This window comes from Planococcus citri, chromosome 3 (assembly GCF_950023065.1).
Source record: "Planococcus citri chromosome 3, ihPlaCitr1.1, whole genome shotgun sequence".
Taxonomy (NCBI): Eukaryota; Metazoa; Arthropoda; class Insecta; order Hemiptera; family Pseudococcidae; genus Planococcus; species Planococcus citri.
In genome coordinates this window covers 63,252,685-63,396,863 of record NC_088679.1, presented here as the reverse complement: position 1 = coordinate 63,396,863, position 144,179 = coordinate 63,252,685, and the positions used below count along the sequence as shown (strand labels likewise).

At 35.6% G+C, this 144,179-nt stretch overlaps 11 protein-coding genes and 1 long non-coding RNA gene across 15 annotated transcripts in view; 5 read left to right on the top strand and 7 right to left on the bottom strand.

Annotated features, from left to right (window-relative positions):
- LOC135841926 (uncharacterized) overlaps positions 1–1,346 on the bottom strand; it is a 1,545-nt gene extending 199 nt beyond the window's left edge. The window contains exon 1 of the mRNA XM_065359147.1: positions 1–1,346. This exon is cut by the window's left edge and continues 199 nt beyond it. Within this exon, the coding sequence (XP_065215219.1) occupies positions 1–1,140 (1,140 nt within the window). The 5' untranslated portion in view covers positions 1,141–1,346.
- A 14,552-nt stretch (positions 1,347–15,898) lies between these two features.
- Positions 15,899–18,623, bottom strand: LOC135840633 (uncharacterized). Its single transcript, XM_065357256.1, has 3 exons — positions 17,894–18,623; positions 17,555–17,812; positions 15,899–17,446 (listed from the first exon to the last, which is right to left on the bottom strand). Exons 1-3 carry the CDS (start codon positions 18,621–18,623, stop codon positions 16,305–16,307), a joined length of 2,130 nt encoding a protein of 709 aa, XP_065213328.1. The 3' UTR covers positions 15,899–16,304.
- A 25,499-nt stretch (positions 18,624–44,122) lies between these two features.
- On the top strand, positions 44,123–74,486 carry LOC135841922 (uncharacterized). Its single transcript, XR_010558022.1, has 4 exons — positions 44,123–44,488; positions 73,826–73,923; positions 74,005–74,133; positions 74,255–74,486. It is a non-coding gene; the product is annotated as an uncharacterized LOC135841922 (long non-coding RNA).
- On the bottom strand, positions 47,198–55,745 carry LOC135841920 (receptor-type tyrosine-protein phosphatase N2-like). 4 transcript variants are annotated; one of them, XM_065359143.1, is made up of 10 exons: positions 55,394–55,745; positions 54,414–55,146; positions 52,265–52,462; positions 51,774–51,925; positions 51,481–51,637; positions 49,695–49,811; positions 48,935–49,132; positions 48,619–48,785; positions 48,430–48,483; positions 47,198–48,353 (listed from the first exon to the last, which is right to left on the bottom strand). In XM_065359143.1, exons 3-10 carry the CDS (start codon positions 52,409–52,411, stop codon positions 48,095–48,097), a joined length of 1,251 nt encoding a protein of 416 aa, XP_065215215.1. In that variant the 5' UTR covers positions 52,412–52,462; positions 54,414–55,146; positions 55,394–55,745; the 3' UTR covers positions 47,198–48,094. The 4 variants fall into 4 exon arrangements, with proteins under 4 accessions (XP_065215215.1, XP_065215213.1, XP_065215214.1 ...); XM_065359141.1 differs by lacking the exon at positions 54,414–55,146; XM_065359142.1 differs by lacking the exon at positions 54,414–55,146 and having other exon boundaries at positions 51,774–51,907.
- LOC135841917 (uncharacterized) lies at positions 60,291–66,800 on the bottom strand. The gene is made up of 2 exons (XM_065359138.1): positions 60,855–66,800; positions 60,291–60,785 (listed from the first exon to the last, which is right to left on the bottom strand). Exon 1 carries the CDS (start codon positions 66,464–66,466, stop codon positions 61,169–61,171), a length of 5,298 nt encoding a protein of 1,765 aa, XP_065215210.1. The 5' UTR covers positions 66,467–66,800; the 3' UTR covers positions 60,291–60,785; positions 60,855–61,168.
- Positions 67,120–72,671, bottom strand: LOC135841919 (intraflagellar transport protein 56-like). The gene is made up of 11 exons (XM_065359140.1): positions 72,540–72,671; positions 71,928–72,053; positions 71,640–71,840; positions 71,350–71,558; positions 71,059–71,251; positions 70,797–70,955; positions 68,236–68,346; positions 67,931–68,128; positions 67,682–67,790; positions 67,345–67,585; positions 67,120–67,253 (listed from the first exon to the last, which is right to left on the bottom strand). The coding sequence occupies exons 1-11, from the start codon at positions 72,540–72,542 to the stop codon at positions 67,142–67,144; spliced, it is 1,662 nt and encodes a 553-aa protein (XP_065215212.1). The 5' UTR covers positions 72,543–72,671; the 3' UTR covers positions 67,120–67,141.
- Positions 74,487–77,204: 2,718 nt separating the features above from the next.
- Positions 77,205–84,255, bottom strand: LOC135841918 (GRIP and coiled-coil domain-containing protein 2-like). Its single transcript, XM_065359139.1, has 16 exons — positions 81,642–84,255; positions 81,450–81,539; positions 81,023–81,347; positions 80,853–80,950; positions 80,636–80,767; positions 80,387–80,544; positions 80,075–80,300; positions 79,832–79,999; positions 79,521–79,727; positions 79,204–79,436; positions 78,930–79,110; positions 78,645–78,833; positions 78,445–78,547; positions 78,133–78,365; positions 77,947–78,055; positions 77,205–77,855 (listed from the first exon to the last, which is right to left on the bottom strand). The coding sequence occupies exons 1-16, from the start codon at positions 84,006–84,008 to the stop codon at positions 77,797–77,799; spliced, it is 4,878 nt and encodes a 1,625-aa protein (XP_065215211.1). The 5' UTR covers positions 84,009–84,255; the 3' UTR covers positions 77,205–77,796.
- A 2,126-nt stretch (positions 84,256–86,381) lies between these two features.
- Positions 86,382–89,405, top strand: LOC135841911 (protein DENND6B-like). The gene is made up of 8 exons (XM_065359133.1): positions 86,382–86,854; positions 86,953–87,225; positions 87,298–87,483; positions 87,565–87,800; positions 87,895–88,094; positions 88,163–88,434; positions 88,515–88,727; positions 88,806–89,405. The coding sequence occupies exons 1-8, from the start codon at positions 86,696–86,698 to the stop codon at positions 89,001–89,003; spliced, it is 1,737 nt and encodes a 578-aa protein (XP_065215205.1). The 5' UTR covers positions 86,382–86,695; the 3' UTR covers positions 89,004–89,405.
- A 5,520-nt stretch (positions 89,406–94,925) lies between these two features.
- On the top strand, positions 94,926–96,013 carry ATPsyndelta (ATP synthase, delta subunit). Its single transcript, XM_065359135.1, has 4 exons — positions 94,926–95,082; positions 95,258–95,412; positions 95,498–95,665; positions 95,742–96,013. Exons 2-4 carry the CDS (start codon positions 95,278–95,280, stop codon positions 95,940–95,942), a joined length of 504 nt encoding a protein of 167 aa, XP_065215207.1. The 5' UTR covers positions 94,926–95,082; positions 95,258–95,277; the 3' UTR covers positions 95,943–96,013.
- Positions 96,014–97,497: 1,484 nt separating this feature from the next.
- Positions 97,498–98,376, top strand: mRpS14 (mitochondrial ribosomal protein S14). The gene is made up of 3 exons (XM_065359136.1): positions 97,498–97,763; positions 97,847–98,041; positions 98,131–98,376. Exons 1-3 carry the CDS (start codon positions 97,710–97,712, stop codon positions 98,311–98,313), a joined length of 432 nt encoding a protein of 143 aa, XP_065215208.1. The 5' UTR covers positions 97,498–97,709; the 3' UTR covers positions 98,314–98,376.
- A 539-nt stretch (positions 98,377–98,915) lies between these two features.
- LOC135841916 (mediator of RNA polymerase II transcription subunit 22-like) lies at positions 98,916–100,779 on the top strand. The gene is made up of 2 exons (XM_065359137.1): positions 98,916–99,171; positions 99,275–100,779. The coding sequence occupies exons 1-2, from the start codon at positions 99,069–99,071 to the stop codon at positions 99,595–99,597; spliced, it is 426 nt and encodes a 141-aa protein (XP_065215209.1). The 5' UTR covers positions 98,916–99,068; the 3' UTR covers positions 99,598–100,779.
- LOC135841912 (fasciculation and elongation protein zeta-2-like) lies at positions 100,306–122,199 on the bottom strand. The gene is made up of 9 exons (XM_065359134.1): positions 121,999–122,199; positions 120,634–121,114; positions 103,850–103,958; positions 103,035–103,232; positions 102,556–102,655; positions 102,190–102,434; positions 102,034–102,109; positions 101,087–101,152; positions 100,306–100,975 (listed from the first exon to the last, which is right to left on the bottom strand). The coding sequence occupies exons 2-9, from the start codon at positions 121,095–121,097 to the stop codon at positions 100,959–100,961; spliced, it is 1,275 nt and encodes a 424-aa protein (XP_065215206.1). The 5' UTR covers positions 121,098–121,114; positions 121,999–122,199; the 3' UTR covers positions 100,306–100,958.
- Positions 122,200–144,179: the final 21,980 nt, after the last annotated feature.

Sequence of the window (144,179 nt, the reverse complement as noted above, 5' to 3'; positions counted from 1 at the left end):
GTAATTTGGTATCTCATCAAGGCGCATCATTTGAGGAAGAAAGAATGCTACGGCTAAAAACGCATTCAACGAGTTTATTTTAAACTCCTCAACCACCTGTTCTTTGCTGGGAACCTGAACATCCGGAAATGGCTCTTGTAGCGATGAACAATACACATCTATCAACTCGTTCCAATACAAATCGCGTGTTTTTTGATCTGTATTCATATACAAGATCAACGCCAGATCAATAATAGGGCTGCAATATCGACAGCACGGTAGATCGAAGAATTTCACATCAACAGGTTGTCCCGCAGCGTTGTATTTCAACATTACATTATTTCTAAGGAAATCTCCGTGACATAAGACTGCCATCGGTTCTCGAGCAGTTTTAAACATACGACACATAAACTCATCGGCATCTTTAAGGATACCTCGAATAAATTCAGCTTTTTTTGCGTATCTTTCGTCTTTCGATATCACGTCGATGTGATGATCGCTATTGATGTTTATAAAGCCCAGCTTTTCTTTCGTATCGGTGTAATTAGTATTGATCAAGTTACTCACCAAAGAGTAAAACTCTCGAGGAGATTTACTTTTGGCGTAGTACGAATAAGCGTGAAAATGAGCTAGTTTTTTCACAATCAGACGTAATTCTTCGATATCCAAGAATGTTCTAGCCTTCGCCAAACGGTATCCACTAGCTGATAAATTTTCCAAGATGATTATAGCAGCTTCGTCTTCCAATAAATATCCTCGACCAAGGGTCACATCACCGTAGTAAAATTTCGGGAACATGCTCCAAATATCTTGGCTGAACGATGCAAAAAACGGTATGATTCGACTATAAACGAAGATTTCATTGGAAAAAGTCACATCGGTGAATTTGGATCGAATCTCGGTGTCGGAAACTAGCATCTGTTTCACCATGATCGAATCGCCGCATTGTTTCTTTCCGCGCTCGTCTTCGTAAATTATCCGGCCAAAAATCACCTCCGAATTATAACCGTCTGTCGAATCGGAATTTTCTGTTTCGAAAAACACAGAATAAACTTGATCCGGTGATGCCAAATCATCGCGCGAGAGTTCTCGTCGATACCGAGGATTTTTTGCGAAACATTTGTATATCGCGTGCTCTACGTACATTTGCGAATTTGCCATGATTCGTGGAAACAATTTTTTTTCAAATTCGGGTATAAACGTATCAATATTTATAGCACTCGATGCCGGAAACAATGTTTCAAATTGTAATTAAAGCGCACAAAACAAGTGTGAATATAATCATTTCAAGATGAGAATATGAATGACGCAGATTAAGATGGTAGAAAGGTAACTAAGTAGGTATACCACAGAAATAGTGTGGTTCACAAACACATACCCAATTATTTATTATGATAAAGCAACTGACAACTTCTTATCGCTAACAACAGGGTGAAAGGTTCAATTAGTAAGAATTATCTTGAATGAAATTAATTGTCTTATAAATACCGACTGTGAGGAAAGGTTTCATTATTATAGAAATTCTTCTAGCTTGAACAGTGTTGCCGTTCTGAAAATTTAAATCCCGCCAGATTGATCTAAAAAAATAGCTAAAAACCGCGAAATTTCCCATGGAAAATAGGTAGATTTCCCGCTAGATCAACATTTTTGAAAAGTCCCACTTTTACAATAAAAATATGCAAGTTGTAATAGGGTGGAAGCTCAAGCCTGAGTATAGGTGAAAGAGATCATAATCCCTTCCTATAGTGGTGAGACTCAGAATAATTTACCAAAGGTAGAATTATTCACTTGACTTGCCAAGATAGCTCTGAGCACACGAATGCTACTCATTCATAAGTTCCAAACTACACATACTATGTTGTCGATAAATAAAATAAATTCATTTGACACAAATACTATCAACTAACAATACTGGCAACTCTGTTGAAAAATGATGTTTAATCCTCCTAGCGGCCAGGCAAGTAACTAAATCCTATTAGAAGCATTCTGATTGGTTGAATTGAATTTTGCGGGATAATGATGTTTTATCAGTTCGTTTTTTTAGTTTGTTGTGTGTGTTGTGTGGTACTACTGATATCCGCGAGATTTAAATCGACCAATCACAGCCCTTGACATAAATGCCTATTAATTACTGTTACTTGCCAAGTCGGTCAGATAGCGCCCTTGTTGCGACAAAAACGCCCAATGTATTTTAAATGGAGTTGCCAGTATTGTTAGTTGATAGTATTTGTTTGACACAACAATTTAACTGATTTATTAATACGTAATTATACAAAGGCACATATTGGATCTCTCGATCAAAGAAGTTGCCTAGGCTCCGTATCAAGGCAGAATACTTACACAACAGACCAATAATTATCAAGTAGCTATAAGCGACTCGTGACAATTTACCTATTTGAAATCATCACGAGTGTACAAAAGAATACTCAGTCAAATACATAATTAAGTTATGTAATCAAACCATTAAAATAAATAAGATAGGTAGCTATACCTCTAGATAGGTACCTATCCCAACTCACCAATCAATCGATGAAATTAATTGACTTCGAGGATGAATGCATTTCAGCATTCAAATAACACTGTTCACGTTCTCCACTCTATCAGGGGCCCTACTAATACTAAGGGCAGCATGGAATCCTTAACTAAAAGAAGTCTACTTATAAAATGTTGTAATATTGAGAGATGACCGGTAACATCCTCAATAAACAATTATGATGCCTAATAAGCAATCGTCGGATTGCATTATGTATTATTAAAAACAAATTACTTTATAGGTACTTCCGTAGAAGGATTTTTATAACAAATGGAAGTCCGCGTCGAAAGCGCGAAGTCCACACTATATTCACATGACAAGACGTCGTTTACTGCAGGTTAAACATCAAGTGAAGATTTAGCGCCAAAATACCTCTATTTATACTTTAAATTGTCTTTTGGCGCGAAATATTCCTTTAATATTCACCGCCAAAAGCCGCCATGTTTGATGAGAGCGAAGGGTTTAACGACCTAATGCTAAAATAGCCATAAATAACACATAGCCGAATACTTTCAGTACAGTAGGTACATAAAGTCTGCATCACCTCACAGGGTGGTAGGCAAGATGCACTATGTCAAAGTTTCATTTTTTTGTCAAAAATCAATAAAAATTGTAGTTTTTTTGCAAAAATTTTTTAAAAAGCCTCATTTTTTTCCAAAAATTGTTTCAAAGTCTCGTTTTTTGTCAAAATTATCAAAATGTTTCTTCCATGTCAGAAATTGAAAAAAATGTTAAAACTTGAAAATTGATTGTTGAGGAGATTTTTTCAATTTCTGACATAAAAGAAACATTATTTCAATAATTTTGACAAAAAAACGAGTCTGTAAAGCAAATTTTGGAAAAAATGAGGCTTTTGGATTTTTTTTTGTAGAAAACTACAATTTTTAATGATTTTTGGCCAAAAAATGAAACTTTTCAGCATATTTTTTTTTAAAGTAGGTTTTTATGAAAAAAGCTAGAGTTCTCACTAGCACAGTGCAAAATCGCTAGACTTCCCGCTAATAGCTAGATTGGAAATATCTGTGCGATTTTCCTGAACCAAAATCGCTAGGAACAGCTAGAAAATCGCTAAAACGGCAACACTGAGCTTGAACATGAAAAAAAAAATTGTGAAATCATCTTTGAAAATCATACTGACAGATCTTTTTCCAAAACATATCAATTTTCATTGTTTTGTATTGTAAGATTTCATTACTTGAAGACATAGCCAACATTTTTGTTAGTTCACGTTCGGCTTCGTTTACATCAAACTCTGAAAAATTTCGGAATTTCTCTCGGAGATGTGGTATAGCAACTTTCTCTGATGTTAAACTAAAAAGATGCTTAGGCCCAAAAAAAAACGAAATTAGTCGAAACACGAATCGGTTATAGTCCAAGAGCTATACCACTGCGATTGGGCCGAAATAACTGAAAGCTGGGGATGGTCTCAAAAGTTAGTATACATACCCCTATTTTGAAAACACTTGGTCTGCCGATCCGAAGCTGCTGCTTTAAAGCTCAGTGAAAGCTCAACAGTTCAAAATTTTCTGAACTTTCAGCTGAGAAAACTGATGGCTGAAATTGGTGCCTAATTATAGATTTTTCGCGCTGAATCCGAATATATCGGTCTGCCGACCCTTAAGTGTCGCCAAAGCCCCGCCAGACTGGGTCAAAAGGGGAGCAAATTTGATAAATTTCATGTTTTTGGGCTAAATTCTCATAAAGAGCTACAAAATCGGGTTAAAAATTATTATCAAGCAGTTTAACGGAATGCTCCATGGCTAAGATGATTTTTAGGAACCGAAATTTTTCAAAATTTTCATTTTTTGGGAGGTGGGGCGTGAGGGGAGCATAAATAAACTCAGCAAATATAGCCTTGTGATGCATCAAAATATATGTTTTTTGAGCCGTAGAATTCAATTATGGCAATATTTTTCACATTGGTGGACAATACGGTCAAAAAACATATATTTTGATGTATCACAAAGCCATATTTGCTGAACTCATTAACACTCCCCTCACGCCCCACCTCCCAAAAAATGAAAATTTTGAAAAATTTCGGTTCCTAAAAATCATCTTAGCCATGTTCAGCATTTTTTTTTTAGCCATGTGGTAAGTTTCTTGCAATTTAGAGAGTTCTTCACATCGATTTGAACTTCCAGATATATATGTGCTTATTTGGCGAATAAGATCTTCAGGACTACGAGGTAATTGAGCACAAGCGCGGCGTGTGTAGCAATTCTGACGAATGGCAGATGCAACGCATCAAAAATACCATGAGATTTTCTGCTCTCAAACGCGAAAAAAACGAATTCGTTTGGCCTATCATTACATTGGCATTATCACATGCCATGCCAACAATATTCTTCATTGATAACCCATGTTTTTTTTGTTTTTTTTTTTCGATACCCTCATAAAAGCCTTGTGGCACGTTGAGGCGGTGAGGGTGTGCCCAAATCTGTATCCAGATATTCAAACCATAAATTTATAAAAAATAAAATGAAAAAAAAAAAGGTTTTTGGATACATTTTTTGAACTCATTGAACATGTTCTCAGCAGTGCACGAGGTAACATATAATGGTATCATTTCTAATAAACTGGTTTTCACCTCACCGGTATGAATATCATAATAACGAATTAGAACACACATTTGTTTTACATTTGATACATCAGTCGTTTCGTCAGCTAAAATGGAAAAAAATTTGTTCTCAACTTCTTCTGTAATTTCTTTCACTGCAACTGGGGCTAACATGTTTTTGATAAGACTAGTGCATTTGCGTCTACATAAACCAATTTTCTGGCACATTTCCGAATCCGTGACAGTGAATGTGTTCTGTAATAGCGGAACTAAATTATCAACTAAAGATAAAGCTATATTATGTTTGGCAAAAAATGCACTGAGAGAAAGTTCAGCTTTTTACTAGAGCCCAGAAAAGATTCAATTACCGACTTAGTTCATGCAGGGTAGTTGTAGAATATGCTTTTGGTTTACTTGATCATGTGTGGCTAAACGTTTCAAAACCCTGGAGTAAATTCTCCAAGCATTCTTGTTCATTTGCACCAAATATTAAAATATCGTCAAAATACACAATTACACCACGTAAACCAGCTAATATTCTCTTCATGATCTCATGAAACTCGCCTGGTGCTGTTTTGACTCCAAATCCCAATCGATTAACATGGTAAGTACCTGTATGAGTAGAAATCGTTAAAATTTCAGCACTCCCTTCATCGATTTCGCAATGTAAGTATGCTTTGAATCAATCTAATTGACAATGTACCCGAGCACCTTTTAGTTGAGGCAATAATTCACTTATTTTCGGAATTGGAAAATGATTATTGACGAGCTGTTTATTTACAGCCACTTTATAGTTGCCACACAATCGCATTTTATTGTTTTCTTTCTTGATTGGTACCACTGGCAAACCCCAGGCATTGGTATCGACCTTGGTTATGAAACCATCTCGTTCCAATCCATCAAGTTTGTGATCAACTGCTGCATGTAATGCATATGGAACTTCTCTTGCACAAATGTATCTGGGCCTTGCATTTCTGCATAAGCGAAGTTTAACCTTGACACCAGGAATTTTACCAACACGTTGCTCGAAAACCTTTGGAAACTTATGTTTGAGCTCCTCTATTGTTGGTAAACTATGAACTGGCTGAAGAATTGTCTCAATCGAGTTAACTATTGATTTTCTTCAGGTCAATATCGAGATGACGGATCCATACTCGACCTAATAACGCTTCGAAACGATCTGGGACAATGTATAATTCTTCTTTCAAACTCTGGTCCAAAAATTGAACATTAACTTCGGCTATACCCAAAGGTACAAATCAAGCCTTTGTTATAATCTAAATTTTGGCTGACAATTCGTAGAACAGGTCTATTATTATTTCCTTAGAGTTTCTCATAGTGTTTGATTGCATAAGTTCTCAAATCAACAAATTGATAAAAAAAAATGGCAGCACAAAATGACATATTGAAGAAAAAAACAATGTTCACACATTTTAAAAAATCACTATATACGATAGGTACGTATAATTCCACCAGCATTCTCACTGAAGAACTAAGGGATGACTGAGAATACTTTTTCAATTTATTGCAAACGACTTGTTTCTGACTCATTATCTTAAGGAATTTGTATAAAAAAAAAAAATTCCAGGAATCTGAGAGGGATGATTTTAGGTGAATGCAAATTCTGACCACTTAATTAATGTGTATTTTGCAATAAAAAGAAAAGTAGGTAAAACATATTATAGACAAAAGTCGGATTTTTGAATGAAAAAAATAATGCAAATTAAGATTTACATGTACAGGTAGTAGACTATTAATCACCTTTATATTGAAGTACATATATGTGTTGACGTATATGCGTCTGTAGAGTGTTTTAAAAAGGCAATCAAGATATTGTATTGTGGGCGGCTTTAAATGTATGGTCAAAAGAGAGACGATGCACTCACTCTATGATTAAATCAGTGTTACATTTGATACTTTCATTGAAGTATGAAATAAAGCAAAGTTAACTGGTCTTATTAAGTATGTTTTTTTATAATTAGTTTACTTTACAATGCGAGTTTTAATTACATTTTAGTATACAAAACAATAAGCAAGTCAAAGTAAAATGGAATTGTATTTCTTTTCGATCTCACAAATTCGTAGTTGATTCGTTAGATCGTGAATACTCGCATTCAAAATTAGTTAAAACGTCCTCCGCGACCACCTTGGCGATTATTGTACTGGTGACCACCTCTGCCTCGAAAATTGCCTCTATATTGACCTTGTCCTCGACCATGCCATTTATTTCGACAGTATTTCCGAATGTGGCCTTTGCCACCACAACCAAAACAGGAAATTCCAGTTAGGACATTTTGATTCAAACTGTCTGTTGAAACCTTGTCTATTTTATCTCTGCAGCCTTTGGCTATAAATTTGGCCTTTACAAAGCTAATTTTGACTTTCCTGCTGGCAAACCATCAATTACATGTTTTTGATTTTTTTTGATTCCTTACGGACTCGTTTTTGACCTGTGCTTATACCTAACTGGAAATCTTCGTCTAGCATTTGCCAACCAATCTAAACGTTATACTTACTTGGATACTAAAAAAAAACCTAGATTTTTTTTAAAATAAATTTTGATAATGAAACTTTATAAGTAGGTAGGTATATAACGAACACAATAACGTTATTTTTTAAAATATAAAACGTTATACTTACATACTAAAACAAAAAAAAAAACTAGATTTTTTTAAAAAAATATCTGTTGTCACACAGCCTCCTGTGTAGAAATATTTGGATACATTTTTCTTTCTTTTTCATCATTTTTGAAATGGAAAAATAAATCGATTTCTTCGTTTTAAAAACGATGAAAAAGAAATGAAAAATGTATCCAAATATTTCAAAATATCACAATGTTTTACTTAGGTAAATCTAAAAAAAAAATGCATTGCATTTAAACTTAACATGCATTCATACACACACACATATATATACACAGACAGACGGACATACAGACGAATCAAAAATTTCAAGCAAATCACAAATATCCAAACACACACACACACACTCGCAAACACTTAAGAATACGACGAAATTAATTTTTAATCAACTAAAAAAGAAAATACTTAAAAAGAAAAAAGTAGATCGTGTTCATCAATTCGAATTACATTTGGAGTTATCGAAGTTCTCTCGAATCGTTTCTGAAACAAAGAAAAATAAAACAAAATTAATTAAAATGATGCAAAAAAAAACATGAAAATTTGATTATCTATGTATGAATGATAGCTTATGTAATCGTGATGAAATGAAAACGAATCGATTTTCATTTCATCACGATTACATAAGCTATCACCAAAAGAGTGTATGTAGTAATTGTGATCAAATGAAAACGAAAATCGATTCGTTTCATTCGATCACGATCATATGTACATAAACTATCAAGGTTATTGAATGAAAAACTTACGCATTTTCAAAACCACTGTAGTGATACGTCAAACCATTGAAACCGTAAGAGAAGGACGAGTTGTACGATGGGCTCCCCCACCCTTCGTATGGAGGAACATTTTGTAATGTAAAGTACGTTCCATCTTCGCGTGTGCTGAAAACAAACAGGTAAAAAAAAACATTTAGTTACCTACCTGCTAAGAGGGAAAAACTCGTACCTGTATGTGTTTACTTACACTCGAGTTGCTTTTCATGTATAAAAAGCTCAGTTGTTATTTAGTAAGAGAGATCATTTATGTGAACATATTTAAAAGCACTATGTACTCACTACTGATTCTTTTTTTCCCTTTGATTCTTTATATCGATCAAGTCATTGACTAATCTTATGGGAATTCTATATTGCTCTTATCTCCATGGGTAGAAACACACTTCACGCCACCAGTGTTTTTTTTTCTAAAATTATATCAGCAGCCATGTAACCGCAACGAAGTCGGATTATAACTGTAAAAAAATGAAAAATATTAATCCTCAAGAAATGTGATGAATTCACCGAATGATTTCTTGAACCGGCATTACGAAAGTACATAATAATATGCTATTTGAAATAAATATGGAGTACTTACGTTCGTGGAGGTGTTGGTGGTAACTCCATATTTTCCATTTACAAATAAAACAATTAGATATGTGCCATCTTCATTTATTTCTCTTCTTGGCACACACAAAAGCAACAATTAAATTCAGCATGCAAAAATCTTAAACTCACTGCTATTCGTAAATAAAAAAGTAAGAATAGAATAAATGGAACAAATAACATGAATAGTTCAAGTTAATAACATAGAACAAATAAAAATCTTCGAATAGGTTATTCAAAACACATTTTTTTTTTTTTAACAGCGAACTATAATTTTCACTTAGAATTAATATAACAGGTATTTGCGAAAGTACCTGTTGAACCAATAAACGCGTAGGAAAAATACAACAAAAAGATTCAATTAATCAAATTAATCGAATATAACTGGGAATAGAACCAATAAAGAAGACATGTAGAATTAATTAAGATCCATTGGTCTTTTAACATTGAAAATAACAGGCTTTGAAAAGAGAGTATATCGGATTCTCTTAGCCGAGTTACTATGTCTTCTATATACGCTTAAAAATAGAAAAAATAAACAACGAAAAAACCACAAATTCATCAACTAAACAAAATAACAAGAACTAATAATAATAATACAAAGAAAAATAGATATTTATGCAAGTGCGGGACCGAAAACTAGTCAATAAAACGAAGTAAATGGGCAAGTCGATAAACCACATCAAAGTGGACAAAGGGGTGAGCGTAGATGATTCCCGCTAAGTCTACGTGATACGGCTGGACTCGATCCACTGTTTCTTCCAGGAACTCCAAGTAAGTGACTCCAGTTCTATCGAGTTGTGGTAAAATTCCCCTTTGCCACTCACGGTGTAGGGGGAGATTATGCAGATCTGGGGTGCTAGTTACTTCGATCCTTAGCTTCTAGGAAAGGATTCACGAAAGTAACGAATCTCTCTACATGAACAGGACCCTCTGAGTACCATTGGTTCAGTCCGAGAACCTCACGGGGGCCCAACCCTAGATATCGGTTGGGGTTTGAGCCAGAATAAATAAAACTCGTAAATTGGGAATTTACTCCTTGTTATTTCCTCTGGGTGAGTGACCAAGCCACCAATATCATCATAGGACGAATTTGAGTGTTGGGAAACGAATATTAATTACGTAAATAAGAACACAGATCTTCTTCAAGTACATCTAATTATCTCAAATTACGAGAAAAGAACAACATGAAGTTGATATCTCTTGAGAGTAATTATTGGAGAAGGAAAGGGAGGTTGAGAATTACTACAAATTCGTAGCCTATTCTCGGATTGGTATTTTTGGATAAAAAATTGGTAAAGAAAAGATAAATACCTGGGATTGTGTTGAGTTGGGAAGACAATATAATTAATTCCAACCATACTAGGAATTAATTAAAAATTGCTTGTTGTATGGTGTTACACTTCCGGAAGTTCCAATACACCTGACTTTATAGAATTAATAATTATAGGGAGTATCACAAGTCAGTGTGAAAAGATTCCCTATCCAATAAAATTGGATACGTAAATAAGAGGCACTTCCGTAAATAGTGACCCCTGAGCTCCATGTACTTGGCTAGTTTCATCCACTGCGTTATAGAACGAATAGAATTAGTAGAATGAATATTCTGTCCCCGAATCCACACTGGTAGCCCCCTAGGCTCGGAGAGTCTAGGAGAGCTGACCAGGCAGTTCGGCAGTACATTGGATACTGACTGTACAGTGAAACTAGCAACTATGAGCTTAGGGTAAAAATGAGTCTGGACCAAGCAGCAGAGGCAGCGGATGCGCGCGTTTCTAGGCTATGATTGGCTGAATATTATGTCATAAGATCGCGGAAATACCCATGTATTGATAGTATCCGCGAGCTGAATATTCGCGTCAGGTTGGGTAACATAAGAAATGTTTTTTCTCCCAGTTAGGTAGCAGAAAAAGCTGTTTTTTCTCCCTCTACAAATGCCCCGATTTAGGTGACAGATGAACAAGGGAGAAATATGGTACGTAAATCAATAAGAAGCGGGAGAATAGAATTAATAGAATCAATAATCTTCATATTCAGCATCAATAATCTGCGTGCCCAACCTATCAGCTAATCAATAGAATCAATAGAATCAATACTAATCATCCGCGCCCACTGCCCCGAATTATGTAGCATATTTACGTGCTTGTGAAGTGTGTACCGGAAGTAATAGAATTAATAAGAAATCCCTACAACTCAACCAAGATATTCCAGGGATAAAGATAGAAGAAAGATACATGGAAAATTAAACTCAAGAGTAAAAAATACAAAGTAGAAAAATGCACAAAAAGTTACAAAATACAGTAAGTGAAAAATGCATAAGTAGTTAAAGTAGAGAATAAAAAATAACAACAATATTTACAGTATGAAAAAATGAAAAAAGAATATCAGGTATTTTCGTAAATAAAAATTGAAACTTGAAAATACAATAGAAAAATATGAACTGGAAATATTCAAATGTATGTAAAAATTCATTTCCATGTATGAGAATAAAATTGTAAAAACTCATTATTAATTGTAACATTTTTTTTTTATTTAGGAGTACCAATGGGAAGAATACATACCGCATTGAAATCGTGCAGAGTCAACTTACGTGAATGCAGAATCAGTGAAGAAGGTAGGTCTAAATTGTTTATCGTGTAATAATCTAGCTTCTTGGTATGCCGACTGAAAGCCACTATGATATGTGGTAGGCTATCATAAATTGAATTCTGATGATGAATTAATCGAACTAATATAATATTTTCGGCTTGTTTTCCCTGGTACTCGTGTATGGTGTTTACAGGAAATCCTCTGCTGGCTAGTATTTGCTTTTCGTTTTGCGTAAATACTAGGTAATGAGAATCAATAGATTGAGGCAAATTATTGACGTTTTTCAACGTATGCAGGTACATTTCGTTGTATACTTGTGAAGTAGATAGCATTCCATGTTGATAAAATTCTGATAATAATGCTGTGGTGGTAAGAGTGCATCGAAATGAAATGTTCAAAAATTCTATTTCCGCAATTAAATACTCAGGAATGCAGGAAAAATGGATTGATGGTATAGGCGAGCGATTGATGTACTGTATTTGATGTCTGTCTCCGACTAAAATTACTTCTGAAGCTCGAGCTTTCTCTACTGCAAATATAATTTGGCCAAAGTGAATTAAGAAAGCTTCATCAATAAATATTCGAGAGTAGCGAGATGTATTTTGGCTCATCAAATAAGAATCAATAGTTCGGTAGTTTCGTCGTAGAGTAATTTCATTGATTGAAAGTCCATTTTTCTCATTAAAACGCCTGAGAAAATTCTCTGCACTGTCTTTCGTTGGGAATAAAACCAAATCACCATTATTTTGAATATGTTCAAAATGTATGTAGTTTTACCGCAACCTGGAACGCCTTGAACTAATTTGAAGCGAGGAATTAAAAGATGTTGAAGATTGATATTTTTGCACGCAAAGAATAAATCATAATCGCTGAGGATTCGTGTATCTTGCGTAACTACCAACTTGTTAGAATTAATTTCGAACGAATTAGAATCAATATCTGAAAATTTGAGTAAATTAATTCCATCACAGGCGTATTTGTAATTACTATGTCGAGGTGTTTGAGTAAATTTTTTAGAATTGATATCGTAGATTCCCAAGTCAAATTTAGGTAGAGTTAATTTTTCTGAGTTTTCGCATCTAGAATGAATAATGCTGGCATTCCACAGTGCTGAAATAGAATTTTGGTACCAAATGTTGATTTGCTCATTTGCCGCATAGAATAAATATGAATAAGTATTTTCTTGTAAATCAGCCATTCCTTCAAAATTGATAGAAATAATAGAATAAATAGAAATAATAAATCAGGTTTGAACTAAAAGGTTGTACTCGTTGTAAATGAACAAATGACTAGAAAATAGAAATAATATACATATTCTTTGAAATAATAAATAAAAAATAAATCTTGTCGCCGGGAAAAATAAAAAGAAAAAAGTGAAAAATAATACTAGCTTTTGATTGGCTTGAAAATTGAGCTATTTTTTTGTTTTTATGACGTAACCAGCGTTATCAATCACCGAACTGTATTTATCTATTTTATAAAAAATGATAATTGCGAAAATATCGATAGAATCAATAATACATGGTAATTAATACAAATCATTAACGTCGTTTTTCAGCTCTTCTAAAGCTCGGAGAGTTCGGTCGCTTGAGGTATGGTTTTCGTAGTCGCTTATCAGCTAGATATGGAATCAATCCCAGCAAGATTTCGAGATGGAAACTCTGCGGTAGTACTGGAAGATCGTTCTCGGTTGGACCCTGTTTATCGATTATTGTCTCAATTTCATGAAGGTAGATGATTCGTCGTGTATTACTGAATAATACAGCCTTGTATCGGAGCCAAGCGCGAAAATCTTTGCAAAGCTGATCATTTTCCTTAGTAAGTATAGGTGGTAAAAGTATGATTTTTGATACGTGCGTATTCTTAATAAAACATATCAGCTGCTTCGCATCTTCAATAATATCATCCAGCTTACGTTTGTCGGCAATGTCGCGATGTCCAATTGATAGTATGATATACTTCGGCAGCACAACGACAAATTTGCGCAAGTTCGATTGTAAATCTGTAATTGAGATTGAACGATTGATGAATAAATTGTTAGGCAGCTGATTGATAAGGTCAATGTTTCCTGCTACAGCATCGTCGACTATGCCATTAATAATTCCATCGCCAATTAACCAATGACTTTGTAGAAAATAAACAGGTTCGGGTCGTCGATCTGAACGCTTGAGTTTTCCAGCCACTAAATAGAAGTAAAATTGTGGCTCATGACAGTAATTTGCCATATCGCGCGGAAGTTGTCTATCTAAATAGAAAGGCAGTTCCGCTACTAAAGAGTGAAATGTGGCTGTTGTCACGATACCATTTTGAGGAATGCGCAGCTTCGAAAATACACCATATGTTGGTTTATGATAATATGTAATAGGCTGGTTCGGTCTTATATCAATTCTGTTGATTTTTAATCGTGCATTCTCTCTGTTTACAGGTATAATTGGAGCTGGAACAGGCGCTGCTTCGTGTACGTGTGTTGGAGCCGATGGCTGGAGTACTGGATGAAAGACTTCTTCGAAGTTGATATCTGATGTAGTCGATGAAGCTGAAGAAATCGAGTATTGATCGCATTGACGTGGAGGTACATATCCAGATGTTGAGGGCTGAAGGTCGGAATTTTCGGCGACAAAGCTTTCTAATGCTGCACGTAATTTTTCAACTGTAATCGTAGGTTTAGCAGACGTACCGGAATCAGATGGCAGCGGCGAATCGATTTTGGCTGGAACAGCAGCTTTTTCATCATCAGAGCTCGATTCGGACAGATTTATCTCAGGAATGGCGATCGCTGGCATCGACGCTGGAGCGGAGGTTTGTAATGTTTTGATCAGCTTATCTTTCTCTCGAATTTCTTCGGTTAATGCTGCATTTTGTCGTAGGAGCTGTTGAAGTTCAGAAGCGAGCTGGGAATTACGTTCGTGCTGATTATTCATCGCGATATTCATCTCAGTGAGCTGAGCTCTGGTAGCGTTATTGATGATAAGGCGAATGCTTTCGGCGATTGGTGATTTTTGAACGACGATTTCACGTAGCGCTTTGATATCAATATTCGCGACGCACTTTTTGAACGGACAAGGTATTTTTCGCTCTTTAAGAGTTTTTGTTTTAATCATAAAGCATTTCAAGTGCACCAAATGGTTACACTCCTTACCAGTGATTAATACCGCAGGTCCAGTGGCACCGGACGGAGGAACAGCGAGCGAACCGTCACAGAAAGGGCAGACAGCTATCGAGAGCTCACAAGTATGATCAATTTCCGCGTTGGCCATAGCACTGGCAAATTAATTAGACTTAATAATTATGATTATAGAATGAATAACCGGAAAATCGAATAAATAAACGGCTTGAGTAACGAACGAACTGAACGAAGACATACAATCCTTACGAAGAATAAATTACTTATGAAGACAGAATCAGTACTTGCGTAAATTCCTGGTGCAGAAAATGGCCTAAAAGGCTGACGGTGGAAGGGATTATCTCGCAAATATCTTGTTAAATGTTGGGTAAAGGGAGTAGAAAGCTATCTGCGATAGCTGTAGATTATCGCTAGATGTCTGGCAAATTCTATATTTAATCCCTTATCTGTTGTAGACAGCATTGTTAGAATAATTGCATTTTAGAAGATATATTTGTTGATAATTTCTGTCTGTATGCTATTTTTATCCTTGAATAAATAGAATCAATAGAATCAATATCGTGTATTAGTAAATTTTCTTTTTGACGAATCATTTTCAGCAAATTCCACCTTCTCACCAAATAGAACAAGTTAAACTCTGTCAGGATAGGTAAAATGTACTCGTGGACATTCTCAAAGCAATGAATAATCTCCGAGTTGGTAATTAATGATATCAACGTTGTATGATGTTAAAATAAAGTCGAAATATGATATTTACGCGTTCACGATGAAATAATATGAAATAATAACTGAAACTTCTTTGAAGAGATGAAATCAGGAAAGTATGTGCACAAAATGGCTAAATAGAACTAATGGCAATCATTCCCAGTATTATTATTCAAACGACGTATCGTAATATCACCATTCTCTTGAACATATTAAATGATAATTATTTACAGGTTAAGAACTCAAGTAGAATCTTCTCTTTCGAAATGATACGATATAAGGAATTACTCTTAGAGATATGCATTTCTAGATATGTTGATTTCGCATTGTAATTAATTGAATTAATTGAAGCTGTAATTGAACAAATGAAACAATAATGTTCATGCCATTTTTTTTTTTATCTTCAGCACAACAAAAGGAACATAACTCACAGCTATTCAAATTGCAATAATAACAGAATCAATATAACATAGAACAAGTAGAAATAATATTTGAATAGGTATTTCAAAACTCAAAAATCAACGAACTTAGAATTAATAGAACTAATATAAACTGGTAATTTCGTAAATACCTGTCAGTAAGAAAAATGCGACTAAAAATCCAAATTAATAGAAATAATACACGAAGACATGTAAAAAGAATAAAGGTGATATCGAAAATAACAGGCTTTAACGTGGAGATAATATCGAATGCTCAGCCGAATCGCCATGTCTTCATTTCAAACTTAGAAATAGAAAAAATAGAAAAAATAACAAAATTCACAAATTCAAACAACGAAAAAACAGAAAACAAAAGATTTACGCAAATGACGGGTATAGAATTAATCGAAATAACGCAACATATGAGCCAAACGGTAAATGATATCAAAGTGTACGAACGGATGCGCATATATGATGCCGGCGAGGTCAGCATGGTAAGGCTGGACGCGATCTACTGTTTCTTCTAAAAATTGCAGATAGGTAACGCGAGATCTGTCTAATTGAGGCAAAATTCCTCGCTGCCATTCGCGATAAGATCGACGAGTCTCCGCATCTGGTCGTCGGTCAGCAATGATTATCGGGAGGATGAGAATTCGCTCCACGCGCTGGTCTAACAAAAATTGAATCAACGCTGACGTGTTTATTCTGGCCGTATGCTCGGACTCAAGCGTTAGGTCGTGTCCTCCCATGGCCACTACGCAGAATCGAGGTACGTTACGAGCGTGCTGTTGGATGTTGTGGCGAAGGCGTTTGGCCGAAAGAAAACTTCCTGCGAAGCGGCTACGGTCCCAGCGACTTTTCAACGTTGGATCTCGTCTCAGCGGTTCTCTCGCAACACCGTGAGCAAGACCGTCGCCAATCACCCACCATCCGTTCAGGAAAATATGGGTGGTTGGACGGCGGTCGTCCGGTGACCAGCTCGTATAAACTGAAGAATACATCTGCTGGCTATGCAGAGTATACTCGTGACGAAGCTCGCGCTGAATCTGCGGGTTGAAAGTATAGCCAGACTGGTTCAAAATAGCCATAATATTTCCACGTCGATGTGGAAATACAGCGCTCTGGACGCCACCATCGTAGACGCGTATTTCGCGCCTCGTTCTAAAGTCTTCGTACGGGGCGTCTTCATCATCTAGCAACGGTTGGCCACGAGGTTGATGGTCATTGCGCTGTTCGGTTGCATTCCGCATAACGTGGTTTACCAAGACGTTATTGGAGTTGTAAAATGAAGAGAAAACGTTACGTGTACTAGGCCGGAAAGGCTCACGAAATCGCGACGGTCCGGCAACGTTTCCTACTTCTCCCAGTTCTGGCGCTACTAAAACTGGTCCAGAATTCGATGGGTGAGGCTCCTCGAGGTTTATATCGTCGAGATTAGGAGCGGATGGAGCTGGAGCATTGACCGCAGTTGGAACCGACTCTGGAATTACACCATCTTGAGCATCTCGCTCTTGGTCCATACGGCGTTGCATCTCTCGTTCTTCTGGAGAATAAATGGAATTAATTAGAAACAATTGATCAAAATCACGATTAGGTAAAGTAATTTTAGAGTTTGAGATGCGTAAATTTGCAATAGAATTAATAGAATTACCGTTCGGTTGAACAAATCCTTCTGCAAACGCTCGATCAATTGGTTCATTAAGGTCGTTGCGCTCATCGACGTCTTGACAATTGTTGGCTCCATTATCGTTATTTGCGCAATTATCTGGAGCTCGATCTTCTTGATTTTCGGCGGCATGAATATTTTCATTTCCAGCAGCCTGATTATCGTGATTTATCATCTGATGCTGCGCATCACCGATGTCGTCGTCGTCATCGTTATCTCGACGGTTGAGATCATCTTCGAAATCTGGGATTATAAAGCACGTATCGGTTATAAAATTACTCCATTTTGGAATATATCGATGCGGGCTATAATCAATATAATTACCTTGGTAATCTTGCGCCGGTCGCCTAAGTCGAGTAATTTCGCGTTCTAAATCTGCGATTCTTCCGGTCATAATTTCATTCTGCGCTACCGCATCACGAAGCGAATCATTTAATGAATTGATGCGCTCACGCTGGAAATCAATCGTGTCGCTGAGATTTGCGATTCTTTGCCGGTGTCCAGAGTTGGTGCAAATATTGTCAGGCGTCTCGTAGCGGAAAATAACACTGTGATAGTGTTGTCGAATCAAAATCGCACCGCAACTTCGATGTTGACATTTTGCGGGGAGATAGCGGTAATTGCCGGCGGGCGTACGTTGCTCAGTTAAGCTTTTAACGCACTCGCGATGGTAAGTATGTGGACAGGTTTCATTTCGTACAGTTTCTTGTCCTGCCACGAACTCCTCCCCGCAGTACTGGCATACCGGAACACGATACCTTTCCATTGGCCTAGAGGACAGAAAAGAATCAGTGTCAGATGAGTTATCGCTGGAATCTTCGATGCTTATAGATTGGATAAAATCCGTTGGAAAATCTAATCGAGAAAAGTTAGGTTCGTATACACGTATATCATCCATATAGAAAGTATTACACAGCGAATCAAAAGTATTTTCCCATAGCCCTTCTTTAAATCTGGCTCGATCAAATTCGCGCTGTTTTAAGAAAGATGAATTTTCTGGCTTCTTGAATGAGTATTGATTGCCATTCCATGTGATAAATTTATGAATATTCATATCGATAATAGAATTAATAGAAGTAATAGAATAAATGGAAATAATCAATACCTTTTTCACGAAAATCGTAGCGAACAAACGAACAAATCTCAGCAAAACAACCAATGATATAGGCAGAACGAATAAACTGGAGAAATAGCAGTGCGTAAGTACAAGTTTCACGAGCGAAATAGAAATAATATGAATAAATTGCTGGTCAATTTACCTTTCCGCAGATTCCGGTTCAATAATTGTCGAACAAATCAATATCTTCGTCAATTGAAACAATTAATCACAGCAACTAGGTTCGATGCTAAATGAACAAAGTAGAATGAATAGAATTAATCGTTCATCTGGATTTTTGGTTGAAATAGAATTAATATGTCGTACCAGTAACAAAACGAAGCTGGATCATATCGTGAATAAATTCTTGAACAATTCGGTTCACCAATCAACGAAAATCTGCGATGAAACACTCAGATTAATAAATTGACGATAAAAACAGCAATGTACTTAGGCTAGCTGGCAAAAATACACGTACAGAACCGAAGTTAAATGTTGAATTTTGATTTACTCTTTCTCAAATTTGAAAGATTACTTCAAATAGAACAAATAGAATAAATAGCACGTGAAAATTTCGTAATTATCTTCAATTTGAATCAATTATTAAAACAATAGTTGTCTAGGTAGCCTAAAGCACATGGTGAGATGGTAGGTACGAATGTACGTGTGTTTTACAGCAGAATCGGTGAACGATGCAAATTATAAACGATTAAATCAACACTTGTACTTACAATTCAATAGAATAAATTATTCTCCAGGTATTGTGACGTATTTTTCGCGTTGAACACACGAGATGGCGAATAAATGGCTGGAATTTTTCAAACTAGTTTAAATAATCGAACAAATATGAAAAATAGAGTAAACGAACCAAGAAAATACAGCACTGCGTAAATCTTACCGATTATAGAAATAATAAGAACGAAATTAAACTTTGAAAGAATAGAAAAAATTTCACCACGTTAGAGATGTACGCACTAAACACAAAGAGAAGCAAAAGTCGAATGATGAAATGGTAGGTTCGATGCGTATGCTTTGGCTGTCGTTGCTATTTCGAGGAATCAAGATAAGGATCATTTGTACTCGAAGCCTGATTTCTTATCGCAACCCCCTTCCCTCTGTACCTATAATATCGGTCTGCGACAGTCTATTTTCATATACTAAGCAAAGATTTGCTTGTCGATGATGGTTAGGCGTAGCTCGGTTCGTGGATAAAAATAGAAGAAATATTTACAAGGTCGTATTTTTGTTGATTTTATTTGATAGATTAAAATAGAAATAATACACGATTAATGAGATGAAAATAAAATTACATTTCTTCGCCTGGAAAAAATACGTAATAGGTACATGATGAGTAAATTGAACAAATATCAATCAACCGGAAATTGCGCAAATATCGGTCGAATTCATAGTTGGTTAGCTTCTTCTAAAGATTGAGTGAATTTCACGATGCGGTATGCGAGTTCAGCGTATATTAGCGGGTTTGAGTAATAATTTCCAGCTCCGTCTTTGTAGAAAGGATCAGCTCTATCTGAAATTTCTTCTAGGCTAGTCGCATATTTCAAAATTTGTGGGTCCATTGCGATTAAATCGGTACGAAGCCATTTTCGAAATTTTCCCCGGAGCGAATGATCTGGCAGCATATTTGAATTAATATTTGGTAAAATTAAAATGTCTTCAACACCTTGATCCAATAGAAAAGCAATCAGCTCCTTTGTGTTATAGCAACATTTATTGAACGTTTCTTTCAGTATATCATGGCAGCCTATAGATAGGATGATTCTTTTTGGAACTTGGATTTTATGATGCTTGATATTATGCATCAAACGCTTCGCTGAAATATTCGTACCGGACACCTTTGAATTATCCCACATCTTTATAACTCTTTTTTCTTCTTTGACAGCATATCTTGCAATTGCATGCGCGATGCCGTCGCCAATCAGCCACCAGCCGTTAATGAAACAATGCATAATGTGCATACCGTCGTACCTGCTTAATGAAATGTAGCGGCTTATGTAGAAATGCTGCTGAGCATACGTGTAGTGGTCTTGATAATCTGGCGGCATAATTGGACCGTAATCGCAATTTTCATTAACCAATTTGTCTTCTAAATTATCCCATGTAATTGGGAGAAAAACATCTTGGTAACTGCCATCAAAGCGACGAATTCTGATGATATTTTCAGCTTTATTTACGTATCGAAGTGGATAGCAATTGTCCAGTGGGTACATTTTTCCAGAAATAGAAATAATAGAAAAAATAGAAATAATAGAATAAATTAAAATTTTTCCTCTTAGATGAAATGATATTTACACAGGTCTGCAGCAATGAATAATTTCATACGAATCAATAGAATGAATAGAATAAATAGTGGTAGATCAATATTCTATTTGTATCGGGATATTCGTGAGCAAGAGATGTTAGCTGAAGTCGGTTGAAAAATATAATAAACAGCTTTTGAAATGAAACTTGCGAGGTAGATAGAAAAATAATCAACATGTAGGGCTGAGGGGGTCGCGTGGCATTTGCGACCAATCAGGAAGCTCGGATAACAATTCGACGAATTTCATTCGTTGCTCATGGTCGAGCAGGTTTAGAATCAAAGAATTAACGTGTTTAAAACGCTTTCTACCTGTCCGCGGCCCGTCTTCAGGTGCGTCAGTACCTTCGTCGTAATTGATATTTTCGCGCTTGCGCATATTATATCGCAAATTAGCTTGCTGTTGAATATTTTTGCGAGATTTTTCATCTGGAACTACCTGAGATAAAACAGCATCAAATTGTTTGGAATCATAATCATTATTTTTCTTACGAAACCGCTTACGAATCTGAGTAAATTGATCTAATTTTTCCTCATCGTTCATTTCGCTGAATTTGTGAGTTTTCTTCTTTGGTGGAGCTTCTAGCTCTTTAATAAAGTTTTCCAGCAAATCTCGATGCTCAGCAAATTGCTTCATTCTTTTCTGTAAGGAGCGATCATCATATTTGGAGCGCAATTTTGGTTCTTCGCGTAGCTGCTTAAGATGATGTAGGTTGAGATAGGTCGTAATTTGACGTACGTTGATAAGCCTCTTATCAGTCTTGTCAGCAATTTTTTGAACTTCGTAACAATTTTTCCCCGCGTGAGCCACCACTACATATGGCCCAAACCTTTTTGGAAAAAGTTTAGCTGAAGCTCCTTTATCTGCCGATGACAGTCTGTGATTGGTTATCATGATAAGTTCACCTGGCTTAAATATTCGCGGGTCACCAAAACGCTTATTATGTTTCTGCTCCCGGGATTGAAAATCTAGCTCACGCTGCTCCTTAATATATCTGATAAGAGCTTGATGATTCGTAAGTTTATCAGCTGCTGCGATGTCAAATTCAGTAGTATATACAGCTTTACGAGCGAGTCTATCAGCGGTGAAGTTGCCAAAATCAGTCTCTCGCGCATAAACATGAGTAAGTTCGAATAAATCAAATTGAGATTTTAGCTGGATGATTTCTTTAAATATTTCTTGATGATGAACTGGCTTCTTTGCAGAGTTTTTCCAGTCGTTATCAGTCCATTTAGAAAAAGTATCATTGACAGCTGATGTCAGGTATTGGGAATCAGAAATTACGTGTAATCGAGTAATTCCTTGCTTAATAGCAATTTTCATTGCGGTAAGTAGAGCAATAGCCTCAGCTAGGTTATTTGTAGGTGTGTAATTTTCGTGCTTGATTCTTTCGGAAACATTTTGTTTACCCTCAGGATGCCAGCAGATGCCAATTCCAGCGATAGCGTCATCTGAACCGTTATTAGCGCATGCGCCATCGATTGATACCCAAACAACGTTATCAACAGAAGTGTAAACATTGTTGAGTAAGTCAAGTTTCGAGTTCATTAAATCTTCGCTAGTGATAGATGGTAAATCTTGACGTTCTTTCTTCTCCAGTAATTTGCGTAAATGATATTTGGCATTGAATGTTACTCTTCCAGTAGGAAGGTCGGTTTCAAATTCTGCAATTTGCCATACTTCATCTGGAGGAACGTTAACATCATTCGGCGTATTATTAATTTCTTCTTCAATTTCCTTGACGTAAGTACTCCATCCATGGTGTGAATACGCACCATCTGCATTGACATTCATTTTGATCCGTAAACGGTCTCCAATAATGCGCATAGTTCTCTCAACCAAGTTTGATTGAGGATTGTGCGCTGTTGAGTGTCCAATCGCTATCTTATATTTCTTCAATAATTTACGCCAAATCTTGTTGGTAAATTGAGTAGCGTTATCTGTAATTATTTTACGAATTTTATACTTTTTTGAATGAATCTCTTTAATTACAGCTTCCATAGCGCTGGCAACAGTTTGCTGGAGAATATCTTGAAGTGGTGATAACCAAACCTTTCCGGACAATACATCTTTCGATACCAAAAGATATTTCGGCTGATTGGAATAATTTGAAATCGGTCCAAGAATGTCTACCGAGATTACATCAGCAAGTCCGTATGAATTAGTATATCCAAATTCGAGTGGTTTCTTTTCTGAATAAGTTTTATTTGCTTTGCAGTGCAAACACTCGCTGGTGATAAAACGAATAAAATGCTTCGCATTGGATGAGTAGTACATACGACGGAAAATAGCTTCAAGCTTGTTAGCTCCAACGTGGCCGTAAGTCTCATGAAGAAATAGAATCATGTCTTTGAAGATTTCGTCGGGCAGCACTGGAACACGGCTCTCATCTGGGTAATTGAAAATTAATGTTTCTTTGTTATCAATCACTTCAATTGAATAACGTTTAGCTAGGTTATTTTTAATTTGTACTCCTCTCGCATCTAAAAATTCATCTGGTGTTTTTAATCGACGAAAAATATCTGCGCATTTTGGATCACGTTTCTGAAATAAACTGAGACGATCGAGATAATCCAATAAATGAGAACGAATACGCAGTGAGAGGTCATTTTCTTCGGTAATGAAATTGGAACAATTCGCACTGTTAATAGTTAGTTCGGGAGCCTGCGTTCCGAACCATTTCTTGTGTCTTCTTCGTAGGTCGTAAATCAAATTGTAGCAGTTAAATAATGTAATCCATCCAGCGGCTTTTCTGTGAACCTCTGCGATGGTCTCGAATTTATGTACAATTGAAAGTAAATCACTACGAACATGAATTGTTCTGCCATGGAGCCATAGTTGTAGTTTTTTGATGCTTTTGGCCAAGGTATACATTTCTCGTTCAATTAAAGTATACTTCTTTTGATGCGGCTTAAAACTATGGCTGGTAAATAGAATAATTTCGTCTTGTCCTTCGTAGTTTTGATACAAAACAGCATTCATAGCATCATTAGATGTGTATGTATCTAGGTACAGGTCGATCTTGTCTCTTGCTGGAACTAATTCGAAGTCTTTTGTATATTCTTGCTTCAATTTCTCGATAGCTGCATCTTGCCTAGGCCCCCATTCGAAGGGTACGTTATCGCAGGTTAACTCATACAAAGGTGCAATAATTTGTTGATATTGAGGAATAAATCTTCGATATAATCCGGTCAAGCCAATCAGCTCGAGAATCTCGATTTTATTCTTGAGAACAAATTTTCCACGCTTAGTGTGCTTCGCGATGTAATCGTTGAATTTGTCAATTTTACATGACTGCTTTGAAATTCTGCCAGGGCTAAGATCGAATCCTAAATGCTCAGTTTTTCCTCTGAAAAATGTAGTCTTTTTCGCATTTAAACGTAGATTGTTGATTCGTAGAATAGTAAGAACTTCCACCAATAATTCCAGCATGTATTCGAATGTTGCAGAACGAAGAAGAATATCGTCGACGTATTTGGTGATTCCAGCTTTATCCGGGATGATATCGTTGACCATATTTACAAACAGTGCTGATGAAACTTTCAAGCCATATGGCAAACGAATAAATTGATAAACGCGTCCATCGACTTGAAATGCACAATACTTGCGTGAAAATTCATCCATGACCAACTGCCAAAATCCTGATACGAAATCGAGCGTACAAAACAGCTTTGCCTCAGCATCTTGAGTAATAATCCTGTCAAGTAGACCAGCTTCATTGTAATTCTCTGCTAATATTGGATTTAAATCCACAGGATTCAAGCAAACGCGGATTTCCCCGCTTTTCTTGACGTTGACTACAATGGGGTTTACGTAAGTTGAATCTGAAGGTTCAATGACATTTGTTGCCATCATTACTTGAAGTTCCTTACGTAAGTCATTCATTAATTTCTTTGATGGATTATACTTGGCTCCTCGGTATCGAATATCTTTAGTTGGAATGTTGAATTTTAATCGAACTCTTTTCCAGGTAAATTTTCCAGGAAACTTTGAAAATACGTCACGAAATTCGCTCAAAACATCGAAAGCTCGTTCAGCTTGCGAAATAGTGATTCTTCCAGCAGTAACAGCATCTTGAAGGTCAGCTTCCAGTCGTTCAATAAATATATCTGGACCGTCATCTATAACTCCATCAGGTAATCGGTGATAATTGCTAAACATATCTGTTCGCCGTAAAATGTTGTTCATTTCTAATCTATATTCATCTTTCAGTTTCCCGCCGAAAATATTCAGTTTACCTTCGTATTGCTCAGGCGTCAAAAAGTCTACCACTTCAGTATGTACTTTCGTAGATGGTCTGCAGAGTGCTTTTCGGCGCTTAATTCTTGGTTCAATTCCAAGATACTCCATCGACTGGGTTCCAATTAGGAATACGTGATTACAGCCCTTCAGCACATAAAAAGGTATTTTCAGTGCGTGTTTTCCAAAGTATAATGTTGGTACAATAATATATCTTGCTGTTTCAGCTTCTTTTGAATCAGCTAAAATACAAACAGCTGGATTCTCTAGCTCGATAAAATCCAATTCATCGGAATGGTGTCGAATCAGGTGTAAAGCTGTTTCCTCTGACATTATATTTGGCACTGCCCCAGAGTCAAGCTGGGCTGGATAACAGGAATTTCCAAGTCGTAGTGGAATTACGCAGGTAATGGTGTCATTTCTTTCGTGTAATAATTGCGATTTTAAATTATCGTTCATTTCGGAGACTTTTATCGGTACTTTCGTAAAAGATGATGATTTCAAGGCGTTTTGTTCTTCTTGATTTACAGATATGCGATTTACCATGTTAACTGAGAATGCTGGAAAATAACGGTATTCGGGAGAAGAAGACTGGGATTCTTCATCTTCAACCTGCTCATCTTCCTGCGCTGAATCGTGCGGAGCATTCGTAGTGGAGGCATTTGTTTCGGGAGCATTTGTGTCGGGCATACCGGAAATGTCATGCGAGTTATCTGTTGTCTCGGTGAGAGTGTCTGATGTATCGCTGGCAGATTGATTTAAGGTATGCATCATTTCAGCTGCAGCTTCTTTATTAGGACAGTCTAATATTTCTTGAATTAATTTTAATGAATTCGCTGTCATATGTTGTAGTGAGCCATCTGGTCGAGCAACAAACCGAGCATTCGGGTCATCTTCGGTAGTCAAATCAGTAATGGTTACAGGATCACGTGAATCCATGAAGCGCTTGGTTGGATCACAAAAAGTCTCAAGAAACTCAAGAATTCTTTCTCGTCCGGTAATTCCAAGGTTGTAATAATCGCCTTTGTCGTTTAAATAGAAACAATTTTTATCAGGAATCACGTTGTCATTTTCGTCGCAGGCTACGGTATACTTGGTTCCAACGAGTATATTTTCCACTACTTCAGCGAAGAATATTGCTGGATACAGCGAATAGCGTACGTTGCGAGTTGAACAGACATCTAGAAGGATATGACGAAAATCGAGCCATCTCTTGAATGAAGTTGTTGGTTCATCTCCAGCTTTCGGACGAACTGGAGGAAATATTACGAGTATGTCTTTAAATTGTTTATTTACTAGTAGTCGAATTATTCTATCGAAATAATTCTGAACGTATTTCATATCTATCGATGAATTATTCAGCTCAAAATCGCCCATTGAAATTAATACATGTTGTTTGGTGAATGAAGCGTTTTCAATTTCATGAGCTAATTCTTTCAATAAAATAACCTCTTTTAAATAAGGTTTTTTATCGAAGTCTAGTTCTGGCATTCCATATTTGATATAATAAGCCAGACCATCACCAATAATTTCGTAGTCATCGAGTGCTGATGGAATTCGATCGAAAGTAATAGAATCAATAGAATTAATTACAACTCCTCGTCCCCCGCTTGGCTCGCAGGGGACCTCCTCAAGTTTTTTGGCTTGACAACTTCAACTTCAGAGTCTTCGCCGTCAGAGCTTGAGTCAGTATCTAGCTCCTGATGATCTTCTTCTTCTTCTTCCTGATTGTCCATTAATGACTGATAAATATAGGTGCACTTTTCCAAATCTTCGGCAGTGATACCTAAGGAATTCAAATATTTGGTTGGAAAACGGAATGAAGGTTTCTTCGGTGGTTGTTTAGGGTCTTTGGATGCCCCAGTGCCGGCGTTAGTACCACTGGTACTTGATATAGCGTCGTTAGCTTTCGGGGCGCTTTTTCCCTTATTTCCAAGTTTATTGAACAAATTTTTAATCGCACGTCGATCAGTATTTCGGTTCGGAGTGGACATATATGGCGGTACCCAAAATTTAGTATAAGGAGGAATGGTTTGATCGTTAACTTCAGCGTTGGCATTAACGTATTCTTCATGTCGACGCATAACTTGCAGTTTTTTCTTGAATCTGATGCGGTCTTCTTTGCATTCGGTGAATTCAAATCTCAAATCCTTCGGTACTTTTAGATAGACAGTGTCCAGCAGCATTGCATCAGTAATATCGGAGTCAGCCAATACATTGAACCACTTGAGTAAAATTCCAGCTATTTTCTTCGATGATTTCTGATTAAACTGCATCTTGAGAAAGTGACTTCTGGCATTATTTTGTTCAACGCCATCCCAAACTTTCTGTACAAATCCATCACGATATTTGAGATATGGTAATTTTGGATTAACGTGCTCCTTATACGCCTTGGCTTCGTCGCTTTGAATAATTTGCGCAAATAAATTACGATACTGAAATTCACTAGCGCGCTGTTCTCGCATAAAATGTTCGAATTTCTCAATGAAGCTCATTACTTCATATTTGTTGGTATTATCGTAATAAATATCAGCTTCGCGTAGATGTTTAGCTTTAAGATTCATTTTTCCTTCGAGGAATTCTAAATCATACCGCAATGTACGTTGACGAGGTTTAACTCCAGTGTCTTTTGTTTTAGATTTATTTCTTCGAGCAAATACACCGGATTCATTGAATGGATTAATATTTCCACCGCCATCGTCATCGTCATCGTCGCTGCTGTCATCATTGTTTCTTCGCGAACTGGAATCATGTCCACCACTGGAACCCCCAGGATCAGAACCGCGATCGTTATTTCGAGTAGTAGTAGATACTTCGTTACCGATTGGTAAAATATCAGGATCTCTGGACGGGTACTTACCGTGCACATTGTAATAGAATAAGTCATCGACAGAATAAGTAAGTTTAGTTGTTGTATCTTGAATCATATCGGTTTTTCTGTCAATTCTTACGGTATCTTTCTTTAAAGATTCAAACATCTTGTCGTACATTCCAAATTTACGCGAGGCTTTTCCCAATTCTTCAGTCAAATATTTCTCCAGATTTTTATGATCTGATGAGAGTTGTTCTTGAAAAGTAAAATACACATCTTTGAGATCTCCTCTCGTGGTCGAAATTCCAACTTCAAGACCTTTGATGCGATCCTTAACCGCAGATGTTCGAGCAGCCCATCCGGTATTTTCTCTCTTGATCCAGTCTATAATTCCTTGAGCGTGAGCCAAAGATACAGCTTGATCATTTTCCGGTAGTACATACTCAGCTACCTCAACAGCAGGATAAGGTGCCTCAGGATTAAAATCATCAAAACAATATACTCGGCCAGCATCTTGATCGACGTCATTATTTTCATTTTCATTTGCCCCAGCCTCAGCATCAGTATTCACCGCGACGTTACGAGTTCTAGGTCTTCCTTCACCGTTGTCAATTTCTTCCTCAGCGTTAGGATCAGCTTGAGGGATTCTTCGAATAACTGCTGGAGGGGGGACCTGTAAATTTATTTCTGGAACGTCTCCAAACATGTCAATCCAATGATAAGTTTCTTGAAGTTCTTCGAATTCATTTTGGGTAGCGTCGGGATCGTTGTCGTCTTCGACAACAGTTGACAAATTAACACGTGTGGGCTGGGTTTCCACTGTTCTTCTTGGAGTGGAAGTCGAGGGCTCGAGTATAGTTCCGTCTGGAAGAGTGTATCGAACTTTCTTCTTTCCGCCTTCAGTAGAAATAATTGGACTAGCAATCACTGATTGCTGCTCAGGAGTAGCCTTCTTTTTTGAAGCGTAAAATCTCTGGGTTTCGGTAATAAATCTCGACGTTGCTCCTCGCTCAGAACTTTGAGTCGGATGTCCGAGTTCTGCATTTCTTCGAGCAGTAGCGCGAGTCCATGGCTGACGTGTTGGCTGCACTTGAGGTTTTGGACGAGTCGAGGTTTTTCTTGATTTTCCATTAGGATTATGCACTGGATCGCCGTTGCTCATTTTTTCGAATTAGTACTTGCGTAAATTGCTGGAGTAGTATATTTTTATGAATAAATTAATCGTCGAAGTTATTCCTGTTATTACGTACGATGAAATATAGAAATAATTGAATCTTTATTAGAATAAATAGAATTAAATAGATGTTGTCGTGTAATGTTTCAGGAATACTTACGTAGCTGAAAAGCGAGCTGATTAATTTCTCGAAGAATTCAGATAAATACAGCACTCCCAATATTATAGCAAGTAGAAAAAATACAATTTGACAAGGTAAGCGTAAATGTGTCCAGAGAAGTATCCACATCAATAGAATAAATAGAATTAATGTGTTTTATTTATTTTCCAGGTTCGAAGGCGCTGATAGGTAATGTAGAATTAATAAATCAATAATACTTGCCACGTCGCGTTTAATAGCTAATAATTAAACAGGTATCGAATTAATATCCCAACTCTGGAAAAATGATAATATTCGAAGAATATTTTCCCCAAGTTTGCAGTAATAGAATTAATTGAATTAATAACGTGAATTAATTAGAATTAATAATTACGCAAATAACAGCAGTCGAATTAATATTCAGGAACTATGGTATATTTGAGTTCCGTTTGACTGGTTCTAAAATATTGAAAAAATTCAAAGTCTTGAAATTGAAACAATATTTGAAAGAATAGAACGAATAGAGAGCAGTAGACAGCTTGATGTGAACAGGTCAAGAATCAATAGAATAATGAAGCTTCTGTTCTCTTACTGCTTGGGTATCGACCTACTAATCATACCGCGAGGGGGGTGTGTCGTCGTATTTCTGGGAGTAGGGATGGTTAATCGCGATTATTGCACAATATTTTGCTGCTGGCGTTAAAATATTGCGTTGATGGCGTTTAAATACTCGACCGTGCCGATGTTATCTCGTTGATAGATTCTGGATCTTTCTGTACTGAATCAATTTGTAAGAAACTTCGCGAAAGAAGATAACAATCCTATCAGCGGCGCTAACCAGCATCAAGTACCTGCTATCCATCCGTAAACGATAGGGCTCGCAAAATATTTGAATGATGCTGATAAGGAAGCTGCAAAACTACCTAAATATAGAACAAATATCTAACGGTGCTCGCGTAATCGCGAAGGGTAGACAATGGACTAGTATTTTTATCTTGATATAGGTATTTGTGGATTTTCCCAGCTGCCGATTATTGTGTAATTTTTCAGCAACGAAATAATCAATTGAGATAACGATTGATGTTGAATGTGTCGAGTGTACGAGATAAGGATCGTGTTAATACCCGCGGCTATTGTATTACGTTAAAAATACTTCCGTTATCTTGTTTAAGCGCCAGCTTTGGTCAGGTTCGCGTGTATTTTAATCGGACGTGTTTATAAATAGAAAAAATATGAAAATGGGAAAAAACCCAGTGCTACTATTGTCACACTTTCAAACCTGTCGAATTCTTGTTCAAGGTCGTTTTAGGTTCGTGGAAAATCCCATAATGAGTGTAAAAAGTGGCGAATTTCGTTCCAAAATAGAACAAATACATGTCATTTCGCCGTCATAATTTCTTCCATAAACGAACGAATAAATACGCGATTTCTGGTACTTTCCAGTGTTGTGATTGGATGAACGGTTAGAATAATCATCCAATGAGATTCGCTGGTAGTAAATTACGCATTTTGGACGTAATTTTGCAAATTATTTTCGCTCATAAATACCATAAGCATACTCTCGTACCATGTAGAGTAGAATCAATAAATGAACGAATAGAATGAATTTTAATTTAAATAGAAATAATACGTAATCGAGTGAAAAATGTACTTTTAACTGCTACATGACGAAAAAACACGTTCGGATGCGTTTTTCGTCCATATACTTCGAGGTAATTTGTGGGTAAGTTGCCCCAGGGGGTGTAAAAGGTCCACAGGGGGCTGGAATACGAACAAATACTCAATTTTTCTGCAGTAAAAGCGTGATTACGTCTGTTATGCGAAGATTTGCGAATTAATAGATATTTTCGAGTTGGTAAACTTATGGTGATGGGTAGTATATCCGAGCTCGTGAAAATTTCACCACCATAAACGTTCGTTGAAAGTGAATTAATATTCCATCCGTGGGTACTTTTATGGAATTGATAGAATCAATAGAATTCATAGAATTAATGAATTTTCACCTTCAATCTTCGTAATAGAATCAATAGATATTTTCGCTAATCTTGATGTTGTTTGGCATGAATTTTCGAATCAATCGCTGACTTATGGAATTTATTCCATTGGCGGGGTTAACAAAAATACATGGATGTAATAATTACGAAAAATTCTGATTCCCTCTGCAACTTTCTCTGTAATCCTGATTCGTCTGCGCAAACGAATCAAACACCCAAATAATAGGAGAAGCAATCAGTTTTTTGGTAAAATACTGCATCATAATGGAGCTAAGATTTTCCTAACAGAAATATCTTGCTATGAGGAAATAATTGGAATTAATGAGAACTAATGGAATTAATAGAACTAATAGAATCAATAATGCCGATTATTTCCACACCTATGGGCTGGTACACCCATAGGAATTTATCTTGAATTAATATTTAAGTAAATATCTTCGATCCCCAACCAGGGATGCCAAAATGTAGGGGGAGATTATGCAGATCTGGGGTGCTAGTTACTTCGATCCTTAGCTTCTAGGAAAGGATTCACGAAAGTAACGAATCTCTCTACATGAACAGGACCCTCTGAGTACCATTGGTTCAGTCCGAGAACCTCACGGGGGCCCAACCCTAGATATCGGTTGGGGTTTGAGCCAGAATAAATAAAACTCGTAAATTGGGAATTTACTCCTTGTTATTTCCTCTGGGTGAGTGACCAAGCCACCAATATCATCATAGGACGAATTTGAGTGTTGGGAAACGAATATTAATTACGTAAATAAGAACACAGATCTTCTTCAAGTACATCTAATTATCTCAAATTACGAGAAAAGAACAACATGAAGTTGATATCTCTTGAGAGTAATTATTGGAGAAGGAAAGGGAGGTTGAGAATTACTACAAATTCGTAGCCTATTCTCGGATTGGTATTTTTGGATAAAAAATTGGTAAAGAAAAGATAAATACCTGGGATTGTGTTGAGTTGGGAAGACAATATAATTAATTCCAACCATACTAGGAATTAATTAAAAATTGCTTGTTGTATGGTGTTACACTTCCGGAAGTTCCAATACACCTGACTTTATAGAATTAATAATTATAGGGAGTATCACAAGTCAGTGTGAAAAGATTCCCTATCCAATAAAATTGGATACGTAAATAAGAGGAACTTCCGTAAATAGTGACCCCTGAGCTCCATGTACTTGGCTAGTTTCATCCACTGCGTTATAGAACGAATAGAATTAGTAGAATGAATATTCTGTCCCCGAATCCACACTGGTAGCCCCCTAGGCTCGGAGAGTCTAGGAGAGCTGACCAGGCAGTTCGGCAGTACATTGGATACTGACTGTACAGTGAAACTAGCAACTATGAGCTTAGGGTAAAAATGAGTCTGGACCAAGCAGCAGAGGCAGCGGATGCGCGCGTTTCTAGGCTATGATTGGCTGAATATTATGTCATAAGATCGCGGAAATACCCATGTATTGATAGTATCCGCGAGCTGAATATTCGCGTCAGGTTGGGTAACATAAGAAATGTTTTTTCTCCCAGTTAGGTAGCAGAAAAAGCTGTTTTTTCTCCCTCTACAACGGTAAGATCTTCTGGTTTCGGCGTCAGGTCGCCTATCAGCGATTATGATGGGTAAAATAAGAACTCGTTCCACTTATTGGTACAGATACAGAAGAAATTGAATCAGTGCAGATGTATTGATTTGCGCGGTATGTTCTGATTCGAGCGTGATATCGTGGCCACCCATCGCTACCGAGGAACATTGCGAACATGTTGCTCGATGTTATGTCTCAGGCGTTTAGCTGATAGGAAACTTCCGGCAAATCTGCTGCGATCCCAGCGATTTTTTAACACCACATCTCTTCTGAGCAGTTCTCGCGCAATGCCGTGGGCTAGACTGTTGCCGATCACCCACCAACCATTTAGGAAAATGTGGGTAGTCGGACGGCGGTCATCTGGCGACCAACTCGTATACACTGACGAGTACATTTGCTGGCTATGGAGCTGATATTTGTACCGGAGTTCTTGCTGGATTTGCGTGTTAAAATCATAACCAGCCTGATGCAGCACCGCCATAATATTGCCTCTGCGATGAGGGAACACAGCGCGTTGAACGCCACCATCATATACACGTATTTCGCGTCCAGCTCGAAAATCTTCATTGGGCGCATCTTCGTCGTCGAGAAGGGGCTGATTGCGCGGTTGGTGATCGTTTTGCTCTGCTGTCGCATTCCGCATGACATGATTGACCAGAACGTTACTGGAATTATAAAAACTCGAAAATACATTTCGCGTATTTGGCCGGAATGGCTCGCAGAATCGCGAAGGTCCGGCGACGTTTCCAGCTGCTCCTAGATCCGGCGCACAATAAAAATGCATTGCATTTAAACTTAACATCCATTCATACACACATATATACACGTAGAAATACGACGAAATAAATGTAATTGTGATCGAATGAAAACGAAAATCGATTAGTTTTCATTCGATCACGATCATATGCACATAAACTAGGTACATATCAAGATTACTGAATGAAAAACTTACGCATTTTCAAAACCACTGTATAGTGGTACGTCAAACCATTAAAACCGTAAGAGAATGACGAGTTGTACGATGGGCTCCCCCACCCTTCGTATGGAGAAACATTTTGTAATGTAAATGATGTTTACATTATTGCATTCACACTCATCTCATGTTCATGCGCAGCATCCGTGCATAGGTGATCAATTTGTCCCAAAACATCGGAGCTTTCAGTACATGAAGAGCAACTCCATGTGTAACTCGTATCTGTATGTGTTTACTTACACTCGAGTTGCTCTTCATGTATAAAAAGCTCTGTTGTTATGTAGGTAGTAAGAGAGATCATTTATGTGAACAACTGAACATATTTAAAAGCACTATGTACTCACTATTGATTCTTTTTTTCCTTCGATTCTTTATATCGATGAAGTCATCGACTACTCTTATGGGAATTCTATATGGCTCGTATCTCCATAGGTATGAAACACACTTCACGCCACCAGTGGTTTTTTTCTAAAATTATATCAGCAGCCAGTAACCGCAACAAAGTTGGATTATAACTCAAACTGTAAAAAAATTAAAAATATGTGTCATTCCGCAGGTAATTGGCCCATTTGGTCGATATTGAGTTATGGGTGGGGGGGGGGTTAAGTAGACCTCCGCAGCAATCATATGAGCTGGATAGAAGCCCAAAAAGTGCAAAAAAACCCTCCAAAGAAAATCCAGAACTAAAAATTTGAAAAAATCGCCTTCAAAGTTTTTTTTCTGGAAAAAGCTGAAATTTCATATAATCCCAAAACCTTCATTCCTAAAATTGAAGATTATTGTTTCTGATGTCAAATATTACTACCCACCTGCAATAGCGATTTTTTTTACTCAATCTTTTCATGTTTAGAACATTTTAAGCCTGAAAAACAATGATTTAATGAATTACAGTTTCACATAAAAATTCATTACTCTGTTCAAAAGTAGAAAAAAATGATTAAATTTTTCCAGTGTAGAGCAAACTTTTTACGAGATTTGAACGTTTTTCTGTTATTGCAGTCATGGCAGATATAAATTTGTTTTCCATTAACCTGAAAACGTATTTAATATCACAATTAAACAAGAACTTCAGATCAAATTAGCATTTACTGACACTGAAATTGGTGAAATTTGTACCTTTTTTTTTTATGGATGTTTTTTATGTGCCTATAGTCAAAGGTTTACTGTGGTAGCTCAGATCAATAAAGAGATGAGAGGGGGGTGGGTTTGTAGATTCTTTATTTCACAATTATATAACTCGTTCATGTATTACAAAAAATAATCTTCAATTATATAAAATATAATCACGCGTTCATATTAAAATCTAGTTCAAGTAATCGATGAAACTTGGACTAGAAACGTCAAAGTCTGCATAGCGGACGCAATGCAAATACATATTTGCGTCATCTACAGACTTTATCTGCGAGTAGGCAACTATACCTACTCGGCACCTAATATAACGTACACGTTGCACATCTCCCTGCCACTTCATTGCCTCCGTGTCCAGAAATCGATTTCTTGATGACTTGATGAGTGACTCGAAACACAAACAGTGACACAGGAGATGTCCCCCTCATGCCATGCCCCAAAAATTCAAACCTCACGCGGTGAATTTTTTGGTTTTGGCCGTTAGCGTGTTATGTCCAGTGATGGCAGCGTTCGCAAAACTCCATTCGTTCTTTGATTTCATTTTGCCGCCTATCTTTGACACATAGCTCCTCCATGGTCGCATTGATATTTATTTCCTTTTTTATTTCTTCTTCTTCTATCTTCTTTCTTTCTTCCAATCTTTGTCGATCGTAGGTATATAGTATATACGCTGGCAGAGAGGTCTTTTGTCAAATAACGATTTATATTTGATATCATCTTCCAGTTCGCGTAATTGTTCATGGGTCAAAAATCTCGTCATCTGATGAACACTGGAGATTGGTTGATCGGTCGATAAATTTTCCCTATAGGTCTGGAGTCTGAAACAATTAGTATTGACCTCAGACACCACTACGTAGGGTTCACGACGCTTAGGAAAGAGTTTTTTCGCTGATGTTTTCGCTGATTCAGATTGGTCATGGTTTTCAATCATTACTAGGTCAGGTCCCCAATTTTGACTTGTTTTGACGTATTGTGGGTCTTGTTAAATTCCTTTTCATCGTGTACTAATTTCTCATGCTGTTTCATTCAAACATACGTTGCAATTTTTTCTTGTCGAGTATTCGGTGTCTCTTTTAAAATTGTATTTAATTCATCTTCATATACAGCCGCCTTGGCTAAGCGATCCACGACCGTATTACCGTAATTGTAGCTACGAATGACCTTCAACATATAATTTCTTTCCCTCATATCTTCCAATTTTTTGAAATATAGGTATCCGTCCTATCTATTGTATCAATTGCGTATTTTGAATCTGTGTTTATTACCAGTAGTTGATGTTCAGTTTTACGTAGGATTAATTTCATCGTGTATTCGATGGTACATACGTAGCTCGGCTATGGTCGGATTCATTTTCACTAATGATCTTTTCATTTTATTCTAAAAAACGAACACCAGGATAAAACTGAAACAGATAAAAGAAGACGCGGGAATTCGACAAACTGTACTGCACCTTCTACACTACCTCTGGAGTAAGTGTAAAATTTTTTGCACTTTTGTGCACCAAACTGGGTGCATTGGTAAAACGAACGACCAAAATGTACACTTTCTACACCACTCCGCACTCTGCACTGGTGCAAATGGTGCATGAAAAACAAAACTAGGGTTGCGCTATTACCAATGAAGCATAAATGTAGTACCAATCCTCCTGTAAGTAGATAAGTACCTACTCGTACTTATTCATTCACCCAATAGGTATCCAATGGATTTTAGTTTTTATTAGAATGAGCGGCCTCAATGAACTAATTACTGATATCATATAACTACGAAATATGATAGTCGAATAATTCTTATCTAGATTATTTTTAATTTAATTTGTGTTAACATTCTATACTCACTGATACCTATTTTCTTGGCTTGCATCGTATTACGAGTAATATTCCATCTGCAATCGTAAGTGTAATTTGTAATCATCATTTTCGAGCATTTATCGAGGAGATGCTCATTTCAAAAGAGATTAGTGCGGTATTGTTATTGTACTTTTTGATCGAACCTTCATCATTGGATTACACGAGTAGACCAAATCACTACGAAGATCTCGTAAAATCGCCTTATTTCATCGACAAAACAATAATGATCAAAACATACTTTGATAATTTGGAAACCATAAACCACACTTTGATCACCTGTCCTCGAAAGTTTGGTAAAACTTCCAACTTGAAGATGCTGAAATTTTTCGTCCAGCTCGAAGTAAACGAGAGTAAAATGGTGATTGATCCGAAACTCAGCAAAGCTCACCGAGTATTTAAAAAACTACAAATAGGAAAACACGCGAATATCATGGAAAAACATCTCGCTCAATACCCTGTGCTCTACTTGGATTTGGGAAATGTTCTCGTCAACGCTTCGAATCCGGAAATGATTTTGGCCAATTTGAGAAGAGAAATAAGAGTCTGCTGTAGCGAATATTTATACGTTTACAAACACATGATGAAGTTGAACGAGACCAAAAGTAAGATCATGAAAGTGGCAGGACGTAAAAAACTTCTTTATTTTGTGCAGAGACTCTTATTCGGGACACCTACCAGAGGTGAGATGCGTAAATCCTTACTGAGGATGGTTCATATGTTACATATTTATTTCGAAAGAAAAGTCATCTTATTGGTGGATGACTTGAGCGGAACTATGGCGGATACCTTTATATTTCGCGTGTTCCTGGAAAGAGAGATGTTTCGTTTCATGGTACCAGGAATGCTGAAAGAATTTTATAAATTTGATTTTGGCTTCGTTCACAGTGCAATGATCACTGGTCATAGTTCTGTCGGATTACCTTCGTATTATTATCAATTTTCTAAATTTCGACATTATCATTTCTTGGAAAATCACGCCTACTCGGAGTTCTTCGGATTTACCCATCAACAAACCCAAATTCTGTTCGATCGATTCAAGATCACTAAACAGAATCGTACCAGATTCAAAAATTACTACCGAGGGTATGTAACTCGAAATGCATCTTTGACTCTTCATAATTCGTATTGGGTAGTGAAGTATTTGCAAACTAATCGGTTCGAATTATTGCTTAGCCCTGAATTTGTCCCTCTTGGCGACAGCAAAGTTCCGGAAAATGTCTACCTGTATGGTTTCATGCACAATAACAAATTTAGATCGAAAGTGATCGAACTCTTAGAGTACAAAGCGACGATACCGTTGAAAAAACAGTACGATGCTATGGGCAAAGAACATTTCGTCTTGTACACAGTTTGCAAAAGAGTAATGAGCACTTTTTCTGTACCAGTTATGTTCACGTATATTTTCGAACGTGGCTATTTGAGTCATACTGATGTCGATGATGTTTACATCGTTGCAAATGTAATCGCTCGAAGGACATTGTTACAAATCGTGTGTTTATATTATTCGAGAAATGTTGAAAATTTCGTCATTGTAAAAGAAGGTATGGATCACTTCTTGAGGGATGCAGCCAAAACAACTCCTAATAGCTTGAGACAAATGAAATTTTGCTTTGATCAGGTACTGAGTATGATGCTGGAAAAGAAGACGTATCAGTCGATAGAAGACGAGTTCCATGCTGTATTGTTGGCAAGTGTGGTACCCACGGGGAATTTGCTGAATGATGATTACGATATCAGGCTAAAATTCAATTATAGTGAAACTTTATCTGCACGCAGACCAAATGTTGTGGTAGTGAATAATAAAGAAGCCATCATTCACATTTTCATCGCCAGATTTAATACTACTCGATCAGTATCGCAAATTATTGACGAAGCTGCAGGCTGTGGATATTACAATGATCAACATGTCAAAACAAGGAAAATTCTGGTCATTAGAATTGATCAAAAGTACGAGATAACATTGGATGAGAAAATTGAGAACACGATTACTTGATGAAATGATTTTTTTTTTTGAGAATATTCTGTGTAAAGTGTTGCAAGACCAAAGTGCTTCAAAAGCTCCTCCATTTTAAACTTCGAGTTGAGAGAACCCTTTTCAGTTGCCGGAGATGATATACTCGTAAAATGTCTGATTTGGGTAAAAAGACTATTCTGTGTTACGTTTTATGTCCCTTGCTATGAGGCTACTTCTTTTTGAAAAATTCGACAAAAATGTAATTGAAACTTGAAAAAATTATGTTACATTAAGTAGCAAAGTGGGTCCTTCGGGCCGGGTATGGAGCAGTTGTGTTGGTTACAGAGGTTTGTTTTGAAAAAGAATGTCATCAAGTCATTAGCAGCCTATTATTATAATGTATTGAATTGGACAAAACTTGAATTAAAACAATTTTTCAAGTACTTGAGCCCATTTTTGGTCTTCCGTAATTGATAAATAAATTATTCAATGCTCACGTAAGTATAAGGTGTTCTGGGGCCGATGTCAAAATACATATAAGTCATCTCTACGTGAGTTTTCTGATTTTGTTTGGAAAATTTATTACTTTTGAAAAATTATCATAATGTGGAGTAATAATAAGGAATAGTTAGTCTCAATTTGACAAAAAAACACGTCCACTCGCGTATTTTGTCGAAAGCAATTTTATAACCGATTATTGTTCTACACGTCAAAAAAAATAAATTCAGCCTAGATGCCCATTTTCTCCCCTCCCCCCCTTTTTTTCCGAAAATCCACCCTTCCAACTTGAAAATCTGTTCATATCTTCACCTAATTGGTCGCACGAAAAAAAAATCCAAATGAAAATTGTTCCTTGAAATCATCAATTTTTGTTTGGAACAACCGTTGAGCTTACAAAAGCTTGAAAAAGCGTTCTAAAAATCTTTTTTTTTTTTTTTAATTTTCTGCCTAAATTTACAGAGATACGTAGATACATACATTATAAAGTAGGTATAATTTATTATAACAAAAGGTGTATAGAATTAAATTTTCTTTCGACAGATCTGTTTCACAACCGATTTCCTCACCTCATTGTGACCTCCCTACTGCCAACTGATTTTGATGATTTTGAGAATGTTTTCAACGGTTACTTCAAATGAAAGTTATAAGATTTTAAAGGATCAATTTTCGTTCGAGAAATCAAATATTGGAAACTTGTGAAGGAGGTGTGGTCCCATAGAATCGAGGAGGAAGTGAGGAAACTGGTTCTAATACGAGTTTTTCGAAAGGAAATTCAGTTCTATGCATTTTTTGTTGTAATACTTTTTGATGGATCATTGAAAATTTCGGCAGAAAATCATGAAAACTGATTTTCATGATTTTGAGAATGTTTTTTTTTTTTGAGGTTTTAAGCTCAACGGTTACTCCAAATGAAAATTGATGATGACCACGTTGTAGAGGAGATTTCAAGGGACAATTTTCGAACGAACGTGTTTTTTTGTACGACTATACGAGTGGGATGGTTCCTCAAAAAAGAGGGAGGGAGGAAATGAGCATCTGGAATAAATTTCTCTGTTTTGATGTTTAGAATAATAATCAATCATAAAATATTACTTTTAAAGAAATTAGAGAGCGGATAACGTATTGAGACCTGACTAGAAGGAGATCCTTGTTTCCTTATTGTGAAATATTTTTCTTCCCGTTTTTTTATGCTCCATTTCCAAATTTGTAATATGTAAAGCAATTTTTCTCAAAAAATCTGTGATTAGTGTTAATCATTGCCAGATGAGAGATTTTATAATTTGGAATTAGATTAATAATATTATGTTTTTATTATTCATTTTAATGATATTTTTTCATCAATAATTATTCATTCAACATGTTTGCTAATTGCTTTTGGCCTTAATAAAATTTACGAGAAAAAAAAACTAAAAAGCAAAAACCATTTTGCAATCAGCGAATACGTAGTTGATGGCTTGTTTTCTTATTCATTTGTTTTCGATTTAGTTTTTTTAAATATCTGTCATCCAGTCATCAATTTTTAAGATGTGACGTCATCAAGAAATATTGAAAAATTGAAATCAAAACACAAAATCCGTCCAAAAAAGGTACAGGAAGAAAGATGAAAATCTAAAAATACAGTTCATTCAATTATGTACTTTGGAAAAAAACACGTTTGAAACAAAAAAAAATTTATTGGTTAAAACAACGTTTTCATTTTTTTATTATTTGTTTTAAAGGTGTTTTAATCATGTTTAGGTAAAACATTTTTGTATGAAACATGTACCTACAACCCTAGAATTCTTGCAAACGATATTACGAGGGAAAATTTTCCTCAGAGACCTAAGCAATGTCAGTTCTCCTGGACATAGCTCCCCCCACCAACCATAATTTAAAGATAATTTTTCCAAGTAAAACGAAGCCGGTGATTTTTTTGAATTTTAATTTCTGCATAAGGATTTTTTTGAGTAAAAATTTGTTCTGCAGATTTTCAATTTCTGTGTCGGAATCGCTGTGAATAACTTCCTTTTGTAAAATGAATCCGCTCCTGTAGGGTGGGCTATATTTTGATTTTCTGGAAAATTGAAGAAGGGATTCGATATGAAGTTTTTGAGAACCTTAAAACACTGCAGGGAAAATTTTGCATTCAAGAAAGTGTTGTTGAAAAAAAATTGATACCTACTTAGCCTACGTCCACTTTGAAGTGAGAACACTTTTTTAGATTATTTTACGTAACTTTTAAAAAATGGTCAAAATTGTGTCATTTTTATAATTCGGGCAAAATTGCTGGAAATATGAAAAAAAAAATCAAAAAGGCTTTTTTTACTTCCAAGTGGATGTAATACCTAATATAACCCGGACAAACTTTTTCTTTGATTTTTAATACAAATTTCCAAGTTTGAGTTCCCTCCAACTTCTAAAAAAGGTCAAAGACGTCTCACCCTTGTCTCCCCTTTCTACGGTTCTTACATTCGACTAGTATAAGCTTGGTGTTGTTTTCAAATGTTGAAGTAGTTTTTGTGAAGAAACAAATCTGAAAATTACATTCAATCAATTTTTAAAAAATTTCTTTCATTTCAAATTCATCGTTCTTCTCAACTTTGAGATGTCCACAGGCCACACTTAGGTGGTCCTTGAATACACGACAAAAAAAAATCGCGATTTTTTCTGCTCCTAACCCTCCAATTGGTGACCTCTGGTGAGAAAATGATTCCCTATTGTTTTTTTTCATTTTTGAAAAACTCGGGCTGCGGTGGACCTCTAAAATTTTCAAAAATTTGAAAAAATTGAACTTCGAAAGCAAAATTTTCAAGTTCCAAATCTTCCAAAAATTCTCCCTTGAGTAAAATGAACTCTCATGAGGATATTAACCTCATCCCTAGAAAACCATGTCGATCCCCTAGAATAGCTGAAATTTGTATTTTTCATTCAGCTATTTTATGGGGTTAGCTTAATTTTCAATGGAGGGGCTAAAATCGTCATGTGAGTTCATTTTACTCAAAAGTGACTTTTTAGAGTGAGGCCACTAGAATCAAATCTCTACTTCTCCATTTTCGAACTTTTTGAGAAAAACGCAAAAAACCTCCCTAGCATTTATCGTAACATAAAATACCGAGGTAATATGTCTAATATTTTTGTACCAACATGACGATAGTGACCCACATGTTTGTTTTACCCTACGCGTTGCCGTAAGACTTCCTGGGCAGTTTGAAGTTAGAAGAAGTTAAGTTTTGTCTCCAACCGTACACTTTTTACATCGTTTTAGGGCACTTAATCAAAAATTGTTCTAGTAATATGGTGCTAAAAGTTGAAGAAAGCTTGGAAAGTTTGAGAAATTAAAATAATATTGCATTTTTGACCATTCATTTGGAAATTGAAATAATTTTCCTTTTTTTTCAAAGTAAAAAAAATTAATTTTTGTTAATAAAAATGAAAGGTGTTTTTGGGGGAAGGGTCCTCACTTGATGAATTTATTCAATTTCAAGCCTAATTTCAAGGCATAACACTAGTCCTTCATTCAATTTCCACCAGGTTCGTTTCTAAACTTGACTTCTCCATTAAAAAAGTACACTTTTGATTCTAACCCCTAACTTTACACGCTGTTTAACCATACTTCCTCACACAAAATTGAAATTTTGACATTTTCATCGGATGCGGCACATGTTGTAGTATACCAAACCATGCTTAACTCATTTTTGAAAAAAAGTGGAGAAGTAGACATTTGATTCTAGTGGCCTCAGATGATAGAACTTGAAATTTTGACGTTTTAAAATTTTACAGATTGTATTTTATAAAATTTTTGAAAATTGAGGGCTCACCGCAGTCCAAGTTTTTTGAAAATGAAAAATAGAAAATTATTTTCTCATCAGGGGTCACCATTTCGGTGGTTGGGAGGGAGGAAAACCTCAACTTCGAAAATAAGGACCACCCTAGTCCACACAGGAGTACAAAATTACTTGAGAGGTCAATCAAGGAAGATGTTTTTCATTTCTCAATAAAATGGTACCTATAATTGCCACATTCCATTACGATATTTTACAAAATTTTCAACTTTAAAAACGTCATTATTTATGTAATATCTTTCCAATCAATAATTGAGTATCAAAAGTTGAACTAAAACAACAGTGAAACATCGAGAAAATAATTCGAATACCGATGTTATTCGCTATAAAAATACTCATACTTCATCGGCGCCTTTTATTTGTACTGAATCTTTTTTGAAATTCTTCGATACAGGTAAAAAAAAAGATAGTTATTTCAGAAAACGATGCCTAAAGGTGATCGAGCATATTGAAATCCACGCAAATGTCTTGTTTTTCCCCTCCAAACCTTACTCGTCGCTTTCGAGCGAGATTAAAATAACGCTTGGCCAGTGACCGAAAAATTAAATCGAACGATACGTCGTCGTCGGTATTCCTTTTTTTTTTCGCAATAAGTTTCTGATTCTGCGAGTTGAAAACGCTATATCGGTAAGTAATCTTTTTATTTCTGTTTTGTCGAAGGAAAAACGAACGGTTTGTAATTTTCACGAGGCTGTGTAGTAAAAAAAAAAAAAAAAGAGGAAAGTCGAGATAGTACGATTGTAAATTTTAAAAAGATTTTCGACCTTTTTTTTCAAAAAAAAAAAAAAGATAATCACATCGAGTCCGCTTTTTTTGCTTTCATTCGCGGATTTGAGAAACTCCAGTATGAAGTTGTTTCCAATTTCGAGATGGATATCTCGCTGAAAATACTCGCTTTTACCTTACCTTGACGAAAAGCAGCTTTTCTTTGGATGTTACGCCTACACATGAACGAATTATTTAGCTGAATAAGAGTTCAAATTGGATCCTAATTTTTCTTCTTTTGAAAAAGCGTACGTTGCTTGAATTTACATACGATACGAGTACCTACCTCGTACATATACAAGGCTTGCTGAGTAGGCTAAATTTACAGCCTGAAAAATCCCAACCACGTCGTGTCACAATGCAATCGCATGTTAATTGATGCAATGCGTCGTATATTTGCACGTTGTTTGCGCTTTATTTGATCGAATATGTGCTTCGAATGGTATACAACGTTGTCGTCGTCGTCGTCGTTGTGAATAAGTAATCTCTCTTATCGTGTTGATATAGCTACTGTAATTCGATGTGAGCAACTGCTATTATATCGAAGCTAGGTATTGAATTTTCGTCAATATTCAGTAAGTACATACGATATAAGGTTGGTGTGTTTAATCTGATTATTAAGTACGCTGGATTTAACCCACTCATCTTTCACTAAGGGACTTGTTCTGGTGTGGATGGGTCCTTAAAGAGAGGAGCTTTTCAAAAAATCGTGCTTTTTTCGCTTCAGCTCCTACCCAACTTTGGGGGGAGGGGTGGGAAGGGGAATTGTACGGTTCCAAAAATAAGTAATTGAAATTCTGGGTCGGCCCAGGTCATTGCCATCAAAATCCAAACCTGTTTTTAGGGATTTACAGAGTACACAGTTGAAAATTTGCAGTTCGCTATTTTGGCTTTTGTGTTTTGAAAATGATTTTTTTTACCAATATTTTGCATTAATTGAGCCAAAACATGAAAATATACTATTTCTGAGATGGTGAAATAGTTTGAAACGCAGTAGTGCAAATTTTTTAGTCATTAGTCATTACTTATTTGAAAATCTCAAAAAAAGTTTCAAGTTTTTGGTTATTTTTCTTAGATTTTTTGTAATTGGTAAGTAATCATGACGAAAAAATACAACACTGCATTCCAAAATCTTTCCCTATCTTGGAAATGATATTTTTCAATGTTGTGGCCTAATGGAAAATACCTAGGTATTTAAGCAAAAGTATTTTTCAAAACACGACTCCCCTCTCTAAAAAAATTAGTGATTTGCAGATTCCAACCACTCACTGAAATCGTCAAATGTGGTCTTTGATTTCGATGGAAATGGCGTAGGTCGTCACAGAATCTCCTACATTATCTTTTGGAAGGTAGCCATTTCCCAATCACTTCTTCTTCTTCTTCTTCTTCTTCCAACACGTTCGCGTATATTTTTCTCAGTTCGTCTTCCAATCAAAATAGTGTGGCTCTGATAGCCAGATCATAAAAAGCTAGTTATTTGGTGAAGATAGTCAAATTTAATTCTGAGTCCTCCTCTACTTGCTGCAAAAACTCAGAAATTTGAACTTTCAGATGGTGTGAACACAACACCACCGCTACCACATACGTGAATTGTTGCGTTATTGGAACCCCCCAACGCGGAAGTCGCATCTTTGAATATTTTGAGGAAATCCACCAATTTCTTCAAATCTGCTTCCACAATGGCTTCCATCCAATTTATTTCTTTTCTTTTGACTAGTACATCCATAGTTTTGTGATAACCATGCAGTACTGATTCCAGCATGTCATACTTGCTGTTCCATCTTGTACTACATTCCTGTTTCAGTGATTCCAACAAGCACTCCTCTTTTGCAGTTCTTTTAAAATTTTTGACCAGAGACTTGGCAGATGAAATCAATCAATCTATTTCCAGCGCGTTTTCTTCCATACGTTTATCGAATGTAGTGGTTAAAACGTTGTTCAGCAGATGTGCTATACAGTTTAGATGAGGATGGTCTTTAAGCATGTTACAAAGCGACAATTTTTTCCCATATGACTTACTGTTAGGACCGACTGACAATGCTCGGATTTTTTAAAAAACACACACAATTACTTTATTTGTAAATGATACTTATACTTACTTACTTTATCACAAAATAAATACACATGAACCAACAGATAACTGAACTCTTCACTTTCCACTTACTTTCTGTATATTTTACCTTTACCACTCTTTGTAATCAGAAAACCTGTTCTAGAAAGCATACCTTTTTCCACATTTTCTACCAGTTCTAGAATTTTCTGTGCGTAATTTCTGCAAAGTGTCCTACCACTTATTTGTATGTAGTTCACAAACATGATTAATGGTGTCGTTCTTTCTTTCTCATTTATTCTCTCAATTCGTCAAAGGCTTTCTATACACCATCTTTAAACCTTACTAGAAAACATTCAAGATTCTTAGAAAAATAATGATACTAAGCATTTCATTGTATGTGTGATAGTGTCAAATCTTTCTAGAAAACGCTTAAGATTTATATAGTAAAAATAGCTGGATTAATTTGGACCTATGGAGTTCTCCATTTTCCCATCCTCGGTACTCCTCTTCGTCTCCATCCTTTGGAGTTTGAGATCTCATTTCTAATTTCTAATTTTTTTCCATTGTTTGTTCTTTCTTCGAAAGTTCTTGTATTGAATGGAGATGTGTACCTCTGCATGAAATACCTACTGGTAGCATAGTCGATGATACATTGCCATTGATTTTGATAAACTCACTATGCTAGTAATTCTGCTTCTGACAAAGCTTCCCCATTGGTCGTTGTGTTTGGCAGCTTTTTGGAGAAGAGTATCTATCATTTCCTTGCTGGAGAATTTAGCGTACTGAATATGTTTCTCACAACGTTTTCATCATTCTTTGCTTTGAACTCGGCATTGATTTTCTCAAAACAGAATATAAGTTACACTTCTCGTTGAAGGATACAGATAATTTAGATCTCAGTTTCTCCTTGACTGGTGTTAGCTATCAACAAACAAAAAGTGCATAAATTTGTGGATGGCGAGAAAAGACACAAGATTTTGATTACTTATGCATGAAGAAATACTGGTGCCACAACATAGGTAAATATGATACTGATATATCTAAAATCTTAGTTTAAGCTCAAAAGGTCGAGAACTATTAAAATTTTTGACCCCTGACCTTTTTATCCAAAGTTGGACCTACCGCAATAGCCATCATTTAATACAAAAATTTAGCTAAAAAAAAAGAGTAGTCTCAAACGTTCAGTCAATGTACACATAGACAAAGTGAAACAAAACAAAAATAGAAACAATTGAAAGAGTTAAAAGTATATTGTAATAGATATCTTATTTTAACAGGTGTCTAACAGAGTTAGTGACTAGAATAAAGGAATTTACGAGTACCTATAATCTATATGTATACCAAAATATACCTTACGTAATAGTAATGTAAATTATGCTGGTAGGTATATGTAACATAGTATACGAGTAAGTACCTACGTAAATTGCACACGGATTGACAGGCAAGCAAGTAAACAAATAAACAAGTAAAAACACACACATGCACACTGAAACAATGCAACAAATACACGCGCAAATATGAACATTTGTGTTATAATACAGGATTGGATACCTAGGTAGAAAAATATGCCACGCCACACCGCTTTATGTGCACAATTGAGGTAGGTAGGTGTGTAGAAGAGCGACACGCGACAGGGATGCGAGGTGATGCTACGTAAATTTCACTCTTTATGAGTACTACAAAATAGATGTATGTCAATGCCGATGAAAATTTCAACCATATGCCTACAAAGGTGTTTTATGTATAGGTACATAAGTATGTAGGTAGCTTTGGTTTTTCAAGTTCTGGTTTCAGGTTCAACTTCACTTTAGGTACTTAAAAATTACTAGTAGGTACGTATATTGGGTACATGTAGGATGTAGGTAATTGGAGTAATAGGTACTTATAATATGTAGGTAACGGATAGTGGTTGATTGGTAGTGGTAGGTATGAGTAAATACATATGGGAATTAGGAAGGTAACTTAAAACTCAATTTTTAAATCAACATTTTTCAAATTCAGATTGTGTGTAATCCTGTAGGTAGGTAGGTAGGTAGGTAGGTACCTATTGTAAATAGGCATAAGGTATAGATAGGGTATGGGGTAACAATAGACTTGACAGGTGGGTCCATGCTGGATGCTTGATGCCTTACATGGCGTTATCAACTGCACTTGGCTGATCTTGCTGTGAGGACTGTTGTTGAGGCAATGCTCGCAATGCGGCCTGAACTTCTTCAGCGACTGCCGAAAGTACAAATTGGAATTGCTGCTTGGTGCACACTGCTCCGGCACATTGATCTCGTAAATGCTCCAGCGTGGCCGCAATGTCAATTTCTTTGGCTCCTTTCAATATACGATTCATCACCATGTCGAGCAGCAGATAGGAACCAGTACGACCTACGCCATCGCTACGCATAGGTTAAAGCAAACAGCGGTGTTGCATTAGAGATTTACCTAATGAGTTTGAGAAAGAATTTCATTTACCTGCAATGCACAACAATTGGGCAAGAACGTCTCCTGAATGATTTATTGACTTTTCTAGAAAATAACAGAAATATAAATGGAAACAGAAATGGAAAGAGTGGTGGTAGGCTAAGGATTAATAGATGGTATGTAAATGTATAAATTATGTAGTACATATGTATATGTAGGTAAATGAGGTGGTTGGTTTACCTGCGGAATTCGAGCAATGGTTTCATAGCCAATGGGATACCACCTTCAGGCCATGTCAAAAAGTGAAACTGGGTCACTGTCCTAGTTTCGGTGGTTTTGACATTTTTCAAATAGAAACTACGCACCAAGAAATCATCACACCAAATGTGTTCACTGACTAGATGCACCTGAATGATGAAAGTGGCAACATGTGTCAGTGTGTGTACTACTAATTGGCAATTGCCATGGCTGATGACCGATGGCTAATGCAGTACCCTACTGGTACCTTGTAGGTACATTGCACCTTCTTGTATCTGTATATCTATCCTCTACTTACTTCGTAAATGTCATACAAATGTGATCCGTCCATTGGCCAGTATTGGTAACACATGGATGTATCATTCTCAACAAGTTGAGTCAGCATCACAATTACTACACATCCTTGTTCCCATATCATTTGCCAAAAATCATTGACTGTATTTTCCAGAGGGCCTTGTGTCGTGATATAGGCAGCATTTTGAGGATCGTGATCAGTCTAACAACATGATGTAAAACATATGTACTTTAGTGGTAGCGGATGCACAATGCACATATATTTATATATATTTGTATGGTAACTACAAGTATGCACCTACTTGTATGTAGATACAGGGTGTGCACTGCGCAGAAACATCAAGGACCTCCACCCCCCCAAGATTATTTTTTTTTAAGTTACCCAAAATACAAATTTGTATGAAAAATTACATTCAACTTCTCAGTCTCAAAATACAAATACATATTCTGTTTTGGGCTGAAAAGAGACACCATTTTTGATTTTTGTAGTGTATGGCAATTCTGAAAAGTTTTGCCACTTGCAAAAATCAAGATACTTATGCAAAAAATCACTCTAAAAGTTGCCATTTGAGTGAGTTAAGCCAGCTGACCTGAACAGATTACTCAGCAGTGGCTGCAGGGGCCAAAGAAATTTTTGAAATGGTGGCGGTGTAAAAAGTGTTTGAAAAATTGGTGGCAGCAGAGGCTCAGGGCTCTAAGCTACTCACTACAGATTACCGTGCCTAGTTGGAGTTACAGCCAATACATATGAAATGAATTCTTACTATGGTGGATGCGTTTATGTAGTCAGATCCAGTAACGTTGGATAGTGCATTCAATTTGACTCTGGTGTGATCATACGGCAAAGCGGTCATGTATCTGTTCTTACACAGGTTTTCTTTCTAAAACACAACGATAAGATTCTGATTGCAGCTGGCTTTAAAATATGAGTATCTACGAGTACATCTACATATACAATTACGTGTGTAAGTATGCATGATCATAGATACATAGGACATAGGTATACTCGTAGTTGAGGCTGCAGCATTATCTTTTGAGTAGATACGAGCCAGTAAAACAGCTTTAGGTAAGGATCTATAAACCAGGTATGGAAATACACCATTTTCAGTTATAAATTTTGTAGTTTTGACAGTGATGTGTAGAGAACGGATTTTTATGCACAAAAAACTTGTAAGTATGCATTTATTGTGGCTGAAATATGACATAAATATGCACAAAAATATGCACGAGCACGATCAATATGCATGTCTAAAGACAGGATTTTAGAGCAACACAAAGACCTATTTTCTTTGGTAATTCACTCCTAAAATCTGGAAATTTCAAAATAACGGTAATACAGTAATTATTTCTCAATAATTTTCAATTTTTAAACAATCAATAACACAATGTAATCTTTCTTCGTAATTTAAAATCTGGTAACTAAATTTTACTAGAAAAATATTATTTTTTGAGATTTTTTTTTTGTTAACTATATGTATTTTGGCGGCGCGAAATTTTCAAAAATCTTACCAAAATTTTCAAAAAATGCAGAAAAACAAAGAAAATCGCTCGAAAATTGTGGAAATATGCATTAAAAATGTGATCTGTCACGAGAAAACCAGCTTAGTATCCAAAAAATCGATATCATTTTTATGGTTGGTATTAGTAGTACTTAGGGTGCTGAATCCGACTGTGGGGGTTGAAACGTACGCGAACGATTCTCTTGACCCTGAATCTGAGGTCAAAAAATAGAGCAACTGCAGTAAAAGTTGAATTTTTTTTTTTGATTTTCTTGAAAGGTACGTTCTGGGGAGTCGAAATGCAAATTTTTGCAACAATCGGCCCACATTTGGAAGATTTGTGCCATATTTTGGAATTTGAGTAAGGCTTGAGCTGGAAAATCAACTCTTTTCACCTTGAACAAATTTGTTAAAAAACGTGATAAATTTAATAATAATAACTTATTCTTCAATAATAATTCATACTCTGGTAGTTTTTGCAACATTTTTGGTGAAAAATTTGAAAAAATTGATTTTGGGAAATTTTGATTATTGGACTTGGCAGTTAGCAACCTTGAATGCGATGATTTTGAAAAAAAATATCGGGTTATGTTGGCACTCATGGGGGCCAAAAGTGGTGCAAGTTTCACGGACCTACAAATTTTAGATCGCCTGATACATAGACTCAAAACTTCAAATGCCCTTCCTGTAAAATTAACGTTTTGGACACTAGATAGGTTGGTTTTCTCATGACAGATCACAATAATGTTGAAATTGAAAATGTGACGTTCTATGCATTTATGACCAAAATATGCAAAATATGCGACTACAAATGGTAAAAAAATAATGTAAATTGGTGGTATTATTAATAAATTGAGTCCTTATACATTTCTTTCTATAACCAAAGATGGTGTATTTCCATACCACTTTAGGTTATCTACCCTTGTATTGGAACTATCAAGGGCTCATATCTTGATCTCCCTCCAGGAACATTTGTGAACGTACGGTTTTTACTTTTTAGGTATGTAAATTTGACGCGAGTAATAGTGTCAAATGTGTGACTCTGACTCACCAGTTGCGCAATTGCCACAGAACACAGATCAGCATCATAAGCGCATAACGCGGCCCATTCTGTATCAAGTCTAGCTTTGTTGTTGAGATGATCTTCCATGTAAGCCAGCACCATGTGGCCAGTAGTGATGTCCATGTTGGTCATCGGCTCTTCGCTCCTGCAAACACAAATACGCGCAAATATTACGATAACAATTAACCACTAGGTGGGGGTACTGCATGTGTACCAGTAGGTAGGCACCATAGTATAGGTATTATTAGGTATTAGGTACTGTACATGCTTGACACACTGACCAAGACAATGTACTGGATCTGGAGGACTGACTGTTGTCCGATTCTCGGGATAAGCTGGTGATGAGTTGACCACTGACGGCACTGGCTCTGCCAGCCGTCATGGAGCTGCTTTCTGGCGACGATTTACTTGTTGTCTTTGTTTGACATAGATCCTGTTGGGTAACAAACTTGAATATGTAGGAGTAAGAGTACGTGTACTAATGTCGCAGTCCCAAATTACTTAATTTTTCATCAACTCTACCTAACCTACACGTTAGCTAAAAGGTACTAATATTAGCCATCAAGTACCCAGTACCCACTACAGACTACAGTACAGTCAATCGCACCTGTACACCTGCCTGGACAGTGGACATAGGCCTGCCATACTGTAGGTATTATTTTGTATGTATTGTGCTCGTATATTGCACTAATGTGTACACAATACATAATTGGTACAGGTACACATAGCCCACATAGGTACCTAAGTACATGACATAAGCTACACAGTTTACTTGATAGTCTTTGCCAATTTTTTGGTCCAATGATGGCCCAATTTTATGCAGTTTATCCTTCAACCTGGACTGTTTTCTGGTGCAGTAAAGTGCGACTGCCGAAACGAGTACCGCTCCTATGATGCCACATATGATGAACATCAACATGTACAGGCTGTCATCAGTATGCGACAGACGCGTGGCTGTCGGCAGCTTATCCTGTCCAAGAAACCACCACATCAAATCAACTTTTATCAGCATAACATAAACATAAACTCGAACGTCAACGCAAACGCTTCGTTTCAGCAACAACTACGTGTACGTGTACGTTACGTACGAGTACATACCAATATGTGTACATACGCATATTTATGGCAACGAGTACGAGTACATGTAAGAGAGTACCTAATACCGAATACGAGCGCTTATGTTGTTCGCTCGCGAAATGTCGAGATCTCGCGGGTTGAACGATTATTACGTATACCTACGTAAATACCTATGACGAAAGCCTACGAGCACCTATGATCATCTGTCAAATACTGCAAGCATGGTACCCACTCACACACACATACATATGGTAGTACATCTACATAATGTACCTACCTACCTATACAGAAGTGTATAATGTCTCGTCTCCTCTTCTCGCCTCATACCTAATGTGTATCTAGATGGCGATGATGCGCGGCTAATAAGTAATAACTTCACCTGATACCCTGCACCTGCCTGTCTGTCTGCCTGTCTGCCTGCCTGCCTGCCTGCCTGCGTGAATATCGTGGTCACGTCGCAAGTTTGCAAACAAAATACGCACTTGCGTACACACTACACATACACAATACCTAACACCTATTGTCAACTGTGAATCTACTCGCAGGTATCTATAGTATACAGCTACAAGCAAAAAAAGTTCACCAGGCTCTCATCTGGCCCCAATTATACCTAGGAAGCTCATTTTTTTTAATAGAAAGCCCTCGACGAATACTTGATGCGAAAAATATTGCGAAGCCCAAATTTTAAATTTAAGGGCCCCAAATTTGGGAAAAAGGGGGCTAAAATCAACATAAAATTTTTTTGGAAATACGTTTTCTTCCAAATTGTATTTTTAACTGAATTCCAAAATTTGAACCGATTTGATCCCATAGAGGAGGAGATATGCCCCAAAAACCAACTTTTGGGCCCACTCCTCCAAATTTTTGAAAAATGGACCGATTTTCGGCTCAGGCCTGTCTGTTTTTTTTTTTTTAATCCAACTTTCTAAAAATCCATCATTCAAACTTTACAAAATGTTCAAATTCAAAAGTAAACTCCTCACATAGTAAAAAAAAAAATGTTTACTTGCTTTTGCCCTCACTTTGTTTGGGCCTTTTTGATTTTCTTTTTCAAAACTGAAACTTCTAAATTTCTTGCAAGTTTATTTTACTTCTACAAATTATATTTTTAGGAATTATTTCAATTGTTCTGAGGTTGTTGTGCCATTTCCTATAGATACATAGGTACCCTAATAATGGAATTTTCCTCCAAAATTCTCAGAAAGTATCCAAAAAATTTCCAAAAAAATCGATTTTATCAGTTTAACTTTGGTACCTAATGATTTTTTTTAGTCGCAGTAAAACTTTTCTAACGCTTTGATGTGATTTTAATTAGCAGTGTTGCTTCGATTTCGGAAATAGCTTTCCGAAATAGAAGCAACACAGATAATTAAAATCACATCAAAGTGTTGGAAAATTTTACTACGACTAAAAAAAAGTTGATAATTCCTGGAGCCTCCAGTAGATTTTCGAAGCTTGAAATTTCCTCAAAATTTCATCAAATGGAGTTAGAAAGCCGAACTTCATTCCGCAAACTAATTTCAATGTGCTACGAAGTCGACTGCAGGTAAATTTCAAGTTATAGTTTTGAAACCTTCGGCGACTTTTTTAAAATTCCTCGAGTCTCCAGTAAATTTTTAAAACTTGAAATTTTCACATAATTTTATCAAATGGAGTTAGATAGCCGAAATTTTCAATACAATATGAAGTGGACTGCAGTGGTTTCAAGTGGTTTAGAAGCTACCAGCTACTTTTTGGAAATATCAATTTTTCAAAAAAACGCCATAAAAACCAGTTTAAATAATCTGAAGCTTGCTTGCTCGCGAGTGGTGCTTGTTAGTGACCTTGACGGATAAAGTACTTACCCGTTATTTTTTTTATCGGCATCGCGTACTCCTGTTTGAAACCTATTTTTGTGAATAAATTTATTCGATTTCACACTTCTTTGAAAATTGAAAAAAATTCACTGTATGTATAGGTAGGAAGAGGTATGGTACTGGGTGTGCAGAAATATCGTGAACCCCGCAAATGAAAGTTTTGTTTATCAAAAATGTAGGTTGGCAACGTAAAGGGTTAAATATAGATGCATATGATTGGTGGAATGTTATCACTTTTTTCGTAGCAATCACAGCCACCAAGGTTATCATCTTTTATTTGGATTTCAATTGCTGAGATTCGCTTTTCGTGATCTTTGATATTGGCAACAATTTCGCTGAGGGTTTGTTTACAGGTTCGAAATACCTCTTAAACATCTGATCCAGACTGTTATTCTGCTGTTCTCCCTCTCCATGAGCGCCGTGGTAATTTTTTCGTCTAACATTAAAGACAGTTTTTCCCAGTCATCTTCAATTTTGGGAGCTTTGCTCTGCTGGGTAACATCATCGTCATCTTCACCATCTTCCGCTTTGCGTTTGCGGTATATTTCACATTTGCAGGCAGCTTTATTGGTGGCACTGTACTTCTGCCATTTATCGAGTCCTGCTCTAGAGCAATTTGTCTTTTTATCATGAAAAACAGCCAAGCAACTGCTGCAGATTATACGGAATTGAAATTTAGGGTCCGAGAGAACAGGCAGGCCGCATTTCCCGCAGTTCGGATCTGGATTAGTTTTATAAATTTAATTAAATCGATGCAGAAATGTAATTCTTATCTGCTAGGTATCTACCTATTCATGCAGGCCTAGTCAGAGATTTTGCAAACGATAAAGTTTTCTGTTCGTGTTTCATAAAGTGAGTAGATCATAGGTCAACAAAACACATCAAGAGTTTTCATGAAATTTCATAAAAATATTTTTTTCAACTTGCTTATTTCATAATTTAAGTAGAATAGTTATTTGAATGCATACCATAGCTAGTGCTCCCAGAGATGAGGAGAATCGCCAAAATACCGAAATACTTCAACATTATGGCACTTAACGTCTTCAACATTAAATATTACAAGAAAGAACGCATTAGATTTGTCTCGTACAACTCACAATTCGCATTTAATCCATCAGCATCGCACTTGATCGGCAAGTCATCCGCTGCTTTCAGATAAAAAATGATAAGAAAAAAAATAAATCACAAAACACAGTATACTTGATAATTATTAAAACGTCAATGGTGATAAGACTGATAACAACGACAAGTGAAGCTCGTAAAATTGAAATATTGGCAGGAAGTACGACATAAGGTAAGTGGAGCTAATTACGCCACGTTGGCAATTACGCCACTACCTCAGTTCTCATAGTAAACGGGTAGATGGCGCCGTGCGACGATTTTTAGGTGATTGTACTGTTAAAGCCAAGGTAGGAAAACCAAAAATATCACCGGATCGGATAATTTTCTGATCTGTGGCTCGCTTTTTCGTAAATTTGATGCAAAAAAAAAAGTCATGTTAAATTGACCACAGTTTGGAAACTTGCTGTAATTTGTAATAAGGGTGAAAAAAAATTTTGAAGATATGTTTCCTGTAGTAAATTTAATGACGATTTCAATGGGATAAACAGTTTTTTGTCATTTCTCAATGTAAGTATCGAAATGTTGAAAAATATACAAAAGTACCAATGTTGAAAATTACGCCACTTTAACAAAACTCTTTCAGGACTTTCACATATTTGACCAAAATACTAAGAAATAATTTTTAGCGATGTTTTTATGAATAATTTTAAATAATTTTTTTTGGTGGTGGGGGCAGAGTGGCGGAATTACCTGCATATGTTGATGAATACACCACATTTTCAGAAATGGAGGGGTGGGATAGGGGGAGGGGTAATGGAAAACATTTTTTTTAGGGAAAGGTAGCCAATAAGATGCCCAAAATGCCAAATGATTTTTACCAATGTTTTCATAGATTTTAAATAGTTTTTTGGGATGGTGGCGTAATTACCTGCACGTGTTGATAATTACGCCACTTTTGTAAAAAATTTTCAGGAGGAGATTAGCGGTATTGGGGGAGGGGTAAGAAAAAAATTTTTTTCGTGAAAGGTAGCTAATAAGATGTACTTTGAGGTGGTACATTCACATTTTTGCCAAAGATGCATTTTAACCCCACTAAATGACCTCAAACCTTAGGGTGGCGTAATTACCTGCACTTACCTTATTTACTATCAAAGAGCAATTTTTTCATTCTTTTTAGTTAACATCGACTTGGAACATGTTCAAGGTATTCGTACGCTAGTCTAGGTTATAGTTAGGGGCTAAGTATTCGTATACCAAAATGACCAAGTTGATAGATTGGATGGCTGCTGTATGCGCCTTTCTGTCCATCTGGTTAGCTTTACTGTACCATTTCATCGAGTTGGAAATCATCAACGAATATAGAGGTTTAATTTCAACAAAAAAGTAAGTACATATTACTAATGATTTTTGAATTTCTTTATGGTTTTTCGTGAATTTTCTTCTGTTTTGATTGATTTTTACATCTTGAATTTTATTGATTTTTTTCCAAAGTGATTTTCTTGTGATTTTGTTCTGAATTTTGATATTTTTTTTGCTTGAATTTCATCATCTTGAGCTGTTCTGGTGATTTTTTCATAAAAATTTTCCCATAAACTTGTGTGATTTTATTGCTCAAATACTTAGTCGAGATTTCTCCTTATTTTTGTTCGATGACATTTTTTTTGAATTTTGTGATTTTTTCCTTGATTTGATGATTTTGTTTTGCCTGAATTTTTGTAGATTTTTCTCAATTTGACGGATATTATTCTTTTAAATTTTCATGAGTTCCCTTTTTTTTTTTTAGTTTTTCGGTGATTTTCCCGGAATTTCCAATTTTTTTTGCTCTTCAAATTGTATCAAAGTTTCTCCAACTTTGACAGGCTTTTCAACTTTGAATTTTCACGATTTTAATTTTCTTCTAAAATTAATGGTCATCTTTTTACCTCAATTTTGACTGATTTTTTTGACAGTTTTTTTTTAGTCTCGCTCTTTAAAAAAACTAGCGATTTTTTTGCTTACATTTTTGTGGAATTGTGCTTTTTTTCTTCCAAAGGTTATGATTTCCTTTAAATTTTTACCATTTCTTTACGGAGGGGGAGCTTGTTCAAGATTTGATGAGTTTGTTCTTTTCATTTTCACGTTTTGTGATGGATTTTTTTCTGCATCTTGATATCTTTCATTCATTCATTCAGAACAGAGAACTCGTAAAAATTAAATGTTTAAATTCGGAAAAAATCAAAAAAAATTTGAAGAAAAACATTGAAAAATTTCTAGCAAAACTCAAGACGATTCAAGGGAGAAAAATAATTCGAACTTGAAAAAAAATATAAGTAGTTCAAAGATATAGGAAATTCGGAGAACCTTCCTCCACAACTGTGGGGAGGGGGGAAGGGAAGAGGGATCTGAACTGAATTTTCAAAAGGTTTCCAGTTTCATCATTTCCACGATTTTGTTTTGAATTGCCTAATTTATTGATTCGTTTTTCTGCTTAAATTTTTGTTCGCAGCTTCGGCAAAACCTTTTTGTATTTGAATTTTCGTGATTTTTATAACATTTTCTCCTAATTTTGCGACAAATTTTGGTAATTTTTTCTGCTTAAATTTTTGTTTGAGTTTTTGAGTTTTTTTTTTTGGACTTCAAGACTTGATGGTTTCATTTTGAATTTTGTGGGGACTTCCTTGATTTTTTTTACGTTTGATTCTTTTGAATTCTCATAGATCCTATTTCCAAATTATTCGGCGAGTTTCCTAGAATTTTCATGTTGACGTTCCGCAATTTTATCGTGAATTTTCGAGAGTTTTTTTTTCAATTTTTACGATTTTTTTTTCTTAAATTTTGGTGATTCTTACTCTAATTTTTTCGGAGGAGTTTTTCTAATTTTTGGAGATTTTTTTTTACTCTTACTGATGTTTTTCAACATTATTCTTTGACCAATTTTTCTTTCTCCAGATCTTGATCTTTCCTCCGCTTCCTGTTTCTGTCATTTTCTCTCTAGTTCAATAATTTTGTTCCATTTTTTCCATTTTTTTTTTTTTTTTTTTTTTTTTTGAAACGTGTGTCAAGTTCTGATGGTTTTCTCCTCTCGTAAATTGAGGATTTTTTTTCTTTTTGTATTTTTTTACAAATTACTATTTTTCCAAATTGGATTACATATGCAAGCTCTCTCTCCTCCGCCCTTTATCTTTGATTTTAATAAGTTTCCCGTTTAAAATGATTCTTTTTATTTATGGAATTTTTTACAATTGAAGAGTGATATTCCAAAACTCGCTTTGTCCATTTTCACAACTTTTCAGGAGAGAGGAAAAACAGTTTCCCTTTAAACGGGTAAATTGACTTTTTAGGCGAGTTTAGCACTTTATTTGGGTGGATTTATGATGTAGGAGTGTAGGTATACATTTCATCCACTAAATACTGCTGAAAAAAATTTCAATACCTAAAAATGAACAAAGCGCGTTTTGGAACATTATTTTTTTTTTAATTTTTAGTGAATTGGCTATTTAGGTGAGTTTAACACCTCATTTTGGTAGGTTGATGATGTAGGAATGTGAGTTAATACTCCATCTACCAGGTACCACTGAAAACTCAACTTTGATAAAAATGGACAAAGCGAGTTTTGGAATATCACTCTTCAATTATTGTTTATTTTTTCTCAACACTCTTGAATAATTTTTTCAATCAAATGCTCGCTCATATGAAAATTTCTCTCCATCTTACAATGGGTATTTTTGTGTTTAATTTTTTGAAATGATTTTGAATAAGATTAAATTTCGTTCCTCCCTGTTTCGGTGAACTCCACCCCCCTCATCTTCTTTCAATTTTGTTATTTTTTTTTAGTAGCTCGACACATTTTTCGATTATGTTTCCGGAATCCAATATTAGTTTACATTCGAAATGTTGATAATTATTATCTGTATATTGAGCTTTCTTTAGTTTTTTTTTTAAAATGATTTTCATTCAAATTTTTTTTAGAAAAAACTGGCATTGATATTTTTGTTACGTTTTGTTGTTTTTTGTTGACCTAAAATAAAATGTTATGTTTTGTATGGATTCAAATTTTTTAGCCACCTCTTTTTTTTACATTAACAATTTTTTTGGTCATTTTTTTGATCACAATTTGATTACTATTAGTTACTTTTTAAAAGAAAAATCTGAGTACAATCCCTGGAAATACTTATCTGCCGAAATTCTGAAAAACTAGTCTTTTCTACAGGGTGTTGCAGAAATCGGCTGTCAAACTTATTTTTGATGATTTTTTCAAAATTAGTAAATTTCAAGTTTTGCGAAGCACGTGGGTCTTTCAATGGAAAAATTGGTACAAAGAACAAGGAACAGTGAGGGAAAATCATTTCTTCAGAGGACTTCACACCCGCTAAAACTCGTCAGTTCGGGCTCTAGTGAATTCCACAGCTGAATTTCTGCTTTCGCAAGTCGTAGGAATAATATGTGAATATCCTGCAGAGATATCCAAGGTACCTACCTAAGTTGAGTGACGATCTAACTCTGGGAAGCTGTGCACTGTTTTCCATCACTTTTCCAGTGAGCTGGATTATTTATATTATTTATTTTTTTTGAAGAAAATTACCCTGTCTTAATTCCCTTCCTCCTCCCAAAAAAAATTAATTAAATAGTGAAAACAACGTGTCTCATAATCAATGCACTAGCAGTAGGTATGGATTTCTATGGATTTCTCCGGCTGATGAATTTTAAGACAGGCGAATTAGGATGAAAAATATAATGATGTACCAACCTTATAGAATATATAAAAATCTAGTTAGAAAATGTGCACAAAATCAGTTCACTTTTTCACAGCAGCAACAACAGAAAAACACACGAATGCAGCATTTATTTTTATAAAGTTAGAAATACTCGTATATCAATTTAACACTTCGTTGACAACCGACTGTAACACATTTCAAATTTTATTCATATAAAGTCAACTTTGTAACATTATAACAATATGAATATTAAATTTGGAGCGCTTTTAATTATTTTCTCCGACGAAGGTCGTCGAGTTCAACACTAGCATCGTATAGAAATACTCGTTTGTGGTTATAATTTCACGAAAAATTAATTAGCTGCACTTGGGCAGGTGCGGAATACACGTATAGACGGAATTTAGGCATCACTTCCTTTTTTCATCGAAATGGAAAGTTTGTCAACGTTTCCGCTTTTGCTCATCAAGTAGCCCGCGGTATGTGTAGGTACTCGTAACACGGTTATATTTTGTATTTCCATTCCAATTGCTCAGCATAGTTGTATAAATGAGTTGCCCTTAGTGGGGCAATTGTTGGAATTCGTGCTGGAGATAGCCAATAGATACTGATGACCGCGAGTATCCATTAGTAATTGAATCATTTTCGATTCTATGAGAAATAACTTGCAATTTACTTGATTAGAACAACTCGTTTCCCTCAGGGTAGGTGTAGGATGAATAAACGCAAATTTCATTTCTGACATTTATTCAACATAATTCGATATAATTTTCGCGTAATAAAAACGGAGAATGTTTCATAACGACAGAATAACGGATAATGTTTTCAAAAAGCTACGAATTCGTTGAGAAAAAAGACAACAAACGTCTAAACAAACGATAGCCGCGTATATCCGAAAACGTACATAAACAGAGGCGTAATGACGCCGTAATTACGCGATCGAAACGCGACCCAAATTTTGCTTATTTTTACTTGATGCAAAATACTCGTTTACATCCCGCCGCCGTCGGCGCTGGTACCATCCGGCGTCGAAACTTCATCTACGTCGATGAGCGGTATCAGATTATGGACAGGGCGCTTCAAAACAGTGCCGTTACGGCAAATGACGTCGACGGAGCGCACTGTACCTTGACTATCTGGATACGTACGAATGATTCGGCCTAATGGCCACTGCAAAGGTGCGGTCTCCTCTTTGCTGAGGATTACAATGTCGTTAATCTCGAACTGACGAGTTGAAGCAGTCCATTTGACCCGTTTCTGCAGGGAGGTTAGGACTTCTGGCTTCCAACGTCGCCAAATAGCGTTGCGCAGTTGGGTTACAAGGTCCCAGCGCGTTCGGTAGTGGGAGACGTCGCTGTTGGATGTGTCATCTGAGACAGCTACAAGCGGACGTCCGATTAGAAAATGCCCAGGTGTCAGGGCATCGAAGCTGGAGGCTGGATCGCGCAGCGGTACAATCGGGCGCGAATTCATAATCGATTCGATGTGGCACAGAAGAGTACCAAATTCGTCGGTGGTGAGTGCTGTGTCACCGATCGTTTTGTACAGGTGATTCTTCATAATGCGTACGGCAGCTTCCCATAATCCACCCATGTGCTGCGCAGCAGGGGGGTTGAAGCGCCATTCGATCGGAGCTGGTGATGAGAATTTTTGTATCTCGGTGGATTTGGCAAGTTCGTTGAACTTGTCATTCAATTCGTTGGCGGCGCTGGTGAAATTGGTGCCGTTATCCGAGTAGATGGTTAGAGGGCAGCCACGGCGTGCTGCAAAACGTTTCAATGCGGCGAGAAACGCTGCTGTTGTGAGGTCCAGGACCACCTCAAGGTGAACAGCTCGAGTGCTAAAGCATACGAACACGGCGACGTATGACTTCAGTTTGATAGTGCTTCGTGAGCGAATCTCTGATTTGCGATTAAATGGGCTGGCGTAGTCGACACCAACGATGGAAAATGGCGGTGATGGGCGAACTCTGTCAGCTGGCAAATCGGCCATCGGCGGATTTCGGTGAGCGTTTCGACGAAATCGTGCGCATTTGGCGCAGGTACGTATAACCTGCTGAATTTGAGCATTCAGGTTACCGATGAGCCAGTATCTGCGGCGTAGATAAGCGGTGATGAACTGGGGTCCGGCATGTGCAAATCGGCGATGGCAATCTCGAATCAGCAAATGCGTGAATCGATGGTTTGCCGGAATGATTACTGGATGACGTTGATGGTATGGTAGGTCCGCACGTTCGATGCGGCCACCAACGCGTATAAGTCCCTTCTCGAGAAAGGGAGACAGTGATGTGAGTCGACTGCGACTTGGAAGCGGTCGCTTGGTGTTCAGCTTGTCAAATTCCTTTGGGTAGGTCTCATGCTGAGCTTTCAGGGCCAATTCAAGTTCGGCGCGTCGATGTTCAGCAGCAGAGAAACTTCCGCTCGGAGGCGGCGTTTTTCTGACTCGTGAGAGGAAGAAGTCCTTGATGCGGAGCCAAGCGGTGATGATACTCAGGACTTTACTGAGGTCCGAGTACTGGTTAATGACGTATCTGGCGAAATCTGCGTATTGGGGAGGTATTTCATCCAGCACTGTGTTCACATGAACATATATGAGAGTCGCCTGGAAAATCTCTTCTCCAAATTCGCGTGAGAGATGATTCGGTGGTATCTTCAACTCGTGAAGGAACTCTGGACCATGGAGCCAGAGATCAAAACGTGATTCGAGTTCGGTAAACGATTTTTGGCGTGTGGCCAAGTCGGCTGGATTGATTTCGCCTGCAACATGTCGCCATTTTTCAGCTGGAAATGTGCGGACGATATTCTTCACTCGATTCGCGACAAATTGGGTCCAATGACCTGGTTCTTTGGCAAGGTACGCCAACACGATGGTCGAATCGGTGTAGGCATAACAGCGATCTCGGTTACAACCTAGGGTTGTAATAACTGGTTCGAAAAGTTCGGTCAGGAGTGCAGCAGCGCAGAGCTCCAACTCCGGAATCGTACGTGGTTGGCGTTGCGGAGCGACGCGCGTTTTTGACGCAATCAGCCGCACAACTGGTGGCGCATTCTCCTTGAGAATGCGAGCGTAGATACAGGCAGCATATGCTTCCTTACTAGCGTCTGAAAACCCATGCAACTCAAGATGAACGGATTCGGCGTTTCCTACGTAGCGAGGAAACTGTAGGCTGGCGGATGCGGTGATATCGTTAAGGAAACGATCGAAACGCTGTTGGAAATCGGCGGAGACGTTTTCGTCCCAGTCCAGATTATTTGTCCACAGCTCTTGGATGAGAAGCTTGCCGGTGATTGCGAGAGGTGCGAGAAATCCCAACGGATCAAAGATGCTGGATACTTTCGAGAGTGCGATACGTTTCGTTACGGTGTTCTCTGGAACTGTGACGTTGGCCAGAGATGGAAAACTGAAGAAGTCACCAGCTGAGTCCCATTCTACTCCAAGAGTGCGGCCTGCTGACGAGCCACAGAGAGGTGAGTGATCTGCCAGCTCACCGAAGAAGCGCCATTTGCCTAGCTCCATGCCAGCAGTACGTAACAAAGCAACTAGCTCGTCGATGAGCTTTTTCACAGCTTCCAACGAGTCTGCACCACTCAGTGTATCATCGACGTATGTATTTTTGCGCAGAACTGCCGCCGCCGCTGGAAATTCTGACTCGCCATCATCAGCAAGTTGGAAAATCGTTCGAATCGCGGAATGCGGCGCGGAGCTCGTACCATAGGTGATGGTATTCAGTTGGCAATCGATTATCTCGCCATTTTCGTAGATAACGATGCGCTGAAGGTCTCGGTCTTCAACCGGTACCCACATCTGGCGGTACATTTTGATTATATCGGCGGTAAATGCGTATAAGAAAATTCGGAAGCGGAGAAAGATGATGAATAGTGGCGCCTGCAACGTTGGGCCCACTAATAGTGTGTCGTTCAATGAGACGCCATTTGTCGTCTTCATTGAAGCATCGAATACAACTCGGATCTTCCCATTGTGGTAAACAGCGTGATGTGGGATGTAGTAGGTAATCTGGTTTGGTAGTGGAGGTGTGCAGCGTGTCAAATGACCAAGCGCTTCGTATTCACGTAAGAATTCACGGTACTCTTCTGAAACGCAAGTGCGTTTCAGACAGTTTATAGCGAGCTGGCGCGATTCACCAAGAATCTTGTTAGATCGTCGTGGTAGCTTGACGATAAAACGGCCTGAGACTGGATCACGTTTGTGTGTCTCAACGAATATTCGTTCACACTCGAGTTCGTCAACTGACCTGGTGTCCTTGACGCGCGGTGGCTCGTTGAGGCCTAAGAACTCTGTGATTGAGTCCACTTCTGGTTGCGTCAACTTCGCATGAAGGCAGCGCACACTCGGTTCAATCGATGACGTTGAGTATGGACTGGCGAGGAGCCATCCAAGCTGAGACGAGATGAGCGTTAGTCGATTCGGTTGCGTAATCATTGACGGTTGGAGGATTTGGTACAAATGATCAACTCCAATGAGTAGGTCAATGACCTTTGACTCGTGATATCGCGGATCAGCGAGATGGTAGCGTTGGGCAAAGTCCCATTCTGGCGGAGGCGTAAATGATACTGATGGTAACGGATCGGTGATCGAATCTACCACTATTGCATGTAGATTGACGGAGAATTCACCGTTGCGCGATGTAAGCTTGATAGTGGTGGTTGAGTTGGCTGAAGACCGCGCTCCACCAACGCCACTGATCACTACCGACGATTTACTGAGCTTCAAGTTCAATTTCTGTGCGATATCTTTCGTGAGTAACGTAACGTGCGAAGCGCCATCAAGCAAAGCAGTTGCGTTGATATGATGGGTCGCAGAGGCGAGGCGGACACCTGCGGTACTCAATAATACTTCGCGGAGCTGTCGCTGCGTCACTGCGGATAGAAATGTCGCATTTGCGGACACTGACTGAGTCGGTTTCGGAGGTTCGGATGTCTGATTTGTAGTGCTAGGAGTACCGGAAGGTGGCGTAGGGGCCGCCGCCAAAGACGGAGGCGGTTGATGCGCGCTATTGGACTCGAGCAGATGTAACAACGTGTGATGCGCCTTGCCGCACTGCTTGCATTTGATCGAGCGACACACCTTGGCCCAATGACCGCCACGGAAGCAATTAACGCATAGCCTTGCGTCACGAACCCGCTGATAGCGTTCTTGAATCGGTAGACGTTTGAAGGCGTCACACTGGTAGAGTGGATGAACCTGGCTACAACACGGACAGATTCTCACGACTGAATCACCGCTGCCAACCATAGATTGCGCTGAAGACGGGTTTGACGATGCGGATTGCGTTACTAACGAGGTGGCGGCGCCACGCGTGCGTTGAGGATGTTGTCTAGTATTGGCTGCGGCGTTCTGCTTCGATGCGGTTACGAATACTGAAGAAACGACTCGAATACGGTTTTCTAGGAACTTGATCAGCTCACTGTATGAGTCTACGTCTGGTTCGGCGTTATCGACAGCTTGCTCGTTGTTGAGGGACGTCTCCCAGAGCTCACAGCTGCGCGAATCGAGTTTCGTAACAATGAGCTGGACAATAAGTTCGTTAGACAGGGCATCGCGTTTGAAGCCCATGTTTTCGACGGCTCGAATACTGATTAACGCAGTATTGGCGAGTTTACGGAGCGATTCAGGATTGTTTTCTTTCACCTCACCCAGTTCAAAGAGTTTCTGGAGATGAAGGCGAAGATTCAAGCGCTTGTTCTCGTATTGACGTTTTAGGATTTCGGTTACAACGGCATAACTGCCAGCTTCGACGTGGATGTTCTGAACGAGGTCAGCTGACTCGCCAGTTAGACAGGACAGCAGATGCTCGTGACGGTGCAGGTCGTCTAAACGAGGGCTACGGACGCCACTCTGGAACCGTTGAAAGAAGCTGGCCCAATCCTCGGACTTGTTCGAGAACTTGGGCAGATTCAACTTGGGTAACCGAACTGAATTATCGGCTGCGGTACAGCTACGGTATTCGGAGCCTTCGTTGGTCGGTTCGGGTGTAGCCTGCTCGAGAAGCGTTTCTAACTTTGATACGATTTCGAAATACTTGGATTCGGCAGTTACAGCTGTAACTGCGCAATCCGACTCGGTGTCGTTACCTTCGGTGGTAAGAATATCGTTATTATAAGAAGCAAACAAACCAAATTGTTCTTCCAGGTGTCGGATACGTCGTCGGAGCTCTGGTGCAGATTTACTCGTTTGAGGATTGTCTGCCCAGGTACGGGTGTTGTCGAATACGATAATAACGTTGTCTCGTAGCTTACGGAGCTGCTCGATGGTTCGTCTATTCGCCATGATATTGGTAAATAGCGTTACTGAGGAGTACCCACGGTAATGTGGATATTACGAACGGATGCGATTTACTGGAGTACCCACGGAGTGGATATTACGAACGGATGCGATTTTCGAATTCCAACGTACGACGAACGTTGAAACGATTACGATTGCGAAGTAAACGAATGCGAAACGAACTGATGATTATCCAACATGGATATTACGGAAGTAGCGAATTACGAATTCGAAACGAAATTGAAAAAGCTTACCCAAGATGTGGATATTACCGAAGTACTCAAAACGAAAGAATTATCTCACTTGAGATATAGCTGAGGTTCCATCACGCCGGGGTCACCATAATGTAGGATGAATAAACGCAAATTTCATTTCTGACATTTATTCAACATAATTCGATATAATTTTCGCGTAATAAAAACGGAGAATGTTTCATAACTACAGAATAACGGATAATGTTTTCAAAAAGCTACGAATTCGTTGAGAAAAAAGACAACAAACGTCTAAACAAACGATAGCCGCGTATATCCGAAAACGTACATAAACAGAGGCGTAATGACGCCGTAATTACGCGATCGAAACGCGACGCAAATTTTGCTTATTTTTACTTGATGCAAAATACTCGTTTACAGTAGGAATTTTTCGCAGAATCGTATATACGGGTAAAAATGTCGCAAAAAATTAGATATTAATCCTGTTGTCTTTGGCCCAGCGTTTAATGACTCGTATAATCGGTTCAACCTGGGCATTGGCGGAATTTCGCAGCAGCTGTACCATGTCAGATAAAGAATCTCTGCAGGGAGACAGAGAGAGAGAGAAAAAAAGAGTAAGGAAATATGTCTGTTTAATAATGTTGTAGGTACGTATATGTATCAATGACCTACCTAGCTTGTCTTCCTGCTATAATCATTTGCAGTACTCCAACGCAAGCTCCTCGCTTTCCTTCCCAATACTCTGGTAATGGATCCAATCTTTCCAGCATATCGAATGCTTTTGCTGCATGCCAAAATTGAGCCATTCGATAACAGTCGTTTGCAATCAACTGTAGCAGACTGAAGGACTCAGCTGATGTTTCCATTTTCAAATACAGTTCCCAAGCTGACTGCGGTTTTCTGTTCATTATAACTAGAAATGCGCGTATAAAAATGCAAATAACTCATCAATAACGTTATGATGTAGAAATCTGACGGTAGTTTAATTAGGTATTTAAAATTCATTTACAGCATCTGGCCAAATGACTGATGTAAATGAAATCATTTAGGATCCTTTCATTTTGAATCAGCATGAATATTTCTTCGGCTTCTTTGTAGTAACCGAGAGCTGTCTTGGTCTGAAAAAAAAAGTTTAACAGGTAGGTGAGATAATTTTTATATAAATGTCAACATACTCGTATGTACTTAGGATATACTTTAGAAAATAAGTAGGTAGGTAGGTAGGTAAAGGTACTAGGTAGAAGTAATATGTACCTACTTGAGCGAAATTGAAATTGAAACAGTCGTCGTTGAAATAATAACTCTTAATTGAGCTCAAGTAAAGTTGAACTTCGGTGAATTCTTTTTGTAGAAAATACGAAGAAGCCATGCATTGTCTTCCTGGAATTGTATCACATTCACTTGAACTGCTTCCAACCAATTGAAAGAAATGTTGCGCAATTTTTATATTTTCTCTCTTTAAGAAAAATTCATGAAATTAATTTATTCGGTTTAGGTAACCCTGAACTTAAGCTTAATTTAATGTTAAATAAAATAGGTAAGTAGGTACCTAATTTAACTCACCAATTTCGAATGTTGACCGTAGGCTGCGTTTACAACAGCTTTCAAAATATACTCGTGAGGCACCGATGGTTCGACATTTTTTATCAATTCAAATGCTTCCTGATAATCATGCTGTCAACATTTTCTCAACAGTGTCATCAGTAATATTCAAGTTTCGTGTAACAAAATACCTACCTATATCTTTAAAATTGAAAAAGCTACTAGTAGTTATCTATGCTCAAATTTCAGTTCCGACCATAGCAGAGTGTTTAATGGCAAGAAAATAGCAAGAAAGCGAGAAAAAGACATGGGTGGCAAGAAAGCAAGCAAATATACATACAATATGAATTCCTTTTGAACGCAAAAAAATTTCCGAAATGATTGAAACAGTGTCTATTTCAACCACAGTTGTTTTTAATTCTGATTGATTGATTTTGTCCGGAACGTGGAGAAGGTTTCTTTTTGGGTTTTTGAAATTTTTGGAAATATTGAATTTGAAACCATCGCTGTGTTCGTCTTAACCAGAGGTTCTTACTTGGGTCTGAATACACCCACAGAATTAATCAGTGTCCGTTTCAAACACGGGTCATTACTTGGGTTTGAACACACCCACTGAATCAGTGTCTGTCTCCAACACTGGTCCTAACTACGGTCTGAACCCACCCACTGAAAAAGTGTCTGTTTCAAACACTGGTCCTTACTCTGGTCTGAACCCACCCACTGAAACAGTGTCTGTCACCAACACTGGTCCTAACTTGGGTTTGAACACACCCACTGAAACAGTGTCTGTGTCAAACACGGGTCCCAACTTGGGTCTGAACACACCCACGGAAACAGTGTCTGTCTCCAACACAGGTCCTAACTTCGGTCTGAACCCACCCACCGAAACAGTGTCTGTTTCAAACACTGGTCCTTACTCTGGTCTGAACCCACCCACTGAAACAGTGTCTGTGTCAAACACGGGTCCTAACTTGGGTCTGAAGACACACTTGGAAACAGTGTCTGTCTCCAACACAGGTCCTAACTTTGGTCTGAACCCACCCACTGAAAAAGTGTCTGTTTCAAACACTGGTCCTTACTCTGGTCTGAACCCACCCACTGAAACAGTGTCTGTCACCAACACTGGTCCTAACTTGGGTTTGAACACACCCACTGAAACAGTGTCTGTGTCAAACACGGGTCCCAACTTGGGTCTGAACACACCCACAGAAACAGTGTCTGTCTCCAACACAGGTCCTAACTTCGGTCTGAACCCACCCACCGAAACAGTGTCTGTTTCAAACACTGGTCCTTACTCTGGTCTGAACCCACCCACTGAAACAGTGTCTGTGTCAAACACGGGTCCTAACTTGGGTCTGAAGACACACTTGGAAACAGTGTCTGTCTCCAACACAGGTCCTAACTTTGGTCTGAACCCACCCACTGAAAAAGTGTCTGTTTCAAACACTGGTCCTTACTCTGGTCTGAACCCACCCACTGAAACAGTGTCTGTCACCAACACTGGCCCTAACTTGGGTTTGAACACACCCACTGAAACAGTGTCTGTGTCAAACACTGGTCCCAACTCTGGTTTAAACACACCCACTGAAACAGTGTCTGTGTCAAACACTGGTCCTATCTTCAGTCTAAGCACAGGCACACCCACTGAAACAGTATCTGTCTCAAACACAGGTCTTTACTTGGGTTTGAAGATCACCCACTGAAGCTGTGTCGGTCTCATCCACTGGTCTTTACTTGGGTTTGAACACACCCACTGAATCAGTGTCTGTGTCAAACACCGGTCCTAACTCTGGTGTGAACACACCCACTGAAACAGTGTCTGTCACCAACACTGGTCCCAACTCTGGTTTAAACACACCCACTGAAGCTGTGTCAGTCTCAATCACTTGTCTTTACTTGGGTTTGAATGCACCCACTGAATCAGTGTCAGTCACAAACACCAGTCGTAACTTGGGTCTTAACACATCCACTGATTGAAATAGTGTCTGTTCCAAACACAGGTCGAGGTCCTAACTTGGGTCTGAACACACCCACCGATTTAATCAGTGTCTGTCTCAACCACAGGTCCTTTCTTGAGTCTGAAAACACCCACTCATTGAGAATTCTAAATTCAAATTGTTTGATTTTTTTGTTGGTACCTTATTTAATGATTTTTGAAATATGGAATTTGAAACACCCACTGTGTTTGTCTCAACCACAGGTCCATACTTATGGGTCTGAGAAACCCACTGATTGAAACAGTGTCTGTCTCAACCATAGTTGTTTTTAATTCTGATTGTTTGATTTTGGCCACAATGTAATGTAAGTAGGTTTCTTGTTTTTTTTTGAAATTTTTGAAAATATTGAATTTGAAACTCTTATTATGTTTGTCTCAACACCAGGTCTTGTTTTGGGTCTGAGAACACCCACCGAAATAATAAGCACGAAGAAGCCAAGAAAAAACGAGAAATTTGATTTTTCGGTTTCAGTAGGTATCAGTAGACACTATACACTCGGCATAGGTACCTTCATAATGTAGATTACTATTGTATCTACTTACTTAAAAAGAAAAGTATATAGGTACTTAGGTACTTCTTAATTACCTGTTTCAAATAATGAATAACCAGGTTTAAACGAGCTTCTGGGACAATATCCACCAGCGGTGGTAAAATTTGCATTGCAAATTCGCCATTCCGAAAAACCACCAAGTTATGTCGCAATAAATCTTGTCCAAATGAAAACGAATTTATCGAATTTTGATCCTGAAATTTGAAAAAAAATGACAGAAATTATCGAGTAATTTAGGAATTTAGTCTACCTAATTATGATTGTGGCGGTAACAGATCCAAAGAAGCGTAAACTTACTTGTAAGGATTTTATTTCAGCTTCGGCTACTTTGCCATTATACAAACGAAAATAATTACAGGCTTTTAAATTCGTTGCTATCACAGAATCAGAGTATTTTTGCAAATAGATGTTCAGAACGTCTTGAGACACGTCGTAATAATCCAGTTTATAGTAGCAAAAGGCGATGTATACGTTCAATGCTAGATATTCGCTTTGAAAAAAAAGTTAATTGTACCAGGTACTTAAACATACTACAATACAATATATACCATACCTATACTTATGTCATCCTGTAGGCTTATAACTTACCGATTATCAAGTAGAATACGTTTATAGATATCAATAGCTTCTTGATAATGAGCTCTCAAATAATGTATCGAAGCTAATGAAAGTTGGTCTTCAATCACATCAGCGAGTTGTTTATGATACTCCATTAACTTATTTTCATCTGCTAGCTTATGAGCTAAATGAAACATGAGTCGGATTTTCAATCTAGAATGAGGTACTTTTTTCATGACCTGAAATTAAATCATACCAATGCTAAGTATGATATAATTGATCGAAGTTTTGATACAATTTATATGCTAATGAAATTTTACTTCGTCAACATGGGTATACATTCCTAGAAAAAAATAACAACATGCTAAATATAACAAGCAGTCCTTCGGAGGATTATTCTTATTTTCTTGTTGCAACGAATCGTATACGGATAATGCGCGTTTATAATCGCCTAAATGAAAAGCGCAAAATCCCATCCACAGTTTTGTTAATTCGCCATCTTTGCCAATATTGTGCTCAAACTGCAATCATAAAATAATATTGTTGTTAGAAATATGTTTCAACTCCTGCAATGAAGAGGTTATGTAACTTATTAAACTCGGTCGTACTTCGAGTAAATTCAAAGCGCCGGTGTAATCTCGTTTATCTATAAAATCATGAAGAGATGGCAAACGTTTGGTATTTGATACGTGAATTGATTCTTCTTCGACAGCAGGTTTTATTCGAGACAGAATCTATAATTATAGTAACCATAATGTATTGTAGAATTGTATGAAAAAAAAAGAAAAAAAAAACAAGAAATGTGGGCACAATTTTTATAAGTTATAAAATCAGAATTCGTTTCTTGAAAAAAAAAAAACAACAAAAAAGACAACAATCTATACCTAATATAATATAATATAATATAACTAACGTGCAGATTTTAATTTTGAAGTCTAAATGACTGAAACAAAATACCTAAAGGTTTAGTAAACTGTACCAAATCAAAAAAAATTGGAATCAGTAGTTTATAGCTCTCAAATTCATTATTTGAGGAGGGAAAATGGAAATTTCAGATTAAGCTATATCAAAAACACTTTGATGTTACAATGAGTGATTCAAACGATGCGCTATTATGTTTTTGCCGACGATACAGCTAAGTTCACATATGATAATTTCGAATTGCTCAGTCATTAACCGATCTAGAAGTGCGTGCTTTGAAATAAAATTCATATCCTTACCATGGCGGTAAAATTACAAAATCGCTACCAACGAGTTTTATAGCATTTATCCTAGCTCACTTGCAGTCATCAAGATGATCAATAGAAAAGTAAAAGGGGTTACCTCGTAGTAACTAAAACAGGCACACAACAACGCGAAAGTACGAAGGGTAGGTGAATAATGAACGAGCAGGTGCAGCGCAGGTCATTTCCATTTTCTAATACACATTATTGAAGGGGAAGGAAACAATTGAAGTGGAAATTGAACGTAACGTGAACAAAACAAACACTTTTTTTTGAGTCTAAGTAATTCGAATTTACATAATTACCTATACAGGGTGTCTGGTGAGTGGATGTCAAAACTTCAGATTTGGATATAACCGGGTACGACTTAAAAAAAGCGTCATTGGGACAAGTTGCCTATCATGAAAATTGAACGGGAAAAATTACATTTTAATAATAGACAAATAAAATGAAAATTTTGATGGTGGGAACTGGTAGTACTTTGAAAACTGAGCAAATTTTGTCCCCACAAATTTTTGCCTAACTTGAAAATTGAAGGGGCTATGACCACATTTAGAATTAAAAAAGACTCGAAGAAAAAATCAATAGCGAAAATGGATTATACATTCAAAATTGATCAGATTTTGTTCTTTTCAATTTTTTCCGTAAGTCAAAATTGAAGGATCTACGCAACATTTAAAGTAAAAGAAATTTCAAAAAAATTGAGCAACCCTTGAAATTTCTCATACTTTGAGTGTCGCGTAGCTCCTCCAATTTTGATCTGGGCCAAAAACTGAAGAGAACAAAATTTGATCAATTTTGAATTTAGAATCCATTTTTGCTATTGATTTTTTCTTCGAATCTTTTTTCATTCTAAATGTGATCATAGCCCCTTCAATTTTCAAGTTGGGCAAAAATTTGTGGGGACAAAATTTGCTCAGTTTTCAAAGTACTGCCAGTTCCCATCATCAAAATTTTCATTTTATTTGCTTATTATTAAAATGTAATCTTGCCCCTTCAATTTTCAAGATAGGCAACCTGTTCATATAACGTTTTTTCTTAGTCGTACCCGGTTTTATCCAAATCTGAAGGTTGTACCACCACTCCCCGGACACCCGTATAGTTAGGACTGTGCCGAAATGAATGGATCGACTTCCCATTCCCATTGCCATATTTCACCATCCATTTTGAATCCGGTGTATTTCTTCGACTCTTATTCGCTTAATGGATCTTGCCAGAAACCCGAGTTATATATTGGGAAGGTACAATACACCTGCTATTTAATTTTATATCTTTTGTTTCAGGTTCCGGTTCTGGATTTTATTTTTCACTAGAATTACGTTTTTTTTCGCTTGCTGTTTTGGAGAAATAGCATGGTATTCAATTGCGGGAATTTTTCAAGGTGATTTCTTTATTTTACCCTTCCTAATCTTATGTCGATGTTTGGCCTACCTAATTCAATTTTTCTTTTTTTTTTTTACAGGTGAGGTACCTACTTTTCTCGGTGCCACGATGAGTCCTGGATAATTGGGATGAAAATTCTCTGATGTGCTTCATTTACTCCAACGACCAGATGTTCCGGGTAGTTTATCTCTTTGATCATCGGTTTGCTGTAAGTGTACCTATACTGTATTGTTTTTACATAATTATGTACATATTTTAATTTTGTTCGGTGGTGGGTTGCATTTATCAATGATCTTTATTTGTATTTTTTATTGTTGTTTCTTTGTTAGATTGTCCAGTTTCGAAGAATACGTTTGCTTGGAGTGGCGTTGGTTGGAGATAGCGGTTTTACAACGTTTTTCGTCGCTGTAGAGCTTCTTTTTATCTAGCTAATCCGTTTTACCTATTTATAAGTGTCTATTTCGATGTAATTACAATCATTTTAAGATTTATTCGATGTAATTTTAATTGTTGACGCTTGATAAATGCGCATACAATATGTACATGCTACTCGACGTAGTATTCTCGTTGTTTAATTTTTTCGCGTTTACGCGATTTTGCGTATTCTCATTTAAAAAATCCTCAATCTTTCATATTTGAAAAAATTGTACTCTCGATATTGATGAAGACGTATTCTCCAGTGTAAAAAATTACGAAGTCCAAACTAAAAAAATGAAAAATTTGATCGGGGAGGGAGTTGAAAATATTTTAAGAAGTGGCGATTTTCGATCAACAAATAATTTTCAATGGCAATGACCTAGGTCGTCACGGGATCTCCAACATTTATCTTTTGGAAGTGAGCCATTTCCTAATTTCTCCCAAAAATAGGCTGTCTTTGTCCACTGTAATGTGGCTTGTTTCTCATATCGTTCATAGACTGGATTTTTGTGTACGTCAACTTAAAATGAAAATTACTCGATAACACAGATTACAAACTTGACTTCAATTATACATATTTTTTTAATTCATGAAATTTAAATCAGTAGCTCTACGGATGAATAAATTTTTCGGCAAAGTAATGATTTTTCCGACAAATTATACAGGACGATTTGGACGACTGAATTTTTGACTGGGGGGCGACTCGCACCTCCACGCCCCCCTTCCTTTCGCGACTTCACTGGGTACCTTTGAAAAAAAATCAAATCTTACAAAAAAGTAAACATCTTAATTCACTTGTCAAGTACAAATTTTGATTTAGGAGTGACAAAATCCATTGATAATTGAAGTTTTTAGGTTAAAAATTTGTATCCACCTTTATTTTCTAGGAAAAAGAAAAACTACAATACTTCAAAAAGTTTCTACAGAACTACCTACTACCAAAATCAACGATCTTTTTTCGCACTCTATAACCCAGAAATAACCTGGTCAAATGTTTTAATAATACCTAGGATTACAGGATCTTTCAAAGCGCCCCACACCTTCAATGCCACAATGAGATCATCTGGATTTATAAGTTTTACAATTTCAGGTTCGTCGCTGATGACGCCATGCTTTGCATTAGGCCTATTTAGTAGTAATGCATGTGCTAAACCAAGATTTTTCGCTATCATAATTGGATTGAGTTGTGGATACAACAAGTTAATTCTGCGTTTAAAATCCTGCACTAGTGGATGAGGCGAATTTGTTAATATTCTCTCCCATACCTTTCTGTGGTGTTTGTAATTTGACATTGTTTGAGTATCTAAATCAAGGCGTTCAGCATCGGTGTTTTCATTATCAGCAGTGTTAATTTTACTGTTATCATCACCACCAATGTCCCAAACTTTTTCATACAATTCAAAATTGCGACACATATAAGGAACAACAAAGGTTTTTAGAACGCTTCTTATGATCCTTTCCTAAAAAAAAGTTCATTTTGAAATGGTAGTGAATAATTTTCCTAGAAAAAGAAAGCAGTCAAAAACGAATATAGTAATTTTTGTATTTGCCCTTAAGCCCTCATAGGTAATGCTGAAAAGAATAAAAAATTAAATAAGTAGCTACCTTCTCTTTTTTCAGACCACCTATATCTTCCGAGAGCATTTCATTTTTATTTTCAGCCTTAATTGCTCGTTTTATTATTTCCTCCAGTTTTCCATATATTTTCCCCTCTACCTTATCTTGTTTAGAGTCAGCGTCCTTGAATTCACCAAACAAATCTTCAAAGGGTGCCATTTCCTAAAATGCAAAAGAATTTGTGATCAGGTAAAGTAATTTGAAATTCATTGTTAAGATTACCCAGCATGGCTTACCTTTTTTAACTGTTCCTGTGAACTGAGAGTTGTTTTAACTCCATCAAGTGGTAATGGTAAATCATCCTGTGAACCAGGAGGTATTTTATTCTCACCATTAGTCGGTAATGTATTGACGCACCATGGTGGAATAATGAGATATATAACTAAAATTTTTAAAGTTGAGGACATTTTACGCACATTTAGAAGAATTTAAAAAGATGTCATGTACAATTGTGTAAAGTAGACTAACCGCCACTGCCACATAAGTAATTTCAATTTCAATATTGAATGTTGAGAAATATTCAATTAATAAATGGTAAATGGAATTTATCAATCTAATAATCTTCCTTCAAATTAACTTTTTAATTAGTAGGTACTAAGTTTGTTGTACCTATTGTTTTTATGTACAATATATTTTAATTTTTCTCAGTGGTGGGTTGCATTTATCATCTTCATTTGTATTTTTTGTTGTTTCTTTGTTTGATTGTACAGTTTTAAAGAATACCCATTTGCTTAGAGTAGTGACGTCTTACAACGTTTTTCGTTGCTGTATAGGCTTCTTTTTACCTACCTGATCCATTTTACATACATATTTATAAGAGTCTATTCGATGTACGAATTATAGTTGTATTAAGATTTATTCGATGTAATTATATTTATTGATGCTTAGGAAATAAATGCATATACCTACATGCTACTCGAGGTAGTATTCGTTGTTTAATTTTTTCACATGTACGCGATTTTGCGTATACCTACTCATAAAAAATCCTGCATCTTTCATATTTGAAAAAATTTTACTTTGGAAATTGATTTCAAATTAATGTAACCGTATTCTCCAGTGTAAAAAATTACAAGTTCAAACTTAAATTTTTTTCATATGAAAAAAATTGAAAAATTGATGGGGGAGGGAGGTGAAAATATTTTGAGAAGTGATTTTTTTGAAAGGTAGTGATTTTCGGTCATCAAATAATTCCTGTCATTTTAGACCGCTGAACACAAATTCCCAACACCCAATTGAACATTTGGCCAAGTTTTAATAATTTCTTTATTCAAATTGTTGACAATTATGTTTTTCAAATTTGGTAACTTATAGGCTACATAAATATTTCATTATCGAAGTACACCTAATTCAATAAGAATTGAAAAATAAAATACCTAGGTACACGTAGTTAACAAATAAGCAAAAAGAATAAAAATAAGAACAAAGATACAATAATAGGTACGAAGATATTATTTCCCCTTAAAGAGGGGACGAGACAAAATAAAAAATGAAATTCAAACAAAACATTTTTACACTAGAATCACAGATTAAGTATTAAACATATACAGCACAATAATTTCGCTGTAGGAACAAAAATAACTAATCACGATTATTTTTCTAATGGTTTCAAAGATTCGACTTCGACGGCTCCGAGTTTATTTAAATACAATACTGCTGATATTTAAACAAAACATCACGATTAGTATCGATATAGGAGTAGAGTGCAACGTCGATAAAGCACGCCACATTTTTTAAAACAAATACTTATGATCGAGATCAGAATCTTCAGGTGATCCAGTTCAGCGCAACCAATTTAAAAATACGAACAAGGATCTGAATAATCAATTATTCATTTTCATTATCCGAATTTCAGAAACGAAGCAAATCCGGAGGAACGTTTTTGCTCACTACGTTCACCTGAGAATTGAAAAAAAAAATGAAAATGAGGTAAGTAAATTTCATTTGAAACTTAGCAAAGTAATAAAATAAAACTGAATAAGGTAGGTACCTTTCGCGATCGCAGATAGAATATTTTTTTCTTCCGGTGTCAATTGTAATAAAGTTTCCAAAATGGTGATCAGTTTACACTTCTCTTCGCCGTCAGGAAACGTGAAAAACTAAAATCATAATAGCCATACTGTAGCAACGCGTAATCGTAGCAAATTCGGTCCTAATTAATAACTGCATTACTTACGTTGAACACGACATTTTTCAAATATTCGCCATTTTGTAGATGCGGAGCTCTGTCGATAGTCTTTTGTAATCGTTTATTTACGTCTTTCAACCAAGCGACATGTTGTTCGCTATTAGCAGCGTTTTTCTCCGATTCGTTCAATATTCCATTCAAGTAAGCGACCTGGCTTTCTAGTTTTTCTATATTCTTTCTCAATTCAGCAGTGTCTTCTACCGCAGCATTTGATTCCGAACCTATTTATAATAAAACAAATGCCTCAACGTGAGTAACTACGTATTTCAGTTCACTTCGGAAAAAAAAGTATGTGATTACTTGGATGTTCTTCGGTTATATCGGTTTTTAGTAGTTTTTCTAGTGACATCAATTCATGATTTTGACTTTTCTTGCGTACTTTTTCTTCGTGATTGGCCGGTAACTGCGTAACAAAAACAACAGCATCAAAAATAAAACCATAATCGTCGTTCAAATAGAACTTTTCATTATTATTATTTTTTTTTTTTTGCAAAAATTACCGGTTTTTCATTTTTGGAATGTTTCCGATGATCAAGTTTTTCAGGTGAAACGTCGTCGTCTTTTTTTTCATCAAGAGTTGTAACACTTTTCTTTCGCTCGTCTGCAATTTCACGTTCTTTGGCGGATTTTTCTTCTTCCAACTGCGCTTCGAGTTGTTGACAAGAACTTTGCCAACGTTCGATTTCATTCTACGTAAAAAAATAAGATCGGTATTAAAAAAATAGAAATTGCTCTCGAGTAAACATTGTAAACAACGAAGTAAAAAAAAGAACAACCCAACATACTTTATAACATTTCATCAAGGTTTCGTTCTGCAATTTGTACGATTTGAATTCTACGTTGGTATTGTCAAGTTCTTTGGTTTTTTCAACGAAACCTTCTTGTATTTCTTTCATCCGAACGTGGAGTTTTTCTTTGGAAGCTTCGAGTAATTTCATTTCTGTTTTATGATTGTCCAAATCCACACTACAATGAATGAAAAACAAAATAGAGATAAGTAAGTAACACTTCGAGTTCGAAAAAAAATTAATACGTTTTTGATTGGGAATTACAACTTACAGCGTATCATCCAAACGTTTCCTCAGCTCTTTTACAGTCTGGCTCAAATCTTTGATTTTAGTTTCAAGCTTTCCTTCGTTATTATTCGAGTTATTTTCATTTTTGTGTTTTTGAAGTACATTATGAGCGCGTATTTTGTAAGCTTCGAAATCTTCTTTCAGTTTCTCGAATTCGCTTTCTTTTTTCTTTAGATGTTCTTCTAGAATTTTCATCTTACTCTGCGATACTTTCAGCTGTAAAATAAACGAACAGTTAATTTACGGATATTCTAGATGAAGACGAATCAACGATACTATTGAAACTAGTAAAATATTTACTTGAATGTTGGAAGATTCTTGAATACTTTTCAAACGTTCTTTTAACGAATTCGTTTCAACGGTCAATTCGGCTAATTGAAGGGTAAGGCTTTCATTTTGTGATTTTTCTTCTTCCACGTTCTGTTTCAATTGTTTCAACGTATTATTCTTCGTTTCTAAATCCTTTTCCTGCGTTGATATTATTCTATTCAAATTTAATATTTGCTCCTGCGTAAAAAAAAGAAATTTAGCGTTATAAATTATTATTCGATAACCTTTTTTTTTTTGATCGAAGAAAACGAAGGACTTTTAGAAAAAACGATCATACTGACATCTGCTACTTTGCTGCTAGCTCCGAATGAAGAAATCTGTTCTTCTAATCCTTTTATACGTTCGACCAAAGATACATTAGATTCAGCGCACGATTTCACTTTTTCATTCAACTCATCAACCGTTGCATTTTTCGATTTCAATTTTTCGTTCAAATCAGAAATCGTTTTCTAAAAAATTAATCGAAGCATGTCATTACTAATCTCATACTAGAGTCAAAAAAATTTCTAAATTGAAAGACATACTTCGTAATCTCGCATCTCCAATGTTAGTGTACCACGTTTTCTCACTTCCAAGTTAGCTTGCTCTAAATCATTTTGAGTTTTTTTCAGCGAATCTTCGTTTTCTTTGACTTTTTGCTTCAATTTTTGCACTTCTTTTTCCATTTCTTTTTTCATAGTTTCTTCGGCAAATTTTTCTTTCTTCAATTGGTCTACCATCGAATTCAGGGCTTTCATTTCCATTTCGAGACTACGAACACAAATATTACAATTTTATTAATTTCAAAATTCAAATCAATGGTATAATTTTGAGAATACCAGCTGGGAGCAACTTACTCATTTTTTTGTGTAGATAAAATTTCGCATTGTTTAGATGAGGATTCAGCTTTTTCGCCTTTTTTATCCGCTTCGACTATAATTTTTTTCAGCTCGGTTATTTCTTTCGTTTTCAGTTCCAATTCATCGGTTATTCGATCACATTCTTCTTGTAAGGCCTGTGTAATTTAATAAAAATGAGAATAATATTCAACGTTTTAGAATAGAGAAGTACCATATGATCGACTAAAATTCAAAAGTAAAACGAACCTGATTTCTCATTGCTTGTTCAATGGCGACGTTAAGTTTACTCTGAATTGCGTTGCATTGGGTTTTTTCGTTTTTCAATTGCTGATTTAAATCGGCGATGTTTTTCTTCATTTTCACAGCAATACAACGTAACTGATGAAAATAAATAAAAAATGTATTATAATTCCAGTCAAGTTTTTTTTTTTTTTAAATTGAAAAACAATAGACATTTCTTTACCTTCATATAACGTTCTTCAAAACTATCTTCAACGTCACGTAAGCGAGAAACTTCTTCGGTTCGACTGATATTTCCCATACTTGAAACGTCTCCATCGGCTAAATACAAAAAATAGTCAGTGTTATCTCATTTCACATGTAAATAGGAGCTCAAAAACACTGTAGTTGTACCTGCTTGGTTATCTTTGGATTTAGATATTTCATTCTCCAAAGCTGAAATAGTTTCGTCTTTAGATCGTAGCAAGGCTTTCGTATTTTCCAAAATTTCCGTTAGACCGGACAGTTCGTCATTTCTCTTCTTGATTTCATCGTTGATGGAATTTATTCGCAATTCACTTTCGGTAATCACAGCTTGCTGGTCAGAAACTTGATCGTTCAAATTGTTTACCAGTTTTTCTCGCTCAGCTAACGATTGTGATAAGTTAACGTTCTCTTTTTTTAATTCGTCTATCTGTTGATTTAATACGAAAATAGTTTCGCTGCGATTTTTCAGTTCCTGCAACAAGTAGATGGATATGAATAAACAGATAGAAATAATAATATGTACGAACGGTGCTATTTGAACGATAGATCAATTTTTGATAAATAACAAACCTACCGAATTTACTTCTTGCATTTCTTTGATTACTTCTTCGTTGCTCAACGCGATGGATTGCTTTACGTTATCAAAAGTATTTGCAATCGCTTCCTGCAACAAATTTTTAAAAAAAAAAGAGAAAATGAATGATAACGAATACTAAAACCAAAGCATTCATCGGATGCTGAACAATCAAAGGATCATATTATTTACTTGAATATTTCGTCTCATCGTAGAATTAAATTGAGCAAAGTCTGCAACCAGCGTTTTGACCAAGTTGGAAAGTACTTCACGCAATGCTCTCAAGTCTTGCACGATTTTCGAAATACTTTGCAAATGTACGCAAACAGATTCTTTGTATTGGTTTTTAGCATCAACGGTTGCATTCAAATTACTTTGCAGATGGTTCAAGTCTTGGGATACTTTCTCTAATTTATTCGATAAGGTGCCTTTAGCATTTTCGACCATATCGATCGCAGACGAAAAGAAATCCTCATTTTTGATTTGTTGATTGAACTGTTTCAAATCTCGACAACTGTTCAACAAGCCAACGATATTAGAAGGTTGTACGTTATCTTGAGTTGAAGAAACGAGCGCATTGTGCAAGTTATTCTGCATCGATGAAATTTCGTCGTGCATTTGTCGACGAATACTTTCCACAGTGAGTTTTAAATTCTGATTTTCATGTTTGAATTGCGAACACTTGATTTGCAGAGCGTTCAAATCTGCAGTCCTGCGTTTTTGCTTGTTTAGATCATTGGAATTGGAAGCGTTTGTACTATTGACCAGTTGAACAGTTCGTTGTAACAGAACGTCGAAAGTACTGGTAAAACTGGATACGTCTTCCTTCAAGTCGACGTTTTTTCGCTTCAATTCGGCGCAAGAGTCACGCAACTGGAAGACTTTATCTACGTTAGCGATGGCTGTACTGGGATGATTTTCACGCTGGTCGAGTTTACCCTTGGTTGACTGTAATTCGCTTTTCAATGCTTCGTAGTCGTTTTCAATTCGAGAAACTATGGATAATTTTTCGTTCAAATCGTAGTTTTCGGTCGAAAGCAAGATAATTTCGTTGTTACAGTTCTTGATTTTGTTCGCTAGTTGATGATTATCAGTCTTGACCGAATCCACCTCGCTTTTCAACGATTCAATTTCACGTATTTTTTCACTCATCTGTTGTTCAACTTGACAAGTCAATCGTTTCACTTCCATCGTCATATTATCGACTGTATTTTTCAGATGGTCATTGGCTGCCAAACTGGCTTCGTAGTTTTCAAATATCTGATTCGAATCTTCGGTTTGCTTATCGAAATCTACCCTTTTTACGTCTATTTCGCCGAATAATTCGTCCATCATTTCGAAGAAATCGCTCAATGGTGGCAAGGTTTGAGCTGATGATTCTGCATTGGAGTCGCTAACGGATGTGATTTTATTAACTCGAATTTTCAAAATCCTATACCAAGAACGTAGCTGATTGAATTTAGCGAATAGTTGGTCGTTGTAACGATAACAATATTTGTAAATACGTGTGAGCTGTTCGAAATTATCGTGCAGGGTTTTATTAGCATCGATCAGTCGGCTCGTTCTTTCTTCAACGAATCTATCCATTTTAGCATTGTCGCGACATTGTTTCAAAGTTTTCTCCATGATTTCGTTGTATAAACCTAAATGACAGGAGAGCTCTTTGAGCTTGGCTATCTCGTCGTCTTTGGTTTGAATTACAGTCTCGTATTCGTTACTCGAGCGGATGTGATTCTCGTTTAATTTTTCTATCACGTTCAAAGCTTTTTCGAGATAATTTTTCACTTTGGTGACGATGTTTGAATTTTGGTCGCATTCGATTAAATTACTCACTGTTTGATCGCTAGTCAGTGTACTAATATGAGGTGATAGTTTTTTATCGAATAACTCTTCTATTTCGTACAAAGATTGTAATTTAACGAATACTTCGTTTACATCCTCATTGGCTCCGAATTTTTTCAATAAACATTTAAAGTTTGTGTACTCAGCTAGATCTAAATTTTCAGCATTTATCAACTCGAGATTCTCATTCAGAGTCGAAACGCGAGAATGACAATGTCTCAATTCGGTGTCAAGTCTGGCAACTTCCAATTGGTAATCGTTCACCATTTTCTGGATATTAAGAAAATCAGCGTTTTGTTTACCAGCCAGTTCATTCTTCTCTTCAATGACGACTAGCAGTTTGGCGTTTTCTTCTTTCAATGCGAAGAGCTCCCGCTCTAACTGGATTTGAGCATTTTCACGAGTGCGTAGTTTTTCGAAAATTTGAGATACTTTGGGAGTCACGTTATTCAGCTCTTGATTGGCATTTTTCACAATGGATATCCAGCATTCTCCATCGGATGAATTTTTTTTCAATTTATCGCGCAGATTTTGATTTTCTCGTTTAAGCGTTTCATTTTCTTGGCTGATTCGACGCACTTCCTCTTCCAAGATTTCACTTTTGGATTTGTAAAGTTTCGTTTCTTCGGTTGCTTTTTCACAATTTTCGATCAATTCTCGCGTTTCGATTGATAAATGCATTAGTGTATCAACTGCATCAGCTCTGTCTAAATTCATTTTGTTCGAGCAATAAAGCTGTATTTTTACTTGGCTGTTGTGATGTTGTATTTCACTTTTTCGAATATCAACGGCATCCGAATTACGATGATTGTGGCGGAGAAAAGGACAGCATATTTTTCTTCACACTGTTGACAATCACCATCAGCTATTCATTTCATTTCACAAAATTATTAAGCAATTTAACTTGAAATATTTTCAAAATTTTGACACGATTCAAAATTGTTGTGATAACAATTCGGAGTCAACAACCACTGAACTCTATACTCTTACACTGGAACGCTTACGATACCACGTGACCCGATCGAGCGCGTTAGAAAGAGATAGATATATGTTAAGACGTTCTTGTCCTTGTCTAGCGCGTTGGTAAGTATTGCGTATTCATTTCATCCGTACAGTAGCGTGATTTTTTTTTTGTTTTTTGTTTTAATTTTTGCAATTTTTTGTAGAATTTTTTTATTTTATACGAGTATTGATGTTCAAGATCACTTTTAAGACATCGGCGATCGTAGGAATTGAGAAAATTGCTTTTAAAAAATGAATTATTTACAAAAGTGTACCAGATACTTCAAGTTGAAATATTATAATTTGTAGCAGTACTTATTCAATAAAATTTAAAAACTCATGATCTGGAAATTGAAATACTTAATTCAAATTAGAAAAATATTTAAGTGAATATTGAATAATTTAAATTTTCCAGCAATATTCTATATATATTTATGTACTACATTATAATAAATAAACGAAATTACCTATTATGCAGCTGTGTTGTCAGTTGTGTAGGCTAGATACATGAAAAAGTGACTAAAAAAGGAAAACAGGTACATGATTGAAAATTTTTGAAGAATTTATCACTCAATGAAGCCTCAAACTCAAACTCATTCAAGAGCTGCACAAGACAAAGAATGCACAAATACATTTTTAAAATTGAATGAAATCGAAAATTTTAAATCCAGAACTCCAGAAGTTGTTCATTTTCCAATTCATTTATCAAATAGGTTGAGGTTGAACCTAATTTAGTAATTTAAATCAAGTTTTGAGGGGAAAAAATGAACTCAGATTTTTCAACTCCTTCATTTATCTATCTGTGATAAGATAACGGATAATACGGATATATTTTATTTTTATTCTTCAAAAATTTTCAATCGTGTACCTGTTTTCCTTTTTTAGTCACTTGTCCAAGTACCTTCCCTACACAGCTGCATAAGCACTTTGAAATTTTTTTTACCATTACATAAATGTCTATAAATGTCTCCGTTGTATAGTGTTGGGCAAATTCGCGAATATTCTTTTTTTGCTTGCGCATGCGCAAGAATATGCGCATATTCTTGCGCATATTCCGCAGATTCTTTTCAAAAAATTAGAAAATTATTGCCTAGTTTAGAGATAATAGGGAAAAGGTTTTGGTAACTTTCAAATTATTGAGGAAAATTGGAAATTTATAAAGAAAAGTAGTTGTAAAACTTGTAAATTGTGGAAAATTGTAGAAAAATCTTCAAATTTTTTGAAAAAAATCCCGATTTTTATTTTTTTGAGAGAATATTCTCCAAGCGTTTGAGAATATTCGCGAATATTCGCGAATATTCTCGAATGCTTGGAGAATATTCTCTCAAAAAAATAAAAATCATGATTTTTTTCAAAAAATTTGAAGATTTTTCTTCAATTTTCCACAGTTTACAAGTTTTACCACTACTTTTCTTTAAAAATTTCCAATTTTCCTTGATAATTTGAAACTTTTTCATGGAAAGTTTCCTATTATCTCTAAACTAAGCAATAATGTTCTATTTTTTGAAAAGAATCTGCGGAATATGCGCAGGAAAACGCGCATATTCTTGCGCATGCGCAAGCAAAAAAAGAATATTCGCGAATTTGCCCAACACTAATCGCGAGCAAGATTTGCATACAGTTATCAATTATAATAAATGAAATGACATGATTGCATAGGTACTGCATAGAAAAATTACTCATTAGTCATTTGTAATGAATAATAATTGAAACAATAAATTAATATCACGCGAAATAGCAAAATTAGACAGTTTGAATCTATTTTCAAGTAAAAATTGTAAGTTTGTTATCATGATTATCCTTATGTGTGTGGGAATGCGTTTTCATTGGTCGGAGTAAAATCCAATTTTGCGGCGGCTAACGATTAGTCCTTTCAGCAAGTCGATGGTGGCGCCGCCACGAGATGTTAACGCCGAATCTCAAAAAAAAATTGATAAAATTTATCAGAACAGCGCCATCTAGAGTCATTAAAATTAACTAATTCTCTTGTGAGTAACAGTTTTCATTGGTGGAAGGCAGAGGCAGTCAAGCAAGCGTCATCGCATCAATCAACTTTCATTTTTTTTTTAAATAAAAAAATATTTTGATCAAAATTGAAATTATTTTATCACCTTTTACATAACTTTTACCTTACTCAACTGCATTCAACTCGACTGAAAAGTCGAATTTGAATTTCAACTTGTAATAGTGTGAATAGTGTGAATAGTGAGCTAATGGTTGGCTAATGATTAATTTTTTTCAATTTTGGAAAGTTTTTCAATTTCAAAATTTGTTATCAGTTTTTGATAAGGTGTTACCTATGTTCGTAAATAAGCTCAAAGCTCAAGTAAACACCTGTATTTTTCACGGATGTAGTTCCCAGTAGTTACAACTCATTTCCGTTTTGATAGTTTTGCTGAAAAATGTCGACTACAAATCCGGTCAATGCTACGTCCAGTGAAACAGGACTCGATGTCGATGAAAAATCCAACTTTGATTCGGACCAATGGAATCGTATTTTCGATTGGATACATTGCATATGCGTCGTAACATTCGATTTAGAACTTGGGCAGGCGATGGAGGTAATTTGATGAACAGATTGTAGCAGAACAGACGCAGATTGCGTTTTAATAATGTAAATAATAATACGTAATAATGCTAATTGTTATCGCATTCACAGGAAGTCTACCCACCAAATGTAATACTCACCGAAGAAGATAAAACCAATATATGCTATTTAGCGTTTCCTGACTCGAATTCTAGTTGCATGGGCGATACTCAGTTTCATATAAGAATAAAGCAATCCTCAAGGGCTTCCAAATTGACCCAGTGTCATACAACCTACAATAATAAATGTCCTGTATTTTTAAGAATCAATCCTCATTATTATTTCGGATTCGTATACTTCAGGCAAATTAAAGATCAAAGTATTCCTAGAGGATATTTTCAAAAAGTAAGTCATTTTTAGGGCTTCTCCTGAAACGATCTGAGTTGATGAAAATAATCGTTTTCATGTATTTCGCAGAGTGTCATCGTTATATCACGTTTGCCATTCATTAGCCTCTTCTCGGAGGTTTGTAGTATAATTGCTCCGGAGTATTTCGACAAAGGACTGAAAAGTATTGAAGCTGCATGCCACGAGATAAACAGATGGCAGGCACCGATGCCTGGGGATTCGGTGAAATTACCTTTATTCGGACATGTCATTCAGGTGAGTAACTCCTCTAATAACGAGAAATGAAACAGAAAAGTAAACATCATCGTATTAATATTTGGTAATTTATTTTTGTAGAAGCAAATTCCGAGAGATTTTACTGTTAATCATCTCTCGTCGAGTTCCCTATCATTCAGCAGTTATTCGGTTTCAACGTTATACCCGTCAATTTATGATTTGAATATGTTCGAGTCGTTATCTTCGGTGATTTCCCATATTCACGTGTTGTGGGAATTGGTAATAACGGGTGAACCTTTAGTGGTACTTGCTCCATCACCGGAATACTGCTCGAAACTTGTGCAAGCTTTAGTGAGGTACGTTGGGATGCTGAAAAATCTCATCGAAACTAAGAACAAAAGAAAATTGAAATACTGATTGTAAAAATTTCATATATTTTTGTCATTTCAGCATGATTTTTCCTCTGATGTACAACGCAGATTACCGACCATACTTCACAATTCACGACGGCGAATTCAAGGATTTCATGACCAAAACGAGAAGTCCACCTTCTGTGATTTTAGGTGTCACGAATCCATTTTTCGGAAAGACTTTGCAACATTGGCCCCATATTATTCGATTATCTGAAAACGTCACTTCATCAAAGACAGGTAAATTGACTTATTTTTGCAATTTTTTTTCAACTTTGCAAATTGGCTGACCTTCGACATGTTACTAGTTTCAGTTGGGAAACAAAAGCTGCGCAAAAACGGAAACACCACTTTATTCGATGCGAAAACCGGTGTCTATACTCATTATAAGCCATTCCTTAGTAAAGATAAGTTAGTCATTAGAAAATTAATTAAAGGATTGCAAATGAAAAGACCTAGTGAAGTCCAATCGGCCATTTTAAGAAGGCATTTATTAGAATTAACTCAGAGCTTCATGATTCCATTAGAAAGGTACATGTCTACATTGATGCCTCTCAAAAAGAACATACCTCCTTTAAAAGTAAGCCAATTTTTATTCGATGTTTGTAGATATACATATGTAAACGTAGCTTCATTTTATATAATTTTATTTCGTTTTAGGCTGCCCCTCATCCATTACCATTCAATCCAGATGACTTCATCGCGTCTTTGGATATCTCAGGTCCTCAACTTACCTCCACGATTAAAGGTAATTGGGAAGGATTGTACAGAAAGTTCTTCAGATCGCTGAATTTCAGTGGATGGTATCATACTCGGTATCAAGCAATGCACAAAAAATTGAAAGCTCTCCATTTAGAGGCATTGTCTCACATGGTGAGTATAAAATATTTACAACAGCGATTGTATCCATCAATTAGTCGGAACTGAAATTAATTTGTGTTTATTCCGCAGAATATCCAAGAATGGCTGCAAGGCAAAGAAGAAGTTGAAATAGTCGATATGATATTAAAAATAAAGACAAAAATTGAAGAAATCGATAGCGAAAGTTTACCATTAAATGAGATAATTCAAATACAACTGAAGAATAGACTGAACGACATAATTCTATCTTTACCGGAAGATCTTCGAAACATAATTAATATCAGTTGACAAATGTATTATTCATATCGCAGCGAGTAATTCAGTGAGTGAGAGGTGAGAACTGTGAGACTGTTTTTATGAAAATTTCGAAAGAATAATTATTTATTATTAATGTAGGAATGAGTGAGAATCTTGATGCGTAATTTTCTTTTGTAATGGAACTGGATTCTGAGAGAATCGATCAGGTGATTTTTTAAAAGTTGCTATGGCATTACTTACTCAATTTTAATCGCTGTATAGCGCTATGTGTATTCATGTTTTTATAAATGTAGATATGTTTAAGTTCAACTCTGATTTTATTGTATCATTTTCGTTTTCACTTTTCATTGAAGATGAAACGAAAACTCAGAAAGGTATTTTAATTTTTTTTCTTATTTTTCAAATATCGTGTAGTACATATTTTGAAGTTGATTATTGTTTTGTTTGTTGTTTTTCTTTTACCCTGGATGCAAGTAATTGACATTGTGACTATTTTTAGAATTTTTGTCTTGTTTTTAATGCAGTTTGTAATTTTTGAAATACAATATGTTTTGATAAAAGTACCTAATGGCTAATCTATATATTAAAATTATGACCGGATTCTTGTGACAGCGAGATCTCAGGAACGGCTGAACCGATTTTGATCGACGAAGTCTCAAAAAAAAGCTTTTGACCCGTAGATGTGCAGGTTTTAATCAAAAGTTCAAAAAGTTGCGCCGTAAAGCTCAAAAAAGCTCAATAATTGATTTTTGTCCATACGTAGCGCATTCGACGTATACACAGTAGTACGTATATTATACCTTAAAAGAGCATCTAAAAAAGTCAAATGTTGAAGAAAAAAGTTCACAAAAAAGTTGTGCTTTAAAGCTCAAAAAAGCTCAATAATTGATTTTTGTCTATACGTAGCCAACTTGAGGTATACAGAGAAGTACGTATATTATACCTTGAAAGAGCATCAAAAGAAGTCAAATGTCGAAGAAAAAAGTTCATAAAAAAGTTGCGCCATAAAGCTCAAAAAAGCTCAATAATTGATTTTAGCCTATACGTAGCGCATTCGATGTATACACAGTAGTACATATATTATACCTTGAAAGAGCATAAAAAAAAGTTAAATGTCAAAGAAAAAGCTTACAAAAATTTTTTGTCATAAGCTCAGAAAAGCTCAACAAATGATTCTATATCTTCTATATAAGTAATTATTAAGATTAAGACCGGATTCTTGTGACAGCGAGATCTCAGGAACGGCTGAACCGATTTTCATCGACGAAGTCTCAAAAAAAAGCTTTTAACCCGTAGATGTGCAGGTTTTAATCAAAAGTTCAAAAAGTTGCGCTGTAAAGCTCAATAATTGATTTATGTCCATACGTAGCGCATTCGACGTATACACAGTAGTACGTATATTATACCTTGAAAGAGCATCTAAAAAAGTCAAATGTTGAAGAAAAAAGTTCACAAAAAAGTTGTGCCTTAAAGCTCAAAAAAGCTCAATAATTGATTTTAGCCTATATCGCACCTCGGGAGTAATAAGGTGACATCTCAAAAAAGTAAAATTTTACAGGAGAGTGATTTTCTTATTTTTTAAAACATGATTCATTATTTTTATCAACTTATAATTAATTGTGAGGAATGAATAACACCTCCTTTTTAAAGATCTGGTATCCTACCTTCATTTAGCATAAGAACACTTTGAAAAATAAAATCTTAAAGAGGAAATATTTCAATGTTTGGAAAACATTTTGAGTTAGCACCTTTCATTAAAGTTGATGTGGAGGCGAAAGGAAGCGTCCAAAAAAAATTTCATATCGACGTAATGTCGTTAGTTTTTTTCTAGAGTGCTTAGTTTTTGAGTTTTTCTCAAAAAACTAAAATTTCATTATATGTGCAAATTCATTTTTCTGAAAAGTGATCAATTTAAAAAATTTTTTCCATTTGGTACAAACCAATAAAAAATGCACTCCTTGTGACTATTTCTAACTGACAAACATTCAAAACAATCAAAACTGTTTGTTAACACTTTGTATGTACGAAATTTGCTCAAAAAAGGTGGAGTTTTTTGAGATGTCACCTTATAACTCCGAACAACTTGCAATGTTGTTGAGATTTTGAGTTAGGCCATTTGGGTTTTTTACATGATCCAGATACTGTACCCAACTCAAAGTGTTATTTTTGGTTGAGGGGGGTCATACAAGCCCCAAAAATGCAAAAACATCAAAATCAATTTTTTTTGAGATGTCACCTTATTACTCCCGAGGTGCGATATGTAGCATATGTCACGTATTCACAGTAGTACGTATATTATACCTTGAAAGAGCATCTAAAAAAGTCAAATGTTGAAGAAAAAAGTTCACAAAAAATTTGTGCTTTAAAACTCAAAAAAAGCTCAATATCTATATATTAATAGCAAGGTGTTTTTTTTTGTGATTGTTCGTTTGGAAGAACCGCCGAACCGATTTTGTTCGACGATGTCTCAAAAAAAAAGCTTTTGACCCGTAGTTGTGCAGGTTTTGGTCAAAAGTTCAAAAAGTTTTGAAAAAAGCTTTCAAAAGATTCAAAAAGCTCAAAAATTGATACAGTATAAACAAGCGTGACGATGTATACGCGAAAGTACGTATGGTCCACCTAGAAAGAGCTTGCCAAAAAATACTTTTTGACCATATTTGTTAAGTTTTATAAAAAGCTTAAAGCTCGAAAAAGTTGAAAAAGCTTTGTACATAAAGTGCTTGCCAAAAACTACTTTTTGGCCATATTCGTAAAGTTTTGAAAAAAGCTTAAAGCTCAAAAAAGCTCAAATGTCATATTTTCTTTATATTATATTGTGTAATATGTCGATTGATATGTTTTCGAGGTCGTAGAGTTCGAATCTGGAGTCAGTTTTTTGGTGGGGTTGTGGTATCAAAACTTTGGAAAGTTCTGATTAAAGCTTTGAAAAGCTTCAAAAAGCTCAAAAAGTTCAAGGCAGTATAAATGACTGTGTCGATGTATACGCGCAAGTACGTATAGTGTACCTAGAAAGAGCTTGCCAAAAAATGTTTTTTGACCACATTTGTAGAATTTTGGAAAAAGTTCAAAGCTCGAAAAAGTTCAAAAAACGTTATACATGACATAAACAATTAGAATTTTTCAGTACCCAATAACTATTTTAGTGTATGTATGGCCTACCTAGAATGTGCTTGCCAAAAACACTTTTTGACCATATTCGTAAAGTGTTGAAAAAAGCTTAAAGTTCAAAAAAGCTCAAATGTCAAATGCTTCTTATATTATTGTGTGATATGTCGATTGATATGTTTTCGAGGTCGTAGAGTTCGAATCTGGAGTTATTCTTTTGGTGAGGTTGTAGGGTGAGTCATGGAGGAGCTTAAAGCTTTAAAAAGTTCAAAAAGCGTCATACTTCATAAGAACAATTAAAATTCTCCAGTGTCCAATGAATATTTTAAGTATGTATAGTCTCCCTAAAAAGAGCTCCCCAAAAAATACTTTTTGACCATATTCGCAAAATTCTGAAGGAAGCTTAAAGCTGAAAAAAGTTCAAAAAGCTTCAGATATGATGTAAAAATTAGAATACTCCAGTGCCCAATGAATATTTCAAAGTATGTATAGTCTACCTATATCGAGCTTGCCGAAAAATACTTTTTGACCATATTCGTGAAATTTTGAAGAAAGCTTCAGATATGACATAAAAAGTTAGTATTCTCCAGTACCGAACCAATTTAGAGTACTCATAGTCTACTTAGAAAAAGCTTGCCATAAAATACATTTTGACACATTCACAGTTTTGAAGAAAGCTTAAATGAAATCCTAAAGCTTAAAAAACATGAAAAAGCTTCATACAATCAGTATTCTCTACTACTCAATAATATTTTAATTTGAAAATAGCTTTTAAACTTTAGTTGTAATGGTTTTTATCAAAAGTTGAAAAGTTTCTGAAGGGAGCTTTAAAAAGTTTTTAAATAGCTCAAAACAGAAAAACAACGGTGTTGATGTACACATGAAAAAGTGCTATTTTTAGCACATTGGGTATCAAAATTAATCCTGGAACCATGGTTTCATTTTTTTGAGTTCTGGAGTGGTTATATCTAGCATCTCACTTTTTCATCAACTTATGCAAGTTTCGGACTATTTGGGAAAATCTCTACTGTTATATGTAGGAGTTTAGATTTTTCAACTGAGGGGGTTGAATTTTTTTTGTGAGTCCTTGACAAAATTAGAATCACGTTTTAAGGAAATTTGTAATTGCATTTTTGACTCGGAAATCTTGGAATATTTCTAAAATTGTGTCAATTAAGTATTTTATTGAAGTATTCTCCAGTACCGAACCAATATTTAGAGTACTCATAGTCTGCTTAGAAAAAGCTTGCCATAAAATACATTTTGACACATTCGCAGTTTTGAAGAAATCTTAAAAAAGTTCCAGGTCAAAGTTAAGTGAAACTTTGAAATTTTCAGTTATGTGGTATTAGATCCAATCCGATGTGTTAGTTTCATTTCAACTGTAGGAAAAAAAACAAGTATTTTTGGAATTTTTCAGCAACTTCTGCTAAAAAAGTGATAAGTAGGTAGCCTAATTCGCAATTTTGCCTAAAACTTGAAATTTTTGCCAACTTTAAATGAAACCATGACTTTTCAGGCAATTGTTATAAGAAAGCTGATACTTTTTTTCAATTTTTGTAGAAAAGTAGGACATTATTTTAATGAATGATAAAGCGATGACAGAGTGATGCTTTTCAGGATATTTTAGAGAACAATTTACGCTAAGGGTTATTTTTGATGAAAAAGTAACAATTATTGGAATTTTTGCTTTGAAACAATTTTTTTTCTGTCAATTATTAAAACAGCCATAAACTTTCACAATTTCCGGCAAAAAGCAACAATAACAATGTTAGCAAAAAGCAAGACTTTTTGGGAATTATACGCGAAAAAAGATACTTTCAAAATTTTCAAAATGAACAAATCACGTCTAGAAGAAGAGCGCAGTATGCGCAAAAAACGGGTTATCTAGTAGGTACATTAATTTTGTATTCAAAGTTCTGATGAACGATCATTATTCTCTTCCAATGTGAAATTATATGAGGAGGTTGGTTACAAAGTTAGACAAACGCCACTTCTACAAAAATCGAGTTAGATATTGATTCTTATAGGATTTTTAACGCTCTTTTCATTGCCAAGGTCTGTTATTTTCAATATAGTATGTAAAAGGGTAAAAAACGTGCTCAAAGTTTTGCCTTAGTTTCAAACACAGACATGTGCAAATTGTCTTAGTTTCAAAAACAGACATATCCAGGATATGTCTGTTTTTGAAACTAAGATGATAGGATATGTCTCATTTTGAAACTAAGATAATGTTCACATGTCCGTGTTTGAAACTAAGGCGCAACTTTGATCGCGTTTTTTGACCTTTTATGTACCTACTATTTTGAAACTAAGGGACCTCAGGAATGGAAAGAGGGTTAAAAATCCTATACGTATCAAAACCTAACTGATCTAGACAGCTTCAATTTCAAATTATCTTCATCTTGGTTTCAAAATCAGACAAGTGCATTTTCAGGTTCTTTTTATTAGTGGTGGGGGGTGATGGTGGAAGGATATTTTTTGTATTTTTGTTACTCAGTATCATCACTACAATTTGTCAAATATCCCCCGCCTTTACAATGCTGTATATTTTTGTAACAAAAAACATAGATTTTCTCAAAATCAACCCTGTGGCGTTTGTCTAACTTTGTCACCAAGCTCCTCATATGGACTTTCCAGGCCAAACTAGGCCAAACTTCTGAAGTCCTTAAAGGACCAAAAGTTGAAAGTTTATTATACTTTTGAAGTTTTGAATGAAAGTTGAAGTTGAAATGTTGAAATATTTGAAAACTATTTATTTTAATTAATAAAATAAATTTAAAATTCGTTGACTGAAACATTAGTTTACCCAAATATTCTGTAGGTTCGCTAGCTACGTTTAGTCGTTTCCTGTGGTGCTGAAATAGTGTTCACCCGGTTTGAACTTTTATTATCAATTATCCTGGGAAGCGTTTCAAGCTCAAAGTTGGTTGATGTACTTGAATAGTGTTGTAAGGTTATTTTTCTGAAAATTAAGGGTTTATACCTCTATTTTCCACTACAAGTGAGTTGATAATCATGTTTGCTAAAATGTTTTACTTCTATGTAGATGAGAAGTGATTCTTTTCGTGTTCGTGAGCCAATTTTTCCAATACACGAATTCGAAACACCTCCATCACATACTCAGCATTCGGATTTTTTCAAAATACACTTTACTCATTATTTTACTGAAATTCCAGGTATATTCCCACTATTCACAATGGCAACGGTACTACGATCACAATCTAGCAGATTACTTTCATCGCTTAAAAGATCTAATTACTTGAGGAATGTTTTATCAAGAGGATACGCCGATGATGTTAAAATGGATTTCACTTTTTCTGCCGCTAATAAAGTATGTTCTTTATTTCATTCATTTACACTCTTGCTTCAACGTCCGCTGTATTTGATCCTATATCAAGCTCTCTTCGGTTTGTCAGGTATTTTACGCGAATCAAAGTGTAAAGCAAGTTGATGTACCAGGTTTCAATTGCGCATTCGGTATCTTACCTAATCACGTACCGACGATAACTATTCTTAAACCGGGCGTTGTTACTGTTTACGAAGAAGATGGCTCCGCTAAGAAAATCTTCGTTTCTAGTGGATCGGTAAGTTATAGAATGATTTTCCACAGTGAACATTATTTTGGGAATATTGATTACTGGATTATTGAACTTTCTATAGGTTACTGTTAACGAAGATTCGTCTGTACAAATTTTGGCCGAAGAAGCTCATCCTCTGGATAGTTTCGATAAAAATAATGCCACCGAAGCTTTACATCAGGCCGAAAAACAACTCGCTTCGGCCAGCTCGGAAGCTGATAAAGCCGAAGCTCAGATCGCCGTTGAAGCTGGTCAAGCTATCCTAGCAGCTTTGAATGCTTAATAAGTGTAATTAATTTATGTTGTTATCATTTCTGTGTTAGGTAAAGTATAAAATATAAAATTTGTAAGATACGTCGTGAAATTTTATCGCAGGGGCGATTTAACCTGCATTTTGTCGTATTATTTTCGCATTAATATTACTATGTCGTTTCACTTTGAAAAAAAAAGAAAGAATTTATTCGTCGTTTATCAGTAAATATTATTCTAAAATATTCCAACGTAATAAAAATTTAATTAGGGTATTTCAATTATTACTAAAGTTGAGTGTACGATTTTTCTGATATTGTTTCGTGGAAAGTGTCATGTACATAGGTTCTTACATTCACATTGTTCGAAATATCCGATACTCCGTTGAGCTGAACCATGAAATCGTATAGAATATTTTCAGAATTTTCAATTTTATCAATCGCGTCTCTGGGGGAACTACTGTTGCCAAAATTATGACCTGTTCAAGAAGGAGGAGGTTTTTTTGTTACGGTAATTTCACCATTTTTTGAAACGTATTATTTTTCTGAAGTATTGGTTTATTAACTGCGTTTGGTTTCAGTTTACTGCTGTCTAAGCTGTCTTGACCACTGTATGTAAATTCGAATCAGTGCTGTTTTTCTTTATACCAGAAGCAGATTTATTAATGTGAGGAATTTTGTGCTTGTACAGAAAATCTTTCAAATTGAATAAATTTGGTAATTTCAAAGAGGGATTATTGTCGAATGCATCTCTAACTTCAACTTTGAACATGTGATTATTTTTTTTATAAAATGCAGATACAAATCATTAATCAAGTGGTCTCCGGTGCCTTTATTAATTTATCCTCTGAGAGTGAATACGCAAAATTAAGCAGAAAGCAATAACCTTCTTGCAATCAGCTACAGGAAGATCCAAAAATTGCACATAGTGAAAACTCTCATCAATTTAAAAATCGGTTTCTCAGACCTACATTTTTAAAGCTTGGAAAAAAAATATTTTTAGTCTGAATCTCTGAGTGGGCAATAAAATGTGTGATATGTTCAATTTGATGAGAGTTAGAAATCTGAAATCATTTTTGATAAAAATCTCAAAATTTTCAAGGTTTTCAACTTCAACAAATTGCTCAAGAGAAATTACTTTGGCTCGAATGGCTCGATAAGTCGTCAGTCGATATACTAAATTGGGTCGAGACCGCTGATATCATTCAAAACATGTCGACTTAATCCTCAGGTATTGTGAGGAAATAGGAAATAAGGAAAATACTGATACGGCGCTAGAGTCGCTAGAGATTCCAATTTTGATGAGCATGATGAGCAATTTTCATTTTTGAAATGATGGAAAATTTCAAAAATTTGTAAGTAAATAAGTATATGGCCTACCTCATATTTAAAAATTTTTAAATTTTTTAGAAATATAAAAAAGTTTTCGCAAGTTTCAATAATAATTTTAATTTTCTCATATTTTCTGGAAATTCATCAATATTGATCATCCCCTGCTCACTGCTGCCCCTGCAGGTCAATGACCAATGACACCGATTACAGCGCCTATTGCTCGCCTAGCGTGAAAAATACCAAACTTGTTCATCCAATCCAAGGTTTTCATTCGTAGTCGGTACTCCGGCGAATTTGATAATAAAATTTTTGAGTTTTGATAAGCAAAAATTTGTAAATTGAAACTGAACGCCGAAAAAGAACTGTGTGTAGATAAGTAGATTAATGAGACAAAATTCTAAATTGTGATCATAGTATTAATTAGAAAGCATTCGATTCGTTAAAATAATCATAATCACTCAAGACTGAGAATGTCTCTCTTTGGTCAGCTGGTGCAGAATTGTTTCAAAATGATGGAATCAAAGGTTTGTAGTTTTCACTGAATTCAAGTTGGAGACCTTTTTAATTTTATAGTGTTTTGAGTAATGATGATTCTTGATGATAATAGATCGCTGTTGGCTCCAGTATAATACTAAAAAGAAACAAACACCATCAGCTTCCGTACTTTGGAGCGAAGAATAACTGGCCTCAATGGAGTATGATGAAAGATCAAAGAAAACGTATGACTTTGAAAGAATACGGTCGTTTTAAACTAAGGCTAAATGCGATGCGTAAAACCGACCTCTTGCCACCGGAACTGAAAGTAAGTTTCAAATGAACGGCGTAATGGTCGTATAGTACGAGTATATTGTGATCGATAATCACTTCATGAATATTTTTTTCGAACTTTAGGAGATCGCCAATCACGAAATTGCAACAGTTCCGAGAGATGCTGCCATCAGGGAAGTCTATGGTAGATGTGCAATCACTTCGAGAGGGAGAGGTAACGTTGTACGTTGGAAAGTGAGTAGAATAATATTCAAGCAGTTGGCAGATTATAACAAACTGGCTGGAATTATGAGAGCGAGATGGTAATTGTTGTAATTGCCTTTAGATATTTTTGTAAAATGCATTGTTGAATATATTTGTTTATCTCAACTGGTTGCATTTCTTCTGTGTCGAAGGTAATATCTCTTCATTTCATTTGTTGTAAATGTTGTGTAATGGAATGGAAGTCTAGCGTCCAGTACAGAGCAGTGAGCACCTTATACCTATACGACTTTTCAGTTTTCATTAATGAGCTGGGTATTGAGTACTGGGTACAAATCTGATTTGAGAATGAAATACGAATTGTGATCAAAAGTTGATTTGCTGAAATAATTTCTCAATTTAGGATAGGATTTGGCATTGGCTGCATGTGATTTTAGACTTTTAGAGACTGTGGGAACTTACATAGCATTGCAGTGGGTATTCATTCAATGAGGATGAACATTCAATTCAATTGAACATTAAAATTTAAAATTGATTCATATATTTTCATAATTCATAAATTTTCTTCTAAAAATTAAAAATTTTCCAAAATAATTTTATCATCACCTACTACACTAGCGTTTCTACTGACGTTTTTTAATACTTACTATTTTTGTTTTTTCCTGCGCAAATTCAAACAAAATATTTTTCTGTTTTATCAATTTCTTTTTTTATCAATTTTGCAAAAAAATAGAAAATATAGAAAATTAAATTCGTTGACTGTTTCTCCCAACTGTTTTTAGCTCTCATTTATTCTTATTTTTCCGTATTTCACTCAATAATCTCTTCAATTCGCCTATTTGGATACTGTTTCTTGCATAATGAATCCTACCAGAGCGTTACCTCAAAGCAAAGAAGCTTTACTGAAGTCTTATAATAGCCGGCTCAAAGGCGACGTGAAATCGATGCTAGATAATTTCGAAGGTAAATATTCTATCGCACTTCAGAAAATATGTAGTTGTATTTTTCAATAGTAACATCTTGAATTTCCATGTTTTTGTGCTCATACTGTCAATCTTTTTTTCAGATATCGCCAAGCTTTGTAAAACGGAACACGATATACAAATCTCTCGTATGACGCAGTGTGAACTCGATGCTTACGAAATGCAAGTTCGATCAGCTAATATGGTCAGAGCAGCTGAATCTCTCTTGAAATTAGTATCCGATATAAAGCAGTATCTAATTCTGAACGATTTTCCTTCGGTCAACGAAGCCATCACGCAAAACTCGAAGGTGTTTCGTGCCAAACAAGCTGAATGTGATCAAAAGCTAATGAACCTGAGAGACGATATGGCTGCCGATGTCCATGATTTGGAAGAAGATTATTATACTTCGAATTATAAATGTTGAAAATTTAGGACGTGTTTCATCGAAGTGCTTTTCCTCAAACAGCTGCGTCAATCGGTACGAAAAACAACAAACATGAAAGAATAATCGATGAATATCAATGTATAAAGCGATGTACCAAAGGTATTTTTTTGGGGGAGGGGGGAAAGTTTGATCTCAATGAGGAGGGCTAGCCTATTTGTAACCCAGCGATCGCCAGGAGCCCCGAGACACAAATGGATCCTCGGGCCCTATATTTGAAAGCGTTTGCTCTAACTTAGCGCAAACCTTTATGTTTTTTGTTTTTTTTTTCAAATCGTAATAATTTTTAAAAAATCTCATTTAAATTTTAAAGAACTGTTCATACCAAATAAAATAAAATACACTTTTTACCTGAAAAAACATTGTTTTTTTCACTTCTCGAAACAAGTTTTTGCCCTCGCTTCGCTCAGATCTGTTAGCTTTTCATCATTTTCCAAAATTGAAATTTTAAAAAAATCAACATTCAAATTTCAAAATGCTCTGGTCAGAAAAAATTATAAAACTTGAAAATCATTCAAATTTTGCCAAAAAAAAATTATGAGAAAGAAATGGTCCAAAACTCTTTTATGAAAATATGCACATCAACCTTACAGACTGTCGATGAACTAACTGAGGATTTTCGGCGGAGTAAAATCCAGATGAAACAGTCGAACCATCATTTTCAAATTTCAAATAAAACAACACCGCAAATTGTTTCGAACAAATGTAATCTATCGCATTTATCCACAAAAAGAAAAGTAAAACAAGGAAAAGCAAGCTTTTACGAGAGACAATTGAGACAAAAAAACAGTAAAATTATTACAATACATAAAATGCTCGTCGTATTAATATTATTAGGTTCACGTATTAACATCACAATAAATCAAGACTAGAATAAAATCTCTTTTTACGAATGTCGCGAATAAATTAGAGTAGAAATAAATAATTATAGATTATTCGCTAAAATTACACATTAAAATACTTGGGTTTTAAAAATTGGAAAAAAAGTAAAGAACATACCAAACGTACTACCATTAAATACAAAGCCAATAACAAAACGAGAATGACGTTTGCGCGCGCGTTTTTTTTCACCATAAAAAAGTTTATAGAATACAATACTCAAAATAGTGGTAAAGTTTTTCACATCAAACCGTAATTAAAATGCAACTTCTTAAAAAATAATAATAACAGGAACAGTAGTTAAATTTAATCCTTTCGTAATGTATGAAGAGGAATGATCGTGAAGTGTGTACAATTAGGTACTTAATCAAGCATGTAATTTCATTTTTTTTTTTTCACCTAAAAGAAAAAAGCATTCAGTAGACTAGTTATGGGGTATCCGAAATGACAATCGTTCGAGCTTCTCAAGTTGGACATAACACTGCAAAAATAACAGAACGAAATTAAAATATCTACATGTAACTAGGGGTATGTCGAGTAAAAATAAATAAAAACTAAAAAGTAAAAATGGTTAATAAAATATCTAAATTACCTTTAAGAATATAATCAGTCAAAAGAGTTGGTACTGTTGGACTATCTTCGTTGATGGCTTTCAGAACTATAAAACAAACAAACATTTATGATTTACATCACACTTCATAATATTATTCGTAGAACTATACAAAGCCATCTTTAAATAATTGTGGAATTCAGAGTTAATTTTTCACAACGATTATTAATCCAACGAAATAATTTTAAACATAAGCTAAACATCAATTTCCAAACAAAAACTGTAAATTTGAGACATTTCCAACCAATTCTTCAAGATTTTTATAACGCCGCCGCGCCGCCAAATACAATTTGTTACTGTTGATTCGAGTATACAGAAAAAAACCCGAATATTTTATATTCCATAAACATCCTTTACGGTCTTCTAGTCAGCCGAATAATAAGATGAATATTTATCGTCTCGAATATTTACACAGATGTCTGTACACATTTGGTAACGCCATTTTTTAATAATCAAGCGGCCGGAGAACATGTGCAATTTTTGGCAGCATCTCGTTTCAAATAAGATTATACTAAGGAAACATATTACATATCACACGTAGGCGTGAATTAGTGAGACCATTAACACCGGCCAACACGTCAAATCGTTTAAAAATGTATTTTGTCTCGATTATTTGTTATTACGATTACGAAAAATTATTCATTAAAAATTTTCCAAGAAACGCTTCATCATTTGCTGAGTTGTTATCAGAAATGAATAATCATTCTGATATGAAAGTTGGTCAAGATGAGTATAAAAGTACCCTAGATAATATTATCAATTGGGAAGGTCGAAACAATTGGTCAATATAATAGAACTAGGTACTGATTTAATTACTCGTCGTCACAACTCACAAGTGTTTAATTCAATATTTGAGTAGCAAATATAGGTATAGGTATTTGTACTTGTACCTAGGTACTTTAATATGATACAGATTCAATTTTACTCACTTTTAATCAAGACTTGCAAAGCTTGATTATCCAATGGTCCGCTTTCGGCGTGATAAGGAATGACGGTCGTTAAATACTATCGGTAGTGTAAAAAATATCTCGAATTAAATATCAAATAATAGTAGTATCAAAACATGAAATTTTTGCAATATTTACCTTAGGCTCAGCCACGTTTCCTTTCAAACCATTCCTAATGCCCTTCTTCTTTTCAACGTGATACTGTCTTCGTCTATTCTGCACTCCGAGCAGTAATGATATGAATGAATTTTTCAGTTCTTTTTCGAATTCCAGCTCGTCTCGAAGGGCTAACTCCGAAATTAATGTTTCCGAATAATCTTTTATCAGCAGTTCCAATTCCAAGTATAATTCGTTAAGCTGAGATACACTCAGCGTTTTCAATTCTAAACAAAAAAGATTATTCGTGAGCAATTTGAACTTCATCATAATGAGAATAACATGATAATAAAATACAGCTCGCAAATAAATACTAGGTATTTAAAAAATAGAGTTTCATTTACTTACTATCAGTGTACAGAGGAGACTGTAAGACTACTTTGCCTTTTTTATGTATTTCATCGGTGCACATATCCGAATCAGGAGTACATTCTGAAGATGTTCCTTCCTATAACATAGGTAAAATTAATTCATTAAATAAGCTTTCTTTCCATTCAATATTACTATGCTAATTTTTGTTTGAATTTTGAAATAATAATGGAGTCTCAAGCGGATTAAAATGAGCTCATTTATGAACATCAGACAAGAATAAAAAAGTTGATCAAGTCAGTGAACCAACGAAGAACCTTGCCAGATGTGAAATAGGATTAAAACCTAACCTTTTTCACCATCATTAATTCGTACCAATAATCCCATCATTAAAAAAATAGCACATTCTATGTAAACAAACCTTAATAAAGTCATGTAATAATAATGTGATACAGAATAATACCCAACATAGACATCGGCAAACTCCCATAAGAGAATACATCTATCCAATTACCTACCTCCATAATATCGTCGATTTCTCGTATAACTTCTTCGGCCGTTTTGACTGGCTCGTTATCCATGCTTAAGCCAGACAATATCAACGAATGCATATCAAGATCATTGGCAATCGCTTCGTCTTCACTGCTTAGATCACAATGATTCGTTCCTTTTTCGTTTTCGTGATCATCTAGGACATTTTTCTCGACATTTTCGTCCTGTAAATGGAAAAATGTGGTTAAAAATCATCGGTGACAAGAACAATATAATACGGTATAATAAAATCACCTCCTTATTCCCTTCTTACATGAGTTTCTGCCGAAATATTTCCTTTTTTTTTTTTTTTTTTTTTTTTTTTTAGAAACAGTTCTTCTTTTGTTTCAAGGTATAAATAACATGGATTTAGAAATACAATTGGGGAAAAAAATTATTATGTATCAACTCTAATCAGCATTGAGAAAATGTTCAATTCAGATTCCCATTTTCTATTCCTACTGATCTTTAAAATTGTTTGCACTGGCTGACTATTACCTCCCTTGAGCGAAAAAAAAAAATATAATACGAGTATTTAATACCTATTTAGGTATTAGAGAAAAAAAAAAATAAAAAATGACTTTTTTCTATTTACAGTTCTAAATTATGAAGATCTTGCTGTCCTACAATTGGTCGAAAACGTTTTCAAACGAAAATGGAGAATTTCAATTTTCAAGACACCCTTTGGTTAACTATTCGTTCAATAAAATTGTCATCAATAGTTATGATGAAACAAAAGATCAACTTTACATCAAGAATTTCACGTTTTATTTCAAAGTAAATGAGTGTACTGTATACTTACTCGGTGCTGTTTTAAATTTAAAGCTGGCATATGTACTTTGCGTGAATACGATTTGGACCAATCGATAGGCAATATGTTTCCAAAATTACCAGTAATTGTCCACCACATTCTGAAAAAAAAAAAAAAAAAAAAAAGAATAAATAATGATCATTAAGGAAATTTTTAAAAATAATAATGAGCAACATGAATGAATATTGGTAACCCCAAATGTGTAGCAAATTGATGACTTGAGATTTTATTTCGATAAAAGTTAATATAGAAAAAATACCTACAGAATTTACGCAGAAGTAACTCTTTTCCGAAATATTACGAACGAATATACCTATGAAGAGCTGTTTTTGAAAATAATTTGATTTCAAGAGACTAAAAACGAAATTTTTTTTAGGAAATTGATTTTGAAAAAAAAACAGAAGCCCGAGCAAAACGAGAGCGAAATCTTTTGAAAATTTGTATTTTGAGAGAACTAAAAACGATGTTTTTTAATGCAAGAAGTTCATTTTTTGCCTTTTAAAATTTTAAAATTTGAAAGATTTTTTTTAAGGATGTTAATTTTGAAAAGAAAAGAGAATAGGTCGAAGAGAGGGCGAAAGCTTTAGAAAATTTGTATTTCAAAAGGCATAAAAACGATACTTTTTGAGCGAGAAGTTTGTTTTTTCATTTTAAAAGTTTGATAAAGTTGATTGATTTTTTTTATTTAGAAATTTCAACCATGAAAAAGAAGACAAAAGCTCTCGAAAATTTGTGTTTGGAGAAGTAAAAAAACAACTGACGATTTCATTAATACAAAAACGACACATATTGTCAACTTTTTTCAGACCCAAAATTGGGGAGGGGAGGTGTCCATGGGCTCAAAATGAGATTTTTGCGAAATTTCTGAATTTTCTACAGTTTCTCAAGGTTCATGTGAAAAGTTTCAGAACTTCATAACGAACATTTTTTTTTTGTTTTGCAGTACTAAGACACAAAATGACAAAAAACACATTTTAAAGAGTTTTTTGAATTTTTTGAAGATAACCCACTTTGAGAAAAAAATTTGAAAAAAACTTCCAAAAATAGTACTCACCCGAACATATTTTTAGAAGGAAAAAAATTTCGTCGTTGAAGTGTATTCCCCCCCCCCCCCCCCCCCCGAAAACGACGGTTTTTCGTCATTGTGTACAAGAGGATGGGGATGGGGGGAAAATTTTCGGGTCAACTGTCCAACAATGTTAATCAAAATTTCAAAAATTCTTTTGCAAATGAGCAAGTAATGAGACATCCAAGTATGACCCACAAAATTGACGTATCATAAAATTTTTATCCCTCCTCAGTTCAGAGCATTCGACCATTACAGCAGCCTACTTTCAAAAAATTCAAAATATTACATCTCAGAACAAAATCCCTTCGTTGAAAAATATATACTTCTACTTTCTACTCTACATTCTCATCATCGTATCACATCGTAAATTTTCCTCGTGACATAATTTCTAATACCAGACTTGATTCAAATTAAGGCCAATTATTTCGACTCGGGAATAGCACACACACGATCTCGTTAATATTACAAAATGACACTCGCCAGCTAACATTATAACAGTATACTGAGCCATGAACAAAACAACAATATGAAATCTCTCGATTATATTTTACGTTAGTCAAATAAAAAATAATGCACCATTTTTGCCATAGACTATTTTATCGTACACCAAACAGCTAAATTCTGCCTCGGGTAAATTTGCGCCAACATCTTTCGTAGGTACCTACTCCGTATTATTTATCTCTCGATCTCTCCATTATTTTGTATGCTCGTAATCAGGTGCCTATCATTAACGGTTAAAAGAAAGCTTCCGCAAACCAATTATTCATGTATTTATAGTCGATTTGAATCTGGAACCGGTTCATTATGTGAATACCTACCACACAATGTATTTTATTGATCGGGAACCATCGGCGTTAAAATTGATAGAATATTACGATATGTTGCAAATCCTGATCCAAGAACTGTCTCGATAATTAAGGCAAAGGTTCGAGGAGGTTTTTAAAATGGGAACTTGGACCAATTGGCCAACAAAATCAAAATTTTATTCTGAAATCCAGAATCAACCCGGATATAAGTTACCCTCGTAAGACTTACTCTGTACGATAGCAACGAGGAAAAATCGAACTTCCAGACTAAATAACTAAAAAAATTTACCTTAGCAATTGACTCAGAACGTAATCGAAAGTCATATTATAAAAAGAAACATTTCAACACACCGAATCGCACCCATTATAATGTCAACACCACCGAACAACCAACGACGAAGAACTCGATTGATATTCTTCTACAGTAAAATCAAAAATATCAAGACAAACTCGAACACACGCGCACCTCGATTAAAATGTCACCGAGCCATATACCTAGTTACTGTTTTGCCTATAAAATTCGTATACCTAGAAGAATCAAGCCATCCATATTTACTAAAGTAGGTATATACCTACACAACCCCCTCGAGGACGGTACTGTAGTCATTATAGGTAAATTAGTTCGCTAATACAGCGCCTGTCCTCTTCGAGCTTCGAACTCAGAGGGGTCTCGTTCTCGATGCTCTTTCCAGGTTCCAAATACCCCTGCGACACTATACCTACCATAACACTATGGTAATGCACATACTTCTTCTAAAAGCTGCCAAAATTAATATTGTGTGTCTAGTATATTATGTAACATTAACATAGTGTAAGGAGTAATATTCATAGATAGGGACCAAAAATGTACCTACGCATTTAACAGCGGTCGGAACGTCCTGAGCTAATGGCTGTAATAAAAATGTCACACAATTCGAATTTCTTCATCATTTTTCTCTCGTGTACCTTCGTGTAGTTTACTTATCTTCTATGTACCGGTATTTAAGTAGGTACCTACATATATGTTGAAATCTTACTTTTATACGATGTGACATGCCTATATTTATGGTGAAACATTACTCTTGGAAAAACACAGACTAGATTATTTTTAAAAATACGTCATTCCTGTCACTTCAATATATAGGCATATCGCATCAACTGTAAGGTACCTATACTTAGAGTCGATGAGAATAACAGATTTTGGCGTTAGTGGGTAGATTATTTGATCTAGGTACTCGTAGATGAAAGAAAGAACTGAATTTTGAAAACTTATAGATATGGAAGATTTCTATTCTACGAGATCAGCTCTCTTAATAATATTGAAGCCAAAAACGACAGTAGGTATTAATTAAATAAATTCAATTTTTTCCAACCGATCAAAATTGCAGAAAAAAATTGAATCAATTTTTTAAAAGATGGGCGATTGAAAAAAAATGCACTTTAAAAACTTCCCCAAAAAAATAGTAAAATGGTGACCTTTTTAATTGGCAGGTCAGTCGAAGGACTCTTACGACATTTTTTGAACTGGACAAAGCTAAATCGAAAAGGCACGCAAAAATTCATCACCAGCCAAAATTTCAAGTCCTGAAGTGCATTTTTCGATTTTTGGTAAATTTTCGCCAATAATCAAATTTTTTCTAAAAATCAAATTCAAGCCAAAAAATTTTAAAAAATAAAAATTTTACCGAATTGACCTAGAAAGCAGAAATTTGGGCATATACTCTATTTTTGACTTTACAAATCGATTAGAAACAGTTTCAAACAGTTTTGAGCAGTTCTGGAGGCTCCAGCATATTTTTGAAACTTGGAACTTCTACAAAATTTCATCAAATGAAGTTGGAAATCCAAAATTCACGCTGCACTCCAACTTAAACACGCTATCAAGTCGACTGCTGGTGAGTTTAAATCATTTTGGAGCCTACATCGATTTTTCGAAAATTCCTGGAGCCTCCAGCAGATTTTTAAAACTTGAAAAATGCAGTTGGAAAGTCGAAATTTATTCTGTAAACTAATTTCAATACGCTATGAAGTGGGCTGCAGGCCAATTTCAAGTTGTTTTGGAGCCTCCAGCAGATTTTTGAAACTTAAATTTCCACAAAATCCCTTCAAATAGAGTTGGAATGCCGAAATTCACTCTGCACACATTGAAATTAGCTCGCAGAGTAAATTTCTATCTTCTAACTCCAATTTTGATGAAATTTTGTAGAAATTTCAAATTTAAAAAATCTACTGGAGGCTCTAAGAATTTTCAAAAAATGGCTGGAGGCTCCAGAATGACTTGAACCCACCTGCCAGTCGACCTGACAGCGTGTTGAAATCGGAGTGCAGAATGAATTTTAGATTTTCAGCTCAATTTGAAGTGTTTTGATAAAATTTTATGGAAATTTCGAGCATTGAAAAATGTGTTGGAGGCTCTAGAACTGCTCAACGTTTCAAAATCGATTTGATAAGTCGAAAATAAGGTATATGCCCAAATTTCAGTTTTCTAGGTCAATTTGGTAAAATTTTGATTTTTTTCTAATATTTGACTTTAATTTGATTTTTAAAAATTCACCAAAAATCAAAAAATTCACTTAAGCACTTGAAATTTTGGGTGATGGTAAATTTTTGCATGCTCTTCAAATAATGTCGTGCGAGTCCTATACAGTTGGAAAGCAAAATTAGAGATTTCGGCTGACCGATCAATCAAAATGGCCGCCATTTTGTTAGTAAGGGTCAACTTTTTTTTGGCTAGTTTCCTTTAAAATGTTGCTTAGGATGTCCTCTTTAAGAAAAAAGTTGTCCCAGAGGATCGGGAGAAGGGTGCAATTACTCCAGCTACGAATTGGCCGATTTTTTCATTTGTTAGAATTAATTAAATTGAATTATTAAATTTAATATTTATAAATTAAGTATTTAATTTTTTTAAATTGATTAGAAATTTATTTTTTTAGATATTTTTTAAATTAACTTATTTAATAAATTTATTAATGGCACAAAAAGATCTCCGATAGCATTTTCAAAATTCAAAGAACCAACTTTATTGTTTAGAAAAAAGGAAAATAAAATCATTTATGGCCATAACTCATGTGGCAGTTGTAAAACTAAGAAGCATTATTTGATAAATGGCAAAAATACTCTATTTTTCCTTATGAAAAAATATTATATCTAGCTAGGTACTTTTATTTTAATATAATCATTCTAATTCAAAAATCAACACCCTCGACCATCTCATCGTTACATCCGATAAAAAATAGAATTATGACTCTAATGATCGCAACTTTGAACAACTTCAATTCAACATCAACAATCAACATCGTTCCCGATCAAAGAAATAAAGAAAATGAACGTAATCGAACGTACACAGTCCATCAAGAAGAACCCCTTATACGCGATTTTCCATTTCTCCAATAAATAACGCGACGAATAAAATCGCAATAATAACATAATTTCGCCATCGGAAAACATCGCTGCTGCGAATAAGGGATGAAAACAGAGGGCGAGAGAGGCTAAAGGCGCCTTATTTTCGTCTCGTGCCGGAAAAACGCGATACATGCGCAAATTATAAAGTCCACATCTGGAAAGTGGAAACAAGACAGGGGTCCAATCAATACCATAGACTTGGCCGGTGTTCCCTTCACCCCTTTCAGGATTTTCTATAACATCGTCACTGTGTCGAAGACTAACAAGGGTGATTTTTTTTCATTTTTATTTATTTTTCTTAAACGTTTTTGCGCACCTCGTAACAACCTTTCAACAAAGTATGTACCTACGTATGTAGGTACCTATCGTTTTTCGTGATTACATCGACTTTTTTCGTCAACCTACACCTTGTTTTCTTCGCCTTCTCATTTTATACGATTTATGTAAAAGCAAAACATTTAGCTTAACGAAGTACTCGTCAACCTAGTACCCCATACACAAACATTCGTCAATTTTTACGAGCAACGACGACGACGACGCCGGCGAAAACTTGGTAATTTACTCGATCATCGTCACATACGTGCGTAAAAATCAACAATGCTGAACTTGAAAAGCTACCAATGTATAACTCGACCATGTTTCGAAGAGAAAAATTCTACTCGATGATTTCATTTAACACACGAACTGATGATCGTTTATGACTGAGACCCTGCGGTGACGCCACCATAAAGATATTCATCATTCTTTCTTTTCATTATCGTTATTGAGACGCTACATGGTTTAATTATCGTACGTCTGAAAGGATACTCAGAAGCAATGTGTTTCAATGAGAAAAATCTAATTGTCTGTCTCGTCCTACGTACGAATAAAAAATTTCATTCTAATTCTAACGCCCTAAATTTCTTCTTCCAACAGTTCCAAGCAACCTACAATCAGATCAGAACCGTTGGCTGTACTCCAATGTCAACAAATCGACGAAATATTGACCTCACCGCAGCGAATTTTTTTCCATTTGTTAATATTTGATGCGGTAGTCTTTCGCACATTTTTATTTCGTCAGAAAAAAAATCTCTCAGAAACACATTTTTCATAATATAAAATACCTACACCCAATCTTCAATTTCAAATACATAGGTACGTATCATACTTGAGGCTATTTTTCAAACCACGAAAAAAATCAAAAAATTCTACCAAAAAATGAGTCACAATTCACATTGATTAGCGAGAAAATTTCACATACGTCGAATTCGTAACTGTTTCGGTTCAACGACGGCGTAAAAAATCCCTTCACCCTTCTTCGAAATTCACCCACAATTTTAGGAAAATTTTCAAGGTTTTTTACAGCCCATAAGTTGTACCTACAGACGCGCAGGTAGGTATAATACATCGCAATACCATATTTTTATCGTCAAAAAATCGTTTCTTTTCAGTTCTCTGGTCTTTTTCAAAGTAACTATGTACCTATAAAAATTCCTCTTTTTATCGTTTAAAGTTGCAAAAGAAATATGGTCGAGTTTTAGTTGAACTTGCACTACTACTTCAAAACTATGAAGTGTGATAACATTTAACAAGCAACAAAACGTCATCGTACTGGACAAACCATCTCGACTCTCAGTTCGAGGTCGAGTTTTGATCGAGTAGAAATCGGTTGGTATTTTTGATCATTTTTTAGCACAATTTTCAGAATCGACAAAAAATATCAAAATAATCGACTGAGAGTTTTCAATAATTTTAAACGAAATGTAACATTGATGGAAACTTGATCCTTACATATTAGGTATAGTACAGTAATCTGTAACGATTTCATGATGAAAATTCAAATCGATTTTAGGTCGATTTCTTGCTAAAGATCTAAACTTGACTGCAAATGTTGATTGTTGGTTGGTTTTTCTTTCTCAATAAACATCAATTATGCATACAGAAGTTGAAGTCAATTATAAGGTCAATTTTTACCAAGTCATAAAAATGATGTGAAGAATTTTTTGCTCAAATGAAAATATGCCAAAAATCGATTGAAAATTGTTGCAAATGGTATGTAGTAAGTATAATTACCTATACCTAATTGATAAATTCTTAAATCAGAAGTTGGATCTATTTTTCATCGGTTTTTTGTAAAAATGATAAAACGTGAAAACTTGATGTAAAATATTTATCAATTTTGCCTTGAAAATAGATATTAATTCAGCACTTCAAAGTTGAAGTTGATTTTCACTCAGAAATGAAAACGGTGTGAAAAACTGAAAATTGATTCAAAATTGTTATATTATATTTGTGCTGTTGTAATCAATAGCTTTTTTGAATTTAAAAATTTGAATCAATTTTTCATCAATTTTTTGTTAAAATGAAAATAGTCAAAACTTGACAAAAAATATTCATCAATTTTTTTCTTAAAAATATAACGTTTTTTCTGCACATTGAAATTGAAGTTGATTTTGACCAATTTTAGCTGAGAAATGAAAACTGTATGTAAATTGCTTTAAAATTTTATGGTTGATTTACAGCACAGAACTACATAGTAAAAGAAATCCAAAAATTGATAAAAAAAATATGCATTGATTATTCATCACTGACATCAAATTTAGCTACTACTTGCGGATAGAGTGTGCAGCAAAAGGTATAAGTAGGTAGTTTTTCAAAAAATTTTGAAGTCAGAGAATAGAAGTATTATGTAAGTATAACATTTAGCTTCATTTCTGTAGTCACTCTCTACACAATTTTTGAGTCGTGGGAGAGTCGAGTTGCAAGATTTTCCCATCAAATCATTTTAAATACCAATTCACATAATATATTTGCAATAAATATGAACTGTGATTTTCTGAATATTTAGGGTCTTTTTTCATAGGCTCGACACAAGATTGATAAAGTCGATAGAAAGTACTCAAAATCATTGACACATATAAAAAAGTGTTGAAAACTCAACCGATAAACTAGGTAGATACACATAAGGGTAAGGGTACCAAATCTCGACCCCCCCTTAAATTCGACCCCCCTAACTCGCCTGATGATAGTGATGGGATATTATCAATATTTCTGGATATCGATATCGTCAAAATATCAAAGGTCTCATATTGATGTATATTGGAAGTTTTTGTCATTCATAAAAAGACCATAAAACAGCTGATTTTTCATGAAATGAAAAGAGAAACTAAATCAACTCTAAGCTGTTTCTATTCCTCATTCTTTGCTTTTTAAGAATCTAGCTACCTATTTGGCGCTTCAAACTTTAAAGATGTAATGATAAGTCATTGATGACATAATGTCAACATTTCACCATCCTACACATATGGCCCATGGCTACCATTAATAGCTGCAATAATCAATATTTTATCCTAATAGTCTGGAGAAATGCTCAAAAACAGCAAAAAAATATCGGATTTCGGATTTTTCATATCGATAAATATTGGTACACTCTCATATTATATATCGAAAATATCCCATCACCACTGATGATGCCACAAAATTTTTGGAAAGTGGAAAGACATTTTTCTTATTCCTTTTTCACAGAAAAGGCGAACGAGACCTAAATCACCACTGTAAACCCAAATGGTGAGAAATGACAAGCAAAAAACAAAAATCAGAAAGTCAAGTGTCAACATTAAATTTTAATTTTGTTTAAAGTGAGCTTGTGAAAATAGTTTTTGGCGGATAAATTTTGTGTTAATCTTTATTCAAAGCTGACACTTGAACAAATAATTAGTACTAATTACCAGGCTTGTAGGACCTCTCAGGTTTTGCAGTCGCTCCAAAATCAAAGTCCTAGTTTGGAGCTTTCAAATGGTCTGGTCAGGGCATTTGGTTCTGCATTTTTTGTCTTTGTAGGTCAGTCCGGTCCGGTCCTGACCAGAAATTTTCATCATGGTCATGGGTCAGCCCAGGACCAAAAAACGGTCTTCATTTTTCAGAAAGAAAAAAGCCTCCTAACACATAAGATGAGTTGAAAATGGGATTTTTACTTTCAAAACATTGAAACTTCGAATGAAATTAAATCACAATGGAAATTCATTTGAAATAGGCATCTAAAATGGCATTACAAATTTGAAAAATTGGACATAACTGAGGTCCAAACCGTGGTCATTGGTCCGATTTTTTAGAAAGATCTTTGGTCTCGGTCTGTCCCTGTTATTTTTTCTGAAAAGGGTCATCTGTTCATTATGTTCAGTTAATATTTACATAATTTTTTTTAGAGGTCCAAGGTGTAGTCCGGTCCACTCGGTCTTGTGTGCATTTTTGGGTCTGGTTGCAGTCATCGGTCCAGTTTTTTGGTCCTGTTTGACAAGCCTGCTACAGTAAAAGCTCGTTATTATAACGCTTCCAGTTACTATAACGCTAATTTCATTTTAAGTTTATAACGCTGATTTCTTCTGGTCCCCAGACAGCCCTGTTCACACAAAAACTTTCGCTTGTAGCGCGCTTTGGCTTATAATGCTCTTTTTTTGGTTCCTTGAAAAGCGTTATAACGAGCTTTTACTGTAATTACTTTTTGGATAATTTCAATGGTGAGTTTTCAAATTTCTGGTCAAAGTTACTTTTATGAAGTGCACTAAATTTGACCCACCATTGTTTTGGAAATTTCAAGACTTTGTTTTTCACTACAGACATGCCAAACAATAAACCAATATCGAAGAAATGGGCCGAAGTTTCCAGTAAAATGTTCTGAAGTACCTACATTTATGCTGATATGTCAAGTAATAAAGATCTGTTTTAACGTCTTCAGACTTTGATTTTAGTGTTTTTTTTACTCATTTTTAAATTTTAAAGCGTTTTTTGAGGGGGTTGATATTAGGGTCACTTTTTTGGTAAGTGACCAATTTTCATAATTTGTAAAAACGTTCTAAATAGGTATTTTATATACAGGTATTAAGTAATAAATATTTGTTTCAACACCTTCAGACTTTGATTTTGGTGGGGTTTTCACTCATTTTTAACACGTTTTTTAGGGGGTCAATATTTGGGTCACACTTGTTTTGTTGAATTTTTGAACTTTTTTCGGAAAATGTAAAAAAAAGATGGCGAATGAAAATGTTGGGTCTTGGGGTTTTGGGATGTTGAAGTAGACAGATCAAGCTATCGTTTAAGCCATCACCGACATTTCCAGCTCAATTTGGCTCCGAGAAATTCATAAAATAAACTAGGTGGTCAATTGGTATCCTTACCCTTACTCTTCAAATTATCGACAGAAAATATGTGAAAATATCCCTCCCCCAATTTGTCAACGAATTGACGAAAAATGCATATTATGTATTTCATTTTTAAAATAAATGCATTTTTTGTCAATTCGTTGACAAATTCGGGGGAGGGAGGGGGATATTTTCACATATTCGTTCACAAATTGGTAAAATATTATTTTTTAGGTTTCTGATGTTACTTTTGCAACAACCGTAAAACTTGTAATTTTTTTTTCTCGAAAATGAAAAAAAATGCCCGTCCAATTTTTTGATATGTTATTCTACATGAAAAGGACTAAAACCGAAAATTTTTCAGAATTTTTACTGGGGGACATCACGGTTATATTTAAATTATAAGTTTTTAAATCAATTTTTTTAAGTATTTGAAAGTGGCAACACTGATTTTTACATCATTCGTCGATTACCCTCTCAAAGTACTACAATTTGAAAAAAAAGTTGAAAATTCTATACCACGTACAACCGGAGCAATTTGCAACTGAAATTTTCCATTTTCGGCCATTTTGGAGAACTTTGAAGCGCCACAGCTCCGTCAAAAAAAAATCGAAAAAATGTCCAGTTTGCGTCATTCATCATCGTTTGATGACCTCTACAAATGATCTGATTTTGAAAAAAATCTAAGACCCCTCGTGCAAAAATCCGCCGATTTGGCATGGAATGACCCTACTATCAGTTGGACTCTGACAACTGAAATGCCTCAGCCCTATATTTTTCAAAGAACAGAATATACGAGCAAAACTTGATTCAAAACACAGTAGAACACTTCAAAAACTGATTCAAATTGGCATGCTCCCTCATTCACATTCCACCTTACCCTACGACCTTGAAACTCTTTACCTTCCAAAAATCCTCGCCACTTTAGTCTATTTCAGATTCGAGCACCTATACGAGGTATACCTGCTTGCCAGTACCAGCTGAACTATTCGTCTCCAAACAATAGTCATTTTTTAAAATACAAAACACCACTACCGTATAAGAATAAAACAGACAATGAACAGATGCGCGCACCATTATATTCCAGTTATTAAGGTATGTCTTATTTCGTACAAGGTAAGTATAGTTTAACAGCTGGAAGCGATACCAGAAATGTTACATTGCAGATGAGATGACCAGCATCTCGGGGCTACAAAAAACGTCGCATATCTACAAGTTCGTGACTGAACTGCGTTTTCTTTCATTACACATCTACTCGTTTCTAGACCTTATTTTTTCATATGGTAAGTATAACACGAAGGGTAGCTAACTATGGTGAAATACTTATTCTCAAAGGTAAACCAAACTTGTATGCCTACATTAAGTACCTACATACTCCACTCGTGTTATAAAAATCGATAGGTACCCGCCAATCTACCATTTAACTTAGGTACCAAAAATTATACATACCTACCAACCTACGATTTAAAAATTCAAAAAATCGCCCATATGCAGAACCAGGAGTAAAATAATTGTTTCAAATAACCCACCTGCGACGTTAATTTATAAGCAGTCGATAAATTACAATACGCCCACAATATTGTAAGCACCCAAAAAAAAAAGCCAGCAACTTGAAAAGAAAAATTCAACGACGATGGAAATTTCGTTGCTAGGAAGATTAGGCTCTGCTGCGCGAAATACACGCCAACGTTTTGCAAATTTATTACCATTTGGGTGGCTTTAGTATAAAACGTAAATTAAATTCATAATTTTACTTTGGTTGAAATTTTTTCTCATTTTCTTCCTCCATTAGACTAAATTACGCCGAACGTGACTCTCGATGGAATAACTCGCGCAGATAGTGAACAATTTGAGAACGCAGAAAAGCTTATTTAGTCGAATACCAGTTTGTAACTTTTTTGATAGTTTTTCTCTAATGAATTATTAAACACGAACGAAAACACAAACTTCGACTAAATCGAGGTTGAGGTTTTTTTTTTTTAAATAACTTTTCAAAGTAAGTACGATATCGTTTATGGAAATTTAGTTCGCTGATAAAAGAAAAAACAACGCGTAGGTAGGAGGAACCTTACCCACTTGGTACCTAGTCGATTATCAGTCGAGAAGTTTCAGAACATGTACTTTACTATGTACCTATACATATTGTGGTACACTTGGTTATATTGCATATCAAAACGAAAGTTACAACCGTAACAATTGCAAGTTTCAAATGAAAGAACACGATGACCTGACCATTTAACCTATCACTCTATCAACGACAGACAGAACGACTTTACAGACTACCAGAATAACTATCTAGGTACAGAATATTGCAAAACTGAACTGAACCGAAAGAAAAAACCACTACCTAGTTCACTACAAGTCGAACCATTTATGTACCTGATTGAGAAGAAATACTTAGGTACCTAACACAAACACAAACCATCATCGTGTTTGGCGTAAAGTACAATATAGACCTATAAGGTGCACCAGACCCAGAGTAAATTGGAACGGATTCTTCACAATTTCAACTTTGATCAATTCATACTCTCTTGCAAATGAACTGACATGGCTCAATTTTTTCTGCTTGTTTCCACAAGGGTCCCCAACCTGTGGTAAAATTTTGAGCGGAATTGTCAAATTAGCTTTTGCTCAGTGGGATAAAATGTAAATTGTCCCAAGTTATGTCAATGGGGGGGGGGTGGTAGTTGGGACATGCCTGGGAAACTACGAATTTTATACTAAGACGCTCTGTTTTTGAGCAGTACGTCTTTAAAGTTAGAATATTGTGTAAATTACTGAAACTGGGTTTTAATAAATTTAAAAAAATAATCTCAGAGTTGTAATCTAGGTACAAATATGTGCTCAAAAACATTCATTTGGACGTATTGCACTATTATATGTAATGTATTCAAATTTCATTATTTGATTACTTCCTCCCAGTTCCCTACTTCCTTCTTTCGATTGAAAAATTAACATGTGGACTCAAAAATGTATACAACCTGAAATCTTGCCAATTCTTACATGAGTACTGTGTGAAACTCTGGAAAGGCGAATGAAGGCTCCAGAATGACTAAGAAGGATAGTGATATTGATTTAAGGGAGTCAATTGGGTTCCCAAAGTATTTTAGATATGCAGGTATACTCCCAACCTAATTTGACAATTTAATAGCTACCCCAACTTAACTATCCCAGCCGGTTTTCAATTGGGTTAGATGAGATATGAGCTATAAAACATCAGTAAGGAACTGTAATTTAGTCAAAACCAGAGTTAAGGAACGATACCAAGACTGGAAAAACCACTTAATTTTTCTAAAAAATTAAAAAAACTGAAAACCAACACCGATAAGTTGACAAATGAAAAACCGATTTACAAAATACCAATTCAATGTTTAAAAATGGTACAAATACCAAAAACCAATACCGAAATTATTTTAAAATTGGTATTTTGATATTTTCAATTTTTTTCTCTCAACATTTTTTTCTATCTAGCTTTGGCTCTTCCAGTTTGTATTTTTCATTTTTGAAGAAATTCAACTGGAATTTGGAGTTTTTCTTTACCTACTTAATTGCTAAAAAATCTTGCAGTTTTTACTACAAAAAAAAAAAATTGCCACAAAGTCTCATTTTTTTGATAATAATACTTATCTATGCTAAAAAGTTTCATATTTTTTTGTCATTTAACCTAAAAAAATGAAAGAATTTGAAAAAAATAAAAAATAAAAAATTTTGGCAACTTTTTCAAAAAATTTTGAATTTTTTTGTTTGGGTCAAAATTATCTAAATACAAAATCTATTAAGGTTGCCACATTGAAATATTTGAATTATGAAACTTTAGATACTTGGAAGAGCCCAAAAAAGTTATCAAAATTTTTTATTTCAAAAAGCATAATTAAGTATATTTTTCCAAAAATATTTTTTCAAGCAATAAAAAAATAATTTAGGTACTTCAAATTTTCTCAAAATACAGGGGCAGGGGGATGTGAATATTAGGGACTTGCAACTTCAATTTAGCCCCCCCCCCCAGGAAGGAAATACAAAAAAAAGCCTGTCAAAAATTATTAAAAATTGTCAGTTTTTTGCAAAAAAATTTCCAAAAGCTTAATTTTTTTTCAAAAATTGCTTATACCAAAGTCTTGCTTTTTGCCAAAATTATCAAAATGTTGCTTTATGTCAGATAGGGTGGTTCAAAGAACAATAGAAAAAATTTTATGTTTTAATTTTTTGAGCTTACCCCCTAGAAGTGTTCCATTTGGTCAGAAAACACTTGACTAAAAATTTTGGGTCAAATAAATAATATTTAGAGGTCGCACATGAGAGTTAAATGTTGAGAAGGTATGAGCGCGTCAAGCAAAAACTTCCCACGGTTGTGCACCGGGGAACGCAGCATTGCGTCCCCTCGTTGGGTCGAAGAAGATTACAACATGTTATCCCTTCTACAATGCATGATAAGTAAGTCTAATCCTTGGTGAGCTTTTTATGAATATTATTAATGATGAGTCAACAACAATTTTTCAATTCTGAAGATCACTGAAGGTGAAAATACATATGAAGAGTGATATTCCAAAACTCGCTTTGTCCATTTTTATCAAAGTTGAGTTTTCAGTGGTACCTGGTAGATGAAGTATTAACTCACATTCCTACATCATCAACCTACCAAAATGAGGTGTTAAACTTACCTAAATAGCCAATTCACTAAAAAGTAAAAAAAAAATAACGTTCCAAAACGCGTTTTGTCTATTTTTATTGAAATTTTTTTCAGCAGTATTTAGTAGATGAAATGTATACCTACACTCCTACATCATAAATCCACCCAAATAAAGTGCTAAACTCGCCTAAAAAGCCAATTTACCCGTTTAAAGGGAAACTGTTTTTCCTCTCTCCTGAAAAGTTGTGAAAATGGACAAAGCGAGTTTTGGAATATCACTCTTCATATACAAAAGATTTGAAAAGTAAAGAAAAAAGCACAAGTATGAATAATTTGCGGTTGTATTATTCCATTCTATGTACTTTGAAACCAAAGGGAAACAATTTATGGGATAAATTTACGTTGATAAATATGAATATTTTATAAGATTCAGCACTTCTAGTTGAATAGTTGATGTTTTATCAACTATTATCAATTTAAGAGCTATTACTTAGTAAAAATGGAATTTTTTGATTTATAAATTCCATAATTCGGGTTCAAATGAATTCTATAGCAGAAAAATCATAATCAATACTTTGGAATAGTTGTTTTAAAAACCTCAAAAAAATTGGTATCACATAATAAGTTGTAGTGGTGGATGCCACTCTCAGTACAGTTGCCTAGAATCAACCCCATCGAGCTTCGTTGTGTTTCCCACGCCACCGTCGTGGGAAGTATTGTGCTTTGGCTCACTCGTAGCTCTCAACATTCAACGCTTGTGCTCGACCTCTAAATATTATTATTTTTCAACAAAATTTTTATGGTGTCATTTTTTCATCAAAAGGAACAAAATTAGGGGGTAAGACCTCAAGATTTCAAAAAAAAATGTTACATGAACCACCCTATGTCAGAAATTGAAAAAAAAAATCATTTGTATGTTAAAAACTGCCGAAAAGTCTTGCTTTATTGCCAAAATGTTACAAAATAGGTAGTTTCACTTTTTTTGGAAAAAATTTGGAAAAATTATCATTTTTTGGTAAGTAGGTAATTGTCAAAAAAAACCTTTTTTAGCTTCTTAAATAAAACGTTCTGGCTTTTTTGTCATTTTTCCCCCAGTATTAGAATGTTTTGTTCGTCGGCGATTACACAATCCAAGACTTATCCTAGAGCAGATGTAGCATCAGATCACCAATTGCTGGTGACTTCATTTAAATTGCGTCTTTGCAGTGGGAAGAAACCAACAAAGAAAAATTGCATATACCTTACTGACCAAGAAAGGAAAACACTTGCTGCCCAAATAAATATTGATCACATGGATGAAGAGGACCCAAATACCTTATGGGAAAATATGAAGGCAGAAATCCAAAAGAAACACAATTTGGTGATCAAGAATAGGAAGGAAGAACTGAGAAAAAGTCAACAATAGCTCTTTTCTTTTCGCATGCTCAGAGTAACTCAGAGTAAAAACGAGGTGTCGATTCCTGACATTTTCACACTTACGCTATAGTGCAAGTGTAAAAATGTCAGGAATCGACACCTCGTTTTTACTCAGGGTTACTCCGAGCATGCGAAAAGAAAACAGCTAATGGATGTTGGAAGAAACATTGAAGCTCATAGAAGAACACAGCAAAGTACTCGTAAATGCACCAAATTCAATGGTGAGTATATAAAAAGTTACCCCCTACGAATCTGGTTTAAAGGCGATTAATTGGAACCTGTTGATAGTGCAGATGCTCAAGGGGTTACCAAATGTGCACACTCGTACGAATAAATCGGTATTCCTTCAATATACTCACTGGCATTCGTTCATGATTTCTTCTTGAGATCGAACCTGGACCGGGGCTAGCTTCTCCACCGATTCTTGATAGTTATAAAAACACCTGGTGATCTTCTCGTCGAAAGTGTTCACCAAATCTTCCAACGATCCGGAAACAGTTTCTTCAAAATTATCCACTAAAACGTTATTGTTAACGCTATCCGAAATCGCGATAGTATTAACGTCTGCCGTTTCAAATGCCATCGTTTCTTCGTCGTCGGCGACGATATTATTTTTATAATTTTCCTTCGAAGGGAACGTATTACTCGTACGTGTTTCTTCGCGATGCCCATTTTTGACAATTTTATTGAAATTTTCACCTCGAATGTGATTATCGTTTTCGTTAATGTTCTTAAAACCGCTTTGCCATTCTTCGGCTTCTTCGAATTGAGCCAACGGGGCTTCGAATATCAATTCGGACATTTTCGATAATGTTTCCTTCATAGTATCATGCGTGAAAGCTGTAAACAAATCGACAAAACTGGGCATTAGTAAATGTTCAACCATTAATATTATACACTACAGTAAAGTACATATTAGGTTAGATCGTTCCACCACATAAAAATAGTGCAAAGAATAGGGCAATTTTCGTAAGTAGGTACCGTAGTAATTATTGAGGAATAACTTGGGTAGGTACCTATACTAATGTAAAAATCTTATTGACTAAATAAGGACTATGAACTAACTAATCGAGCAATAATACCAAGAATCACACCACGTGAAAGTGATAACACTCAGCAATATTATAATTAACACGTAGAAAAAAAATGATGACCAACTAGAATGACCAATCAATTGTAATCAAACGATTAGCAAAAGCATTTATAGGTAACAGTGAAATTTGGTACACCAAAATAAACCACTGAAATGATTTCACTCTTGTAAAGACTCTTTAAATCGATATCTACCAAAATTACGACTGACTCCGCTAAGATGTTACATAAATATTTTCAAACCAAGAATCAAGAAATTGAAGTTTTTATTCAAAGGATTCGAAGTAGGTATGGGTAGCATTTTCAAGAACCAGATTTTAATTTCAGGTCAAGGTGTTGGCTCGCGATTAATTTTCGAAGACTTCGCCAATTTGAGCTATGTACTTTTACAAAACATATCTAGTACCTATACCTACTTGATAATGATATTATAATTTCATATTTCAGTACCTACTGATAGCTCGAGCCTGGCACACTAATTACTTTCGATATCAATATCAATATACCCAGCATGTTTTGAGTAAGTATATGAGTGTGATATCAATAATTATCAAATAAATGACACCTTACCCCACGTGCGTTTATCTCTTATGAAATAGTTTCAACGACATTAATAATTAAGCTATATGTACCTTTTTTACACTCGCTTAGACAATATTGCGCGTATCATATTCATATCACTTCGTATTAATAAAAAAGAAGAAAAACGTTACACATAAATTTTATAAACTCGTTTAAACACAAAAACACACACGAATAACACGAAACTGCAATACGAGAAACAGACGTTCATACACTCGTACAGTATTCGATTCATTCTAAACAACTCAGAAAGTCGATAAGTAAACTTGGTCACGCATGCGCGAATCGAGCTTTCATATTTACCGACCCACGTTGGTCTTTAGCGTTCTGTTTGTGTGTGACTTCTATGAGTTTGTGCGTGTATCGTTCGTGCCTTTCTCTGGACCCCCTCCCCCCTCGCCAGTGCCCACACAGCAATATTTTTGCTAGATTTTTACATAATTATAATTAAAATGTGTGAATGACTTTGCAGCGAAAATTTAATATTCATTTAGCACAAATGTAATTTAATTTCGTTACACCTGTCGTAACAAGTCTGTGAGAGGAGGAGAGTGTAATGCAACTGCAGTAGTCGTGTTGGTATGAAATTATAATAAGGAGTGCTGCTGATAATGTGTCAATGTCACTATGACAAGCAACATGCATTCTAAGTTCAATTAAAACTTGATTCCAAGGATCTCAAAGCTCGCTGATGATCGAAATTTGCAGTAGTAGAGATGAAATATCGCGAAAAAAAAACTGTTTCGAAATCATGGACAATTTTGGGACCAAAAAATTTAATTAATAAATATAAGAAGAAGTTTAATATATTTCGAGGTATTATTGTGAGCTTGTGGTTCTCAAACACATTCTCACTAACTTAAAAATTTAAGCACTTACAAGGAACCGCCCTCCCACCCCATCGTAATCTCCGATTGGATTGAAATTTGGACTGGTGGAAATAAACCCTCAAAACAGCTGCCCAAGTTGATTTTTCGATTATTGGCGATCGTTTAAAGTTTTGTCTTGACAGCGTTGAGTTGATTAAGTATCCAGCACAGATTGTTTGGCCAAAATTTGAGCACTTGAAGTTTCTATAATTGGGTTCAATTTATCTAATTACATACTGCTGTTCGTTATTTACTATCGCTATCGCAAACAGTGTGAATGAATTAGTCATTTATTTCACTTGGTTCTTAAACGACGCCACCTTCAATCGATAAGTGCATGACAAACTGTAGCATGGTAGCGTGATTAAGACAAATTCCTGGGTGATACCTAAGTGTGATTTATTATTGGAATCGTAACTCGTAAGTTTAATTGTTACAGTTTAAGCTTGTTGATTTATTGTTGTGATCATCAGGCCTTTTTTGCATTTCCTTCCTGGGGGGGGGGGCGCTAAATTGAAGTTGCAAGTCCTTAATTTTCATTCCCCCCTGTCACTGTGTTTTGAGAAAAAAATCGAAATGTTTTAATTCAAATACAAGGAAAGTACGTACTAATGGTACTAACTTGAATGCTGAATTTTAAATTTAGAGCAATTCCCAATTTTTCATCAATTAATTTTCGTCGTAATTCTGATCCCTTTTTCCCACTTTAATATTCTGATTCTGATCAATGGCTAAATAATGGTTTTCAAGTGCTTAACCGTGAATCCACATACCAAGATCACTTTTTTTTTGCTCTTCAAGTAATGTTCCATAAATCAAAAACTTCAACGTGGCAACCTTTGATAAATTTTGTATTTGCATAATTTTAACTTGAAATAATTCAGAATTTAAGAAAAAAATGCCAAAATTCATTTTTTAAAATTGTTTTAGATTTGTTCATTTTTTAAATTTTTGTGGCAATTTTTCAATATTTTTGAACTTTTATGCCATTGAAAAAAGCTGGACTTTAATGTGAATTTCGAAAGTAGATTTAAAATTTCGTATTCTCGAAGGCAACACAGAATTCTGAAAAATGATTCAAAATTTTGTAATTTGTAGTCATTTTGAACTCGAAAAATGATGTAAAATTCTGTAATTTGAAAACAATGGAAATTATTAAAAATGATTCAAAATATTATAGGCCTAATTTAAAGGCAATCTGAATTCCAAAAATTGACCAAAAAATGTCATAATTTGATAACAATGTAGAATTCTGAAAATCGATTCGAAATTTAGAAAATTTAGAGGCGATGCAAACAGAAATCCAAGAATTTATTCAAAATCTCATAATTTGGAGGAATGGGAATTATGAAAAATGAATAAAAGTTTAATAATTATTAGAGGCAATGTGCATTTTGATAACTGATTTAAAAATGTATAGTTACTTTGAAATCAATGTGGAATTCTGAAAATTCATTTACAATCTTAAGCAGATATAATTTGGGAGTAATGGAAATACCAAAAATTGATTTAAAGTTTTGTAATGTAGACTATATAATTATGTGAACTCAAAAAACGATTTGAAATTTCGAAATTTTGAAGACACTGGTAATTCTGGAAAATGATCTGGAATTTTGTCATTTAGAGACCATCTGAAGTTACTGCGTCTTTAAATAAAATTTATTTATTCATTCATTACATTCAATTCTGAAAATTGTTTTAAAATTTCATAATTCGGAGGAGATGCGGAATTCTGAAAATTGATTTCGTAATTTAAAGACAATGGTAATTCCGAAAAATGATTCGAAATTTAGTCATCTGGGGGCAATATGAATTCCGAAAATTGATTAAAAATTTATAGGTACTTACTTTGAGAAGAAAACTTGAAAAAATATTTCAATTTACCAAAAAGTGTTAATTCTACTTTAAATTTGAAAGTTACGATGTGTTATTCTTGTAAATTTGCCACCTCTTCCCTCTTTCCTACTCTTTGTAGTCTGATTCCCCAGCTCCTGGGCAACCACTTGCAAAATATAATTAAAAATTCATTTTGAAATTAAATTCTACACAAAAATAATCCAAATTTATAAAAATGAGGCACAAAAAATTACTTACTGCAAATTGTAAATTCATTTCATAACAAAATTCTTCAATTACAATTTTTCATGTTATTATATTTTTTGAAAACTATTCAATTTTCGATGAAAATTCGAATAATCCTTGAAAGATGTAGGCCTAATATGAAAAATAAAGTTGAATGGGAAAATGAAAGAAGCCCTTGAGCAAGCACATGGGTTAGAATTTTCCCACGACAACACCGCGGGGAAACCCTGAGCGTCGGAGTGGATGATTTTTGGAGATTTCAAAATTCAAAATTTTACTATGGGAGCCAAACTTGAAACTGGCAGCTAAAATTTTAATGGTGTGGTAGTTACTTGGGCCAAGGGCTAAACCGCTGAGAGCACTTCCCATCCAAATCCCCGGTGGACACTTCATGAGGTTCACTGGTAAAAAATTTCTTCGAACAGAGGCCATCAGCAGATGAGGTATCGTCATCTGTGAATCTACTATGTAACTACGTAGACGCAGATCTGCCATAGATGTTCCACTACAATACTCGTAGTCAGCGGTAGTTTCCTATGAAGGAGTGTTTGTTCTGTAAATCCAGTTACACAGTCTTACGTCAGATGGAGCTATACTCTCCATAATCTAAACCTTGCTTGAGGTATTTTCATTCTTGATTTCATTGGAAAGAATTGTACGTATACATAGTTATGATAGCAAAATCAAAATCAGCACATACCTATTTCTGAAAATTGCCATGACTTCATTAGTTTTTGATTTTTGATTTCTTTGTTGAAAAAATAGGTACCTACTTAATAAGTAGGTAATGCATAGGAACTTGGTGAAATCAGATCTTGTGAATTGAAGGAACCACGTGCTTCGCTAAACTCAAAATTGATTAATTTTGAAAAAAATCATCAAAAATAAAAAAAAAACTGTTTGAATTATTCAAATGATGCCCATAACCCATAGTACTCGAGTGAATAAACAAAAAAAATGTGATTATGACAAATAGCTTATCTTCAAAATTGAAGAGGCAAACTTGATTCAACATTTCCAAATTTGAAATACTTCAAACCTTAATGTTTTCAAATTTTCAGATTGTGTTTGCCCCTTGAATTTTGAAGGTAGGGAATTTGTCATGATAATTTTTTTGTTCGTCCACCCAAATACTAAGAGTTACCTAGTGAAGTCACCTAAATCATACAATTATTTTCTCATGTTCGACGAATTTTTCAAAATTAGTAAATCTTTGCTTGCAAATGGTGTAACTTCTGCAATTCACAGATGAGCATTATGTCGATTCGAATAGTGAATTTTTGCTTCCTTACCCACTTGTTTTGTTTTGTTGTTTTTTGCTGTCTCTAAATATTCGAGTTTGATGCTCGAGGTCTGATCCTGTATGCTTATTTTTTTTTGTACGTACGATGTTTTGTTTTACTCTAAAACCAATTTTTTGTGTTCGATAAAAATTTGAAATTTTTTTGACTTCATCCTTGAACTTCCCAATTTCACCTCACAAAATGTATTTAAACCTTTCTCCCCTCTTCTGAAAAAAAGAATCACATTTTATTGATGGTAAATTTCATGCTTTATAATTTTGATTCACGCAAGTTTTACCTGGAAAAATAATTTTTGGTATCCAATGAGAAAATTATACAACTAATCTCACCCTTGAACTTTCTCTTTATATAATTTCATCTCAAAATATTTTAGCAAACACCCCCCCCCCCCCCCACACAAAAAAATCACACGTTACCGATGGGGTACTTTTTGTTCTACAATTTTGTTTTTTTCACTTTTTTTTCGTAACATGTTTTTAATTTTTTTGTGCTTATTAAAAAAATTTAAACATCTTGAATCTTCTACCTTTAAATTTCCTAATTTCATCAAAGCATATTGCAAAAATAATATGTACCTACTCTCTAGAAAAAACGAATTACGCTTCCTATACAGAATTTTACACTCTGCAATTTTTTCATCCCCCCCCCCCAGAATCAGTAGTTTCTTCTTTATACTATACTAGCCTACCAATTTTCAATGATAAATCAGTTTACAATGTTCAGGATTTTTTTTATTTATAATTTTTTTTTTTTTTAAGGGTGCCATGTACAGCTACTAAGGCTAGGGACACCACAACATAGTTCTTAATGATTTTTGAAAAAAATTAAGGGTTTTTACAAAAAAAAAAAAACAGAAATTAAAATTGTGGAGCACAAAATCCTTTGCGGCAATAAGTATGATTATTTCCTTTTTGGGGGTTGGTTTTTGAAATAATCTGAGGTGAAATCAGAAAGTCCAAGGATGAAAAAGTTGGTCTCTTATTCTTAAGATACCTTGGTATTTTAGGCAAATATTGAAGAGTTCAACTTTATTGAATGTCTTTTTTGTGGCCTCTTGAATAAAACATCGTGAATGAGACAGCATCGAAAGGAGAATTTGCTAAAAATATTGTTTGTTGACCAATTCCCCATCCTCCTCCACTCAACATCAAAAATTACCCCATGATTTCTGGGGATTTCAATTTTGACATAGAGTCTGTTCAAAATTTTGAATACGCTAATCCGAATCATGCTGATTTTTATGAACATGGAGAGAAATATTCATTTAAGAAATTTGTCTTAAAATGTTCGAATTTTGAACTTCTGGGCACAAAATTAAACATTTTTATCGAGATAGAAAACCAGAAAAACACTATTGAAATCGATACCGTGCCCACAACATTAATATGTAGGTATATAAATAATAAGGAAAATACACCAAAACTATTAAATACACTTAAAAGTAAAACCAACTCGATAGTTGGAAAATTCAAGATTACATCGATCGCTGCGGGCAATAAAATAAAAAATGAATCATTACGAAAATTAGGGCAACGAAAAGGCGGGCATGATTTCAATCATCGAGACCTTTTTTTTGTTTTTTTTCCTTGAAAAATTCAACGTTAGTTTTTTTTGTCTTTTTTTAATTCTTAACCGCAAAGTATCTTTGGCCGGGACACAACATTAAGGTCCAATCGTAAATAATTTCTATTAAAATTACCAGCAACGGCACAATAAAACCGGCGTGCGGTGGCGTACCGATTTTCCTTCTTAATACAAAAGGACTCGGTATTTCGCCTGTTTTAATTTCCTTTCGGGGTTAATTCTTAGGGTTAATGTTGCGAGAAACCTTTGAATGGAAGAAGATATTTTAAATCTTACCATAAACACTTTCGGCGCGGCACAGTGCAGCGCGGCGCGCTGAAAGAAAGTTGAAAGTTGAAACTGAATTAACTAACACAACACTCAGTGCACGTCTATAATAATGTAATCTTGATCGAGATTCATTTAAACAGATAAACGGCGTGCGCGAATAAGAGGAAGAAAATTACTCGAAAAAAAAAATTCCTTCTTCTCTCCGTTCGTTTCCGATTGGAAACTGGGATCTGTTAATGGCCATATTGTATTGTTTATTGAAAACCCCAACTTGACCCGTATTTCATTCTTAATAGTTAAAGAGCGCCAATCTTGTATAAGGAAATATGTGATCAAGAGATTCTATCTGTGCGTTTGGCCGAACAGGATAGGATACTTTAACTTATTGGAAAAAGAGTACTATCTGTTATCAATAAATACCTAACGAGGTATAAAGCTTCTCTATACCATACGGTGTACGAGCATCTGTCTATAGTACGCGAGTATAACTGTACATTGGCAAATATTATGGTCACGTTTAGGGTGTGAATTTATACGCCATCACCGAGCAAACAAGCTCGCCAATGTACCTCGATTACCTTTATGCTACAAAATAAATAATATTTAAAAAGTCATGCTTTTAATGTTTCATCAGGCTAGACAAAGATACGTATCGTGTTCGAGGCTCTTCTGTTTTCTTCTTCTTCTTTTTTTTTTTAAAGATCGCAATGATTAAAAAATAATTAAAACCTCATTAACGACTCGAATATTTCGGCCTATTCGGGTATAATTATTGCCACGAATTATTAAGCGGATCGTTTCAATGAATAATGAATATAAAAAAAAGTATTTTGCGGAGGATGAGGAACATACTTATTGGTCGTTTTTTTTCTCATTGTAAGTAAATGTTCATCTCCTGCTGAAGTTCAAAATTTGAACATTTTGAGACGAAAAATATTTTTGAAAGTAATGTTTTTTTTCCAAGTTTATAAAAATCAGCATGATGTGGATCAGTGTCTTGAAAATTTTGGACAGACCTTTATCTATATGTCAAAATGCAAATTCCCAGAAATCATGAGCAATTTCTTCAAAAATTATGAGGAACTATTTTTTTTAATGAGAAAAATCCTGAAGATTTTCAACTGATAAATCAGTGTAGGTATTTGTGAAATGTGCTGAGATGAAATTAGGAACTCGAACTCTTATTGTTTGATCGGCCAAGTCAAGTTTTATGGAATAATTTTGAATTTTGAGTGATTTACTTATATCAGTGGTGGGTCATTCCATATCAATTCTACCAAAAAAATGCAATTTTGAATGTCATGTCTTTCGACTTCGCTCTTTTTTCACAATGTCTATCCACCCATATAAGTAAGAAACCCGCAATAGTTTGGTCCCAGCTCCCTCAGGGGTGGGTGGGGGAGCTTCAATTATTTTCACATTGTCTCGAGGTACTCAACTACAGCAGCGCATACCTCCAAAGCTATGATACTTTGATCAAAACTGATTTCACAGTTCGAAAGGACATTGCATTTTGAACTTTTTAAGTACCTATTTTGAAAAATTTTTTAAAAATTTGGGACATGTGACATATTGAATTGTATGTTTTTTGTGACGCTGAATACGAATATGACGTCAGATTTTTGATTGCACCCATCCATGGCCCCAAAAAAATTTGTTGGACAAGACAATTACCCATGGGAGGAGGTTCTGGGAGCTATGGGTGACGTCAATTTGAAAAACTAAGGCTATATTCGTGTTCAGCGATATCGAAAACATACTACCTATTTCATGTGTCACCAGAATGAAACCATTTTTTTTTAGGATACTCCCCTTGGGAAGGTGCTGGGAGCCGTGGATCGAGTGCAATCAAATATCTGACGTCGTATTGGGTTTCAGCGTCGTCGCCAAAAACATACTATTTCATGTGTCGCACGAACAAACCCCTTTTTTTGAATTTTAACCTCATTTGGGAAGGTGTTGGGGGCCGTGGGTGGGGTCCAATTAGAAATCTGACGTCGTATTCGTGTTCAGCGTTACCAAAAATATATAATTCGATATGCCACATGCCCCAGGTTTCTTTCTGAAAGTTTCGCCCAAATTTGGGGGAGGGGGTGCTTCGCTGCCCCTAAATGGAAATTTGTGAATAAAGACTCTCCAAACCATAATTTTCATTTAAAAATTACAACATTATAAGCAGGGCTCGGATTTTTATGCTGGAGCATATTTTTTGTATGCATAGGGGATAGGGAATTTTTCAATTATCTCCACGATTCATGAAATTTCAAGTCAAATGAGCCTAATTTGTTAGAGCATATTTTGGCATATTTCACCATAAAAAACATATAAAAGCATATTTTGACATTTTTTAGGAAATATTTTGCGTTTTTAGAGCATATTTTACGTTTTTTAGCGGTTTTTAGGGAATATTTTGCCCAATTTCAAATTTTTGCATCAAATTACTATATTTTTGTGAAACTGGCAATAGCTCACTCCTACCTACTTATTTTTTTATTCATTTTATTTGTTTTTTATTCCTTTAATAGTGGAACTAGAATTACCTTTTCGTGATTTTGAAATGCTCTGTTTTGCATTTTTGTTTGTGGATTCTTTACACAACAATATTACTAAAATCGTATAGGAATTGATTTTTCCTGTAAAACAATACCCATATCGTTAGGGAATATTTTTACTTTTTAGAGCATATTTTGGCATTTTTCAGGGAATATTTAAGCGCATATTTTGGGGTTTTTAGAGAAAGAATATCCGAGCCCTGATTATAAGCAATACTCCAGAAATTACTTCAATAGCAGTGGCGTAGGTACCATATTAACCTTATTACAGGTGAGGGGGTGTTGGTTTTGGTCGAATTTGACGATGGCGCACCCGAGGTACAATTTTGGGTAAGTTATATGTTGTTCTAGGATCAATACTGCATCTAAAAAATATTTTTCGAAAAGTGTGCCAAAAGGCCTTGGGGGTAAGGGGGACATCAGAAAATTGAATCTGAATTTTGGAGTTGGAAAAGTGGGGGGAGGGGGCTGTTGATTTTTTTTGGGAAAAGCCCTTATGCATATGTACACTTTGGTTCAAGTTTGAAACAAATCGGCCGAGTCAGTCCTGAGAAAAAAATTAAAAACGATTTTCGATTTTTGAGGAATTACTCAAGAACCACTCAGAGTTGAGGTCCAAAACTTGGGGAAATACCTATCTTGGGGGTACTTACACACCACATACGTTTCATCTCTGAAGGTCCCGGGGGCCGCTCGACCATACTTATCTGCCTAGGACCTTTCAGTTTTTTGTGAAAAACTCAAAAACTAAGCACTCTAGAAAAAAACTAACGACATTATGTCGATTGGAAATTTAATTCTCTACAGCTTTGTAATCATGAAATTTTTTGGGCGCTTCCTTTTGCCTCCAGATCAACTTTAATGAAAGGTTATAACTCAAAATGTTTTCCAAACATCGAAATATTTCCTCTTTAAGATTTTATTTTTCAAAGTGTTCTTATGCTAAATGGAGGTAGGATACCAGATCTTTAAAATGAGGTGCTATTCATTCCTCACAATTAATATTATAAGTTGATAAAAATAATGAATCAAGTTAAAAAAAAAAAGAAAATACTCTCCTGTAAAATTTCACTTTTTTGAGATGTAACCTTATTACTCCCGAGGTGCGATATTACATCACCCAGGACCACAATTTCACAACCATCATTAAAGCTATGCTCAGTAACAGGATGTTCTATGTCACCCACACGGGAAAGTCCAGCAAATGGAGAAGGCAAAAAAGTGGGCTGCCACAGAGGAGTGTCCTTGCTCAGATCCTGTTCAACATATAGGTACACAAATGACCAACCTATTGGAGATCAGACCAGTCACTTCATGTACGCAGATGATTTGGCAGCAACTGTACATGGGGATACACACATAGAAGTACAATAAATGTTGCAGGAGATTCTGAATAAACTGGAGACCTACTATGTGGACAATGCCCTCAGACCAAATCCATCCAAAACTGTGTGTAGCTTCCATGTAAAGAATGCTAAGGCAAAGTATACATTGAAGTTGGTATGGGGAGGAGTGCAGCTGGAGATGAACTGCTAAAGAAAACCCCAAGTAGCTTGGTATCACGCTTGATAGAACACTCACATAAGTTATAAAAAGCATTATGAGAACACAAAAATGAAGGTAGATGCTAGAAACAACTTACCGCAGAAACTCTCATCACTAGATGAGGAGCGAAACCAAAGACATTGAGGACAACAGCCATGGCACTGTGTTACTCTTCAGCAGAGTATGGATGTACTGCTGGGCAGGGCTGGACCCAAGAGCACGTGGCCCACTATCCCATTTTAGCAACCCTGATTTTGGGCTCTTCAATTAATCGGCCACATTTTTTCTCCCATTTTGTAAAGTGCAGGACACTGAGCATAAAAATTCATTCAGAAATTTTTTAAGCAGCCCAGTTTTTACCTCATCCGCTCAAATACGTCACGGCCCACCAAGATTTTCTTGGTAACTCGGTGGGTGGGTCCGGGCCTGCTGCTGGGGGCCGATCCACACACACCAATAAGGTTGACATCACCCTCAACACCATCATGAGAACTGTGTCCAGATACCTCTGACCAACTAATGTTAAACACCTACCAAGAATATGTGGCATCGCACCTCCTGGGATAAGGTGGTTGGTAGGAGCTGTTATAGAAAGGACAAAGAAAGAATAGGACCCCCACCATGTTATGTTCACTGTTCAGCCAAAGACAGGTGACCTCAAGACTGAAGTCCAGGAACAGTTTCATGAGGGAGACGCACATAATGGATGTGGACCCTGTGGAGGGGTGAGAGACTAGTCGGACCTTGAAGGGCCCACATGTAGCGAGAACTTGACAAATGGACACAAATTGTCATATGCAGAGTGGCTCACGCTAAACAGGATCCGAGCTGGATGCGCCAGGATGACAGTAAACCTTACTAGATGGGGCATCTAGGATGGTGTGAAGTGTCGGGACTGCAGACAGACACAAAATGATGATCACCTCCTAGTATGTGGCACTAGATAGCATTGCGTTTATTAGAGAGGAGCTTTGAGGAGAAGTGAACAGCCGCACCGAAGACCTGGTGCAGAGATGGAAGAGAAGGGAAGGGAAGAGTGTGATGAAGTCCGAATGTCCCGGACACGAAAAGAGGAAGAATGTGTCACACGAATGAAACCATTTTTTTGACTTTTACTCCCTTTAGGGAGGTGTTGAGGGCCGTGGGTGGAGTCCAATAAAAAATCTGACGTCATATTCGTATTCAGCGTCACTAAAAACATACAATTCGATACATCACATGCCCCAGATTTTTTTGAAAGTTTTGCCCAAATTTGGGGAAGGGGGGGGGTCTCTCCTTCCATTAAAAGATCCCATCTCAAAAATTCATTGTAAAATTTTTTTAAAATACAGAATGAAAATATTCAACATCAACGTGTTGAAACAAATATCTATCTACAATACGAAAGAAGTACCTAATTTTTTGTTCATTCTCGATCGAGCAATTCGAAAATATTTATCAACTTTTGGGGCAAATTAATATATTCAAGACTTGAAAAATACTCGTCGTCGTTCTCATTCACACTAAAAAAGTCAAACACTCAAATCGCTCATTTCGCGACTCACAACGAAAAAAACACCATCCTTTAAAAATTTCCATACCACCAGCTTGAGAATTCAGTTTGGGAAAAAAAGGCTAGAAAATGACATACTATAGGCGTTTCGAATGTGAAAGTTCATCACGTATTTCGCGATTTTTACTTAGTAACTTAGCAGGGGTTCTTGGAAAAAATTACAACCGTAATTTATTACTTTTGATAAAAATACTGTAGAGTTGAGAGAGTAAAGGCGGCGTTTTTATTCTTCGGTTTATATTATATAAAAGTTTTCAAACACTGGTTAATGGATGTCCAAAGGAAGAAAAAATAGTTATTCATTTGTAACGGTGTTTTGTCGCTGGTTTCACAAAAATTGCCGGAGAAGTTGTCAATAGAAAAAGTTTGGCAATTTTTTTCGTTTTTGAAGACCTATTTTTTTTTTTTTTCAATACTGCGAGAATAAAGAAAAAATAGCTATAAATTCTCAACTTATGTACGAGTTATAAAACGGTCCGTTTCAATTCTTCAAACCTTCAAACCGTTCAACGGATACGAGACTTTGAAAAAAAAAGTGATAAAAATTACACATTGGATTATCATCACAACAATAACCAGAAGTATTATAATCCAATCAAACGTGCTAGTCTCTTATAGGTAAGCTTCATTTCGTTTACAAATACCTACCTGTTTATAAAGGCGTAATTTCGTTGCTCTTGCTCGATAGTACGATTAATCGTCCCCAACTCTAGTAATAATTATTCGCCGAGGCGAATTTACAAACAACGAATTAAAAGGCTTCTCGTAAGCCCTCATTATTGCGGCGATTTCATCGCTAACAAGATCTACGTATATATTAAGGGATACTGCAACGCGTGCCAAGATATGCCCGTAGCGAAATGACGACGACGATCAAATACTCGTAGTGAACAGGGATTCATAATGGGGTGCAAAAATCTTCTTTTAACCGAATAACGAATTGGTAAACATTTTTTTGTCTTGTGTTATGAAAGAGCTTCAGACTTCAGAGAGAGAGAGAGGTGCCCTCATGTTCAGGAAATTATGAACCGTTCGAAAAGCGTGAAAAATCAAACAACAGCGTGCCCTTTTGCGACGAATCTTCCTCTTTTTATTTCTCGTAGTAAAACGTTTCTCTACCTTGGTGTCTTATCAAAGAACCCTTCTTTTAGAGAGGGTGACGATTTTAACCTCGGGCTTATTTTTTTAAACAATGAATTGGTCATAAATATACGTTATGTGCGGGACATCCTTCCTGCCCGGTGAGTGAATGTCAAGTCTTGAGAATGAGACATGGACGGATATCAATATAAGAGAAAAAGTGTCAATTAAACGTGTTGCTCAGATGTTCACTGGGGTGAGCCATTTTTTGGATCTTTTAGATTTTTTTTTTTTTTTTGAAATTATAAGAGGTTGTGGCTTAGAAAATTACGACATGACGTTGAAAATATTGACTTCATATCAGATCTCCATTCGAACCTTCATCATCCAAATTGGCTTTTAAACACGCTTTCATGATAATATACGTAATGAAAAATATCTTACAAACGTGAATTTTTTCAAAAAATAATAGATTGCAAATTTTTAACGACCCAGTGGAACCCTGAAAGTGGGCAAAATCTCAAATACTTTTACTTGAGATTGGGCGTTTCCCCCATAAACAGGTTGTGTAGCGACAGGAGCGAAAAAAACCACGATTTTTTCGAAAATGCTCTCTCTTTGAGGGCACATCCAGAGCTAAATTTTTTGTAGGTAACTTTCTACTCAAAATGAGGGTCTCTTCGGAATTTGGTCAAAACCCGTAGATCTCTTTTTTTTACGCAATCCACCTTACTAGAAGTACTTTTTTTTTAGTAAGAATAGCAAAAATCAAACCTAAAATAAATTTTGATTATTCGAAAACAAAGTCCATCATTTTCGAGAATTTTGAATCCTTCAGTGTGATTTTTTACTATGGTCTAGTTTCTTAATAAGTGCATGAACCGGGCCCCAGGAGAAAGAAAATACATAGGTACTACTATTTTTCAATTTCACTGGTGAAAAATGTAAATTTTGGCGGCAATTTTCACCATACAAAAAAGCTTGACGATGACTACAGTGCTCATTTATTTATTCACTTATTTATAATGTTCTTCAGAAACATTCTGACATATTCTCACTAGAAGCTTCCCATCCCTCATGAACTTTCTTCCCCTATCCAATGAAAAAGAAAAAGTTCCCAGTGCACCGACAAATGCTCTAGCATAATAGTGCAAATACAAAGTAGTTCCTTTTCTATTGCTGACTATACGAATAAGGGAGACAAGCAGCAAGCAGCGTGTCAACCAAGTTAATATCTCAACTCGAGAAGTCTGTCGTTCTTCTTATCAGTTGTTGCTTACTTAAAACGTTCATCCCTCTTCGATGCAAAATAATAAGGTACCTACTTATTTCATCCCCTTGCAGTTTCTGCATGCCGGATTTCAGCAAATTACAGCTCCAAGATGTTTGTTCAGCTTACACTGGCCAGTGATTATCTCATGGCTAGCTTTTCCCCTCTAGTTTTAAAGACTTCAGACTTCATAGAGGTACTCTACCTACTTGGGAAACTTTGTCGTGGTGTCTTTTTTCATCACTCCAAATGGCCAATTTCTACGATGTATTTACCTACTTATTGCACGATTTAACTGCTTATTTACACAAATGATTTAGATTTTTGATCAATTCATCGAGCTTGTTAGTTTATGAAATACCTAAGTACTTATAGCAGACCAAGTATGAGGTATTTTTACTTTTTAGCTACTGTTTGACGAACCTATACATACATCGACTCATCGTAAAAATATAAAAAGCATCTGGTTTTTGCTAACAAGTGGGTCATTTCTAAGATCTCAATTCAACTCGATGCTACATATAGTCCGGCATATGACAATAGGAGTAATTGCACCCCCCCCCCCGCCGATCCTCCGGGACAACTTTTTTCTTAAAGGGGACATCCTAAGAAACATTTTAAAGCAAACTTGCCAAAAAAAAGTTGGCCTTACTCACAAAATGGCGGCCATTTTGATTGACAGGTCAGCCGAAATCGCAGATTTTGCGTTTTAACATAGGACTTGCACGAACTTTTTCAAACTTCACAGAGGTAGATCGAAAGATCATGCAAAAATTTATCACCTGTCAAAATTTCAAGTGCTAAAGTGCGTTTTTCGATTTTTAGTGAATTTTTGAAAATCAAATTTAGGCCAAAAATGAGGGAAAAAATCAAAATTTTACCAAATTGACCAAGAAAGCTGAAATTTGGGATATACCCTATTTTCGACATGCCAAATCGATTGGAAACAGTTTCAATCCGTTTCGAGCAGTTCTGGAGCCTCCAGCAGATTTTTGAAACTCGAAATTCCCACAAAATTCCATCAAATTGGAGTTGTAAAGCTAAAATTTATTCTAAAAACTAATTTGAATACGCTACGAAGTACTGCAGGTGAATTTCAAGTCGTTTTGGAGGCTCCAGCGACTTTTTGAAAATTCCTGAAGCCTCCAGCGGCACAAAATTTCATCAAATGGAGATGGAAAACTGAAATTTACTCTTCACTTCAATTTTAACACGCTCTGAAGACAACTTCAGGTGAGCACAAGTAATTTTAGGGCCTCCAGCGACTTTTTTTGAAAATTGCTGGAGCCTTCAGTAGATTTTTGAAGCTTGAAATTTCCCCAAAATATCATCAAACTAAGATGGAGAGTCGAAATTCATTCTGCAAACTAATTTCAATACGCAATGAAGTTGACTGCTGGTGAATTTCAAGTCGTTTTGGAGCCTCCAGCAACTTTTTGAAAGGTTGTATGACGTTTTGTTGGAAAATTGAAATTTCCTAAAAGTAGCTGGAAGCTTCAAAACCATTTGAAACCACCATGCAGTCTGCGAAGTAAATTTCAGCTTGCCAACTCCATTTGATAAATTAATGCTGGGGAAATTTCAAGTTTCAAAAATCTACTGGAGGCTCCAGTAATTTTCAAAAAAAGTCGCTGGAGGCCCTAAAATTACTTGTGCCCACCTGAAGTTGTCTTCAGAGCGTGTTAAAATTGAAGTGAAGAGTAAATTTCAGATTTCCATCTCGATTTGATGAAATTTTGTGAAAATTTAAAGTTTCAAAGATCTGCTGGAGGCTTCAAGAATTTTCAAAAAGGCGCTGGAGGATCCAAAACGACTTGAAATTCACCTGCAGTACTTCGTAGCGTATTGAAATTAGTTTTTAGAATAAATTTTAGCTTTACAACTCCAATTTGATGGAATTTTGTGGGAATTTCGAGTTTCAAAAATCTGCTGGAGGCTCCAGAACTGCTCAAAACGGGTTGAAACCGTTTCCAATCGATTTGGCATGTCGAAAATAGGGTATATCCCAAATTTCAGCTTTCTTGGTCAATTTGGTAAAATTTTGATTTTTTCCCTCATTTTTGGCCTAAATTTGATTTTTAAAAATTCACCAAAAATCGAAAAACGCACTTTAGCACTTGAAATTTTGACAGGTGATAAATTTTTGCATGATCTTTCGATCTACCTTTGTAAAGTTTGAAAAAGTTCGTGCAAGTCCTATGTTAAAACGCAAAATCTGCGATTTCGGCTGACCTGTCAATCAAAATGACCGCCATTTTGTAAGTAAGGCCAACTTTTTTTTTTGGCAAGTTTGCTTTAAAATGTTCCTTAGGATGTCCCCTTTAAGAAAAAAGTTGTCCCGGAGGATCGGCGGGGGGGGGGGGTTCAATTACTCCTATTGTCATATGCCGGACTAATACATTTTTTCCCGAATAATTATCCTCACTATAATAGGTACGTACATAAATATTTACGTTGAAAGGAAGTACCTACCTACACAAGAGATGGATTCAATTCTGGAATTCAGTACGTATCGCGAGATTTACTCGCAGTACTGGCGTATTAAAATGTAAAAAGCTACGAATAAAATTACCACGAGACGCGAGAATATATGACATTTGAACAAGAATAGAAGTGAGAAAATTTTTGCATTAACGGTTAATCGTATTTTATGTGACAAACAAGATTGATCATATCGGATACGCTATTAGTTTTCATTTAGGTTTCATAAATTGATAGAAACGTAAAGCAGAGCGTATCGTTTGGTGGATGCTGATGGTACCTATATCGTAAATATCTTCGACTTTTTAATGCAGTTTACATACGATGGGATGGATGAGGCGATGGGGTGAATGACGAACGTTGAGCTCCTTTTAGGATCATTTACGTATTTTTTTCATTTTACAATGTTATATGTACAAATGAAATCTCCTGCTTATTCAAATAGGTACCACATCGATGGGAAATTATTCTCGAAAGGAGAACCCTGCCATGCAAAGGTTCAATTAGACGATGATTCATCTGAAAACCGATTACATTCGAATGATTTAATTAATTAGTCAAAATATAAGTACTCGGAACCGAAACCCTACTTGCAATAATAAATTAAACGCATTCAACTTGAAAATCATATCCATCCAACGTCGAGTGGTGCTTTTTTCGCTTTGAAATTTAATTTGTACAATTGTTGAAACGTGAAACGCTCTCAGGTAATGTAAAATTAAACTCCACATTGTTTGCAAGAAAGAAGAAAAAGGAAAACTCGAAGAATTTAATTTTTTCCTCGGTGACACTCGAGCGCATAGCCTAAAAGTGACAGAAATATATTAGGTACAAATATTGTAAAGCAAAACGAGCAAACGAACGACGAACGGTGGGCAGACGAAATTAGCCAACCATTGCAAATAAAATTGGGTAGCTACAAATTAAACTGATTACTTTTTGTAGTTGCTCTTTTTTGCGGCTACAATGTAGCAGTATCTGCTATGATTCGACTCTGCTGCTATATACTAGCTAGCAAACTGTTTAAAAACTTTCTTTGAAGATACTCGTATTCTTAGTTTTCGCATTTCCAACTTCAGTATAAATACGCACTCACTGTGAGCTATTCCGAGTTGTTTAAATTTGCTTTATTTTCATGTGGAACTAATTTTCGTCAAGATAAATGGGTAAATTGCTTTTCCATTTAAAGCGAGTGAACGAAAAAAAAAAGGTCAAGTATGAAAGAATTTTTTTTCCGCAGGAATACGACTCCTACGACCGATCTATTTGCTTAATTTAACGTCGAGAGTAAGATTAATAGCGTATCGTTTCAAGTTAAACTTGCAAAGAATCTGTGTCAGAATTGAGCAGATTAAGCTCGGATACCGTTTTATAACACTAAATAGCCATTATTATGCATTTTAGAAAGTGCTTAAGCTTGTTCAGCTTCCCTATATTTTCGAGTGCGTTGAATTCTACTTGATACAATTTTCGCGACTCGACAAATGTATGTAGAATTGTCGTAGTGTTTTTTTTTTCATTCATTGAACAAGATGGTTGAAATACTTACTATTGAGCACGCGTGGCCATATTCAATGGATACGCGTAAGGTTTTTCGATTTGCGGAATTTTTATAGAAATGATGTACGTAGGTATGTATGTACGTGATGAAGTCTGTGTAATTTTGAACCCCCTTGGTTGCAAGCTTCAGAACTGCTCATTGCGGTTCTGAAATGTCCTCTATGATTAATGCTTTTTTCGTGGATAATCAATACAGTTCTCTATTGATGATCTATGTTCGAAATTGAGTCAAACGTTTTTTGCTAAAACTTGTGATTTCTCATGAAAAATTCCACAAAGTTTAATTTTTCAGAAATCTTGCTTTTTCTCTCGAAGTTATTAAAAATTACCAAGAATAAACAGGAAAAAAAATCTGAAAAAAATTATTTTTTACCATTAATTGTCAAAAAGTCTTGCTTTTTGCTAAAATTGTAATGGACTCGAATAAGATTCTAGAGAACTGGAGATTGTATTGCAGCAAGCTATATCAGAGTGAACCACAGAACCCAAACAACAATGCCGCACCAGAAATTGAAGTGGACAGGGTAGAAGTACCGGATATCTTACTTGAAGAAGTAAAAGATGCCATCAAGGCGTTGAGGAAATCGTTACCTTAGTTGCAAAGTAGCGTATGTCCATCTGTTTACTTGATACCTAGTGTAAAAGTGCTTTCAATCTGGAGCGCCATCTATTGGGTTTTAGTGGTACCCTTTGGGTTGATATGTCGAGGACATGTCCCACCAGCATACCTACCCAATGGGTACCACTAAAACCCAATAGATGGCGCTCCAGATTGAAAGCACTTTTACACTAGGTATCAAATGAACAGATGGACATACGCTACTTTGCAACTAAGGCAACAAAATGCAAAACACCTGGTTGTGACGGTATTGAAGCTGAGATACTACAGTCCATGGGTAAGAAAGCAGAGAAGGTGATCTGGAAGATATGCAACAACATATGGCGCAAAAGAGAATGGCCAGAAGATTGGTGCAAATCAGTGTTAATTCCTCTACACAAGAAAGCTGATATGAAAAATTGCGCTAACTTTTGCACAATAGCCTTGATTCCACATGCCAGTAAAGTGATGCTCCAAATAATCAACAACAGAATCAAGGCATACCTGCACAGGCAGATTCCACTTGAACAGGCTGGTTTTATGCCTGAAAGAGGTAGAAGATGAAGAGAGCAGATTTTGAACATCAGACAAATAATCAAAAAATTCTGTGAATTCAACATCCCTGCGGTACTATGCTTCGTTGACTATGCAAAGGCCTTTGACTATGTCAATTGTACAAAGCTATATGAGATACTACGTGAGATGAGAGTTCCAGAGCACCTAATCGAGCTGATCAAATTGCTGTATGACAAAAACAAGACAATGGTAAGAGTAGGCAGAGAAGAGTCAAGCCCAGTGATGCATGGAAACTTACCGCGGTAACTTACCCGAGAACTTACCGGTAAGTTACCAGTAAGTTACCATGACATAAATTACCATAAGTTACCGCGGTAATTTATAAATTTTCAACAGAAATGTTGACAAGGGTAATTTTGGACATTTGCATGTGCTCCTATAGCTGTCTAGATACAACAAGTTACAATTTTTCAATGTGTAAATAAATAGGTAGGTAGGTACCAAGGTACCTATTACAAATCTTCAAAAGTTGTGTTTTTTTTCTTTTTGAATGCTGTGTCTGTGACTCTGTGTGGTTTGAACTTGAACTTGAGAGACAATTGATGTTGAGAAAATTTGATTTCTTTGCCATATTGCCATACCTATAATTTTGTTCTTAAATTTGGCTGTTTAGGTTTTCCTTGTGAGGAGTTCCTGAAAAACTGTGGTTTGAAATTCAAATTTCAGTATCTCACAATCTCAATCTTGCATCATTCATGATTCATGAGTTTCATGACTGATTTTAGTTTACTTTTTAAATTGAAAAGTTTCCGCATCCACAGCTATCAAATTTTCCTAGGTTTTTTAAGATGAAAAACTCGCTAAACTAAAAAAGAACTCAAAGAAGTGAAGGAATTCCAGAAATTGAACAAAATCAATAATCAGAAATCAAGCATTATTTCACTTGTTTTTTTTTTAAATTCATTTTTATTTTTTCATTTTTAAAATGGAATTTTCATTTTGAAAAAAATTTGAGAAATCATCAATAATAATTATTTTTTTTGAAAATTATTGTTGGGGTGCGTTGTGATTAGGAATTTTTTGAAAAATGAGTGGGAGGGGCAGAAGAATGCAGAAATTTTTGTTCTGCCCTAGCCCAAATGAGCAGAATTGGGAAATTGGGAAATCTGCTCAAGTCCCTAGCCATTTCGGTCAGTTGTTGGGAGTTTTGGATGATTTTAAGGTGACCATCATCTCAATTCTGATCTTCTGAACCATTTTGGTGAAACTTTATAAGTTACTTAAATTACCGGTAACTTACCGGTAAGTTACCAGTAAGTTACCCAATTATAAATTACCGGTAACTTAGCATCACTGGTCAAGCCCATTTCAGCCAGGATGGGGAGTAAGGCAAGGCTGCATACTCTCGATCTCCTATAGTGTTTAACATCTATGGTGAGTACATCATGCAAAAAGCCTTGGAGAACTGGGAAGGCAGCATCAAAATAGGAGGAAGAAGAATTTCCAATCTCCGTTACACTGATGATACCACCTTAATAGCCGCAAATGAACAGGAACTGGTAGAACTGATCAGGCGAGTCAGGATGGTCAGTGAGAGCATGGGACTCGTCATAAATGTGGGGAAAACCAAGGCCATGGTTTTTGATAGAGCTGGATACCTACCAGAATCCAAAGCCTTGAATGAATTTGAAAACGTGAACTCATTTATTTATTTAGGTTCACTTGTGGATGCTGATGGAGGATCAGCCAAGGAAATTAAAAGGAGAATAGCTCTGGAAAAGCAGCGATGTCTCTGTTGAGAAAAGTCGCCACCAACAAGAAAATCTCCGTAAAAATGAGAAAGAGACATCAGGTCAGGACGCTAGTTTTTCCAGTTTTCTTATAAGGAACGTAGACCAGGGCATTGAAGCAAGATGATAAAAAAAAGAATTGATGCCTATGAAATGTGGATGTTGAAGATACCATACACTGCGCATCGACCAAATGCATCAATAATTGTGGAACAACTGCAAGAACCAACCAGGCTAAATAAAACATGTGAAACCAGGATAATGAGTTATTTTGGACATATAGCCAGAAGAGGACAGGGAAATATCGAAAAAAGGATTCTCTTTGGTGAGGTCCGCGGAACACAAGGGATAGGAAGATTTCAGACAAGGGTGACTGATACAGTCTGGAAAATAGTTGGCTCAGTTGCGACTGCGGCGTGCAGCCACACTAGCTCAAGACAGAGCGGAGTGGTAGTTGTTATTGGGGGCAATCTAGTCGCTTGCGACTATGACATTGATGACAATGATGAGGTACCTACCAGAGCTCGAACCTGTCCAAAAACCAAATATACCCGGTCCCGGGTCAGGCCAAACTGGGACTGAGTACTACCATGGTATTCCCTTTAACCGAATACAATACCATACTCATATTCGGTTCGATTTTCACCAACTGAGTAGTCCCCATATCCAGGTTATTGTCAAGTCAAGTCGCTAGTGAATTATGTCATAGAATAAGAATGGGCGCGGGTGGTATGATGCATTCATTCATTTCTTATCATGCAAGTAACACAAAAACACACACACACAAATTCTCATTTCTGTATTTTTGGCTTAGTAAGGATGTTCTGAAATGCAATGAGTCATAGCTGATAAGAAGGCGAGTATGTAGCATATCCATTTTGTCTAAGGCCGACCCGGGACAGAATACTACCAGTCACGGATTCGTCTTTGTCAAACTGGTAACCAGGTATATTCGGTATTCAGTTCAACCGAATATGGTACTGAGTATACCCGGGTACTACTCTGTCCCGGTTCGAGCTCTGGTACCTACAACGGCTACCTACAACTTTTTTGACAACTTTTCCAAAAAAAATATTGATAAATTTTTTGTCAATAATTTCCAGTCTTGCTTTTTGCTGAAATTGTCAAGTCTTTCCTTTTAACTAAAAATTTTGAGTTTTAGAAAAATTGATACAAAG

Excerpts from the sequence above, each read along its gene's own strand:
- LOC135840633 (XM_065357256.1), bottom strand. The coding sequence starts at position 18,623 with ATGAATATTCATAAATTTATCACATGGAATGGCAATCAATACTCATTC. Across the intron at positions 17,813-17,893 it reads ACCGGCGCAAGATTACCAAG|ATTTCGAAGATGATCTCAAC; the intron begins GTAATTATATTG and ends TTATAATCCCAG. Across the intron at positions 17,447-17,554 it reads AGGATTTGTTCAACCGAACG|AAGAACGAGAGATGCAACGC; the intron begins GTAATTCTATTA and ends TTTATTCTCCAG.
- LOC135841920 (XM_065359141.1), bottom strand. Across the intron at positions 51,926-52,264 it reads AAATTGGCAAAGACTATCAA|GATCTATGTCAAACAAAGAC; the intron begins GTAAACTGTGTA and ends GTTACCCAACAG. Across the intron at positions 51,638-51,773 it reads AGATCCAGTACATTGTCTTG|GAGCGAAGAGCCGATGACCA; the intron begins GTCAGTGTGTCA and ends TTGTGTTTGCAG.
- LOC135841917 (XM_065359138.1), bottom strand. The coding sequence starts at position 66,466 with ATGGCGAATAGACGAACCATCGAGCAGCTCCGTAAGCTACGAGACAAC.
- LOC135841919 (XM_065359140.1), bottom strand. Across the intron at positions 71,252-71,349 it reads CGTATTCTACTTGATAATCG|CGAATATCTAGCATTGAACG; the intron begins GTAAGTTATAAG and ends TTTTTTTCAAAG. Across the intron at positions 67,586-67,681 it reads CAGTCATTTGGCCAGATGCT|TTATAATGAACAGAAAACCG; the intron begins GTAAATGAATTT and ends GCGCATTTCTAG.
- LOC135841918 (XM_065359139.1), bottom strand. The coding sequence starts at position 84,008 with ATGAATTTAGACAGAGCTGATGCAGTTGATACACTAATGCATTTATCA. Across the intron at positions 81,540-81,641 it reads CGATGAGACGAAATATTCAA|GAAGCGATTGCAAATACTTT; the intron begins GTAAATAATATG and ends AATTTGTTGCAG. Across the intron at positions 78,834-78,929 it reads CCTTGATGAAATGTTATAAA|AATGAAATCGAACGTTGGCA; the intron begins GTATGTTGGGTT and ends TTTTTTACGTAG.
- LOC135841911 (XM_065359133.1), top strand. The coding sequence starts at position 86,696 with ATGTCGACTACAAATCCGGTCAATGCTACGTCCAGTGAAACAGGACTC. Across the intron at positions 86,855-86,952 it reads AACTTGGGCAGGCGATGGAG|GAAGTCTACCCACCAAATGT; the intron begins GTAATTTGATGA and ends TCGCATTCACAG. Across the intron at positions 88,435-88,514 it reads AGAACATACCTCCTTTAAAA|GCTGCCCCTCATCCATTACC; the intron begins GTAAGCCAATTT and ends ATTTCGTTTTAG.
- ATPsyndelta (XM_065359135.1), top strand. The coding sequence starts at position 95,278 with ATGGCAACGGTACTACGATCACAATCTAGCAGATTACTTTCATCGCTT. Across the intron at positions 95,413-95,497 it reads CTTTTTCTGCCGCTAATAAA|GTATTTTACGCGAATCAAAG; the intron begins GTATGTTCTTTA and ends TCGGTTTGTCAG. Across the intron at positions 95,666-95,741 it reads TCTTCGTTTCTAGTGGATCG|GTTACTGTTAACGAAGATTC; the intron begins GTAAGTTATAGA and ends AACTTTCTATAG.
- mRpS14 (XM_065359136.1), top strand. The coding sequence starts at position 97,710 with ATGTCTCTCTTTGGTCAGCTGGTGCAGAATTGTTTCAAAATGATGGAA. Across the intron at positions 97,764-97,846 it reads TCAAAATGATGGAATCAAAG|ATCGCTGTTGGCTCCAGTAT; the intron begins GTTTGTAGTTTT and ends TGATGATAATAG. Across the intron at positions 98,042-98,130 it reads TCTTGCCACCGGAACTGAAA|GAGATCGCCAATCACGAAAT; the intron begins GTAAGTTTCAAA and ends TTCGAACTTTAG.
- LOC135841916 (XM_065359137.1), top strand. The coding sequence starts at position 99,069 with ATGAATCCTACCAGAGCGTTACCTCAAAGCAAAGAAGCTTTACTGAAG. Across the intron at positions 99,172-99,274 it reads GATGCTAGATAATTTCGAAG|ATATCGCCAAGCTTTGTAAA; the intron begins GTAAATATTCTA and ends TCTTTTTTTCAG.
- LOC135841912 (XM_065359134.1), bottom strand. The coding sequence starts at position 121,097 with ATGAAGGAAACATTATCGAAAATGTCCGAATTGATATTCGAAGCCCCG. Across the intron at positions 103,959-120,633 it reads GAAATCATGAACGAATGCCA|AATGTGGTGGACAATTACTG; the intron begins GTGAGTATATTG and ends TTTTTTTTTCAG. Across the intron at positions 102,110-102,189 it reads GAAACGTGGCTGAGCCTAAG|TATTTAACGACCGTCATTCC; the intron begins GTAAATATTGCA and ends CACTACCGATAG.